General features: G+C 34.8%; 7 protein-coding genes and 1 long non-coding RNA gene across 11 annotated transcripts in view; 6 read left to right on the top strand and 2 right to left on the bottom strand.

The window, feature by feature from the left end:
• Positions 1-1,033, bottom strand: part of LOC128242766 (uncharacterized) — a 13,846-nt gene extending 12,813 nt beyond the window's left edge. Inside the window, exon 1 of the long non-coding RNA XR_008262695.1 lies at positions 1-1,033. This exon is cut by the window's left edge and continues 1,416 nt beyond it. This is a non-coding gene — a long non-coding RNA (uncharacterized LOC128242766).
• Positions 1,034-4,142: 3,109 nt separating this feature from the next.
• LOC128243944 (putative nuclease HARBI1) lies at positions 4,143-5,423 on the top strand. The gene has a single exon (XM_052961964.1). The coding sequence runs from the start codon at positions 4,143-4,145 to the stop codon at positions 5,421-5,423; it is 1,281 nt and encodes a 426-aa protein (XP_052817924.1).
• Positions 5,424-27,119: 21,696 nt separating this feature from the next.
• On the top strand, positions 27,120-34,163 carry LOC128242765 (uncharacterized protein CXorf65 homolog). The gene is made up of 5 exons (XM_052960071.1): positions 27,120-27,473; positions 31,205-31,291; positions 32,111-32,233; positions 32,634-32,714; positions 33,384-34,163. The coding sequence occupies exons 1-5, from the start codon at positions 27,446-27,448 to the stop codon at positions 33,572-33,574; spliced, it is 510 nt and encodes a 169-aa protein (XP_052816031.1). The 5' UTR covers positions 27,120-27,445; the 3' UTR covers positions 33,575-34,163.
• A 1,747-nt stretch (positions 34,164-35,910) lies between these two features.
• LOC128242761 (EF-hand domain-containing family member B-like) lies at positions 35,911-44,315 on the top strand. The gene is made up of 10 exons (XM_052960063.1): positions 35,911-36,202; positions 37,026-37,091; positions 37,378-37,708; positions 38,002-38,196; positions 38,909-39,038; positions 39,184-39,406; positions 39,784-39,967; positions 40,411-40,614; positions 41,180-41,361; positions 42,064-44,315. Exons 1-10 carry the CDS (start codon positions 36,116-36,118, stop codon positions 42,241-42,243), a joined length of 1,782 nt encoding a protein of 593 aa, XP_052816023.1. The 5' UTR covers positions 35,911-36,115; the 3' UTR covers positions 42,244-44,315.
• A 989-nt stretch (positions 44,316-45,304) lies between these two features.
• LOC128242759 (protein phosphatase 2C-like domain-containing protein 1) lies at positions 45,305-56,023 on the bottom strand. Its single transcript, XM_052960061.1, has 8 exons — positions 55,963-56,023; positions 54,505-54,637; positions 53,239-54,221; positions 52,891-53,008; positions 52,032-52,133; positions 51,268-51,491; positions 48,294-48,470; positions 45,305-47,976 (listed from the first exon to the last, which is right to left on the bottom strand). Exons 2-8 carry the CDS (start codon positions 54,596-54,598, stop codon positions 47,332-47,334), a joined length of 2,343 nt encoding a protein of 780 aa, XP_052816021.1. The 5' UTR covers positions 54,599-54,637; positions 55,963-56,023; the 3' UTR covers positions 45,305-47,331.
• Positions 56,024-56,247: 224 nt separating this feature from the next.
• Positions 56,248-71,867, top strand: LOC128242762 (serum paraoxonase/arylesterase 2-like). 2 transcript variants are annotated; one of them, XM_052960065.1, is made up of 9 exons: positions 56,248-56,339; positions 61,304-61,374; positions 63,310-63,365; positions 64,316-64,505; positions 65,660-65,783; positions 67,387-67,587; positions 67,745-67,826; positions 68,277-68,414; positions 69,116-71,867. In XM_052960065.1, the coding sequence occupies exons 2-9, from the start codon at positions 61,311-61,313 to the stop codon at positions 69,287-69,289; spliced, it is 1,029 nt and encodes a 342-aa protein (XP_052816025.1). In that variant the 5' UTR covers positions 56,248-56,339; positions 61,304-61,310; the 3' UTR covers positions 69,290-71,867. The 2 variants fall into 2 exon arrangements, with proteins under 2 accessions (XP_052816025.1, XP_052816024.1); XM_052960064.1 differs by having other exon boundaries at positions 56,253-56,383.
• Positions 71,868-71,992: 125 nt separating this feature from the next.
• LOC128242763 (uncharacterized) lies at positions 71,993-105,529 on the top strand. Of its 3 annotated transcripts, XM_052960067.1 has the most exons (7): positions 72,149-72,178; positions 73,913-73,964; positions 88,174-88,499; positions 94,127-94,256; positions 98,268-98,373; positions 100,723-100,910; positions 103,834-105,529. In XM_052960067.1, exons 2-7 carry the CDS (start codon positions 73,928-73,930, stop codon positions 104,034-104,036), a joined length of 990 nt encoding a protein of 329 aa, XP_052816027.1. In that variant the 5' UTR covers positions 72,149-72,178; positions 73,913-73,927; the 3' UTR covers positions 104,037-105,529. The 3 variants fall into 3 exon arrangements, with proteins under 3 accessions (XP_052816029.1, XP_052816027.1, XP_052816028.1); XM_052960069.1 differs by lacking the exon at positions 73,913-73,964 and having other exon boundaries at positions 71,993-72,178; positions 88,342-88,499; XM_052960068.1 differs by lacking the exons at positions 72,149-72,178; positions 73,913-73,964 and having other exon boundaries at positions 87,879-88,499.
• Positions 105,530-111,760: 6,231 nt separating this feature from the next.
• On the top strand, positions 111,761-118,936 carry LOC128242764 (CD63 antigen-like). Its single transcript, XM_052960070.1, has 5 exons — positions 111,761-112,117; positions 113,539-113,727; positions 113,954-114,028; positions 114,749-115,027; positions 116,845-118,936. Exons 1-5 carry the CDS (start codon positions 112,055-112,057, stop codon positions 116,908-116,910), a joined length of 672 nt encoding a protein of 223 aa, XP_052816030.1. The 5' UTR covers positions 111,761-112,054; the 3' UTR covers positions 116,911-118,936.
• The last annotated feature ends 7,135 nt before the right edge of the window (positions 118,937-126,071 follow it).

Raw genomic sequence — 126,071 nt, forward strand, 5'->3', positions numbered from 1 at the left:
TTAATTTTATTGGATAAGTGACCCCTACCAATCTGTATATAGTACACAGTTTCTGTGTATTGATCTTTTACTCTGCATTAACGCCAAAATTACTAATTAAACATCAAGGACTCCAAAGCAGGAAAAAAAAGATGTTTTTTAATTAAAGTTTGAGGCAAATTGAATTCATAAAATCCCTAAAATAGAACCATTACCAGAAAAAGAAAAATGTGAAAGCTTTGTATATCTTGAAAACATAAGAAATTATAATGAACTAGTTTCAGAAATGTTTCTTACTGGTCAACCTTAATTTGACTGTTAATGACAAAAACTTAACAAAAGGCTTTCTTTGAAACATATGGAAGCAGCACATATTTTGTATAGAACACATTTACTTAGTACGTAATACTATATAATGTCTCCCACTTTTCGATGAGGATGAAGAACGGTGGAAATATAATTTTAAAATGGACCCAACAATTTCGCCTGCATGTCAAATTCACCACACCCGTAAAGACCAACAAATATTGTGTTAACACACCTTCAGATAATTCAACAACCACTGAGGAATTTCTGTGTTTTTCATGCAATATTTAAGTAAAAAATTACTCATTAAAGTAAACAAATGAATGTACATTTATCATGTGTAAACCCTTTACATCCCACATGCTTCTCTGTTGTATTCATTATTTTTTATATAATATATTTATGCAAATGTGTTGTTCATTTCGGATACAGTTTATAATTGTTACATATAATTTGCAATAATTCTTAAAAATACATGTATGTCTTTTATCAAGTACCAGGTGCTTTACTAAACTTATGAGAAATTATTTATATAGATTTATTTTACAAGTTTCTGATGTATTGTAATCAGTGTGACATGATATGTTTCTGTTTCCTAAATGTACTTATATACTTGTAGTATACACAATGAATACAATCTTTATTTTATCCAATTGCAAAGTTTTCATAAACTTTTTGTTTCCTTCAAGCTATTAAACCAATTTTAATGATTTCATATAAGGATCTTTTCCCTATTCAAACAAAACAAAAAGTTTGAAAAACAAATCAATTATGTTTTAGTTTTAAAAGCAAAATTCAAATATAAAGTTAATAAACTATTTCTCACTTGACTAACCTCATAAACATAATAATTTATTGATTTAAACAATAATATTTCAATGTCAATATTTTTGTTCTTATTCTATATTGTATGCGTTTCTCAACATCCTTCTTTGTGTATGTTGTATGCAAATGTGAAAACCCTTCTTTGCCTATGTTGTATGCATTACTCTATTTCTTTGTTGTATGCATTTCATACTGCGCCTGTTTTATCGTTAATCCGAACTATTTCATCAACCGAATAGCTGTGTGAATTAACTGCAAATGTTGTGACGGCGTTTTATTTACAAAATGTTAAATCAATTTCGTTATTGATTTCATAACTTGTACATAAGATGTATCAGAGTTTACATTAGACAGTGTCCATTCGAAGGGATGTTAAATTGTGAAGGTTTTTCGTCTCCGTTGTTGTTGTCTTCGTGGTGGTGGTAATACGAAATTTCGAACTTTGGCTTTGTTGTCGCATATGATCTCGATATGCTGTCGACTTCATTCGTCGTTATCGTCTCGCTTTGGTAGACAATTATACTTTAAAGATACAATCTTACTCCAAAATAAGATTTACCACAATTTAATACAATTGTTGTGATATACCAACAACGATAAACAAATGTCGAACAGAATGGGTCTTATGATTGATACCGAGTTTAATTGGAAAGAAAGGTGCAGAAAAACGCGGTTTTTCTACCTAATGAGACCACAGTAGACCACAGAAAATATTTTAAGCATCTTTTGGCGTTTTCACCTATTAAATGCACGGTTCCAATCTTGATATAGGTTATTAATAGTTTCCATAAATGCATTATTTAGTAAGTAGTTCAAGGCTTATCAATACAATTCTATGATGTTATACATGTGTTTAGGCTGTAGGCCGCTAGGCCTGCAGACTTTTATAACCGTATCTCGGAAATCGCATCGGCAGATGGACATAACATTTTTAACTTTTAGCGAATTAATGCGCGCACGGGCGTAACAACCCCAGCGCGGTTAGAACTGCGTGGGTCAACGACCTAATTTACATTAACATTTACATCGAAAATACCTATGTAAGCAATCTGCTCTAATTGCTACGGACTGCGTTCTGCATATTGATCAGCTTGCTAAAAGTAGCGCCGTAATAAGTCTTCAGTCTATGTTATGCGGCTTTTCGTCATATAACGCACTTGATATATATTTTTTTAATAGGAGTTGACCACTTCAAGGTCCAGGTCGGCTTTCTTAAAATGAGGTAACTGTCTGCTAGATAGTGGTTGCACGCAAATACCTCGATCTCCTGTAGGGTAACCATTGAAGTTCACATTTGGACCTTACTCAATACCTTTACTGGGTCAGTTCCCAAAAACTGATATATTGGTTCATCAAATAATTAAACATAACGAAAAAATACTTTTGTTATTTATCAAGTTCAAACAATATCAATGTAGTTTGATACAATACTTTCTTAACGTCCCTCCGCACAAAAGACAAACACTTTGTTACATGGGGCAAGACTTCGATATTTATTTTGGCACATGTTGGAGCAGTGTGGCACACACTTGTAAACGCATACAAACAATTTTCTTTTCAAACAAATTCTCTACATAAATACTTAAATACTTAAACACTGAAAAGTTCGAACATATTGTTCCATTCTGTCTAAATGTTGCCCGCCCCTTCGGCACATGTCCTGATCAAACCTGTTTACTACCAGGAGCCAAAAATAAATAATTACACATTTTCAAAGAGTCTTAATTGCGCCTCTAATTAATTCTTTCTAACGGTGATACAGATTTGATCATATATCCTTCATAGGAATGACAGCCGCCCACGCAAAACACCCGCCGACGGTGGATGAATCGTGTTTATCCGTAGCGATGCACGTAGGGCCTAACTAAAGCAGATAACCCCTAATTCATTCCTCAGAATATAGGATATATACGGAACTTATCCGAACATGCATGTATAAACACATATGAAACATATATACAAACATTCTATTTTCGAATTTGTATGAAATAATATTCGATAAAATATTGTGTAATATCAAAAATAAGGGTGTTTACAGCATGAAGTTGAACATAATAATTTACATCTATTTCTTAAAGAATTCGCGCAATAACTTACTGCACTGTTAAACTAACAATGGAAGAATGTCACATCACAATAAGAAGGTTACATTAAAGATGCACTCTTACTCCCAGAAAAGATTTATTACAAATAATAATATTGTTTTTATATTCCCTAAAGGATGAATAAATGTCAAAAACCATGGTTCTTATGAAGAATATCAAATTTAAAACGAAAGAAATTAGCATAAAACACGGTATTTCTACCTTATGAGACTATAGTAGACCACAGTAAATCTTTTAGCATTCACCAATCATTTAATGTTTTTGCGCTTTCTGCTGTTAAATTCGCAGTTACAATCTTGTTATCAGTAATAAATATTTTCCATAAATGCATAATTTAGTAAGTAGTTGAAGGTTTATCAGCCAAAATTAATGTTTGTTATACTTGTGTATGTACATTGTATCGATTTTAATTAATGGCCCAGTTACACAGAAGGTCGGTCCCCAATCGGTCATTTTACTCGCTGTTTTGATCGGTTGTCATGCGTGATTTTAGTTCTGGTTTTCTGTGTAACTGGCTATCGGCGATGGACAACTGTTCAATCGATTAAAAAAACATTTCATGTGTTGCTGGTAGGTGGCCAAAAGTTACTCAAACGGGGTTGGATCGGTGATAAGGATGTTTTCATCGATAAAAATGCTAAAATACTATCGGTTTTTATCGTTTGTAAATCGGAGCTAATCGGAGCTAAATCGGGCGTACCGCTGAATAATCGGTGTTTGATAGCTAGTCATCAGTGGTTAAACACTTTCCATCTGATATAGCCGGTGATTCACATGTGGTCATCTTTGTCCGATCGGCGATATCGGTAATTAATAGCTTGCATATCTCTTGATATAGGTTGCTGTCGGTTCTTTTATTAAAACAACATGTTTAAGTGATGAGAACCGATGATTTATTTGCAGTTGAGTACTTGACCGAATAACATCATGGAGAATGGCAGAGCCATCCAGCAATTCGGTGTCATATTGCAGCAGCAGGCAATTCTCAATGTCAGATATGCTATTCAACTCGTTCAGCAGCCCATAGCTGTTCATAGACGTCGCCGAAGAAGACAAAGGAGATGGTGGTCCAGGCCCTGGTTAACCCAGGAGAGAAGGCTTCAATTTGGACAGTATAGCACCATTATTGCAGAGTTGCGGGAAGGGGACACCAACTCCTTCAAGAACTATATGAGGATGACACCGGAAATGTTCGACGAGCTTCTGCAACGCCTCGCGCCCAGACTTCAGAAGTCGGACACCCACTGGAGAAAAGCCCTAGATCCCGGATTGAAGCTGGCGGTAACACTACGGCACCTAGCAGCAGGGGATTCCTACCCTTCCCTCTCTTATGATTTTAGGGTGGCTAGTTCAACAATTTCCCTCTTTATCCCAGAAGTCTGCGAGGCCATAGTACAATCATATAGCGAAGATGTCATCCCTATCCCCAATACACCTGAAGAATGGAGGCCAATAGCTGAAGAGTTTGAAAGGAGGTGGAATGTCCCTCATGCATGTGGAGCTCTTGATGGCAAACACATTGCTCTGAGGAAGCCCCGCAGATCCGGCTCTGAATACTACAACTATAAAGGATTTTTCTCAATTGTGCTCATGGCTCTTGTTGATGCCAACTACAGGTTTCTGTGGATAGACGTCGGAGGTCATGGGCACATGTCAGATGCCCAGATATATAACAATTCAGAGCTCAGTGAGATGCTAGAAGATGGAACCATTGGCTTACCACCTCCAGAACCTCTTCCAAATGATGACCGTGATATGCCTTACTTCATTCTTGGTGACGATGCTTTTGGGTTAAGGACCTATTTGATGAAGCCCTTTGGAAGACGCGGCCTGGAAAGGGAGAAGCTCATAACCAATTACCGGCTATCTAGAGGAAGAAGAGTGGTCGAAAATGCATTTGGCATCCTGGCGGCCAGATTCAGAGTGCTTCTCACAACTATGCAGCAAACACCGGAAATTGCTGCAACCATAGTTGAATCGTGTGTGTGCTTGCACAATCTAATGAGGATTAGGTATCCCGGCCTACAACAAGCTCAACTGGACCAAGAGGATGACCAGCATAACCTTGTTCCTGGAGCCTGGAGAACGAATGAGATGCTGACTGCAATCCAGCAAGTAAGGGGCCATAATCGTGACGCAACCGACTACTGTAGAATCATTCCCACTCATCATAGGAGAGACGTTACGAGGTTCAAGGACATCCACTGAGCAGTTCTCTGGGGAATGCTGCTGCTTGGATCCGCCACTACCGCTTCCGTCTTTAGCACCAACTGTACCACTGGCACCGTGGCAACAAGCACTTCCCCTGACGATGGATCTTTTTGTGATCTGTGGGACCTCATCAGAGGCAGTCATGGGGGTCTTGCATTTGTCGGATTTCTTAAATTTCTTTTTTGCAGGCATTGTCAGAGAAGTTAAGTCCAATGTGGCGCGGATTAAACTACTGCAGAAACTGGAGCAAAACTACTGGCGATGGCCTATATAATACCGAGCAACACCCGACATCACCAATCGAACGCCGTTCTGTCTCCGACTAGCCACCGATTAGTCACTCACAAAATCTGACTGGTCACCGATCAAAAGCGTCTGGCAACCGATCAACAGCCGATGAGTACGTATAAATACCGATTGGCCATTTACAAATTAAACCCACCGATGACACGATGGCGGCAATCGATCGATCACAGATTGAATCCCTATTAACCACCGATCAAAACCGACGAAATCCCGCATTTTGATTTTCATCTTTATTCTATCGGTGGTAAGTATTAGTTGATCGGTTGCCTATCGGTGGCTCATCGGTGATATCGGTTGTAGACAGGTTGTCAATCGGTAATTTGTAAACTAATTTCACCGATCGAGAATTTTAAACATGTTTAAAAATCCCAATCGGTTATTTTTCACCGATATAACTTATCTTTTCCCAATAGCAGTTGATAGGTGGAAAACAGGTGACCAATAGGTGATATCAATGTTAAATACGTTGTCATCGGTTCACTTCTAAAAAAAACCCGATCAATCACCGATGGCTGTGTGTAACTGGGGTGTAAGAGTGTAACTTTAATGTAGGGTTAAACAATTAACAATAAAATGTCACATCGATATAAAAATGTCACATTTATATAAGAACGTCACATCGATATAAGAATGTCGCATCAACACCTTAATGCCACATCAATATAAGAATGTCACATCAATATATTAATGTCACATAAACACTGAATTGTCACATCAATATAAAAAATCACATACCATTAGAAAGTCAAACGAACATATAAAAGTCACTTCAGAATTAGAATGTAACATAACTATTCAACTCTATTATAATGTCACAACAATATAAGATTGTCACATAAATCTAAAAGTCTTATCATTCAATACAATGCCCAAAAATAAAGCGTCGATGTATTGAATATTTCTTTTTCAATTGTGTTTCCCGGTGAAAAGGCCGGATCCAGTTTAGCAATCAAGCCATTGTGTCATCAGTGAGGTGTTACCCATTGTGTCATCACTAAGTTGTCACACAGGGCCAAAAGTTCTTAATGGAAGACAGGTATACGTGGCCTTCGGGCTGAAATTGTACGAAACAACAAACTATCAATCATGTTTAGATATCTTGATGACAAGACCATTATCCTTGAACATAACAAGATCAGCACCATCATCAACAGCCCACCATCATCGTTTTAACCATCGTCATCTCCGTTTTAATTTTAATCATTAACTTTGATATCAGTTAAAGTTTAAATCTTTATTGTATGAATGCAATTCGAACGAAGTAGAGTGATAGTTCAACGATATATCAATTAAATAGTATCTGTATTTAAGTTCTAAAATTCAATCAAGCAATATTTTCATTATTCGTACCATTGCAAATGCCACTGAGCATCGTACAGGTTGCAAGAGGTATCACTTCCGAGTTGCAAGGTGGGACACTTCCGGTTTCCTTGACACTGAAATATTGAACCACATATGGGTCGATTTCATGGAAGGTTGTAACGTTATTGTTTGATGACCGTCAACAGTTGTATCAAGTCAACTGAATGAAGAGCATAAACGTTATTTGTGAACATCCAACCTTCCCTTTAAACAAGAAAACACTGTACCCAAAACATAAACCTAAGGTTCCTAAGACTATTAACGGTCATTATTTGTATAAAGTGTGATATGGAGGTATGTAACCTAACTGTGTAATGGTTCTGAACAACGCTGTAAAGTATGAACGCTTAAACGATAAGTATAGCCCTCCTTATTCTTCCAAATTGACAATCAATAACACTAGTATCCTCTGTACAGTGACTATAACTATTTTCATCAATATAACAATTGACCATTTAAGGAATGAATTGCGGGCTTGATGTCATTATCGGGGTATGAACGCAATTGGGCTGGTCTAAGTGTGTGGAGTCCGAAGGACTCCACGCGTACTTTGACCAGCCCAAATATATGTACAACGCAATCATTGTTATATCATTTATTTTATTCACAATGCTTACCTGCTCCTGTCCAAGTATCATACGTGATATGTCATCCAAAGCTTAACGCATGGGGCATCGATTCCAAACCGGATGGTGGGACACACAGCTGAAACAATGAAAGAACACAGTCACTTATAGTAAAAAACGTTCAATATATAGGTTTACAAATATTTACATTGACACATTTAAAACATATAAGAAGACACAAAATTATAGTTTAAACATGTTTACACAGACCGGATTGCCACTGTAGTTGCATTGCGCTTCTTCGCCAACTCCGCTGCAAGGGATGGCTGGCCACTTCAGGTACCGTTGACGATGTAACAATGATATTTAAATGAAAAACCGATCCAGTAATATATTTCAATAAGTAGTTTATATGTAAAATAAGCAAGAATCATCATTAAATAAACAATCGTTAAACATGTAAATTAAAGTAGAAATAAACAAATATCATTCAAAATCAATTAAATAATCTTCATTAAACAGATATATTCATATGAATTAAATTAGTTTTATATTGTTTTGCACTCTCATTTCATAAGCCTTTCCTATCAGTTTCTTATATACCACGTTTAGTCTTATACAAATGAAGCCCCTCCAATATGAAACATTTTATTTAAAAATACTATAGTTTAACATACACGAAAAAGAAATAAACATTTTCTGCTACATGGGTACGGTTAAATAAATCTTGGGAAGGGATGCTGGTGCCTTTTAGCATTTTCACTGTAAGATTTATAAAACCAACAAAAAATGCATTTTCAATTCTCATGTATTTGGAAAAAAATAATTATTAATTCGAAAAACTTTGATATGTTTAATAAAATAATTCATTTATTTTAACCTTTAAAAATGATGTCAATATATTTTAATAAGGCTATGAAATATAAAGTGACATACTTAGTGAAAACATTATTTTAAGATGGAATATTTGAATTAACAATACATATCCAAATGGTGCAAACAAAACCTTATACAAAACATGAGCAAAATATTAAATATCTTGGTTGACGAAGTTGTCCATGTAAGCTTACTAAATTGGACTGCAACTGTAGCCGCAGCATCATTAATTTGAAGAATCAGTGATATGTTTAATAAAATAATGAGTAAATAAGAACCTTTAAAAATGTTGTCCATATATTTTAATACGGCTTTGAAATAAAGAGTGACCTACTTATTGACAACATTCTTTTAAGATGGTTTATTTAGAGAAACCAATACTGATCCAATTAGTGCAAACAAAACCTTTTACAAAAAAGTGAGCAAAATATTAAATATCTTGGTTGACGAAGTTGTCCATTTAAGCTTACTAAATTGGACTGCAACTGTAGCCGCAGCATCATTAATTTGAAGAATCATTGATATGTTTAATAAAATAATGACTAAATAAGAACCTTTAAAAATGTTGTCCATATATTTTAATACGGCTTTGAAATAAAGAGTGACCTACTTATTGACAACATTTTTTTAAGATGGTTTATTTAAAGAAACCAATGCTGCTACACTAAGTGCAAACAAAACCTTTTACAAAAAAGTGAGCATAATAATACATACTTTTGTTGATGTTGATTGTCCATTTTACCTTACGTAAACTGGACAGCAATTGTAGCCGCATTGCGCCTCTTCGCCAACTCCACTGCAAGGGGCATCTCTCCGGTTGGATGGCTGGCCACTTCAGGTACCGTCGATGATGAAACAATGATATTTAAATGAAAAACTGGTCCAGTAACTTATTTCAATGAGTAGTTTATATGTACAATAAGCTAGTATCATTATTAATTTAACAATAGTTAAACATGTTAATTAAAGTAGAAATAAACAAATATCATTCGAAACCATTAAATTATGTTCATTAAACAGAAATATTTATATGGATTAAATAAGTTTTATATTGTTTTTGCACTCTCATTTCATAAGCCTTTCCTACCAGTTTAATTTATACCACGTTTAGTCTTATACAAATGAAGCCCCCCAATGTGAAACATTTTATTTAAAAATACTATAGTTTAACATACACGAAAAAGAAATAAACATTTTCTGCTACATGGGTACGGTTAAATAAATCTTGGGAAAGGATGCTGGCACCTTTTAGCACTTTCACTGTAAGATTTATAAAACCAACAGAAACTGCCTTTTCAATTCTCATGTATTTGGAAAAAAATAATTATTAATTCGAAAAACTTTGATATGTTTAATAAAATAATTCATTTATTTTAACCTTTAAAAATGATGTCAATATATTTTAATAAGGCTATGAAATATAAAGTGACATACTTAGTGAAAACATTATTTTAAGATGGAATATTTGAATTAACAATACATATCCAAATGGTGCAAACAAAACCTTATACAAAACATGAGCAAAATATTAAATATCTTGGTTGACGAAGTTGTCCATTTAAGCTTACTAAATTGGACTGCAACTGTAGCCGCAGCATCATTAATTTGAAGAATCATTGATATGTTTAATAAAATAATGACTAAATAAGAACCTTTAAAAATGTTGTCCATATATTTTAATACGGCTTTGAAATAAAGAGTGACCTACTTATTGACAACATTCTTTTAAGATGGTTTATTTAGAGAAACCAATACTGATCCAATTAGTGCAAACAAAACCTTTTACAAAAAAGTGAGCATAATAATACATACTTTTGTTGATGTTGATTGTCCATTTTACCTTACGTAAACTGGACAGCAATTGTAGCCGCATTGCGCCTCTTCGCCAACTCCACTGCAAGGGGCATCTCTCCGGTTGGATGGCTGGCCACTTCAGGTACCGTCGATGATGAAACAATGATATTTAAATGAAAAACTGGTCCAGTAACTTATTTCAATGAGTAGTTTATATGTACAATAAGCTAGTATCATTATTAATTTAACAATAGTTAAACATGTTAATTAAAGTAGAAAGAAACAAATATCACTCGAAACCATTAAATTATGTTCATTAAACAGAAATATTTATATGGATTAAATAAGTTTTATATTGTTTTGCACTCTCATTTCATAAGCCTTTCCTACCAGTTTAATATATACCACGTTTAGTCTTATACAAATGAAGCCCCCCCCCCCCAATGTTAAACATTTTATTTAAAAATACTATAGTTTAACATACACGAAAAAGAAATAAACATTTTCTGCTACATGGGTACGGTTAAATAAATCTTGGGAAAGGATGCTGGCACCTTTAAGCACTTTCACTGTAAGATTTATAAAACCAACAGAAACTGCCTTTTCAATTCTCATGTATTTGGAAAAAATAATTATTAATTCGAAGAACTTTGATATGTTTAATAAAATAATTCATTTAATTATAACCTTTAAAAATGATGTCAATGTATTTTAATAAGGCTATGAAATATAAAGTGACATACTTAGTGAAAACATTATTTTAAGATGGAATATTTGAATTAACAATACATATCCAAATGGTGCAAACAAAACCTTATACAAAACATGAGCAAAATATTAAATATCTTGGTTGACGAAGTTGTCCATTTAAGCTTACTAAACTGGACTGCAACTGTAGCCGCAGCATCATTAATTTGAAGAATCATTGATATGTTTAATAAAATAATGACTAAATAAGAACCTTTAAAAATGTTGTCCATATATTTTAATACGGCTTTGAAATAAAGAGTGACCTACTTATTGACAACATTCTTTTAAGATGGTTTATTTAAAGAAACCAATGCTGCTACACTAAGTGCAAACAAAACCCTTAACAAAAAAGTGAGCATAATAATACATACTTTTGTTGATGTTGATTGTCCATTTTACCTTACGTAAACTGGACAGCAACTGTAGCCGCATTGCGCCTCTTCGCCAACTCCACTGCAAGGGGGCATCACTCCGGTTGGATGGCTGGCCACTACCGTCGACGATGAAACAATGATATTTAAATGAAAAACTGGTCCAGTATCTTATTTCAATAAGTAGTTTATATGTACAATAAGCTAGTATCATTATTAATTTAACAATAGTTAAACATGTTAATTAAAGTAGAAATAAACAAATATCATTCGAAACCATTAAATAATGTTCATTAAATAGAAATATTTATATGGATTAAATAAGTTTTATATTGTTTGGCACTCTCATTTCATGAGCCTTTCCTACCACTTTATAATATACCACGTTTAGTCTTATACAAATGAAGCCCCTCCAATGTGAAACATTTTATTTAAAAATACTATAGTTTAACATACACGAAAATGAAATAAACATTTTCTGCTACATGGGTACGGTTAAATAAATCTTGGGAAAGGATGCTGGCACCTTTTAGCACTTTCACTGTAAGATTTATAAAACCAACAAAAAATGCCTTTTCAATTCTCATGTATTTGGAAAAAATAATTATTAATTCGAGGAACTTTGATATGTTTAATAAAATAATTCATTTAATTATAACCTTTAAAAATGATGTCAATGTATTTTAATAAGGCTATGAAATATAAAGTGACATACTTAGTGAAAACATTATTTTAAGATGGAATATTTGAATTAACAATACATATCCAAATGGTGCAAACAAAACCTTATACAAAACATGAGCAAAATATTAAATATCTTGGTTGACGAAGTTGTCCATTTAAGCTTACTAAACTGGACTGCAACTGTAGCCGCAGAATCATTAATTTGAAGAATCATTGATATGCTTAATAAAATAATGACTAAATAAGAACCTTTAAAAATGTTGTCCATATATTTTAATACGGCTTTGAAATAAAGAGTGACCTACTTATTGACAACATTCTTTTAAGATGGTTTATTTAAAGAAACCAATGCTGATACAATTAGTGCAAACAAAACCTTATACAAAAAAGTGAGCATAATAATACATACTTTTGTTGATGTTGATTGTCCATTTTACCTTACGTAAACTGGACAGCAACTGTAGCCGTATTGCGCCTTTGCCAACTCCACTGCAAGGGGCATCTCTCCGGTTGGATGGCTGGCCACTTCAGGTATCGTCGACGATGAAACAATGATATTTAAATGAAAAACTGGTCCAGTAACTTATTTCAATAAGTAGTTTATATGTACAATAAGCTAGTATCATTATTAATTTAACACTTGTTTAACATGTTAATTAAAGTAGAAATAAACAAATATCATTCGAAACCATTAAATAATGTTCATTAAACAGAAATATTTATATGGATTAAATAAGTTTTATATTGTTTTGCACTCTCATTTCATGAGCCTTTCCTACCAGTTTATTATATACCACGTTTAGTCTTATACAAATGAAGCCCCCTCCAATGTGAAACATTTTATTTAAAAATACTATAGTTTAACATACACGAAAAAGAAATAAACATTTTCTGCTACTTGGGTACGGTTAAATAAATCTTGGGAAAGGATGCTGGCACCTTTTAGCATTTTCACTGTAAGATTTATAAAACCAACAGAAAATGCCTTTTCAATTCTCATGTATTTGGAAAAAATAATTATTAATTCGAAGAACTTTGATATGTTTAATATTATAATTCATTTAATAAAAACCTTGAAAATTTTGTCCATATATTTTAATAATACTATGAAATATTAAGTGACCTATTTAGTGAAAACATTATTTTAAGATGGAAAATTTGATTAAACAATACCAATCAAAATAGTTCAAACAAAACCCTATACAAAACATGAGCAAAATAATAAAAATATCTGTTGACGAAGTTGACCATTTAAGCTTACGTAAACTGGACTGCAATTGTAGCCGCATTACGCCTCTTCGCCAACTCCACTTCAAGGGGCACCTCTTCCGGTTGGATGGTTGGCCACTTTAGGTACAATGGATGCTGTAACATATATATGCAATATGCCACTGAAGCCAAATACCTTCAACCTAAATCAAATAAGTTTGAAAGCCGAATAACGAGAATAACTTTACGATATGGACATTGTCACTGATAACATGTGCACAAATGTTGATTAATTATCTTTTAGGGTAATAAGGCTAAGAACAGGATAGTTTAATAAGGCACGACCTTCCAACTTGAAACATTTAAGTTACATTTATAGCTATGAAAATCATCATCGTAATCATCATTATAATCATCATCATCATATCCTTATCATGACCTTCATCATCATCATCATCTTCATCATCATTATCATTATAATCATAATCATCATCGTCATCATCATAATCATAATCATCATCTTCATCATCATAATCATAATCATCATCATTATCATAACAAAAAACAATAAACACTATCAATTAACCATGCTAACCTTGACTGGTACAGCCATCAGGTTATTGCGTCTTTACCGAGTTGTTACCCTCTCAGCTAACTCCTATGCTAGGGTATATCTTCCGGTTGGATGGTTGGTCACTTCCGTACTATTGCCGTTGTACCATTGAACAATGCAGTCCCTTTTTGCTATGGTTTAAACAAATATAATTTACAATCAAATATTTTTTTAGGAGAATTAGGGGCAAATTTCAACCATTTTAAAAGCCCTTGCTATTCATGTAGACATTCAAATTAAGATAAGACCCAGCTTATAGAAAAACGTGTTTAGGACCTAAGAATGTGTACATGCAGTGTAAAGATGTCCAAACAAGTTACACGTGTGTTTGTCGACTGATTAAATACATGTACAGCGTAAGTAATTTCTTTTTCAAAAATGCTACATAAAATACATTCAACAAAACGCGATAATATGTGACACGGGCCCCTATATTCACCCAAAGACAAAAACCAACGCATCCAAATTACAAGAGAATTCTTAAAAACAACAGATGCAAAAGTACAGACCATGATGAATGGAAGTTTAAAACAATGTTCAAAAATTCTATGTGAACGTTTGTTTAACCTCATCGATGATACACTGCTCACCTGGTACAGCCCAGTCATCATCAGTGAGTTGTCACCAACAGCCATCTGTTCACCCAGCCAACTCCACTGCATGGGGCATCACTTTCGGTTGAATGATTGGACAATTCCGGTACTATAGACGCTGAAAGTGATGAACCATTGAACTGATGCAGTCACTTGTTCAATAAAAAGTTAACTTAAACAATTATAATATTTTTTCCTGATATATTTCTTAAACCATCAGAAAAGGCCTGTTTGTAATTCGTGTAATTCTAAAATTCTATATCTTTATTAATTATTATATTTTTCTCCCACACAATTATTGATTTCAAATTTCAAATTTGTATAATAAGCTGACATTCTTTTAAATGCTTCGCTATTTAACTGTTTAGGTGGTATCTTTTAATTTATCCAATGTCCTGAACGATTTGTTTCACAACCAGCAATTGAAAGAAAAGCAAAAACTCAATGGAAACAGTTCGGCATAACCCAACACAATATTAAATCCTAGCAACACCCAAAAGAAATAACTGGAAACAAACAAGTTTTTAATTCTTGGCAGCCACTATAAGAAGTCATTCTTTGTTCGCTTTCCCGCTCCAACTGACCAATGTTTAGCTAACACAGGTATATGCAAGGTTGACCACATATGACTCCGTTCACTCAAACTTGATTGTGCAGGGGCTAGAATACATTGTATGAATACAATAGTATCCTTTCACAGTACTTTTAGTTTGATATTCTAAACTGAGAGTGATTGCTGTCCTGGCATTGATTACATGCATTATTTTATAATAGCTTGTTTAGCGCCGTCCTTGGGCGTAGTTTAAATATGCATTTATTTTATTTAAACAGGTTACAAGTTTTTATTTGCCAATCAGCATTTTGCCTTTGGCCATTTACACAAAAAAATAAATATAGATATGGCCAAGAGTAGTAGTAGTAGTAGTAGTAGTAGTAGTAGTAGTAGAAGTAGTAGCGTAGTAGTAGTAGTAGTAGTAGTAGTAGTAGTGGTAGTGGTAGTAGTAGGTAGTAGTAGTAGTAGTAGTAGTAGTAGTAGTAGTAGTAGAAGAAAAAATAGTAGTAGTAATAGTAGTAGAAGAAGTAAAAGTGGTGGTGGAAGAAGTAGTGGTGGTAGTAGTAGTAGAAATGGTGGTGGTGGTGGTGATAGTGGTAGTGATAGTGGTAGTGATAGTGATAGTGGCGGCGGCGGCGGCGGCGGCGGCGGCAGTAGCAGTAGCAGTAGCGGTAGCGGTGGCGGTGGTGGTGGTGGTAGTGGTAGTAGTAGTAGTAGTAGTAGTAGTAGTAGTAGTATTAGTAGTAGTAGTAGAAGTAATAGTAGTAGAAGTGGTGGTAGTGGTAGTCGTGGTGGTGGTAATAGTTGTTGTTGTAGTAGTAGTATTAGTAGAAGAAGTGGTGGTGGTGGTGGAAGAAGTAGTGGTGGTGGTGGTGGTGGTAGTAGTAGGTAGTAGTAGGAGTAGTTTAGTAGTAGTAGTAGTAGTAGGACTAGTTTAGTAGTAGTAGTAGTAGTAGGAGTAGTTTAGTAGTAGTAGTAGTAGTAGCAGCAGCAGCAGCAGCAGCAGCAGCAGCAGCAGCAGCAGCAGCAGTAGTAGTAGTAGTAGTAGTAGTAGTAGTAGCAGCAGCAGCAGCAGCAACAGCAGCAGCAGCAGCTGTAGCTGTAGCTGTAGCAGTAGCAGTAGGAAATCACCTAATTAATAACATCAGATATATTCTTAAAAGTAACATTCTTAATCAAAATCAATACATACGCATGTATAACAAACATCAATTTGACTGATAAACCTATAACTATTTACTAAATAGTGCATTTATGGAAACTATAAATTACTAAAAACCAGATTGTTACCGTGTATTTAATAGCAGAAAGCGCAAAAATATTAAATGATTGGTGAATGCTAAAAGATTACTGTGATCTACTATAGTCTCAGAAGGAAGAAATACAGTGTTTTGTGATCATTTCTTTCAAATCAAACTCGGTATCCTTCATAAAACCATTGTTTTCGACATTTATTCATCCCTTTGAATTATTAAAACAATATTTATAATGGTGGCAAATCTTATGTGGGAGTAAGAGTGCATCTTTAAAACAAATAAAGTTATAGTTTGTAAATTATTTCTTGTTTTGTTTCTCATTTTATAAGCCTTTCTTGATCTGCCTGTTTACATTTCCACTATAAGATTGTATAACAAACAGAAAACACCTTTTGAATTTCGTGTATGTCTTTAAATTGTAAATTAATTGGTTTGATCACTGAATATCAATTGATTTGAAAATAAATATTAAACAGTTTTGTCGTTTTCATTTTTTATAAATGATACGCTCATGGAATAGTAAGTCTTATATAGTGAAAACTTCGTCCATCCGAATAGTGCATATATTTTACCAGTATACTTTTTGTCATAACTAAAAAGGCAAAACAGATGTTTTTTTCTTTCAACAAAGACATTTAGAACATTAAAGGTAACCTTGGGTTTGATTTAAAACAAAACATTTGAAAACGGCCGAGGAGTTTCGAATCAGTTTTAATATTTGTAGTTAAGATGATGTACTATGAACAAATCTTAATAAAAATCTGTTCCGTTCTATTATACTGTGTGTCGCTAATTGCCATCCTTAACATAAGGTGCCAACAGTTATGGCCCTTGCCAAAATACATTGCAATTTCAAGGGTCATCACTTGAAAATCATTCAAGACACGGACCTACATGTATAAACAATCATTCTAATTTATCATAACTGCATATAATCTGTTAACTAACCAAAACATAGGACAATTGTTCGATTTTGTAAAGTTAACAGCGTTGTTGAATTAATTAGTTTTGTTTTTCAAATCTGTATTGCACTGGATGTCTACTAAACAAAGATGTATGGGATATTTGTAACAAGCTTTCGGATAGCTGTTTCAGCTGAACTTGTTTTATTGTAATACATGAGCACATCAACTATTTCACGTATTAAATATAACTGCGGTGTTCAAGCACATAAAATAAATTTACCAAGCTCTGAACAATCGGCCTATTGTTAAATAATTTCTTTCAAACAAAATGCTCACCAAAATGTCCAGTAGAGCCATCGAGCCAGTACGTCATCGTCGTCTTCAGTGAGGTGTCAACTTGAGCAAGCTCCATTGGAAAGGTTTCATTTCCGGTGGGATGGAGGGACACTTCCGGTACTGTGGTTTCATTTCCGATGGAAAGGAGAAACACTTCCGGTACTGTGGTTTCATTTCTGGTTGGATGGGTGGACACTTCCGGTACCGCGGACGATGAAACGTCAACCCGATGTATATTATAAAATGTCAATATAGAGTGTATATTATTTATACAACAACTAGCATATTTAAAATAAGACATGTTTGAAATAGATTATTTAGTGGTAGTACATTAGTTCAACAAACATTCATTAAACATTATTTCTTCTTTTCCACTGCTTTTTCTATCGTGAATTTTATATTTAAACACATTCTAAATATTATCATTAATCTCATTGAAGGAAATGTCTGCAACAATTTGCAATATTATATTAATTACTGTACATGGATTCAAAACAAATATATCTAACTCGAGTTCGGATAAAAAACGTAGGAAAGAAACAGGCGCCTATTAGCATTTTTACTGTTGCCTGTCTAAGACCAACAAAAATGCCTATTTGATGTTCGTGTATTACTTAATTTCAAGCTCATCTTAATCTGAGTATTATGTAAACTGTCAGATTTGACTTTGATATAACACTGTGCGGAAATAAAAAAAGAGTCAAATAGATAAAAATATAAATATATAGAAAATAGACACGGTCATGGGTATGACATAGATAAAAGGGCAGAAGAAAAGAAAACACAGCTATGATACTCCATTGAGACTGGTCGATCGACCTCTCCGGCTTGCATGGCGCTGTCAGGGACAAGTAGTTGATCCAGTTGTGTGGGTAACCCCTTTCTCCGTACATTAACATGCAAAACATATTCTTTGGCGTTCAACAAATTCTAACACATAAAGGTCAGAAAATCTAAACTTACCCTTCGTTGATGTTGTTGACGGAGGCAGCAAGAGCGAAGGGAGAGAGGGGGTCGGTGTGGGTCAGTATAGTCCTGGTGCCAGTACGTAGGTGATGACGTTCGAGACGGCGAGGTTGTATCGCGATTGTGACGTTATGGACGATCATCAGTTCCACTCCGGGCAGCACTTCATAATCTGAAGATAAAGTTTATGGTTACTCACTGACTAGAGCGATTTAAATTCGGATTTACACTTTTTCTAGACAGAGCATAGTTTCAGATTACAAAATGGTTTGCGAAGAAATTAAAATTTAGTCTTATTCTCGTCTCCCCATTGGCGAAAGAGAATATTTGCACACACACACACACACACGCACGCACCCACGCACGCACGCATGCACACCCGCGCGCGCACACACATAAAACACTTTTGAGTGATATCGTTATATAGCTTACACACTTGTGGTTGTTTGGTGAATGTTGGTCCTGAAGAATGATCCAATCCTTTTATTATCTGCAACAGCATTTTCAAGGAGAGCATGAACTCAGTATGAACAGTTCGGGATAATCGTACAAATCATTATATCACATGCAACGTACGTGCATTTAAAACACACACGCAACATACCTGCAATTCTGACGACAGCCATTTTGAAACGTCCATCTTGTCTCGGTTCTGCCTTTAACTGACCAATGTACATGCAAGGCTGACCACATAATTTATCGCTCCATGCATTCACACCTATACGTATACATATCCAGGGGCTAGAATTACTAGTTCTGTGCGTTACGTAGTATAGCGCAGAACTTTTGTCTTAACATTTTGGCGCGCAAATATTAGTGCGCGGTTTAATCGGGTGTAAAAGTCAGGTGACCAATGGCTATTGGTCGGCGGTTTAGGCGGGATAATGGTCGTGGCGATTAGTTCTATGCTCGACAGCGATCTGAACGGTCAACTTTTGCTTGAAACACGGCGACGTCCGAAATGTCAGATGTTATGGACAAACGGATTGAACAAAAAATCATGGAAGTGATGAGGACAAACAACCAGGAGTTACTCGGAAGCATCAGCGGGATGATATCTAAGATAAGTGATAAACCCTCGTCTTTACTTGACATTCCTAAATTTAAAAGGAAAAGTAACGAGGAGCAGTACAAGATTAATTCTAGGGTATTAGAGAAAATTGAAACGGCAGGGTCGCACGTCCAGGCGCAAAATTTAACCGCCGCACACGAGGCTATTGTTCAAGGTTAACATAACATCGATATTTTCTTTTTCGATAACAATTTATCTGTGTACATAACACGGATTATAGTGACCACATGCATGGTCATTTATAAGATTGGAAGCATTGCGCATCTTAGTCAATATACACATGTATAAATAATAAGTACTTCATATAAAGCGCATTATAACGCCAATTACGTTGTGTTTTTCTAGCTACTGAATTGCTGAAACACCGCCAGAAACTGGTGTTTTTGGCCGACACGTCCGAGTTGGGTTGGCGTGTTGTTTCGGAGTACGGGGCCAATCCCATTGCAGACGACAGCGATGACGAGAAGTGTATATACAAGGCCGAAGCTCGAGCCAGTAGGAAGGCCAAGTCGGACAAGAAGCGGCCGCGTAAGAACTGGCCGTATCGCCGACCGGAACAGCAGCCGGGATTACAACAGGCGTTGCACATCGCACAGACGAGCAGGCAGCGTCCCGGATTGTGTTTCATGTGTGGGAAATCTGGCCATTGGAAAATGGAGTGCCCGCAGAACACAAGCCAGCAGAATAACAAGATAAGTAGTTTTATGAATTGCTTGGTTACTTACGTAAAAAATTCAGGTACGAATCATCCGGAACCTACTCAAGCGGAAGTGGAGAGGCAAGTAAGTCCTTCTATAGACATCAACCCTTTAAAAGAAGATAGGGTGGACTCTAGCATAAATGACGTAACTCCAGTCGGTAGTTTAAAGAAACACTTAAGTAAGTGGTCGGAAACGTCCGACAATCAATACATTTTAGATGTGGTTGCCAATGGTTATAAGTTACCATTTAAGGTGATTCCAGAGAGAATCGAGATGAGAAATAATAAGTCTGCAAGGGCTAATCCCAGTTTTGTAGAGGGAGAAATTGCTTCCCTGGTTAGAAAGGGTGTCGTTTCAGAGGTTAAGGAGAAACCTCATATAGTGAATCCTCTTACAGTAGCGTATAATAGAAATGGTAAGCCTAGACTCGTCTTAGACTGTAGACACATTAATAAATGTTTGCATCTGTTTCGAATGAAATACGAGGACATTAAGGTTGCAGAAACATTATTTGAAAAAGGCACATACATATTCACATTTGATTTAAAAAGCGCCTATCACCATATCGATATTTTCCCAGATCATTGTATATATCTCGGATTTTGTTGGGAGGATAAATGGTATGTATATAAATCTTTGCCATTCGGTATTTCCACCGCTGGGTTTATTTTTAGTAAAACTTTAAGGGTGTTGGTCAAATATTGGAGATCTCTAGGTCACAAGATTATTATGTTCCTTGATGACGACATAGGCGGCCACATTCACCGAACAAAAGCAATATTAGCAAGTTCATTCATTCACCAGTCAGTAAGGGAATTTGGTTTTTTGTTGGCAGAAGACAAATGCAGTTGGTACCCGAAACGCATCGGTAACTGGTTAGGTCACACGCTAGACTATGAATCAAATAGAATTTTCATTTCTTGTGAACGGATAGATAGGCTAGAAATAGCGATAGACTCTATAAAGTTTCAGCTCGCATGCGATAAGCTGGATCTGGTCAGAGTGCGTTTTTAGCAGGTATCGTTGGCCAAATTGTTTCATTACAAAGTGTGCTCGGTAAGATCGTTTGTAGAATGACCAGATATTTGCATCGTTGTATTGATAGTAGAGCTAGTTGGAATGTTCCAGTCAAGGTAAACGAAAACGCCATAAATGAATTGACGTTTTGGCGGGAAAATGTAAGACGATTAAACATAGAAGGCAAGTCTTTGGTATATGACAAAACCACTGAGTTTAGTCTTTGGTCAGACGCAAGCAGTTTGGGCTACGGCGGATTCGTGATTAGTGAAGTAGTTTCTGGTAAGGGTTCACGGGTAGATTTCTATCATGATGGTAATCGTACCTCAGGTTTACTAGTTGATGTGGTAGTGACGTCATCAGATGACGAAACGGATTGCAGCTCACGCACAGACTGGGTTTGCGATGGTTTGCTCTCGGAAAAGAGGTATTTTCAGAATAATTGCTTAGTTTATTCGAACATAGCCCCAGGAAATGGGCAGGTGCGCTCAGAAAGCGCGAGACCGGTTGAGTCTCAGAGGTATGCTCCCGGAAGTGGGCAGGTGCGCTCAGATAGCGCGAGATCGGTTGAGTCTCAGAGATATGCTCCCGGAAGTGGGCAGGTGCGCTCAGATAGCGCGAGGCCGGTCGAGTCTCAGAGGTATGCTCCCGGAAGTGAGTATGTTCGCTATGTTAGCGAGAGACGGTTTCCGTCTCAAAGACATGTTCCCATATTCGAGGCTCCCGAATGTGAGTCTAAATGTTTAGATTTATCGCAATTGAATACACACATTAAAGTTCCTGATGTAGCAGAAAATTCAAAAGTACACGGAACTTGGTCTGATGCAGAGAAGGTAAAAAGTTCTACCTGGCGGGAATTGGAAGCTGTACGCCGAATTATGCTTAGTAATCTGCAAAATTTTGTGGGTAAAAATGTTCTGGTTTACACAGATAACAAAAATGTAAAGTACATTCTGATTTCAGGAAGCAAAAAAGACGATTTACACGAAATATGTCTTGATATTCATCGTATATGCGATGTTAACCACATCATTTTGTTTGTAGAATGGATTCCGAGGAAGGATAACGCAGAAGCAGATCATTTAAGCAGATGCTTAGATTCAGATGATTGGTCAATAAGTGATAATAATTTTAAAATTTTAGACACAAAATGGGGACCATTTACAGTTTATAGATTTGCGTCACATTATAACAATAAATGTGATCGTTTCAATTCAAGGTGGTGGGTACCAGGTACGGAAGCCATAGATTGCTTTACGCAAAGCTGGGTAGGAGAGATGAATTGGATTGTTCCACCGCCGAATCGTATCGTTGAATGTTTAAACAAGATGGTTGCTGAAAAATGCAGAGGAACAGTGGTTGTTCCTAGGTGGATATCGGCTCCATTTTGGCCGTTACTCACTATTGGGAAACATTGTTTTAAAAGTTTTGTAAAAGATGTTTATGAATTTCCCCTTACAGGCGCAGTCTTACAGTGAAAAGGGAAAAACGGGATATTTATGCACGATCCCTTGAGTTTCAGATTATTGGCGCTAAATTGTGATATGCTTGACGTTTAGAAGAAACGTCATGATTACGGTTTTACAGGTACAGACTGACGTACGCGTATCTAAATCATAAGCGAATACGGAACACGTACATGTTGTATCATGATATATACGTATGTATTGGCTTGAGACAAACGCTAAAACGAAAGTTCGAGGAAGCCGGGGCGATTATTGACAATTCTGAACATGTGGTCGTCAGAATGGCAAGCCACCTTTTAGCTGCTAGGGCGGACAACACCGTTTTGAAATATCACCACCAAGCAAAGGGATTTATAGACTATTGTATAGAGAAAGGATTCGAATATAGACCAGCGCATTCCATTCATATTGCAATGTATTTATCATCATTGATAGACAATAACAAATCTGCCAGTGTTATTTCGGCAGTGTTTTATGCCATCAAGTGGTACCACTCTGTAAATGATTTTACAGATCCAACCGAGAATAATGTAGTAAAATCAATGCTTGAATGTGCAAAGCGTTTAAACTCAAAACCCATTAAGAAAAAAAGACGTTGTAAATTCTGAGCATTTGATAAAGCTTTGTGACATGTTTATTGAATCAACGGATGTGATAGTTCTACGGGATCTCGCAATGATTCTTCTCTCTTATGCTGGATTTTTACGTTTTGATGAGCTTAGTGCACTGACTTGTAATGACGTTAAATTTGAAAGTGAACACTTAGTTATTAGCATAAAGAAGAGCAAAACAGACATTTATCGTGGGGGAAAAGAGGTTTTAATTGCAAAGGGTTCGACATCGGCTTGTCCAGTTTTTATGTTGGAGCGTCACATGAAATGCGCCGGGCTAGTAATCGGTTCAGATATGTTTTTATTCAGGCCAGCATGCAGATCAGGCAAAAAATGTTTTTTGTTAAAAAAGAACAAAAAATATCAGTTATACCCGCGCTAGAGAATGCATAGTTTCAAAGTTACAATTAGTCGCTCCAACATTAAACTTGGGGACTCATTCTTTAAGAGCAAGTGGAGCTACTGTAGCAGCAAATGCTGACGGAGTTTCAGACCGGTGTTTAAAGAGACACGGTCGATGGAAGACAGATACGGCCAAAGACGGCTATGTTGATGATTGTCTAGAGAAAAAATTGTTCATCACAAAACAACTTAAATTATGAATGCTTCACGATTTGAATTTGATTGCCGACTTCACTAACATTTGTAAATTCTATCGCATGTCCTGCCCCGGCAAAGGTGTTTGTTATTTGTAAAAGAAGTGTTCAGACTTACTAGTTCTGTGCGTTACGTAGTATAGCGCAGAACTTTTGTCTTAACATTTTGGCGCGCAAATATTAGTGCGCGGTTTAATCGGGTGTAAAAGTCAGGTGACCAATGGCTATTGGACGGCGGTTTAGGCGGGATAATGGTCGTGGCGATTAGTTCTATGCTCGACAGCGATCTGAACGGTCAACTTTTCAGGCAATCAGGTTCAAGTTTATGTTGTTTTACAATATTAGATATGATTTTGTAAGAAAAATGTACAGATATATGGCAATGTTGTCTTAAAGCATGACACAATAATACTCGCATATTGTATGTGGTATGTTAAGTATATTATTTCGCAAGTCTTAAGATATAGTGGGAACAGTTTTCCAGAGCATTTTACACTCTATTGTTGGGGCGAAGTTTATCTCTGGTTTTTAATCTGACCCATGATATCTTTTCATATAGTTTGTTGTTTAACAGAACGCTTTAATTGTAAGCAAATATTTCGTAGAAAACGAAAAAAAAATTGACTGATAAACCTTTAACTACTTACTAAATAATGCATTTATGGAAAATATTAATTACTGATAACAAGATTGTAACCATAATACGCGAAGAATATTGAATGCTGAATTATTTACCGTGGTCTACTAAATTCTCATAAGGTGGAAATACCGTGTTTTAGGCTCATGGTTTATAAACTAGGCTCATGGTTTATAAACTAGGCTCATGGTTTATAAACTAGGCTCATGGTTTATAAACTAGGCTCATGGTTTATAAACTAGGCTCATGGTTCATAAACTCGGTATCGGCTTCATAAGAACCATTGTTTTCGACATTCTTTTTGGAATATTGAAACAATATAATTAATTGTGGTAAATCATATCTGGGAGCAAGAGTGCATCTTTAAGTTCACTTTCTAATTGCAACATGATGTTCTGATCAGAATAATAATAATGGGGCGAATGTCTGAAGTTTTGCCCCGATATTGCGCACCCTCCTACGCCTAGTCTTGAAACCGCCCTGTCACGTGTCATGTTTTAAGAGTTTCCGATCTGACAGGGGCGTAGCTTCCTATAGGCCGTGTAGGCCGCGGCCTACACAATTTTCAGAAAAACAAAAACAAAAAATAAAAATACCAAATCTGCAATAAAAACTTAATTAATATATCGGAAACCAGGTATTTCAAATCTATCGTTTTCCTTTTCACTAAAATACACATTCATACGACATTAATGTTACGTATATAATTTGTCGAAATTTGCATACCAGTAGTCTGCGCTTTGACGCTGGTCATTACATACAACATTTATTTAAGATAAAACATATTGATATCGTTACTCTCAATAATGTTTTTACAACAAAGAAATTTACGCTCAAACACACCCAAGACCACCTAACTAAAACGAAATCCCGGGGATGCATGCCCTCGTGAACCCCCCCCCCCTCAGAAAGTGGCCTACTCATATACTTTCGTCAAGCTACGCCCCTGTCTGACAATATTTACCAAAAAGTGTGCGACAAGCTTGCAAAAAAGTAATTCAATAGCTGAAAATTGTTTCCAAATTCCAATAGTATTATTTGAATTAAGAACGCCGTTAAATGTTTCAAGTACATATTTTGTTCTGGGTTACAATGGTGTCCTAATGGAGACATTATTCCATGTAAACACTCCATAAAATTCGAATGAATAGATACAAAACTGAGGGCCTGGTATTTTCCTGTCAACACGGAACCGCTCGGTAGGGACAATAGACAGTTCCTGGAAACTATTACCACTTTGTGATATCAGGTATTGGAAATCATATTAAACAGAAACAATCGATGACGTTTAAATGGTAGAATCTGATTATTTCCATAACGACTTGGAACGCCTTTCGTAATTTCTGTCTCTTTGTTTCTACGTTGAAATCGAATTGTCACTGTCCTAAAGTTATGGTGCCAAAAGATCGGCGTGTTTATAGAGTTTATCAGTCGAAGCTTCTTCGATTCACTGACGCGTGCATGTCACATGGGTGTTAAGACTTGAAAACATTGCTTGCAGCAGATACAGCATCGACGATGATGATGACCAATGGGACAGGCAGCCTTTTCATCTTTACAAGATGTCGGTGCAGTGGATTCATCTACATTACTATTTGGTGAAATCCACTAATCATTTTAATGTGTATAATGTGTATGTGTGTGTGAGTGTGTGTGTGTGGGGGGGGGGGGGGGTCCGTCTTTGGCATCTAAATACAACTTGAAGTCCTACAGGGAAAGTGACGGGTCTTACCATCATTTACTGATTTAGCCGGCTTGGATAGACCAACATGAACCCCAAAAGAATTATTAAAAATGCTCGACATACATGTACCAAAAGCAATGATGTTCGTGTGTCTTTGTGTAGTTCTCTTTAGGATATCAGTATATTTAAGCGTAAATGGAAAATTTAAATGCAGAGTAACACTATATGTTATAAAAACTGCCATATTGTTCAATTGCGGTGCAACCAATATCCACAGAATGCACCGTCCTTTGATGGTAATTAATTTTCAATTATGCATACATTCAATGCAAGCTTTATATGAATAAGATATCAAATACCACAAAAAGTGAGATACTTGATTCTAATTCTCCATTTAATGAATACCTACATCATCGAATTCTAAACGGCGGAATTATATTTGTCCGCATTTAGGTTTTAATTAATTATGTATAAAAATCTAATATATGTATGTATTTACTCGGTGCAGGTAAATGTTAGCCGTGCTCTCTGGATGCCCTTTTAATCACATTGCGACATTTGGTCGAACAGATTTAGCGAATTTATGAAGGTCTGCAATTGTATTTCTGCTTTAGTTTAAAACAGATTAATGCTAGTCTGAATAGTTTAATTGGTAAACTTATAACAGGAATTCGCCGATCGCTCTGTATAAACGTGTGAATTGCTCAAAGACCCCGGTATGGAATTCAAATATTGATATCAGAACGAAGGCCGGACAGAACATTTATAACCGCTTTTCTTGTAGAAAACTACCATTTTATTTATTGAAATATTAATAGTGGATAATTGATAGCGGGTTCTTCAGCTAGATTTATATGTGATACCGGTGTTAAGTGTTCATTGTTCGGGAGACTTTTCCTCTTTGTTTGAGACAGTAAATCGATTTCACTTTTTGATTTTTTTCCGCCGCTTTATTCGTAAGAGCAATACATGCGGTATGATATTGAACAATGATTTTGGGGGGCGTTTGTGAATTATTGAGTCGTTAATTGATACTTCATACTTGTTCCTCTACGAACATTTTCACTGAAGTTGGGAGAGACAGAGTGTATAAATATGGTTTATATTACGGTTAGATATGGAGGTAAGTGAATTTGAATATTTTTATATCTGATAATTAATAGATCATATGTGTAGTTTTGAGTCTGCATAACAACAGGCAGTGTCATTAGCAGTATCCCGTGAATGGAAAATCAATCCATTTAGATGAAAATGCACATACTCTTGCCTTAATAACCGGTAACAGGGGCGGTCCGAGATTTGACATAAAAGGGGGTACCTTCCAAAGGAAACTTCAACAACATGCTCATAACATGGGAATGAGTGTTTACAGTCATTGGGCTAACTTCAGTCAGTTCAAATTCAAGGGGGCGACGGAATATTCTACTGTCGCAATACAGAAAAAAAGAATACGACATTTACGAATAATTCATTTCTTTATACAAGCCCTTCAGTCAGTGTAAAAGCGTATATAAACTGATATACAGTCGACGGACAGCGAGATATAGCATGACATGTTGCAATGATCAGGCCGAATTTATTGCATTTTATAAATTGATCAGATTTTCATGAAATTTCATAAAATTTATGTTTCCCTTAAACTTTGTTTTGAAGGCAAATTATACTACAAGTTATTGTATCAGTCTATCAATTGTTTGTATTCGTAAGTATATTTGGTGAAAAACATTTGGTCGAAGGCAGAAAACTCAAATTCAATCGAAAGCTGTCGAAACGCAGTTTCTTGAAAATATATACAAGTAATAAAATTAAGGTTTTCGATTGAACAAATATGTACATTTTTAAATGTCAGGTAACTCAATATTATATGAGTATTTTTAACGGGTTTCGTGTGAATAGGTAATAGGGTAATAGGTCGAAATAAAGAACAAAAAAATAATGTAATCCGTCGGTCATGTATTTAAAGTTACACTCTTATACAAAATTAAAACAAACACATATATAACAAACATAACTTTTGAGTGATGAACTTTAAACTACTAACTGAACAATGCACTTTCGGAAAATATTAATTACTAATAACAAGATTGTGACCGTGTATTTTGTAAATATTAAATGATTGGTGAATGCTAAAAGACTGATTCTGATCTACTAGCATTTCATATGGTAGAAATACCGTGTTTACTGCACCTTTCTTTCAAATTAAACTCGGTATCCCTCATAAGAACCATTGTTTTTGACATTTATTCATCTTTTTTGGTCTGCTAAAGCAATTGTTTTAATTTTGGTAATTCTATTTGGGAGTAAGAGTACATCTCTAACATATACGTAATCAGCAAAACATGCAATAAATTCTCTTTCGAGTGACACCAAAATTTTAAAGATGCACTCTTACTCTCAAATAAGATTTACCACAATGAATGCAAACGTTTAAATTTACCGAAAAGGATGAACAAATGTCGAAAACAATGGTTCTTATGAAGGATACCTTGCTTAATTTCAAGGAAAGATGCAGAAGACACGGCATTTCTACCTTATGAGAAGATACTTGATCTCTGTAAATCTTTTAGCACTCACCAATCATTTAATGGTTGTGCGTTTTCAGCTATTAAATACACAGTTTCAATCTTGTTATCATTTGTGAATACTTTCCATAAATGTATTATTTAGTAAATAGTTAAAGGTTTATCAGTCTAAAATTATGTTTGTTATACATGGGGATGAATTGATTTTGAATAAGAGTGGGACTTTTAGAAGTCTCTAGGCATCGAAATTTTACATTATTGTTTAATGGAGCTATCAGAAAACAAACTTATTTGTTGGTTGGATTCCTTAAGTAATGCAGTTTTTCAACAATATATATAATGTAAATGCAGTGAAGAAAAAGAAAAAAGAAATGTTTTCCATTAAGTTTTTTGGTCTGAAAGACTTGAAAGAATCTTTCGCACTTGATTTGATTACTGATTTAATTTTTGCTTTTATGTAAATACGCCACAATAGTAGAATTTTAGTTGTGAAATTATCAGCGAACAACTATTTACATTTCAATTTAAGGAGAATGGCAATATTTATTTAACCATTTAACCGGTAGTTTTGAAGTTTATTACGTTGTGCTATTCCGTGTTCACACAACCAAGCCTTTTGTCATGTTTGTTTTACCTTGCGTTTTCAACTGATTTTTGAACACATTTGACCTTTACAGAAAAGAAAAAAGGAAATGGCTGTATTCAATGAGATAACATTAAAAAGTACAGCTGTGGTGCAAAAATATTATTCTGCCATCGATCGATAGGGTACTTAATGCTTTGTACTAGATCATCGACAAAGAACGCGACTCTTAGATCTATACCATCAGTAGGATACACGACTGTTAGTTCTATATCATCAGTAGGACACGCAACTCTTAGTACTAGATCATCGTTAGTGAACGCAACTCTTTGTACTAGATCATCGTTAGGGAACGCAACTCTTTGTACTAGATCATCGTAAGGGAACGCAACTCTTTGTACTAGATTATCGTTAGGGAACGCAACTCTTTGTACTAGATCATCGTTAGGGAACGCAACTCTTTGTACTAGATCATCGTTAGGGAACGCAACTCTTAGTACTAGATCATCGTTAGGAAACGCAACTCTTAGTACTAGATCATCGTTAGGGAACGCACCTCTTAGTACTAGATCATCGTTAGGGAACGCAACTCTTTGTACTAGATCATCGTTAGGGAACGCAACTCTTAGTACTAGATCATCGTTAGGGAACGCAACTCTTTGTACTAGACCATCAGTAGGGTACCTAGACCATCGGTAGGGAACGCAACCATTTGTACTAGACCATCAGTAGGGAACGCAACTCTTTGTACTAGACCATCAGTAAGGAACGCAACTCTTTGTACTAGACCATCAGTAGGGAACGCAACTCTTTGTACTAGATCATCGTTAGGGAACGCAACTCTTAGTACTAGATCATCGTTGGGGAACGCAACTCTTTGTACTAGATCATCGTTAGGGAACGCAACTCTTAGTACTAGATCATCGTTAGGGAACGCAACTCTAAGTACTAGATCATCGTTAGGGAACGCAACTCTTTGTACTAGATCATCGTTAGGGAACGCAACTCTTAGTACTAGATCATCGTTAGGGAACGCAACTCTTTGTACTAGACCATCAGTAGGGTACCTAGACCATCGGTAGGGAACGCAACCATTTGTACTAGACCATCAGTAGGGAACGCAACTCTTTGTACTAGACCATCAGTAAGGAACGCAACTCTTTGTACTAGACCATCAGTAGGATACGCGACTCTTAGTTTTATATCATCAGTAGGGAACGCAACTCTTAGTACTAGATCATCGTTAGGGAACGCAACTCTTTGTACTAGATCATCGTTAGGGAACACAACTCTTAGTACTAGACCATCGGTAGGGAACGCAACCATTTGTACTAGACCATCAGTAGGGAACGCAACTCTTTGTACTAGACCATCAGTAAGGAACGCAACTCTTTGTACTAGACCATCAGTAGGGAACGCAACTCTTAGTTCTAGACCATCGGCAGGGAACGCAACTCTTTGTACTAGACCATCAGTAGGGAACGCAACTCTTAGTTCTAGACCATCGGAAGGGAACGCAACTCTTTGTACTTGATTTTTGGTAGGGAACGCAACTCTTTGTACTTGATTGTCGGTAGGGAACGCAACTCTTTGTACTTGATTGTCGGTAGGGAACGCAACTCTGCAATGAATTATCGGTAGGGTATTTAACGCTTTATACTAGATCATCGGTAGGCTCTGCAATGTTTTGTTCCAAAGAATCATTTTTCAGGTACAGACTTTTCAAGATAAATGTTTGTCTTTTTCCAGAAAGTCAACGGGAGATATTCAACCCGAACTGCAAAACGAATGTTCTTCTGAAGTCCATCAAGACCAAGTGTAAATGCGACAGAGAAGGTAAAGATGTGTATAGATTGCTATTTTAAATAGGGAAAATAGTATACGTATGGTCATAGCATTGGCGTCATCTTTGATTTGCTGGCATCATTAAACTTGGTGAACCTGTTCACAATGACACCAGACACGAAGTGCTCAAGGTGAGCTTTTGTGATCGGTCTTTGTCCGTCGTCCGTCAGTCCGTCCGTCCGTCCGTTCGTCAACAATTGCTTAAAAACATCTCCTCTGAAATTACCTGGCCAAATTCATTGAAACTTTACAGGAAGCTTCCTTGAGTGACCCTCTACAAAAATACAACAAGGGGTCACGATTGATCATCAACTACATCAACAAAATGGCTGACTTCCTGTTTTGCTTTAAAAACATCTTCTCCGAAACTACCACTCCAAATTCAATGAAACTTTACAGGAAGCTTCCTTGTGTGACCCTCTACAACAATATAACAAAGGGTCACGATTGATCAACAAAAACAACAACAAAATGGCTGACTTCCTGTTTTGATTTAAAAACACATCTCCTCTGAAACTACCACTCCAAATTCTATGAAACTTTACAGGTAGCTTCATTGCATGATCCTTTACAAATATAAAACAAGGCATCGTCATCAGTAAAGATATGTATAAATTGCAACCTTTGTATTAATGCTTTATCACAGAGTTGTAGCCCTTTGCTTAGGTGAGCGTTTTAGGGCCATCAAGGCCCTCTTGTTTTCCTTCATTACTGCTCTAACGATTTCGCCTGTGTCACTTGCGTTCTTATTTGTTTAAAGAAGACAGAGTTTACGTTCATTTTTGTTTATCTCTATGCGATCTATTACAGCGGACATTGAACTGTCGGACGAGTCAGGTAACATCAAGAACTTGCGGGACCCGAGCCTCCAACATAAATACGCCAGCGAACTCTTGGACGAGAGGGAAATATTCGTACTTCTCAAAGTTGAAAGTAAGTGTGACTGTGGAGATACTTCGGGCACTTAGTGTAAGACTGTTGTAAAACATTTTTTTCTTTATTGAGATACAACCATCTTGCAATCAGCGCGCGATTTATGTTGTATTTTGTCTGAAAGCATTATCTTATATCTGAAGATTACGCTTTGTCCACGACGTGTACTTTTAAAAACAAATTTCAGTATCATTGGTGTTTTCGCTAACGTCTCTGCCAATTGTGATCGCCGGACTGGTTCGGATAAAATCATTTCGTGCCAAACACTAAGTTAGATAATGACGGTTTCATGGTCACGTTTTAGGAAAGCAAAAATAAACCATAACTTTTATTTACTAATGTTTACTGTCCAAACATTTCAAGATGCAATGTTTAATTTTATATCATCAACGTATTTCAGAAACAGACTCGGATAACCCGCATATACTTTACAAACCCTTGCTGCAGACAGACGATGGCGTGCTCAGTGATGAATTCCTAGGTATAGTGAAGATGTATTGACGTACTTCTAACCCATCTACAACTTGCTCGTTCTCCTCTATTTTTACAAGTCTCTCTTTCAACATCAGTTATTTCCAGTCTTTCGTGGTGTTTATTCCATGTTTGACGTATTATCTCCCTCCCTCCTTTCCTGCTTTTCCAGATCTGTCATACACCCAATGTTATTTCATATCCTCGCCCTAATTTACCAGTTACCAACTGTCAATCAAACAATCAGTTCACGCCCCCCCCCCTCCCCCCCCCCCCAAAAAAAAAGAGGAAAAAAAACATTTTGTAAATATAAAATTACACGTACATTGTAGTTGCATTATCGACTGAAAAATATTCGGCAAGTAATTTCAACAAGTTTCAGTCATTGTATTGGTGATTGGTCAGATACCTTTGCAGTAAAATCCTGTTGCAGAAGGCTTTAAAAGTACAATTTCAAGTAGCTTATTTCGTTTATATGTATTTTCCAAAAACAGGAGATTAGTGTATACCGTTGGCTTGAATCCGCCACGATCCGCCAAAACTCTTCGTGCCAATAAAAATATGAGACAAGCAGAAAACACTTGTTTCTGTTTTTTTTTTACACGAATAAGCTATTATTTCCTAAACTGAATAGCAGATTATGTTTGTTCAGATATGTTTGCATTGTTTCTTTTTTCAGCTCGTCTGGCAGTAAAAGGCAACGAGACCCAGCAGAAAAGGGTTCGCTCCAGCACTCGAAGACGTGATAAGCCTTCTGTGGCTGAGAGTTCCAAAGATCACTCCAGGCAAAATAGTAGAGAGAAAAATAATGACAAGTTAAAAACTGGATCCAAGTCTGATAAAAGACTCAGTGCAAGATCTAAACGATAGATTTTGCTTCTTGTTTGTTGTTTGTGCTGTCAGTATGTGCTGAAAGTGTGTGTTGTCTATTAGAGTCCGTGTTTTACGTTTGTGTTTGTTATCAATATATTGTGTTGTTTGTTTTGGAATGAGATTTTGTAATACTGCTTTTACTGCGATTTAAGGGTAAAATGATTTTTGTGTCATTTACCCAAGGTCTTTTGCTTCATATTTGAGTGAATTGAACTTTAACCAGTACTAGAAATGAACACAGTTAAGGAAATACAAAATAAGTTTGTTACCATTTGTGACGTTTGTACAGATTTAAGATTTTGGAAGTCACGACTAAAATTTTTCAGCCTTACGTCTATTTTCAATTGCAACAATGTGTTAGTATTACTTGTTGCCATTTTACTGGATTTTACTTGAACAATCAAGTGACATAACTAATATGAGATTTAATTTATTACTAGTTTAAATGCCGCATTTCAGAAATGTTAGTCAGCGACTTTAATAGTACTGTTATGGTACTAATACTTATATTTGCAGTTTCTGATTGTTTTTATAATGTTGCAATGTTTTATATACTTTTTCATGTGAATAAAAATAAATATCTTGAGTCAGGTTTGTTTTATAATTTGGCAAGTGGGGCAACTACTGTTTGAATACATGTGCATTATCTAATAATGCTACATACTTGAAGTTATGTATTTGATCCACGAATAAGCTGGTTATCAAGTTTGATAGGTTGTCCGGGTTTTATCTTTTTGCTAATTTGCACATTTAAAGGATTTCATTGTTTAGTACAAATTTTTGGATAAATATTGACCAATCAATACATATGTTGGCCAACATTAAAGGTGCACTCTCACAGATTTACTGTTTTTACAACCTGTTTTACTTTTTGTCTTGTAACGAGCATTTTTTGCGTATTAAAATACATCTTTAAACTAATGATATAAGATTGCTGAAAAAAAAATCAGATCGTAGTTTTTCATATTTCCGTTCGAAAATTAATGGTTCATGGCTTAAACCGTTACTAACGGTTAAGAAAAGACATAAAACATGAAAAAAAATAACTTGAATACAAAAATCTGCGATCTATATAACTGCTTTCCATGGATTTTCGTAAACATTGGCTAGTTCCAAGACAAACAAAAAACGTTGTCAAGACATTCAATCTGTGAGAGTGCAGCTTTAACCAAACCAAAGACTTACCTAGTTTTGAACAATTGGCGGCTGCTGATGGTTGTGTTAACCATAATGGATAACTTCGGTATATGATTCACCCACATTATGGCCACATCAAGGAGTTCTGTTTGCTGATTAAGTTAATAGGCCAATTGTTCAGAACTTTGTTCAAGTTAACAACGTGATTAAAGGCTTCGTTATTAACTTTTGAACGTGAAATATTTGATGATGTGCTCACATATTTAGTTTAGATATTAAAAAACAGCTGAAACATTTGTCTTCAATCTTGTTAAAATACAGAAAACATCAACTCCATGAAACGGTCAAAGCAGTCACGAGTTGAACGTAAACACTCGGTGGCACGATCTGCGATCAATAACAAATCCTACCCCCAGATATTGCGCTAGGGTGTGGTATTGTACTCATTGTGGGAGTACCCGGAGGATACCCATTGACAAGTAGTGTTTTCTGGCAAGAACTAGCGAGCCGCTTAGCTCAGTCGCTAGAGCACCGTGCAAGTCAATGTAAGTTCCGGCGGTCATGGATTCGAGGCACTCACTTGGCACTTTCCCTAGCAGGTTTACTAAAGTTGTAAGGTCCAGCCGCCGGATAACTCAATTGGTAACAGTGTCGTGCTAGTTTTGATTATGCCAACTAGCGGAGCCGTTCGCGTGTGTGCTGGCCGTACATGCAGCCGGGAGGACTACATGTAGTTGATGTTATCATTGTAAACAGTGCGCTAATGTATCTCACTTTTTGTTATTGTATTATGGGGTATACTTAGAAACGTTTTTGTAAATACTTTTTTCCAAAATATACCCTATTAAAATCTACAATGTCTTTGCTTGTATTTCCAGGTACCAGTTCTTGTATCTTATTCCGGCGACCATGGGTCTGTGTCCCACCCACACCTAGTGCACTTTTCCTGTCAAATACACTAAAAGGTCTGGAAACAAATATCACTCTAAGCGAACGCCAGTCGAACTGGAAACTTGAGAAAAAGAGTGCTCTAACCGGAAAATCCATTTTAAAAAAGACTATTGGACATTGCTTGAAAATTTACAGAAGTAAAATAGAATCGACTTTGCCACAATGCATTTTCTTTCGTTTCGTATTTCGTTGAGTTCATTTATAAAAACCAGTCTTTAACCGGAAGTGAAGTTTAACCTCTGACCTGTTGTTTCTAGGGAAGTGTCAACAGTAATCCTGTACAGGAAAGTGTGTGAAATCGGGATAACTTTCCCGTTTTAGCAGCCCTTTCTTGTTGATTTATATGTTGTTGTACAGTATTTCAATAGCATATACTATAAAGCAATCTGAGGGGAGTTTTTTTAATAATTTTATTGCAAACTAAGACAAAACATATAAAATTGTCACACCATGACTACTGCAATGAAACTGCCAGATATATCCCAGCAGACGATTTATTCAGGGAAATACAAAGACTGGAGTCCTGACCTGCGACCGGTATGCGTTAAATTTGATATTGTTTTTGTATTGAATGCCATGCTTCTTGTTGCTGATGATCTCCTTGTACTCTGACATTAATTTGCTGTTATCGTGAGACAATCACAGTGCTAAATCTCTTTTCATGCTTTCGTGTTCATTATAAAAAAGGATCACTACCAGATTAGTGGTCTCCAGAAGTGATAAATCATGATGTCATGTAATAGCGAGAGTTGCCTCACCAACATGCTGGCAGATGTTGGCTGAAAATATTTTGGCACTTTTAATGAGCAAAATAAAGATAGGCATACTAATGTTTCATTTTACAGTTCAAAAATAGGAGTGGGTGAAACTGAAACCAATATTTACCTACATAATCAATATTTAAAATGGAGATCCTGAAAAATTATCATTTATTTTTCCTTCTATGTGTAATTTTAAAGAAATGCGACACAATTAAAGTACTTGGTAACTGTTTCAGTCTCCCTGAAATTGCCAGAGAAGTAATAAAACATATTTTTGACACATCATTGCTTCGAAACATGGCACTTTCGGTATTTAACTCTTTTTTTTAAATAGCTTTATTGTTTCGAAAAACATATACATGTATATGATACATGTAAATCAGACTCACAAAACATTTATCTGGTGTGGCCTTATTTATAAGTAAGTCAGTTTCCTTAAGCTGTGAAGCGAAATATTTCAACTTAAGTTTCTTTCTTTTAGAAAAAAAGATTCAAATTTATAGGCACATTTAACACATTTTTATAAAACAAATGAAAAATGTCGAAGATGAGCTCTTATGATAAAAAAATATATTATGTGAAACTGTTTTCCATTTCAGGCTGGAAAATTGACAGCTACTGGGGACAAGGTGGTGACATGTTTGAAACCTCCATCAGATGGCAGGGTGAGAATGGGCAACTTAAATTTATATGTTAAATAATTTCCTTCCAAGTAAATAATTTTAATTAGAATACATGTATTATGAAGGAAAGTTTGTCGTAAATTTTCCATTTTAATTTGATTTTCAATTCTAGTTTGTTAACTCAGAGTCTTGAGTACATGAGTGTATTAAATATAAAGCAATATTGTTATTTATTTAGCATCAAAAGTAACTCAAGTCAATAGTTAGCACTGTATGGTAATGAAATTTGGATTTAAAAAAATAAAAAATCTGTTATTTCTTCCTCCAGCCTCCAAGCCCTGAGGTGATCCGCAAGTTCAGAGCCACAGTCCGCCCTGATGCTGGAGAAATGAGAGTGTTTTACGGGAGAGCAAAAGACCCCCATCGTGTCTGGGCAACAGAAATGAACCATGGGATCAGTACTCAGCCCTCTTTCTTCGCTAAAGAGCTGGTCAATCCAAGACCCAAGTCATTGTTCCAACAGAGAATGTTGGATCGTAAGGAGGGTCACTATGCGAGCCACATCACAGCCCCACTCGGCAGGTCACATAATCAGGCAACTGGGCTGCCACCGGGGTTGAACAAATATGAGTTTACCTTTGGGATTCCCACTGAACTTGGTAATGATAAGTGTTTGCGAACAGTATATTAAATTTGACAACCATTTAACTTTTAAGTTATAATCTTACATATCTTGAAACTGCTATTTACAAAAAAATGCTTTCATAAAATTGTATAAAGAAATGAAATTAACACTAAGGATCTGAAGCAATTTTCCTACATGAAAATTCACTTTGAATATCACAAAGAATATATATAATAATCTGCTTCAATTTCTTTTCTTTCACTGAATATACTTATAAATATAAATTTCAAACCTTAATAAAGATACACAATCAAACATTCGTAACAGACACCGGAGCTGGTGGTCTCATTAACCCGAACAAGACATACGAGAGAGTTGAAGAGGAGAGTGCTGTCGGCCATGAGCTGTACAGACAGACGCATCTCAACTTCAATGTGGGTGAACAGCTGCACCGGGCATACACCTCACCTAACTTTAAGAACACCAACAAGTTTGGTATCCCTACACCCCATGACAATACAGGTACTTCAGATTATTACCGATTAAGTAATATAAGCTAAGTTGGTGCTAAGAAATAAAAAGTTAGTAGCCAATTTTTAAAATTTAATGCAAAACCTTATGCCATTTTCATATTATATACTGAAAAATCTTTCTCTTAGGCTTAGGTGTAATTAGCAGCAAATGATAATAGTACCATGCATGGCAAGTTCCAAAAACAACAACAGGTATTCAGAAGTGTAAAAACATTAAAGAATGTTTTCTGCTGTTAATTGTCTATATCTTCTTTCACAAATGAAATGACATTATAATGTCTGTCATTGGAACTAAAAGTTACAAGTACGCAGTTGTATAGCCTGTCATGATAACTTTCAAGGTACTATTTACTTGCAGCTAAATTATCATGGACACTATTTGATAATCACTTTTAACCAGTGATAAAATTGATTGCACAGTGGTTAGCACTCTAACTCGTCACCATGACATTCCGTGTCAGATTCCCAGCCTTGGTGCATCCAAGATTGATTTAATTAACAAGTGGGTTTCCTCTGGGTACTCTGATTTCCACCAAATCACAAGACCATACTCCGGAGTAGAATCATCCTTACAAGAGTGATTAATATATATATATATATATATATATATAATATTATAATATTTTTTTCACAACTGTTAAATAAAAGTAAAAGCTTAATCCAGTAGTAAAACTATTTAAGGACTTCCCCCAATATTACAGGGAAGCATCTGAAGAAGACGCTGAAGTGGCTGCATGAAGCTGAGCAGGAACGAGCCACCAAGATTGTGTCCAAACGCGTTGATGAGTTCCGTGAGAGGAGCCAGGAGCAGCTGGGACAGGTCCATGACCCGTGAGTTGCATTTGAGAGTAACTCCCTGATCCAAATTTCTTTAAAATTCTAATGCATAACAAGCTTAAGTTTTTTATTTCATTTAACCAACTTATTTTCTTATAAACCATAAATTTGAAACTAAGTTTGTTTTGGTTTCTTTTAGAATCAAGGACACACTGCGAGTCCCGCCAGACCACACATTTGGCATTCTCTTGAAGCCAGACGAGTATGGGGCGGGAGACTTGCTGCATATGCGAGGGCCCGGACAGTACCTCCGGGGTAATGACAGGCAGAGGGGCGTGGTTTCGGCAATCAGACAGCACCTGAAAAAAGCCAACTATCACAACTTCCAGGACCTCAGCTCGGCATTTAGACATTATGATAAGGTTTGTTTTCGAATGCTAATTGTGATAAAGCTTTAAAAAAGTGTCATCAATCCTTTCGTAATTACTATGGGCTTAACAGTTATACACTTATTCTGAAATCAAGGTTTAATAAAACCAGACATTAAGTATTGTTTAATGTTGAATGTAAATTTCATAATTCTTGAATAATTGCATTTTGATACAATGTGTAAGCTATATATATCCTAGTAGGTTTATGAAACATATATTCCAATGGGTTTAAAACATCATTACTAATAATTTATAAAATTTAGGTTGATTGCAAGGGTTTCCAGATACTGAGAACAAATGTGATTATCAGAAATTAAACGTCTTAAAGTTTGCCCAAAAGTAACAAAACAATCTCAATTTGATTTCAGGACGGTAAGGGCAAAATCGACATGGACGATCTTCGCGAGGCGTGCATCCAGTTCCACCTTCCCGTGGAGCCTGAACTTCTCTGTCAACTCATGGACTACTGTGACCTGGACAGGGACGGGAAAATCAACTATCTAGAGTTCGCTAACTTCCTCAACTGGAAAGATAAGATGCCTACTGGACTAGGTAATTGACACTGTCATGAATAAAACCCACAAAATACAATATCTAGGCTTTTTCACCAAGAATCCAAGGAGCGATTTTGTACCTTGATTTTGCCAAGAGATTGGCAACAGTGTAGTAATACTGTTTTAAATCTCTTCTAGATACGAGTTTGAACCTAATATATTTGATGATAGTGTCACCAGATGCTAACTATTGACTTTAAAGTGAAATAAGTTTGAAAACTTTGATACCTTAAAAAAAACCATAGAGGTAGAAGTCAAAATATTCTTTCAAATGCATTAACAATCCAATGTAAAGCAAGGCCCTTAACTCTTGATTTAAGAATTGTTGAGTAATGAACCTTTTTGGACAGAAACATATACAGACTAGCTAGTTGTCCCCTATTCTGTGGCACTCTTTTCAAGTATACAAATAATCTGCAATAGATATTTCCAACAATTCAGACCAGCAGACGTCACCAAAAACCCCAGAGGTTCCTGTCGAGAAGCCGATTATTAAGGATGAAGACCTGGTGGTGCGTACACCTCAGAGCGCTGAGACCACCCCTCGTCGACTTCAGAAACAAATTGACCATGCAATCGGGGACCACAGGACAAGTGCCAGTATGATCAATGCAGTAGTTGGACCTACTGGGTTCTCCACAAAAGGTAAGTTACTAAGAAATCTTGTAGTCTGTGTTCTAATGTGAAGGTTAAGTGGGGTGCGCCAAGCCGGTAAAGTCAATCAAAAATTAAAAAACTGACGCTTAAACCAATGGGTCACATGGACTTTTATAGTAAATAAAACCTCCTTTTCTAAATTTACACCTCAATTCCAGAATAACTTATTATAAAGGCAATTAAAATATACATGTATGTTTATATAGCAAGCCAACTTAAAACGATTACTGACAAACTACTTTTTTTTCTAAGGAAACATCGACATGCACTTTGTTGTAGACAGATTACGTCTGTGTTCAATTTTTTACTTAACAATAATCAAATTAAAACATGTTAGTAAAAGAATTCTTAGAATACATGTTCAAACACTTGTTGTATTTTATAGTGTTTTTTAATTTTATTTTTTTATTAGAAAAAAAATAATCAAATTATTAATTAACAATAATAATTATTGTACTTTGATTCAGTAAAGTTTGGGTATAGGACTTCTTTTATCTAATACTGTATAAATTTCAAAATGCAAAGCTATGAAGCAACTTCTATTTTTCCCCAGACTACAGAAAGTATGGTGTCCCTACCATCCGTACTGACCTGCCCGCCCCTCGTATTCGCCGAGTGGATGACCGCAAGAACTATGGTGATGAGTCTGATGCGTTTGGACTTGTGAATCCCTCACTGTTCAGTCAGCGTGGAGTGTATGAGAAAGATTTCCTTCTGCCACGGTCGAGAGAAGAGGTATTGCTTTGTTGTGTTTCAGTTTCGGGTTAAAAATCATCCAAAAACCATAATTGGAAATAAATGGAGAGTCTTTTTAATCAATTATCGATTTCATATGATAATCAAAACTTGCTTTTTTGAGTACTACCATTTGTCATAAAAGTTGAAGAAAATTACTACCTTTGTTACAGTTACAATTGTGCAAAAATCATAACCGTGTTTACATTTATTAAGAAAGGCTATTTTGATCTATCTTATTACAGCTCCAGGGATGTGATTTGTCCGCGGATTCGCGGAATTCCGCGGATCCAATGGCCCCAGGGACCCCCCCCCCCCAAAAAAAAAAATATAAAAAAAATTATTTATTTTTTTAGCTGATTTACAAAGTTACTAGAGTGCTTTTGGTTGTTAGAGTTGATATCCCAGTTTGTTTCAAATTTAAAGTCAGAAGAACCCTCGAAAGAGCTTCTAAAAAGCCAGTTTTTTCTTCTACGGCAGTGTGCTTTTGACCCCAAAAGTGCCCCACGGACCCATGGCGGAAATGGTTTCAGCCCTCCAGTTGCCAGGTCAATCACATCCCTGAGCTCTTGTTTGTTAACATTCTGACTAATAGCAAAATAGTTACTGTAGCAATTTAGCTAACATACAAACCATAACACAAACATTTGAATGTTGACAAATTCTGCCACAATTATAAATATTTATCATTCTTCATTTCAGATCCGTGAGATTTTCACCAGTTGCGGCATACAGATGACTGGAGAAACCTTCTTGAATTTTTACGATACTGCCGCTCAAAGACACCCGAAAGGTTTCGTCAGCGTAGAATCTTTCCGAAGTGTTATGGACGAGTTGCAAGCAACAAGAGTGAGGTCCGGTCAGCACCCACTAGCGGTGTGATATATTAAGTGACATTTCACCTTAGAATAGAGTTAACATATCAACCATTAATTTTCAATCCATTGTTTACTGAAATTTTTGAAACTGAAATGGATTTCCAATTTTAAAAAAATGATGAATATTTCTATTCATAAAGTATTTATAATATAAAAACTGTTAATAAAATGAGACTTTTTGTTATATATTAAAAACATTTTTGTTACTGGTTTTCTTGACTAGTTTACACTGGTCCACTTGTTGAGAACTTTGATTATGTTAACAATGTGATAAATGACATAATTGTTCATTTTAAAGGTGAAATACTATATTATGTGCGCATATATTTTAAATAGAAAAAGTTCATCTAAATCATTGCCACAAATCCTGTTAGGAGTACTGCAAAGCATACATATGTGGGCAGTATCTTTGTAACTTCTAGAGAGGTGAAGAATTAAAAATTAACAACGATTATGTTAATAATGTTGTTAACTAACCGGTAAACAAAGTTCTGAACAGTCGGCCTTCTCAGTCTGTAGCGTGATAATACTACACAGATTAAATGTGTATAAGTTTTGATGATGCATATGTATGTATCAACTATACCTGTGATAGAGTATTTAGAGCATTAGAAATGAGTAATCAAAATGCATTGTCACTAAAATAGTTTTCAAATTCACATTGTTTATGTATACATGTACTGTTGTGGTTGTTTTAAGCATTAATCTGTGATAATTCAGAAAATGACAGCATTTTACCATTCATTTAACATGATGCACTATGAATATTTTTTATATTTCATAAGCTCATACAAGTTTTATTCTCTCAATAAAAGTATTATAAGATGTTTGTTTTATGCAAATGATACACAAAAGTTTAATTATGTATTATGTATACCGTAAAAAGCATTAAATGACCCTTGTGTCAGAACACTGTCTTAATATGACAAAATGATAAGGTAAATACAGTTTACTTAATATTTTATTCAGTTTACCCAAATGTGATATTGTATCGAATCAGCATTAATATTTTTATGCTACTTTTCATACACATTGTGTAATTGTGGTATTTATGAATTTATAAAATATACTATGATTGATTAGTTGTGCTTTAAAATGATTTTACTGCCTATTATTCATTAATTATAAAATGGATGTGTTTCCTTTCAGTAACGCTTCTTAAGCCGAGCACTTGTAAATACATGTGTTAAGTTGCTTCATTTCTAAATATGTGTTTGTTTTGAATCTTACAATTGTTACTGTTTACATAATGTAAATATTGAAAATGTGTTAACTATAAACGGCTATTGTTAAAATATTATATAAATGGCGTTTTTTGCTGAAGTATATTTGACAGTGACTTATTTTAAGCGTCCTTGTGTTCTTCAGAGTGACCATATCTTTTATTGTGTTTTTAAGTACATGATCATTATAATTATACATGTGTATATGTTATTCACTGGATAAGATAATTTCTATAAACATTATTTACCAATACATAAGAAATTAATATCAGATTATTTTTTTTTATATATTTAGAGGTTTCTTATACTTGTATTATACTAGTAACTTAATAATTCAGAAATTTAGATGGTTTGAACAATCTGTAGTGGTTTATTTGTTAAAAAAATGTTATATTTTCTGAGTAGTTAATTTGGCAATATTAGCAGGAATACTGAAACACTTTAATTAATCATTAATTACAAAAGTCATATGAGTAAGAATTACTTGTATTGATATGGAATGCACTGTTTTAGAATGTCTTAAATTTACATTAACTGAGCTGTAACGGAATAAATCATTTTGCAGTCATAATGTTGTTCAATAACACCAAAATGGCAATTTTTTTTTAACATTGAGGTTAATATAAATTAACATAAAAAAACAACCATGCTGTGGATATACAAATACTTCCAAGTGGAATTGTAATTAATTTAATTTAAATGGAGCCATTCAAATTCACATAGTTGTGGGTCTCATAGCTTCAGTTATTTTTTATGAAAGTTGTTGTGATTGTTTTATGAATACATGTACCTTAACTATCACTATGTTAACTATGGCAGATCTTTAAATAAACAAATAAAAAGTTGGTACAGATGCTGTTGTTATTACCAACCTTTAAGTTAGCTTGTAGGCAGTTATTCTCCTCAGAATATGATTAATAGTATTGCCTGTGTTCTATAAATCGTATCAATTGACTTGGAATGGAATGTTTGAGTTTAGTTTTATTCCTTTGTTCTTAACATATAAATAAGTGTTTTTACCCATATTTCTGCCTGCGTATTTTCTATCCTTGCATATGATATGCAGTTAAATTTAGCAGTTTTTCAGATGACCAAGGGACATAACTCAATAAACTCTGTTTCTCAAGTGACCAAGGGACATTACTCAGTAAACTGTGTTTATAAGGTGACCAAGGGACTTTACTAAATATACTCTATGTTTCTAAGGTGACCAAGGGACATTACTCAATTAACTCTGTTTTTAAGGTGACCAAGGGACATTACTCAATAAACTACGCTTCTCAGGTGACCAAGGGACATAACTCAATAAACTCTATGCTTCTAAGGTGACCAAGAGACTTTACTAAATAAACTTTATGTTTCTAAGGTGACAAAGGGACATAACTCAATAAACTATGTTTCTCAGTTGACCAAGGGACATTACTTAATAAACTATGTTTCTCAGGTGCCCAAGGGACATTCCTAAATAAACTCTGTTTCTCGGGTGACCAAGGGAAATAACTCAATTAACTCTATGTTTCTCAGGTGACCAAGGGACATAACTCAATTAACACTATGTTTCTCATATGACCAAGGGACATTACTTAATAAAAACTATAGATATTCTGTCCTGAGTGATAGGACTTGCTACACCAATGCATAGATACATGTATTGCTATTGTGAATATGTCTACCAAGTTTCATGTGAATTGTAGAAGGACGATAGAACGAATGTGCCAAAACCGTGGAACAAATACACCAACATTGGATGTAAACTCGATATTGTCATTATAATCAGCCATCTTGACTTAACAGTTTTAAAGAACAAAAAAATACACATAAAATTAAGAATATGATGTTTATTGTTTTTTATATGATTAACAAAGCTAATGCCAAATATCAACACTCAACTGTAGAAAGAAAATTTCAAGAAATCAACAAAAAAGCACCAAAAAATAGGAATAAATACACACATGAAGTAATACAGCATAATAAGAAGGCAAGCCAGGTTGATGTCTATGTAAGGGTCATCGGATAGGTAGGTTTTTTATCTTCTTTTAAATCATAAAAAAAAATACAAAACATGAAATCAAGTCAAAACAACCATTCAAGGAGCTGAATATTTTAAAAAATGATTATAGATCAGTAAATAAAAATAGTATGTACGGTAAAAAAGGTTAAATTTATTATCAATTATTCACAACTTTATTATTAGATTTTCATGTTTTAATCCTTTTAGTTCTAAATATGTTGTCTTTTGAAACTAAAAAATGATTGTTTTTCAAGGCATTTTGTTTCCTTTTTCCTTTTTTTAATAATGTTATATTAACTCACACAAGATATTTTCTCAAGTATTACAATCCAAAACTTCCCAATTTCATTGATATTAAGAGAGTAAATTCAACATCAGATTTCAATACAGTGTACCCTTAGATGCTGAAAAACTTATTTTACTCATTAACGATTTGTTATTCAAGCCACAAAATCTTTCTTTCATTTATCAAGCTGTATAAATTAGTGTAATACTGATGTTTTTCTCATAGGAGGGAGAAAAATAAGATTATATATTTTTATACATAATAATTTAAAGTATATAATTAAAACACAATATTTTAAAAAGATATAAAATGATGAAAACATAACAAATAAATGTTAATAATCAGTAAAATGCAATTTCCAATTTACTTAACACTCCAACGCCCAAACTTAACAAACTGAAACAAAAACAAACATACATTAAAACAAAAAAAACTATGAAGATATTTTTTATCTTTGTTTTGACAGAAGGATTTCAATACATTCTATCAAATCATGGCAACTCAAGTAAGATTCCTTTATCACATGAAACCAAAAAAAATTGCTCACCCCCCCTCCCCCCATAAATATTTTATTAATTTTTCAGAAAAATAAAATAAAATTGATGCTTAATGAGTAGGGGGCAATGACGTCACAATCAAGTTGATTATATGCCTCTCAATTTCCTTTTTCATATCCAACAGTGAAAGTACAGCTCGCTATATTTAAAATTCCATATCATGCTTAGTGGGTTGCATTGAGTACCTCCCTTTAACATGCTATATTAGTATGGTGAAATGACATCACTGTGAAGTTATATTACACTAGCATTATATTATAAGAAAATACATATTGTATTTCACTTGAAACAAGCAATGTCATGTGATGAAATGTTATAGAAATATCCTATTAATGTTTATTTTATGTGATTCCATCAATTCTACACTCATTTTTTATACCATACCCTGAGAATGTAAAAATAAATATCAGATTTAATTATTATAGTACAAATTATTACTCTTTGAGATAACTTTCTATATGTAAGTTTAAATACATTACAAACAAAGCATTTAAAAGCAAGATAAAATATGAACATGTATTATAACTCTAGTTATATAAGCTGTCTAAAAAAGATTATGCTTAAAAGTAACATGATGAATACAAAACAAATGTAAACACTGTCAGCTTATCAAGCAATTGACAACAATACTGTTTGGAAACCCTGTGAATGTGTGTTGTCCGCAAACTATAAAAACATTATCTTTATACATTACAAGGTATATGGAAATCACAGCACTAGTAAAAATGAATAGACTTATCATTCAATAACAGCAGTATTTTAAACCCCAATTCAACAAAATGTAATAAATAATAATCCTTACCATTTCACTTACATTACATGCAGATAGTTTTTCTATATCCTCCATGAAAAGGGGATCATATTTCAAAACAAAAGGTGGCAGTGGCTTAAAGCTATCAACTAGTTGCAGTGAACATTTTTAAGCACTCTGATAGTTATTAAATTCTAATTTACATATAATAACAAGAACTTAAATGACAATGTAATGTTAATTCTCATTAGTTAAGCTATGTTGTTAAAGTCCCGAGCCCGGAAGCAGGACAATCATAACAGTAACATTGTCCTTGGCCCCCGCTAACAACGCAGCTTGAACCAAATGCTGGGCCATGTACTGAGCATGGTTCCTTTGAATCTGCTCACGAGATGGCGGACCATCAAACAATGATATTCTTGAGATACTGCCTGGAAAGGAGACATTGTCGAGGTACGATTCTACATCGGCTTCATTACCAGAATCAGATTCATCGCCTTGGTGACTCCCGACCTCTGTTTGCATATCCTGTTCACGATAATTCTTTTTAGGCTTTGTACTTTTGTCACTTGAGTTTGGCTGACTTGAGGACGGCGTGGATTGATTTTGTATTTGAGATGAGGATTCTGATTGTTTGCCCTCACCTGGGGTGCTAGCTTTTGATCTTTGACTTTCTGACCTTTGTGAGTCAGATAGTTGACCTTGACCTTCAGCTGCCTTTTCTTTATCATTTTCATCAGATGACCTTTGACCTTCAACTGCTGTCTTTGAACTCTGACCTTGACTGTTGTCTGACTCTTGACCTTTTTCTTGACCTTGACCTTTGGTTGACCCCTGGCTTGATTTGACGCTACCATCTTCTTTGAGACTCTCAGCAACTGATTCCAAAGTGGCACTTCTCTGTCTGCCCTGCATAAAAGTAAAGCAATAGTGTGCAACATAACGTTATTTATCTTCCATTCATTATGAACAAGTTGAGAACAACATCTTACTTCAAAAGAACTTAACATTTGTATACACAAAGATTATCCTGTGAATCTGCATCCAGTATATGAATGAAACTGAAAACTATAAAAATGTGTTTGTTTCTAAATCCACTGCCCGGCCCTCCTGCAGTTAAGTTGGCCGGTATATTGTTTTTCAATAATTTGCAATAAATGAGCTCTATCAAACTGAAAGTTGTTACATGATACCTTACAATATTACTCAGAACTTAAAAGCCAAACCTGCTGGGCCTCGGTACTCTTCCTTCCTCCGTTTGGGGTGTTTTCCCTGCTGGAGAATGAGACGCGCCGTGAGCTCGGTAGGTCCTGTGAGGAGTTGGATGGGGCCATATGATCAAATAGGGAGTTCAGTGTGGAGCTTACTCGGTTCGGAGCGGGAATTTGGTTGTTTGGCAAAAGCTGTAAAAGAATTTCAACAAGTGCGAAAACATAGAAAAAGAGGTACTTTTCACACAAAAAGTATGCTGGTAAAACAAGCAACTAAAAGCATGAGTGATGATGTAAAATGTACTTGCTAACATTATTAGCTGAGTTTATAATTATATAAATGACTACATTGCAACAATAGTAAAACTAGAGATTGCTTTTTTGAAAAAGCGCTTGTCTCCCCTATTGTGTGGTCGTAGGTGAGAAAAAAATAAATGATGGACATGAAATTTGTAACTTTGGACTGGAGACAAACCAACAGTGAAGTTTGGTTTATTCGATTATATTAAATAGTGAAGAGAAGAAAGTGTTGTTGATTAATCATGGAAAATGTAAACGAAGTTTGCATTGTATGAAGTTCCTGGGCGCAAGCGTTATTCAATTATTGATCGGAAACCATTTTTCAGCTCACAGTCATCGTGACCATGACCTTTTACCTACTGATCACAACATCAATAGGGATCATCTACATAACCAACTTGCATACCAAGTATTAAGTTCTTGGGTGCAAGTGTTCTTTAGTTACTGAGCGGTAACCATTTCTTCAACTCAAGGTCATGGCAACCTTGACCTTTGACCTACTGATCTCAAAATCAATAGGGGTCATCTACTAGTCATGACCGACTAGCGTACCAAGAATGAAGTTCCTGGGTACAAGCGTTCTTAAGTTATTGAGCAGAAACCATTTTTAAGCTTAAGGTCACCGCCAACGTATCATTTTTTACCTGAAGGTAACCTTGACCTTTGACCTTTTGATCTGAAAATCAATAGGGGTCATCTTCTAGTCATGAACAACTAGCTTACCAAGTATGAAGTTCCTGAAACCAAAGGATCTTTAGTTATTGAGCGGAAACTTTTTCTTCACTTCAAGGTCATGGCAACCTTGACCTTTGACCTAGTGATCTCAAAATCAATATGGGTCATCTTCTAGTCATGACCAACTAGCATACCAAGTATGAAATTCCTGGTTGCAAGCGTTCTCTAGTTATTGAGCGGAAACAGTTTCTTCCTCTCAAGGTCACGGTGACCTTGACCATTGACCTACTGATCTCAAAATCAATAGGAGTCATCTACTAGTCATGAACAACTATGAAGTTCCTGGGTACAAGCTTTCTTTAGTTATTGAGCAGAAACCATTTTTAAGCTTAAGGTCACTGCCAACATAACATTTTTTACCTGAAGGTAACCTTGACCTTTGACCTTTTGATCTCAAAATCAATAGGAGTCATCTAATAGTCATGAACAACTAGCATACCAAGTATGAAGTTCCTGGACCCAAAGGATCTTTAGTTATTGAGTGGAAACCGTTTCTTCACCTCAAGGTCACGTTGACCCTGATCTTTGACCTAGTGACCCCAAATTCAATAGGGGTCATCTACTAGTCATGACCAACTAGCATACCAAGTATGAAGTTCCTGGGTCTAAGAGTTCTATAGTTATTGGGCGGAAACGAAGTGTGACGTACTGACTGACTGACTGACAGACTGATGGACTGACTGACGGACAGGGCAAAAACAATATGTCTCCCCATGAATGGGGGAGACATAAAGATATTACACGCAAATGATTTTTACATGGAAGGTCACCACGACCTTGACTATTGACCTTGTTACCCCCAAAACAATTGGGATCATCTAGACATCATGACCAACCTCACTTCAAAGTTTGGTGAACCTAGATCAAAGCATTCTCCTGATATTGCACGGAAATATTTTTTGACATTAGAGGTCACAGCGACGTTGACCTTTGACCTTGTGACCCCCCAAAATATAGGAGTTTTCTAAACCTCATGATCAACCTCCCTACCAAGTTTGGTGAACCTAGGTCAAACCATTCTCAAGATATTGAGCGGAAATGTTTTTTACATTGGGGGTCGCCGCGACCTTGACCTTTGACCTAGTGACCCCAAAAACAATAGGGATCTTCTACACCTCATGACCAACCTCCCTACCAAGTTTGGTGAACCTAGGTCAAACCGTTCTCAAGATTTTGAGCAGAAATGTTTTTTATATTGGGGGTCGCCGCGACCTTGACCTTTGACCTAGTGACCCCAAAAACAATAGGGATCTTCTACACCTCATGACCAACCTCCCTACCAAGTTTGGTGAACCTAGGTCAAACCGTTCTCAAGATTTTGAGCAGAAATGTTTTTTATATTGGGGGTCGCCGCGACCTTGACCTTTGACCTAGTGACCCCAAAAACAATAGGGATCCTCTACACCTCACGACCAACCTCCCTACCAAGTTTGGTGATCCTAGGTCATGCGGTTTTCCAGTTATCGATCGGAAACGAAGTGTGACGTACGGACGGACTGACGGACTACCGGACAGGGCAAAAACAATATGTCTCCCCCAGAGAGGGGGAGACATAATAACTCAATAACTGCATGTAGAAATACAAGCATACGTTGAGTCATTTCATTAAGGTGACATCATGATTATACCCTGAACTAAATATTACCAAATGATATTTTGCAGACTTGCATATATTCAACATGATCTAAACACCTTAAGTAATTTCTAATTAACTTAAGTCGATTTCTTAATATGTTCACAGTCAAATTAAGCAAAAATGTATAAGTCTTAAAAACAATAATATTAAAATTTCATAAAATTAATGAAAATATAGCATTTTAGAGACTATTAAGACAATGTTTTTATACGACCAGTGAGATAATTAACTTTTGTAAAATGACATAAAATGATTTAAAATGTTTTATGAATACCGCCCCTAAAAATCAAACAGTCTTATACTCAAACTTAAACCTACCCTTATCAGAATTGAGGCAGCCTCTTTTTCAGTGAACACTTCCCACACTCCCCTTGTAGCTAAAATTAGAAACTGTGCATACTGGTCAATGGGTGCACTTCCTGTGTGGGGTTCAACGAGAACACATTTCTTTAAGGGCAGGTCACCATGGTTACCAAGGCCGCGGGTAGTCAGGAGCACGCCATTGACACAGCAGTCTTTATTACTTTCAGTCAGATTTCCCCCTAAAGAAGATTAAATGATATAAATGATCATGTTAGGGTACACTTGAATATAGAATTTATCATGAAAATTAAGTTGAAGAAATATTTCCATTTATATTTCTAAACTCTACCTGTTTTAAATTCATAGCAAATGATTTTTCACGAGTATCAAATTTGAGTCTTTTTACAGTGCATTAATTTAACATTTTCAAACATTGTAGACGATTTGGCAAACATACACTTATATCTTTCATAGATGGCATTGAATTTTCACCTTATTGGTATCTGAAGTATGTCGGACAGTGCACCTTAAAATATCAATGTGTATCTTCAGGAAGCCAACCAATTACAATATGCTTATACAGTCAAAATCGTTTGCTCCATATTGCTTGGCTCAATTTCCTCATTGGCTCGAACTCGATTTTTATTGACTCTATGTAAGCATTCCCCCTTGGCTAGATATTTCGCAAGGCTCAAAGTATATTGGCCGGTCCCTGGAATATGGAGCTAAAGGGGTTCGACTATTTATATGTATTTTTGTATGGGGAATAGTCCAATTACCATCTTTGAGTATTCTGTTGCGTTCCTTCTTATTGGCCGGCGTGTGATCCTTGGTAAGACTGTAAGCGCGATTTCCACGTACCAACACACCATGGACATTACCTGTGAAGATCATAAAACACAATTATTGTTCATTTCAAAATTCTTAGATTCAGAACTTACAAAATCTGAGTGGTCATTTTGTCAAATTCCTCATTTTTTTCACCATGATAATGGACTTCACAAGCTGTACCTGACAGCTCTAAATGAGATGCAGTATTTATAAAATAATACACACAGACAAAAGATGACGTTAAACCAGTAAGATCATTTAGTTGGTTAATACCATTTTTACTCAAATATGAAGACAGCTATAAGACCCTTTTCTGTGTACTGTAGCTTAAAGTCAAGCCAGGGGTCAGCCAAAGGTCAAGGTCAAGCAAAAGGTTGAGTCAGACAACAATCAAGGTCAGAGCTTTGAAGGACAGCAGATGAAGGACAAAGGTCATCTGATGAAAATGATGAAGAAACTCATACTAGTGTCCTTTTTAAGGGACCAAAAGAAACTGCCCTGGTGGGGCTCAAACCAATGACCTTTGGTGAGAGGTAAACACCAGAGTTACCAGTATAGACTAGACCAATCTCAGAGAAACACATGTAGTGCATTACTATAATTCTTTAATTTCAAGAGTTTCATTTCGTAAAAAAGTATCAGTATAATTGCTGAAATGAGGCAGGGGGATTGGGAGAGTTCTCCAAATCAGAGGCAGCAAAAAGGTAGCTGGGTGAGCCATCACTTATTGCGGAGTTTTTTTACTCAGCTACAGGATCATTTTGAAACCCCTGCTAATTATTAAACATGTATGTTAATCATCAGTACCTGCATTGGCTATATGTATCTTCCCTACAGTTTTTGGAGGGTCGAGCTGCCCAGTGGCTGCCCTTTCACTGACAACACTTTCACGATCTGTTTCTAAAGCTTCCTCTTCAGTTAAGTCCTATAAAAAACATTTTGATTATTTTTAAACAAAATATCAATGTTAGATTTTAAAAGTGGACCTCAAATTACACACTAATGAATAATACCATGCTGTTTTCATTTTCAAGCTAATTTGAATTAATTCAATTTCCCAATAAATGATAAATATAAAATGGTATCTCTGTATACAATTCTAAAAGTTTTCATAATAAACCAGTAAAAAGTATATCAAGGAGTTAAATTCCAAACCTGGATCACACATGTAGCAGCTGAGCAACCACTCCATCTAATTCTTGAGTTTTCATCCTTACCATACGACAGCAAAATGTCCAGGTAATAATATGCTCGAGCAAATGCATTCTCCATCTTCTGCTCAAAGGGAGTTTTCTGTCTCTTTTTTTTCTTTCCTTCATTGCTGGGTTCTTCTTTAAGTTTGTCCAAATTTTCGGGTTCACTATCCAGTCTTTTAATCATTTCATTGTATTTAGACTCACAGATGTTGATAATGTTCTGAATAATGCTAACACTTTCGTCATAGAGAACAGCCCTTTCACTCTGTTTTGTGTCCGGTCTTTCAAACTTGTAATGTGAAATATCTGGCTCTCCCAAAACATTGCTTCCCATTACTGACTTTGTTCTTGGATCAAACTTTATCATTTCACTAAGAAGCAACTTATGTAGTTCACTAGCAGCCATTTCAGCTGCAAATCTTCCATGATAACCATCGTACAAACCAAGGAAGCATTTATGTTTGTCTTCACCAAAGCAATCCTGAAATATCCGAGTGTCTTCCATATAGGATTTCCATCTCTCATTAGCGCTTGCTGCAATACCAACAGCATGCACGCAATCCGGACTGCAGTTTAAGGCAACCCCACCAACACCCGCATTCACATCTTCTCTAACCTGTCTCATCTCTTCAAAATTTCCATCCAGTAACGATTTAAGATATTCATAAGCATCATTTATTTCTTGTATCTGCTGAGGAGTAACTGGTTTATCTTTTGTTGCAGCTGATTTTATTTTTCTCATAACAAAGTTTCGTCGTTTCAGTAGCAAGTCAGAATTCTTCGGTTCGTCACTTCCATACCGTAGCAAGGTCAAAGCTTGATGGAAGCTTCTGTGTTCTTTTAGTGCCGTTAAGGGAATGAAGGATTTACATTTCTCACAAATGATGGAGATATCTGGTGCAGGTCTGAATGGATACTCTGTCAGCATTGTCTCCGGAGTGTCTGTAGAAATAGGTGCAACATTTTTATAATGCTGTATTCTTTAAGTTGATTATTATTATTTAAATTTTTGAGACTCAAATCAAACACTAAACAATCATTTTTTGGCATTGAACAGGCTTTATAGCATGCAAAGTTACCTAATAGATGATAGAGAAGTAAGACATTAAACTCATGAATTAATTACAGTTTTAAAGCATCTATGGGTCTTACAATGATCAAAACTATTTGTTTATCAGAATCAATTTAAAACTTTACTACATATATTTACGTTGTATACATGTACCTGTTCTCTTTATTTCAAGGCCCTGGAAGTTTAATGTTGGGTAATACAATGTCCTGTTTGATGGCTCATACGGTGACTCAGATGCCTCCGTCATGGTTGCTGCCTTTTGTTTTCTCTCCTACGCCAGTGGATTCTGGAAGACACAAAAGTCAGAAGGCATATGCAGAAACATGAATTGATTCACGGGTAATTCTGCCAAACAAATTCTTTCTCTTTTTAACATCTTATACATTTAAATGTTTTTATTTTGTTTATATGCCTCAAAAGAGCTTTAAGTAGACATGCATGTATGATTGTGTCTGGTGCATTGGTTAGAACCAGTTAGAGCAGACCTCGTTACTCTCTCATTAGTGTAGTTGGTACAGCAATTTTTTTGTTGCAATTTACTGCCTTCTAAAGGCTGTTACCCCTTGTGAAAAACTGTCCTTTTTCCCTAAATTTTATAATTTTTTACCAATTTGATAGACGCAGATTAAGTTTATGAATAAAAAAGCAATAAATTTCTTGAAATATAAACAAAATCTTGACAAGACTAAGTCTTTCACAGCATAATGTATGCATAAACATGTTGCCATTATATTAGCTATATAGGCCTGATTTTGTATATTACCCAGTCAACTTTTTTCCCAATTTGCAAGGTACAGGTGGTAAAAATAATTCCAAAAATAATCACTGTGGTACTGCTGTGTGTAGTGGGGAGTTTGTGCACAAGTAAAAGATATTAGAGAAACTAATGCTAAAACCTACAGACATCCACACATCGCATACAAGTACAAAGTCATATTGTTTTCTTTTGTATGTATTTCTTTAGACCTTGCGGTCAAGGATAACCCGTGACGGGGTCCTTTGTTTTTGCTAAAGGTACAGCACGCAGAAGAGACAGTGGTGGGATACAATGAAGTTCGGGTGTGATACCCTAGCTCTTTTTTGAAGAGACCCCTTGGTTCTTTTACATGCTCCGTGTAAAGCACTGTTACACAGGGTACAACTTTCCTGGGTTGAACCAGTACTGAGTACATCACTTTTCTTATTACTGCACTTTAAATGCCGAGCGCCAGGCAATGGAGCTACTTGTACCAACTTTTAACGTCTTTTGGTTTGACGTGGCCAGGGATGTAACCCAAGACCTCCCGCTCTGTAGGCGGATTTCTTAACCACTAGGTCACAGAGACAGTACTGCTGTTAAACCTGATTAGAAAATTTGAGTCTTTACTCATGAATCAATGATTTCCATATAACAGCTTATAACAGTCCTAAAATATCCATTCAGATCTGCATATATACACTAATACATGCACATGCAGACTATCCGAAATTTATTCCTTCCGAAAACTGTAAACTGAAATCAATGAACAGTCATTTTGAAAGTATATAAATAGGTACAAACAAAATTAAATATCTTTGATGAGTACATCAATATTGGCTTCTGCTTAAGAGAGGACAGTGACTATGAATTACCGTTTTAAGTTTAAATTGGATTTTAATTGGTTTCCTGGGTAAACATTGACTGGTTCACGAGTTGTCAAGTAAGGCAGGTACTCTCTAAATATTTAACGAATGGATAAGGTTGTGTTTTAATTGCTTACTACAACTCGAACATTAAATTTAAAAAGCTTAAATACTATAAAAACAGACGGTATGCTTTCTTTCATAATTATAAGAATATTTGGAAAGAAGATGCAACTAGTTGGTCGATTCGATTCTGGAGCCGCTAAGAAGGTTCGTTAAAAAAAAAATGTCGAGTCTGTGTCAGTCGGGAGCTTGATTCGTACCAATTTTTCGTGTTTTGTCATTTCTTTCGATATAAGACGAACATGTACATCCAGATCGTCATTGTTAGTATTTCACTCTTGTTTCTTCAACATGCAATTCGCATTGCGTAAGTTGTTTCTGATTTGTTATCTATCTGAATTGACGCTTTTTCGTACCCTTGCAATTCGAACCACATGGGTTTGAGGTTACACACCACCTTTGTCATTTCCTCTAGAATTCAATGTGAAATGATTATTTTTAGACAACATTTAAAGGCATTTCGAGCAAATGCAGACTATGATAAACATGTATATTCTTAAAGTACAAGGTTTAAATTACCTTTTAAGCCAATAAAAGGGGGGGGGGGGGGGGGGTCAAGTTATTCCTAAGAAAAATCTCTCCACTGAAAAACAAATTCTAAAAATTGCACAGTCCGACAGGACAGTTCTTCCAAAATGACCTTTCAACTATAGGGCAGCAGTTTATGCTTAAATCTTAGTCTAAAATAATAGACGTGTTATACGGGATTCTTCCAATCCCTAACGTCTAAACGGGAATGTGCAAAAAACGGGGGTGTTTTAAAAATATTGAAATTGTTTTAAGTGAAGTATTTTATTGTTGAAATTGATCATAAAGAGTAATATTCATATTTTACCATGTAAGTGAAATGTTATTTTGCACTAAACAAGCATTTAATGCATAAAAACAAGTTGTTTACCTTTCCAATAAAACGAAAGTTGACTGACACAAACAACAATTATGGGAAGGGTAACAACTCGATACAATCGTAATAACTCGGCCTCCTCCGACAAAGCTTCGAGATAGACATTGTTATACAATCGTAACAACTCGGCCATGGCCGAAATGTTCCGAGCGATTTAAAACTGTGCCCTGAAGCCTTGCAGGTGCCCTTCATGTATATATCATTATGTTTTGACAGAATGAAATGAAGAAAAGCCGTCAAACTCATAATTATAAGTTGGATAAAAAAAAATTGTGTACGGAACTAATATAAAATAACAGTATCTGGTAATATTTCTTGTTTTTATGATATTTTATAGACGCTATATGCTTTAACCCGGAATCCTGATTGGAACAACTACCCACTTTTGATACTAAACAATTTGTACGTGAAGGATTTGCCATATCAAAAATCAAAAAAAAAAATCCGTCAACGTACAATTATTTGGACTAGCTTAAATCTCTATTCTAAATGATAAATCAAGCTATAATAGATACTCAAGGTATAAAAGTTTCAGGAATAATGATATTTTTGATTTACAGTGTATTGAGCATGTGAAAACATGTTTATCAGTCATAATAACATTATTTTTTTTATTGAGAATTTTCCACACAACGGAAGTACATATGACGCAATGGTGACGTCATACCTTGATCATGGTAATTATGGCATTAATTTTATCTGATGATGTCAGGATGGTTATGATCAACCTCATAAATATACTTTGTTAATGAGAAAATTAATTAAAACATTTGTTTTGGAGAAAAATACGAGGACATGGCCAGAACCAGACAATTCAGTGTGTGTGGGTGGTATGGGGGGGGGGGGGTTCGGGGGCTGGAGAGGTGTGTCCCCTCCAGCTTGAAGAAAATTTTGACTTCTTTGGATGAAATGGTGCATTTTCCAGTACCACTTGACTCGATAATAGCACAAATTTTCCAGCAGATAGCCTTTACAGCACACTCTCTGGCCTCATACTCATACATGTATGTAGTTGTGTGATTCCCTACTTCTTTACATATCACTCAGTATTCATGAATCCTAGGGAGACAGCAAAGAACAAGGTCATACTCATATACATACCATCTTTAATACAAGATATATGAACATTTATCAGATAAAATTTTCAACTGTAAGAAGTTTGAAGTTCTTACTGATAAGGATTAAATGCACTGATACGAACTGAACAAATCATATAAAAACTAGGTGTATTTTTATTATTTATTCAAACAAAAGGACATTGTCATGACACTACACTCTGCAACACTGGCAGCTAATAAAACTTTGCAAAGACTGAATAAATGGGCTGATGGCTCTGCAATTTTTTGAATGTTTTTGTTTGAACACTGTCCAATAGAAGTTTTTGAACACTTGGTAGAGCCATTCACCAAGGATTCTTCTACCTAGGCAATGTCTATCTTAACATCTCAGTGGCCACATTGTGTCTTTAGCATACATGCCATATTTTCTGGAGACCATTCAGGGGGATTTGTTCAAAAGTCTGAAAATTCAGGGGGATTTTGGTAGTATTCAGGGGGATTTTTTAGCAGATCTAATTCGGCAAAATTTCAAAGTATTTTAAGACGCAAGTACGAAAAAAAAACAAATTGCCAGAAAGACTGTGTTCCTCCACCACAGTCTGAGTTCCTAAAGTTTAGGAACTCAGACTGTGGTGGAGGAACCCAGTCTTTCTTCAGGACATGATGCCTTTCACTGTCTGTCACGGAGCCCTGTCGCTTAATGTACGAGCTGATATCTTTAACATCAACCGCTGTCAGACAGCTGGGAAAAACATTCTTAAAAATGTTTATAAATACTAGAATAAAATTTGCAACATAGATACAGTTGGTAAGCTTCACTCCAGTTTCTCAAATCAAAAATGACAGATGATAGACATAAGGTTTTAAAGGTCAGAGTACACATGCTTGTGTCCGCGCTATAACTTACTTATGCATTGATGGATTACCATATAACTTGGTACAAATGTTGTCCTCATTGAGACGATGTGCAGTGACCTTGACCCTGGTCCATACCTTAAAGGTCAAGGTCACACGAGACATTTAAGGTCAGAGTACACATGCTCGTGTCCGCGCTATAACTTACTTATGCATTGATGGATTACCATAATTTATAACTTGGTACAAATGTTGTCCTTATTGAGACGATGGGCAGTGACGTTGACCCTGGTCCATACCTCAAAGGTCAAGGTCACATGAGACATTTAAAGGTCATAGTACACATGCTCATGTCCGTGTTATAACTTACTTATGCATTGATGGATTACTATAGAACTTGGTACAAATGTTGTCTTCATTGAGACGATGTGCAGTGACCTTGACCCGGGTCCATACCTCAAAGGTCAAGGTCTCAAGAGTCATTTCAAGGTCAGGGTACACATGCTCGTGTCCGCGCTAGAACTTACTTATGCATTGATGGATTACCATAATTTATAACTTGGTACAAATGTTGTCCTCATTGAGACGATGTGCAGTGACCTTGACCCTGGTCCATACCTCAACAATCAAGGTCGCTCGATTCATTTAAATGTCTGAGTACACATGCTCTTGTTCGCACTATTACTTTTTTATGCATTGATGGATTACCATATAACTTAATACAAATGTTGTCCTCATTGAGACGATGTGCAGTGACCTTGACCCTGGTCCATACCTCAAAGGTCAAGGTCACACGAGACATTTAAAGGTCAGAGTACTCATGCTCGTGTCCGCGCTATAACTTACTGATGCATTGATGGATTACCATAATTTATAACTTGGTACAAATGTTGTCCTCATTGAGACGATGTGCAGTGACCTTGACCCTGGTCCATACCTCAAAGGTCAAGGTCACACGAGACATTTAAAGGTCAGAGTACACATGCTCGTGTCCGCGCTATAACTTACTGATGCATTGATGGATTACCATAATTTATAACTTGGTACAAATGTTGTCCTCATTGAGACGATGTGCAGTGACCTTGACCCTGGTCCATACCTCAAAGGTCAAGGTCACACGAGACATTTAAAGGTCAGAGTACACATGCTCATGTCCGCGCTATAACTTACTTATGCATTGATGGATTACCATATAACTTGGTACAAATGTTGTCCTCATTGAGACGATGTGCAGTGACCTTGACCCTGGTCCATACCTCAAAGGTCAAGGTCACACAAGACATTTAAAGGTCAGAGTACACATGCTCATGTCCGCGCTATAACTTACTTATGCATTGATGGATTACCATATAACTTGGTACAAATGTTGTCCTCATTGAGACGATGTGCAGTGACCTTGACCCTGGTCCATACCTCAAAGGTCATGGTCACACGAGACATTTAAATTTCATAGTACACATGCTCATGTCCGCGCTATAACTTACTAATGCATTGATGGATTACCATATAACTTGGTACAAATGTTGTCCTCATTGAGACGATGTGCAGTGACCTTGACCTTGGTCCATACCTCAAAGGTCAAAGTCACATGAGACATTTAAAGGTCAGAGTACACGTGCTTGTGTCCGCGCTATAACTTACTAATGCATTGATGGATTACCATATAACTTGGTACAAATGTTGTCCTCATTGAGATGATGTGCAGTGACCTTGACCCTGGTCCATACCTCAAAGGTCAAGGTCACACAAGACATTTAAAGGTCAGAGTACACATGCTCATATCCGCGCTATAACTTACTTATGCATTGATGGATTACCATATAACTTGGTACAAATGTTGTCCTCGTTGAGACGATGTGCAGTGACCTTCACCCTGGTCCATACCTCAAAGGTCAAGGTTACACTAGACATTTAAAGGTCATAGTACACATGCTTGTGTCAGCGCTTTAACTTACTTATGCATTGATGGATTACCATATAACTTGGTACAAATGTTGTCCTCACTGAGTGACCCACTATTTGGAAACTCTTGTTGTGACAACATAATAAGTCCACTCACGTCCAGGGAGGAATGATCAACCATGTATATACAAACTTCATGGCAAACTCTGGAGTGATTCCCTGAACATACAGATGATATTGTTAATATTACCACAAATTTCACGGTACCATTACCTATACAGGTGTTGAGGTCTGTAATTGGACAGGTAGCACCTTCGGTAGAGCACCTGCCTGTCAGTGCGGGGTCTCTTGTTTGTGCACGGGCCTGGCTGCAAACATTTTCTTAACCTCTGACAACAATCAAATCATTGCAGTGATATTAAAATTAGATTTAAAAAAAAATTCCTGTTTGTGGTAATAAATAATAAGAAACTGTGAGTTTGCATAATCTTTGATTTGTATTACCCAGGTACATCATGGGATATCATGTGACAGTGCACAATCACACCCCTGGACGATGTTCAGTTGTTCCTGGAGTAGGTAAGTAGTCCACGATGTTCTTACAAAATTGAGTGGTCTATACACCCAAACTTTAGGCAGGACACATTAAACTAATCCCATTAGGACACCCCAGTAATACTTCAACTTACAAATATTAATACATGAATTATTTAGGCTATTAAGCACCTCTATTATCATCATTATATGCATCAATCATCATCATTGGTGAAGAAGTACATACTAATTGATTGATTGATTGATTGATTTGATTGATGAAATAAATGAACTACATAAAGCAACTGTTTACTAGTGTTGTGCAGATGATAAATTATAATCGACAATTGATCGGAAAGGCCTACAACGTCGACAATCGATAGTGAAATTTAAAAAATTGATTATAGAAAGAAGGGATGTAAGTGCTACCGACTTTGTAACCAGTAAAATGAATGTCATGAAAATATGTTTTGTTTCTGGTTAATGCTAGTTAATGTAAAATGTGAAGGTGGTAATATATGAAGTAACCTGCTCATATACTTCTCAAGTCAGTAAGTCAATACAGTAACTTATTACAAATTTTCTTTGTAATTTAACTGCTAAAGGATTGGTTCCTAACTTTTCATTAAAAGTTTTAAAAGTGATTTTTGAAACATGTTACCGTTTACTTCTAACCATGTAAGAATTTGTTTTTCTCAGTTTTCTGAAAGAAATTGTTCTTTTAAAACAAACAGATTTTTTAACTGCTTGATGTACTTGTAACTGACTGATTATTAAAATAAAAAGAAATTGATATCTTTCTCTGTGTTTATTTTACACATGTATACAATACTAAATGTAAGACAAAAGTAGTGCCTGTGGTCTCATGTTCTGTAATAGTATCTTTTACACACTAAAGGATAGTTGCGCTCTGAATAAATATTGTAAGGAAACATTGGTTCTTATAATTGATGCATGTACTGTATCTGTTGGCCAAAGATAATTAAATAATGATTAAATCAATTAATAATCGATCATTGATCGGTTTCATAAACCGATTATCGATAGTTAATTTTCTGTCCGATTCCCAACACTACTGTTTGCATTATTAAATGCATTCATATTCATGTATGACTGCATTATTCAATTGAATACATGCATTCATTGAACTTTTAATTTGATTTGTAATGATTTTTATTACCATTTTGTATTTTCATAAGCCTGAAATCGATAATACCCAATCACCTTAGCCTTTATGCATGTACTGCAATGATAATTATATTCTTTTCACTTTAAGTTCTTCTGTTTTCTTGAAAAATAAGTCAAGATATTGTCCTATTTTTGGCATACGTGGTCATCGGCAGCAGAGTTGGTGTGCTAAACGTTTCCCATGAAACTTGGTACACATGTAGCCAGAGACAATATACACATGTACTTTAACATAAATGCCATATCCCCCGGCAGGGAGGAAAATCCCCCGGAAGTTCGACCGATCCCCTGGTCCCCCGCCGGGGGATCCATATCCCCTGGATTTTTTTTTCAAAACTTGCTTAAGGTTGACAGTGGAAAGCATCAATAATATGAGTATGAAATTCCATGAAGGACCATGATGACTTAGTCCAAAAGCTATTGTAATTTGAGTGTATTTCTGTATTTATTGTTATATTATAAATGCAGAAATTGTGCAAATTTTCGCCAAGTAAAAATCCCCTGGTGTAACATCAAAATCCCCTGGAATTCAGAGCAAAATCCCCTGGGAAGCCTCTCAGAAATATGGCATGTATGACTTTAATAATTGTTGAGAAATGCCCCTTTTTTTACTGAAAAACAACAGATGAGTGTAAGGGTTTGCTTTGCAGTGCTTTTGTTAAGCAATTTCAAATAAATCTTAACAAGACAACATAATAATAATTATTACAAGTACTATTAGTAATAGTCTATTACACAGTCTTATAAAAAAAAATATTTTAGTTTTTGTTAACTGTGTCTTTCATTTTCTAGACCATGGAGCTGAAGATATGGAAACCCTGGCTGATGGTAGAGCCTTCATTACCTCGGTATGTAACATGTTCACGCCAGCTAGATGCAAACCTCCAGCCGCTTTTTAGTGTGCTACCAGTGCGCCGTTTTTCTCCTGATTTTTTTCCCCCCTACCTTTAGTTGGGAAAAAAAAAAAAAAACCTTTTAAAAATACATATAAAATAAGTTTTTTTTCTTTTTTTTCTAGGCTAAGCATTGACCTCTTCACATTTAGGAAATGTAAGATTATAGTGCCATTCATGAATATGTTGATAGGTTTGTTGAATAACAGGTTTGAAAACAAGTTGAGCATTATATACATCATTTTTGTATGTTTCCCCTTTTTGCCGTAACAACGCTATTTTTCATCTATCGAAGGGCCGTGCCACCATTCCCTTGAAAATGAAAAAAACACTGGTTACATGCAAGAAGTTTCATGACTTATTTGTTATTATTTTGAAAGAGAATAAACCTGCTTTGTATGTAGATGGAATTATGAGTCAATATTTGGCAGCGTAATGTCTAATGCATGAAAATGACAAAAAATAATTTTAAAAGTGTATGCTATATTTTGACGTTATCAAACTTGACGTCATTTGACATTGACGTCATTTCCTGTTTATTATATACATACAACCTGATGAAGGCCAAATGGACGAAATGTTGTTTTCATTAATAAATAAATTGTATTGAAGTTGGACTTCTTTATTTATTACCATAAAAAAGAACTGACAAAACCTATTTTTAATTTTGTCCAAATAGACCCACATATCTAACACCAGAAGTCGCGCACTTCAATTTTACGTCGGCACTGGCTGTCCTTGAGGTTATCAGTCTAACAGGTGTGATCTCAAAAACGAATGTATGATAATTTATATTCATCTTGAGATCACACCTGTAGGATGCCAATTCTCCTCTCTTTGTAAATTTAAGACACTTTGATGTTACATTGATAAGCTATTTCTTATGAAATATTGTTTTACTGCAGGGATTTCAATGGCCGTTATCTTCAAAACATTTCAAACAGCTGTATAAGGATCAAGGTCGAAAGGGGAAGGTACTCTTGTTTGACTTCAACAAGCCAGAAAGCGGAGTTACGGAACTTGCCATGGACCCACAGTTTGATGGGGAAAATTTCCATCCACATGGAATTAGCGTACTCCAGGATCCAGACTCAGGTATTTCTACTAATGAAGGTCCACAATACTCAATATATCAGTATTAGACAGGTAGATTTTAGAAACAACTGGGTTAGTTTTATAAATTAGTCAGGCATAACAAAAAATGTTTGTTTCAGATTTTCCCCCATACCCTATTTTGTTTATAACCAGCAGACAATTTTTTTTTAGACCATTAATTTTTTTCCCCTTTAGGGATATATTTTTCGATAGATGGATCGCACATGCACTGTAACAAAAGTTCATTCATACTCAAGATATTTGATGCATTGATCTTTAAAATGATTAAATAAATTTAAAATGCATACCTTAAAGTATGTTGTGTGGGTATTTTCTATCCATGATTGCACCAATATACATAAATCCACGTGCGATTTTGATTGTTCTCACCAGGACTTCTAAAAGTTTGAAATCTAAATTTGTGTGGGCCTGTCGACACAAAAAATGGCAGAAAATGTCTTGTGTTTTAATTGAATTAATATTAGTGTTCAACTGCAAGATGTGTAAATATATATGTATCTATAATATAATTATAAGTTTTAAACTATACAAAAGAAACATTTGACAGTCTTGAGCATTTAAAGTGACACTCTTATTCAAAATCAATACATACACATGTATAACATACATCAATTTTGACTTTTAACCTTGAACAGTTAAAGGTTTAGAGTCAAAATTGACTACTTACTAAATAATGCATTTATGGAAAAATATTAATTACTGATAACAAGATTGTAACTGTGTTTTCAAAAGCAGAAAGCGCAAAACATATTAAATGATTGGTAAATGTTTACTGTGGTCTACTATGGTCTCATAAGGTAGAAATACTGTCTTTTATGCTCATTTCTTTCAAACAGAACCATTATCGTTCATAAGAACCATTGGTTTTGACATTTATTTATCCTTTATGGAATATTGAAACAGTATTATTAATTCTGGTAAATCTTATTTGGGAGTAAGAGTGCATCTTTAATTCTATGAAGGCATGCTGGTCTTCATGAGGATGTTACAGTAAAAGAACAGGGTGCAGCAGCCTTCCATAACCCTTCAGCTAAAGCCCTAATTTCTGGTATTACAAGGAGTGCATACATGTAGCATGCATGTAATTGCATTCCAATAGAAACCCTCTAAATGAAGTCTTACTTGCATTTCAGGGAAAATTTTCCTGTTCATTGTGAACCACCCGGAAGGAAAAGATACAGTTGAGAAATTTGAATTTATCCAAGAAAAACTGGCTCTTGAACATATTGAGACCTTCTCTGATTCAACATTTAGAGTGTAAGTATTTTGATAAATGAGTCCTTTTTAAAGCAGCTTTTGTGTGCGATCAGATTTATATCTTCTGAGGTATATGAAGCATATAGTCACTGTTTTGTCTGCCTGTCCGATCTTCTTACAGTCCGTCTGTCACACCCTTGTCCGGTGAATAGCTTCATAACTACTGGTGGGATTTCAATGAAATTTTAACATACACGAAAGGCAATATACACAAGATGAAGAATTTAAAGCAGTGCTGAAAAGCCAAAGTCCTACCTTCAGTAATTTCCAGTTTATCTCCCCCTTTCACTTTGATGGTATGCATTAATGAGGAAAATGCTTGTTCGGACCATACCTCAAAAAGTACTGAAGGGATTTATTCATTTTAATGAAACTTGGAATACAGATTGATAGCAATGCGTGGAAGTGCAAAGCACAATAGCTTAAATCATACCTTCCATATTCACTGAACTAGTGCTGAAAAGACCAGAGGACTCCACGCATACTTTGACCAGCCCAATTGAGTTCATATCCCTGATAATGACGTCAAGCTCGCAAATTATTACTTAAATTTACACCAATAGTGCATTATTTTATTCAAGCATTGTTAAAACAATAGATCATTTAATTAAAAAAACCTTACAGTAATCCTTTCTTACTTTTTTTACATATTCTATAAATGGAACGACCAGACTATAACTGGAACCATTTTATCAAATGCCATCACAATGACGCGGGAAAAGATCATCCACTTGAAATCACTTTTAAACTTAAAATTGAAACACTTATGACAACAATACATTCAAATATCATAAAGTAACACTTTCTAAAATGTTGATTTATATTGTATGGGACTTGCTGAGACAATACAAACAATAACAAGATGATTAATTTTCATGTATATTGTTATACAATGAATTGCGATCCGAACATATTCAAAGATGTGGCGTTCATTGGATGATAACCGCAATTGCAGAAAGACAGTTCATTTAAGGAATGGAAGTTGAGGTGTAAATATTTGTTGTATGAAGTCAGGGGAAGGTTTCAATAAAGATCGTATTCGATCTTAGTTGTAAATTGAAATGATCTTATTGTTATATTTTCTTCATATTTCCACTTTGTCTGAATTGAGCTTTCAGTATTAAAAATGGACAAATATCAATAAGAATATAGAAAAAAACAAGTGTATTGCTATTTGAAAAGTTTATGCAGATTTAAGATGATTGAACTTTTGATTAATATCTTTTCATGAAATGGGACTCTAAACCTTTAAATAAAATATGTAAATTCACTTTTAAATGTTTTTCATATTTAAGGAATAAATTTATAATGTTTTTACAAAATTTATACAAACAAAATCACTACCACTCTGGGTAAAATAACACGAGTGGTTGCGAAACAAGACACATACATTATCGCTTGTTGCACATAGATGTACAATTTGCAGTACGTTTTTAAATTTGTTCGCAAAATACCACTTCAAACCTATTCAATGTATACACACCTGGACAAAGTAGTGTCTACAGATACAAACATCTCTTGCAAACTTTCTAATATCTTCAGACTGGTTTCTTGTAGCCTGGTGTAATTACAACAGCTAAACCAGTCCACTCTTTCGCTTCAGGTTAAATGATGTTGCAGCCACAAGCGAAAACAGTTTTTATGTCACCAACTATGTACACAGTAAATCATCCTCCCTCTCATTCATTGAAATAATCCTCCTTCTACCCTGGGGAAGCGTGGTGTATTACGATGGTGCCAACTACAATGTTGTTGCTGACAGCTTGGTCATACCCAATGGAATCTTGCTGTCAAAAGATAAAAGGTAAATACTTTTAGAGTTAATCATTAATTATACAGGAAAAATTGCCTTCGCCTGTACCTTTTTACGAAATTTGATTTTTTTTAACATCTTTATCTTTTTATGAACAAAAAAAGAAATTAATGTTGCACTCAGTATTAAATAATACATGTTTTTTCAGGTATGTTTACTTGGCGAATAACTTTTTTGCATCAATCAGCATTTTTGAAAGAGATGAGGATGATAGACTCACAATATTACAGGTAACTAATATTAAACATATATAATATTACAGCTAAAAAATATTACAATTATTCACTATTATATTTATAACACCATAAAAGGTTAACAATATTACAGATAAACAATATTACAAGTCTTGTGAACATCTTGAACAATTATTGGATTGAAAAAAATAATTGCTAAAGGTTTAGTGGGGGGGCCAATTCTTGGCTGTCGATTGATCGATTACTGCCGAGTGCCGATAATCAACCAACCACTAAACCTTATGAAAAAAAGTTTTTGAATCAGCAATCATTCAAGATCACAAGACTTTTTTCAAATATTACCCAGAAAAAGCTGTGCAGAAAAGCCCATAACAGGGGACCAAATGTTTGGCGAAATTTGCCCATTGACAGATTTAAAAAAATGAACACCCAGGTTGGTATAGGATTGCACTGTGCTCTTTGTTTATCTATATTCTACTTCTCCAGGAGTTCCCCATACATTCCTACCCAGACAACTTGTCACTGGAACCGAAGACAGGAAACCTTCTGATTGGTTCCATACCTGTCGTTTATATGATGATCAAACATATGGAGGCTCCGGATGTAGATATGGCTCCCAGCAAGGTGAGAAGTCTTTTTTAAATAATGTTGCTCACCAAACAACTGAGGAATTAAATGATCATTCATATGACTTCCAATATATAGAAGCCCCAGATGTGGACAAAGCTCTTATACCAAAACGAGGAACCTTACACTTGACGTATGACTCTATTAAGTATGTTTGACTTACTGAATTTAAGGATAAAATAGTATGCAGAATATGATTAAAAAATTTGCCTGTGTTCTTAAGATCACATTAATGGACTTGCAATCAATTGTTTCATTTCCGGGAGATTGCCCTGTATACCAACCAAAATGTTGAGTTTTTATCCGCTTTTTCTTCTCACTTTTTTATCTGAGTATTATCTACAATAAAATTCTGTAGTTAAATATAAATACACTATTTTACTCTTCTTTTACATTTCACCTTGTTTTAACTACATTGAATGGTAGAATATTTATACATCGACCTCAACCTGCTGAACGCATGACCTTTACCCGACTTGCTCAGTCATTAATTTATTTTGCTGCTAAGAGTTCAGTTCTAAGGGTTTGATCCACAGTTGGGATGTCAGCTGTTTCTGAGTATAAAAAGTAAAAGTTACGGCTTGAAGATGACTTTAGTCACTTGATGAAATATCAACCCTTGTTGAGGTATCGCTCTTGTTAAATGGAGAATCACAAGCTTTTAAACAAGAATTTATGATTGAACTTTTTGTGTTCAGGTGCTGTATATAAACATGGACAATGCCACCACAGTGGGAGAGATTACAGACCTGTACACTAACGACGGTCGACAAATATCAGGGTGCTCGTCAGCGACAATTTACGACAACAAAATGTTGATGGGTTCGGTTGTCGATAGACTGGTGTACTGTGATGTAAGGACATGGGAATAATGTGATAGGAAATCGAAAGCATGTGCTAATTTTTGAGAATAAAATGATGATGCTCAGTTATCGATGTATTCCCTGTGTTCAGTTAAAGATGCACTCCTACTCACAAATAAGATTTACCACAATTAATAATATTGTTTTAATATTCCAAAATGGATGAATAAATATCAAAAACAATGGTTTTTCTGTAGGATACAAAGTTGAATTTGAAAGAAATGTGCATAAAACACAGTATTGCTACCTTTTGAGACTATAGTAGATCACGGTAAATGATTCAGTATTCACCAACAAATAATATTTTTGCGCTTTCAGCATTATTTAGTAAGTAATTAAAGGTTTATCAGTCAAAATTGATGTTTGTTTTACTGTGTTTGTATTGGTTTTGAATAAGAGTGTCATTTTAAAGTTCTTTCCCTTAGCTGTTACCTGTTTTGTATCCCTGTTATATTAATGTAGCATATACACAGCATGCAGGGAACCAAATCACAAAACTTCAGCTATCATCAGCAAATGTTAGCTTTAACTGAACACAGGGCTAGTGTGATATGAAATTCCAAATATTATATATCCAATCTTATAAGAAATTTTACGCTGACCATTGCTATGAATGAAAAATGTAATGCTTTTGAAATGCAATAAGAATAATTAAAGTGGTGCTCTACAGATATAATATGCAAATGTGGTTACTTTATGTCACATTTAAAACCTGAAATAATTGTTATCTTATTCTAATCATTTAATTTTTGAAGAACCATTTTGGACTTACATTAAATTTATGTATAACTATAATGGACTGTTAGTCTGGGTTTTTAGCTCTACTGGCCAAAGGCCAGAAGAGCTTATGCGATGGTAATGTGTACGTAGTATGTGCATCCGTGCGTCCGTGCGGTCGTTAGTCCGTGCGGTCGTGCGTCTGTAAACAATTGCTTGTGAACACGATACAGTCTTCAGTTTTGATTGTATCTCGATGAAACTTGTACAGTATCTAGATATCCATTAGAGCTCGAAAACCAGCCAGATCCGCCCATGCATGCCTAGATTATGGCCCTTGATAGTATAAAAAAATGCTATTGTGTAAACAATTGGTTGTGAACACGATACAGTCTTCAGTTTTGATTATATCTCGATGAAACTTGTACAGTATCTAGATATCCATTAGAGCTTGGTTCCTTTCGAAAACCAGCAAGATCCGCCCATGAATGCCTAGATTATGGGCCATGAAAGTTTTAAAGAAATGCTTTCTATTTTTAGCCAGGTCTGCATGAGCGAATTCTATTTTTAGCCAAGTTTACATGTATATGTTAATTCAAGTCTAGAGTTAAGGGAGACAATTTGCAAGTCTAGGCTTTTGAGAGACAATTTGCTTTTTGCTTCTGCAGTTGATTTTGTGAATTACTCTGCCTTGTTCTTGTTGAAAGCCCAAAGGCCATTTTTTAGCTTTAAGTTCTGTAGTTTGCGCATTCATCTTAACAAAATTGGTTGTGAATGTTTAAGTTATGCACCTGGTGTCATTACTGGCCACACCCAGGGTTCACAGGTTTGGTAAACATAAATCTGGAAAGGTTTGAAAATCTTTTTGTGTGTTCGTGCATCCATCTCAGCACAATTGATTGTGAATGTTTGTTCAAATTGATCAATGTTGTCCTAGGATGCCCTTGACTTTGACCTTTTGACCAACTTTTTTTAACTTTTAAAACTACAGAAAATTTTACTATGAGTACAGTTTTGAAAGCATTTTTTTTTTGTCAGATGACTTTTACTTGGCACATATTAAAATAGTTCATGCAACTAATCTGCTTACAATACTTTCTGGGCTCAGATGTTGAACGTGCTACGTTTTCAGGTAACCCAAACACAAAACATAAACTATATGTCTGTTGCCTTTTACCCATACATACATGCTCTGGATTGATATGACCACAAAAGCCATGCCAGTAGAGCATGGGCCCATTTGGGCCTCTTGTTTTATCTAGGCATCCCACAAATGGGAGATTTTCCAACATCATGCAGATTTCCCATTTTGACATGTAACATGTAACTCTGGCATTAGGATTTGTATTCCCCATTTAAGGCGCACTATATAGGTTGATGAAAAAAACAAAAAATCTTTAAAATGTATTTTTAGGTTTTACTTATTTGATTTTTATGATAATAAACATAAGATTTAAGTACAGATAAAAACAATATTAGCTTTTATAAATGTGTTCTCATTTTATAAATAGCTACATGGTCTAAAATTGTCAAGTAAAAAAGTGCCAAAATATTGCTAATATGTTTTAATCTGTATCAAAATAATCAGCATTTTGATTATCATTAAAATGAAAAATGTTAGACATGATAATTCATGAAAAAAATAATAAAATTGTATCAACCTATATTCAATTGTAGGCCTTTAAGGGTTTTAGGGATTAAAGATGCACTCTTACACCTTAAATAAGATTTACCACAATTAATACTATTGTTTTTAAATTAAATACCTAAAAGAATGGTTCTTATGAAGATACCGAGTTAATTTTGAAAAAAAAGTTGCAGAAATCACAATATTTCTACCTTATGAGACGATAGTAGACCATAGTAAATCTTATAGCACTCACCAATCATTTAATATTTTTCCGTTTTCATCTATTAAATACACAGTTACAATCTTGTTATCAGTAATTAATATTTTCAATAGATGCATTATTTGGTAAGACATTTAAAGTTTATCACTCAAAACTTATGTTTGTTATACATGTGTATGTATTGATTTTGAATAAGAGTGCCACTTTAATTTTACAAAATAAAGGTGCTTGAAATAACAATCCATTTCCTGTGTAACATTACAATAAGTTACCATGTGTTTTACGGATGTGGAGAAGGATGTTAATGTTTTTATAGCTCAAAATAAGTTCGGTAGGTAGTATTATGTGTATTTTTCAATTTCTATCTTGCCCAAGACATTCCATAAACATGACTGCACATTTTACACGTTATTAGTTTGTTTGTTTTTTGTTGCTTTTTTCATGAACATTTTCTTTTATATAAAGCTGCACTCTCACAGATTGACTGTTATGACATTATTATTTTAAATGTCTCAGAATCAGCTTATTTTGGCATCAAAGCCATGAATTAAGTCATAAATTATATCTCACAATAGAAAAACCCTCAATTGTTTGGAAAACTGCCGAAATTTCATTTTTTTAAAGTGTTAGAAATGCTTTTAGCCATAAAATAACAATTTTTGGACTCGTATATGAAAAACTGTGATCTGATCTTTTGGCAGCAGTCTTATCTCACTGGTTTTCACATATTAATACGAAAAATGGCTCATTCCACGACAAAAATATTGTGAGAGTGCAGCTTTAAAGTATGAACATATACAAAGAAAGCATTTTTTATACATACATATCATAATGTGTATGTTATTTCTATTTTCTAAAGAAGGAATATTTGGGTTGATTGTATAATCCTTAAACATAAACGTGTATGGTCTTATACTTTGTTGGGGACCCAAAGCGCATGCTCTTGTAGCATTAAACTGTATATAAGGAATTGGTAGATGAAATAAAATATATAATCTCCCCTCATATTAAGAAATTCTAACATTCATACAATATAACACCAGCTATAATGTATCGTAGAGCAATACAATATAAGACATAATAAGACCAAAAAACAGTCTAGCTATAATTATTTACAGACCATTTTAAGCTTATCTTTACTTGCATGTATATTGCTCTGATCCTATGCTGAATGATATAGAGGATCATTATTTGTTTCATTGTAAGATCGTCATATATTTCACAGAGTCAGTACCAAAACCTATAATTTACGAGTGGCATAGCATTGGGTGAAATATTTATTTTCGGTGTCCACCTGTTTTAAATGGACTTGAAACATCTTTGAAAATCTGCTTCTCATTGACCACAGTAGCTACAGATATCGGAGGCATCGTCTAGTGTTCCTCTATGAAGTTTGGTCAAATGGTGACCCTGGGTTCAAATTGGGCCAGACCTAGGGATAACTTGTTTTTATATAAACTTATATAGTTTAAAAGAATAGCATTTCATAGTGGCCCGCTACCAAAATTTTTCAAATTATGTCCCTGGGGTCAAAAGTGACTCTACCCAAGGGATCACAAGTTTGACATATACTCGTATAAGGAATAAACTGTAAAATATTTTACTTTCTTAGCAACCACTGAATTTAAATGCCATTTAATTGTGAAGTCATCTTTATCAATGTAAGCTTTATCCTTTATCCATCAGTTCCATGCTTTTTTTGTGTGTGTTGCATTCATGTTTGTTTTATAATTGTTCAGCGATGCCTTTTTTTGGACTGAAAAACAGACAAGCATTGGCATTGAACTTGACGTCGCAATTCTTGTTTTGAGGCACATATACAAATATTAAGTTTAATGTCAAATAAACTTTATCAAAGCACTGAACTGCTCAAAGGATTGTGTCATCCAAAGGGAGTTTAGCCATTAAAATTATGTTCAGTGGCATTCTTTTGGGATTGTAGCCAACAGATATTCATGTTAGACTGTTTTATCATAAAAGCTTTCTCTCTTTTACAGGAGTATATTTTGGGATTTATTTATCAATTATTTAAGTTGTAGACTGTAAATTTATTTTATGTTTACAGGTATTGATTTACAGCATGTACAGGCATACTACATCATCTTTAAATAGTCTAAGTAAGTCACATGACATTAATCTAAATCAAGTATAACCACAATGTCAAAGTCACTTTACTTTTTAGCTCACCTGTCACATAGTGACAAGGTGAGCTTTTGTGATCACAATTTGTCCGGCGTCCGTCCGGCGTCCGTCTGTAAACTTTTACTTTAAACGACATCTCCTCATAAACCGCTTAGCCAATTTCATCCAAACTTCACAGGAATGTTCCTTGGGTGGTCCCCTTTGAAAATTGTTCAAAGAATTGAATTCCATGCAGAACTCTGGTTGCCATGGCAATGGAAAGGAAAAACTTTAAAAATCTTCTTCTCCCAAATCACAAGGCTTAGGCCGTTGATATATGGTAAGTAGGATCACCAAATGGTCCAAGATTGTTCAAATTATGGCCCTTGGGTCAAAATTGGCCCCGCCCCGGGGGTCATGGGTTTTCTCTATGTGTTTATAGTGAAAACTTAAAAAATCTTCTCTGAAATTACTTGGCCTAGAGCTTAGATATTTGTCATGATTCATCGTCTAGTGGACCTCTACAAAGTTTGTTCAAATTATGGCCCTGGGGTCAAAATTGGCCCCGCCCCGGGGGGTCATGGGTATGCTCTATATGTTTGTAGTGAAAACTTCAAAAACCTTCTCCTTTGAACTTACTTGGACTAGAGCTTAGATATTTGGCATGATTCATCGTCTAGTGGACCTCTACAAAGATTGTTCAAATTATGGCCTTGGGGTCAAAATTGGCCCCGCCCCGGGGGGTCATGGGTATACTTGATATGTTTATAGTTAAAACTTCAAACATCTTCTCCTCTTAACTTACTTGGACTAGAGCTTAGATATTTGTCATGATTCATCGTCTAGTGGACCTCTACAAAGTTTGTTCAAATTATGGCCCTGGGGTCAAAATTGGCCCCGCCCCGGGGGGTCATGGGTATGCTCTATATGTTTGTAGTGAAAACTTCAAAAACCTTCTCCTTTGAACTTACTTGGACTAGAGCTTAGATATTTGGCATGATTCATCGTCTAGTGGACCTCTACAAAGATTGTTCAAATTATGGCCTTGGGGTCAAAATTGGCCCCGCCCCGGGGGGTCATGGGTATACTTGATATGTTTATAGTTAAAACTTCAAACATCTTCTCCTCTTAACTTACTTGGACTAGAGCTTAGATATTTGGCATGATTCATCGTCAAGTGGACCTCTACAAAGATTGTTCAAATAATGGCCTTGGGGTCAAAATTGGCCCCGCCCCGGGGGGTCATGGGTATCTTTGATATGTTTATAGTTAAAACTTCAAAAATCTTCTCCTCTTAACTTACTTGGACTAGAGCTTAGATATTTGGCATGATTCATCGTCTAGTGGACTTCTACAAAGATTGTTCAAATTATGGCCTTGGGGTCAAAATTGGCCCCGCCCCTTGGTGGTCATGGGTTTTCTCTATATGTTTATATTAAAAAAAAATCAAAAATCTCCTCTGAACTTACGTTGCTTAGAGCTTAGATATTTGGCTTGATTCATCGTCTAGTGGACCTCTACAAAGATTGTTCAAATTATGGCCTTGGGGTCAAAATTGGCCCCGCCCAGGGGGGTTAGGGTATTCTCTATATGTTTATAGTTAAAACTTCAAAAATCTTCTTCTCTGAACTTACTTGGACTAGAGCTTTGATATTTGGCTTGATTCATCGTCTAGTGGGCCTCTACAAAGATTGTTCAAATTATGACCTTGGGGTCAAAATTGGCCCCGCCCCGGGTGGTCATGGGTATACTTGATATGTTTATATTAAAAAAAATCAAAAATCTCCTCTGAACTTACGTTGCTTAGAGCTTAGATATTTGGCTTGATTCATCGTCTAGTGGACCTCTACAAAGATTGTTCAAATTATGGCCTTGGGGTCAAAATTGGCCCCACCCCCTTCGGGGGTCATGGGTTTTCTCTATATGTTTATAGTGAAAACTTCAAAAATCATCTCCTCTGAACTTACGTGGCTTAGAGCTTAGATATTTGGCATGATTCATCGTCTAGTGGACCTCTACAGTTTGTTCAAATTATGGCCCTGGGGTCAAAATTGGCCACACCCCGGGGCTGATGGGTTTTCTCTATATGTGTTATAGTGAAAACTTAAAAAGTCTTCTCCGAACTCACAAAGACAAGTAACGTCTTAATTTAAACTGGATAACATATTTAGTACACATACCAATTTTCAATATGGGCCACATACAACAATTAATAACAAATATACATATATAGATACACACTTAAAATCAAGTAGTGACAAGAGCTTAGATATTTGGCATGATATATCATCTAGTTGACTTGTACCAATATTGTTCAATCTTTGGCCCTGGGGTCAAAAAATGGCCCCACCCGGGCGGTCATGGGTTTCCTTATATATGTATATGATGAAAACTTATAAATCTTCTTCTCCGAAACCAAAAGGCGAAGGCCTTAGATATTTGGTATGAAGCATTGTTTATCGGACCACTATTAAGATTGTTCAAACTTTAGCCCTGGGGTCAAAATTGGCCACGCCCCGTGTTCATAGGCTTAGGTTTTCAATATTTTTATATAGTCTTATATAATAAAACTTTAAAAATCCTCTTCTCCAAAATATAAGACCTAGAGCTTTCATATTTGGTATATAGTGTTACCTAGTGGACCTACACCAAAGGTATTCAAATTATTGTCCCGGGGTCAAATTGGCCTTGCTCAGGGGTCATTTGTTTTTACATTGTCTTGTCACTTAAACATCTTTTCCTCTGAAAGTAAAGGTCAGAATGACTCCATACTTGATATGTAGCATCCTTACATGGTCCTATCTCAACTTTGTTCAAATGGTTTTGTTTGACCCCTTTTAGGGGTCACCAGAGCAAAAAATAGAAAAACCTTTAAACAACTTGATCTTATTAACTGCTTGATGGATCTTCAAGTCTGAAGCATCCTAGCATGGGCCTCTGTCAGGTCTTTTCAAATAATTTTGTTTGGTCCCTTTTAAGGGCCACCAGAGCTAAAATTAGTAAAAAAAAACTTAACATTTTCTTCGCATGAACCCCTTGATTGATCTTCAGCAAATTTGGTTTGAAGTGTCCTTGCATGGACCTCTCTTAAATTTGTTCACATAATTTTGTTTGGCCCGGTTGCCATGGCAACCTAAAGGAAAATGTCAACAATTGGTTATAATCATCTTCTTCTCCTAAACCGCTTTGACAATTTTGATGAAACTTCATAGGAATGATCCTTGGTTGGTGCTTTTTCAAAATATGTTCAAAGAAATTAATTCCATGTAGAACTCTGGTTGACATGGCAACCTAAAGGAAAAGTGTCAACAATTGGTTACAATCATCTTCTTCTCCTAAACCGCTTGGACAATTTTGATGAAACTTCATAGGAATGATCCTTGGTTGGTGCTTTTTCAAAATTGTTCAAAAAAATTAATTCCATGCAGAACTCTGGTTGCCATGGCAACCTGAAGGAAAATATAGGCTGTCGTGTCCGTGCTGTGACTTACTCTTATATGGACAGATTTTAAAATGACTTGCCATATGTTTTCTACATACCAAGACAACGTGTCGTGTGCAAGACCCATGTCCCTACCTCTAAGGTGAAAGATACACTAAGTGTTTATTCACAATGGAATGCTGAATATGAGGACATAAAGAGTGTTGGCTGTCATTTAGTATGAATGTTTTTTTTCTATGCTCAGAGGCAATTTAATATAACTTGCAATATGTATTTGACACATAAAGGCAAGATCAACTTTTATGTACTTGTTCATAGATCAATGTCACATTGGGGGTCATTTGTCACATACTTTGACAGCTCTTGTTCAATATTCTTTGAGAAACAAGGTATATTAATAACAAAGGTTAAACTCTTTTACTCAGGTGAGCGATTTAGGGCCATCATGGCCCTCTTGTTATAATTGTTAAGTCTTTAATGAGTCCTTGATGGATGTCAATTTCAGAACTATCTGATTGAAAAATCAATGTTTATTGTTATTTACTATATTGTCTTGTTTCTTGTTTGTGATTTTGTGTTCTATGTCTTTGGCGTTTGGCGTTTGCCCAGTGCCACTAAACCGGGTTTATATTTAAACTTTTTGCTACTGAGCTTGTTTCTGTAGCTTTTTGCATAAATATTCTCGTGTTATTTGTATACCATGACATTTTAATCTCCTTTGTTCATCATCATTGTCTGTGAGGGGCGTGCAGAAATTTGACCCTTGGCTATAACTCATAAACTTTTCAAGACATACAAGTGAAACTTGGTACAGATGTTGCAAGTCGCTACAACACGCATATATGTACCACGGCGCATATATGTACCAAGGCGCATAATGTTATTGCTGAGTTATGACCTTTTTCCTACTACAGAAAAAACAGACAATTGTTGGCATTCGTTCGGTGGTGCTTATGTGATGTTAAGTGTTCTTGTTATTATTTAGAAATGGTGCTTTTGTTAATGTTATTTGCCTCTGCGTTTTTTAGCTTGTCTTTGTTTTTTCGTTGACATCATCAGAGTAACCATGCAAATCTGTTATTGACATGTTAAGTGTTTTTGTGAGATATTCATATGAGAAAAATGTTTGTTAGGCAAAAAAAAAATTGTTTGTTTAGGGTAACCTCCCCAAAATTTCTAGATAGGGTAGGTAGGGATTTTTTTTTTTTTTTTTTTTTTTAAATCTGTCGTAAGTTCAGAGTGTTTTCTTGCACATGGCAGTCTTTCCTACATTACTGTCATTGCCTGACTTTGTTTTATCATATAAACCATACTTCTGATTAAAATCTGCATTTATCCGCCCTTCGTAACTCTCTATTCGCTAACGAATATTTTTTTGCTCAGAAACGGAAAAAAAAAATAGTTAGGGTCGGCGCATTTTTATAGGTAGGGTCGGGTTACCCGAAACAGACATATATTTTTTTAGGCCTTATGATAATACCGTTATGCATATATAATTTTATCAAATCCCATCGCTATAGCTCAATAAATATGGAGTTTTGCCAATATGCCGACTTACAAAAAAAGGCAAAGTTGAAAATATCTTGTTTTTGCTTTTCATTAGCAGTAAAACATGTATCCAGTTATTGATTGGTTAGATACGGTAGCTAAATTGATGGTCTCATGCTAGTAATTTAGTATTTCAGTTCTCCAGTTGCAATTTCACTATTTCTGTGCCATTCAGTGTCATTTCATTGTAATTTGATTTAAAATTAATGAATAATTATTGTTTTTGTGATTTGCATGTTTGTAAATTGAGTCGACTTTTAATTGTCTTCTTGGGATTTGGGATTATACAGTTGGACCCCTTTGGCTGGAACTCCGAGGGACTAGCGAAAATCCCTCGAGCCTCGGAAAAACCGATCGAAGCAGGAATGCTTACAGTCAGTATTGATAATATCTGTCATTTGTTCCCGTTCCGGATCGAAATATCCGACCCGAGGGCACCTGCGTTGCCAGGTAACGAGGCTTGCCGAGTTACCGGCTACGCAGCGTGCCCGAGGATCGGATTTTTCTATCCGGACCGGACACACATGATAGATATTTTTCTAGCATACCTTAAATTACCTTTTTTGTAAAGAAAATACATAATCTTGAAAGCGCGTTTTTGTACATTTCACCAAAAACCGCGTGCGATGATGTTTACTGACGTCATGACGCGCAGTAATTTGTATGCACTGCATACGTCAATAAGTTCCTTCGCTATTATGTCTTTTAAGGCTTATTTCGTTTTGTTTTTAAGGAATATTTTGTAAAGTTAATGTTAATGGAACTAATCTATTGAAATCTCATTACTATGGTTACATTAAGTGTTTAATAAAAGAAATTGAAAGTATTACGTCACAGCGCGTGACTCATCTGGCATGGGGGTATGCCAGATGGAGTTTTTCAGCACGGCTGAATTTACCGGAAATGCCTATCCGGTGTGCTAGAAAAAGAAATAAGTCCTTCACATCCAGTTCGAGCCTATGAGGAATTCGAGCCAAACGAGATCAAGCCAACGGGGTTCGACTATAAGTATAAATGTGTGCTCCATTCTTTCAGATTGTTATTTGTTCTATGCCTCTATATATCTTTGTTCATTTACATGCTTCTTTGTGTTAATTGTAACGTTTTACCTCTAATGCTATAATTATTTACCAAGCATTTGTGTCCAATAGTATTCCATTTCAGATTAAATAGAAAAAAATAATAAAATTGAAATACACTTGCCTGCTCTTTTGCAAAAAATACGGCCCGGCATAATCTTTGAATGGTTTGGGAATTCATTGTCCTTCAATACGTTTGCAAGTTGATAATTTCCATTTATCACCTTTATGTCGCCTGCCAGTCATTTTCAGACATACAGGGACCATAATGTCAGGTGTTGTCATCCGCGTTGTTGTCCATTTCCATGGTGTCACATTAACATGACCGCTCTCGAATATAAGCGTTCGTTTTCCAATCGTTACCACACTTGGTCACAATGTTCATTTATATAATATTACTATAGTATAATTTAAGTACAATCACCAGCCAGATCCCGATACTTACATCAGAGTTATGGCCCTTGAATTGTCAAAATCTGATTAAATTTACTTTGTCTGCTCTCTTATTTGAGCCGTTCTTATCTCATCTTCACTAAACGTGGCTACAATGTTTATAAGCCTTATCTTGACTTAGTTTGATTAACAGCCAAATCCTTATCTTAACTCTTTAAAGTTATGGCCCTTAAATTGTCAATATTTACCTAACTTCTTGTTGGTCAATCTCTTACCTGTCTATTTGTTTTCCCATCTTTACTACAATGTTTAAGGGCATATGATCTCAAACAAGTTTAATCAACAGCAGCACTACACGTTCCATTCTAGAGTTATGGCCCTTGAGCCGTATTCATGAAGCATCTTAAGTCGTTTCCTACCTTCAGTGGAATTTTTAAAATGTCATAGTCAAATCAAAAGGGATGTATAAGTGTTTTAAACATTAAAGAATGTTTTTATTCAATACCGTCAATGAAAATAATATGTTTTTGATTGTTTTTACTTTTTATTTCATATGACTAAAGAGATACTAAGGAGAGCGACTTCAGTTAGAAAATGACTTAAGAAGTTTTATAAATACCGCCCCTGGTATTGTCGAAAACCAAATGATCAAATTAACGTTGACTGTCCTCTCATACTCATAAGTTTTTCTTCTCCGATGTGATGACAATGGTAATTTGGATCTCATTTGGTTTTAAAAAAAACACACACAAGCATATAGCATTAGCTATACCAGAGTTTTAACCCATGATATCGTCATACGTGTTTATTCCACAAGGCAACAACATCCGATTAAGACCATACATGTATTTTGATTATATCAACTGACCAACCAATGAGTGGGTTGCGCGAATGAACTAGCATATGCTTAAAGTGACACTCTTATTCAAAATCAATACATAAACATGTTTAACAAACATAAATTTTGACTGAAAACCCTTAAAGTACTTACTGAATAATGCATTTATGGAAAATACTAACTACTGATAACAAGATTGTAACCATGTATATTTTCTGCAAAAATATTAAATGATTGGTGAATGCTAAAAGATTTACTGTGGTCTTCTATAGACGAATAAGGAAGAAATAATGTGTTTAATGCTCATTTCTTTCAAATTTAACTGGATATTCTTTATAAGAACCATTTTTTTACATGTATTCATCCTATTTGGAATATTAAAAAAATATTATTAATTGTGATAAACTTATTTGGGAGTAAGAGTGCATCTTTAATAACTATATTTCAAATGTTTTACTTTCAATTTGCCATGCTTTCCTCGAAATATTCGAGGAATAGATGCAATCAGTGATTTAAATGAATACATTACTAATAATGAGTTTATGTTAAAGTATATAAATGTGTGTAAATGAAACTTCATTTTCTATGGCGCGTTAAATAATATTACGAAGTTGGGGCATCACCCGACAAGTGGAAGATTTTAGTCATTACTCGTATGCAGTAAGGATGTAATTCTTGTACAAATACCAATCATTTTATTTCGATTTTATTGCGATGTCTTTCTGATAATAATTGTGATGATTTTCTGTTTTTATACCTCGGCTTCAAAAAGGGAAGAGGGGCTATATGAGCATCACGCGCGTTCGTACGTCCGTCCGTCCGTCGGTCCGTACGTTGTGTTTTTATAAGGTCCATATCTTTCTCATTCGTGGTCGGATTTTAAAATCATTTGGCAGAAGTGAACACCATAGCTTCAGATATAATTCATCTGCACACAGGATACGTCGCGCATAAGACCCGCGTATCTACCTTCAAGGTCACAGCAGCCTTCTGAACATAGTTAATGAAAGTATGTTTTGCTATATAAGCCTTACTGATAATAGTTCGTGTCCGGTCCATATCTTTTTCAATCAAATTTAAAAACATTTAGCAGAAGTGATCACTATAGCATGAGGATGTGTAGCCGGCACGACCCATTTCCCTACCTTTAAGGTCGAGGTCACAGCAACCTTCTGAACATAGTAATTTTGCTGTATAAGGCTTACTGATAATAGTTCGTGTTCGGTCCATATCTTTCTCATTCATGGTCGGATTTTAAAATTGTTTGGCGGATGTGATCACCATAGCATGATGATGTGTAGCCCGCAATACCCATGGTCTTATCTTCAAGGTCGAGGTCACAGCAACCTTTTGAACTTAGTATGTTTTGCTACACAAACCTAACTGATAATAGTTTTTATCCAGGCCTTATCTTTCTCATTCATGGTCAGATTTTTTGCGTAGTACGAGAACGTGTCGCGCACAAGACCCGCGTCCTTACCTTCAAGGCCACAGGAACCTTTTGCACTTAGCATGTTTTGCTATAAAAGTCTTGTTGATGATAGTTTGTATCCGGCCTGTAGGTTTGTCATACAAGGCTGTTTTCTAAAATCATTGGGCAGAAGTGACCATATTGTATATTTACACCTCAACTTCCATTCCTTAAATGAACTGCCTTTCGGCAATTGCGCGCAACATCTTCGGATATGTTCGGATCGTAATTCATTGCATAACAATATACATGAAAGCTATTGATCTTGTTATTGGTCGTATTGTGTCTGCAGGTACCGTAAAATATAGATCAACATTTTTAAAAGTGTTATTTTATTATATTTTAAATATATTGGTACCAGAAGTGTTTCAATTTTACGTTTTAAAGTGATTTCAAGTGGTTGATCTTTTCCCGCGTTATTGTGACGTCATTTGAAAAAAAATGTTTCGGTTATAGTCGGGTCGTTCTATTCACAGAATGGGTAAGAACAGATTACTGAAAGGTTTTCTTAAATGAAATGAAGTATTTTTTTAGCAATTCTTGAAGGAAATAATGAACTGTTGGTGTAAATATAAGGAATGAATTGCGGGGTTGATGTCATTATCGGGGATATGAACGCAATTGGGTTGGTCAAAGTACGCGTGGAGTCCTTTGGACTCCACACACATTGACCAACCCAATTGCGTTCATACCCCGATAATGACATCAAGCCCGCAATTCATTCCTTAAATGAGGACGTTTCGGGCACCAAAACCTTTGTCCATTCCTTCGAGGTCAAGGTCACTGCAATCCTCTAAATTTGATTTGCTACATGACTGATAATTCTGCGACACGTTTACCTTCAGTGAAACACGCATCACTCGAGTTTTTTTTTTTTAATTCTTCTATCCATGAGTGTTTCCGACACCTATTAGGCGTGCGGAGTTTTAAATCACATTCTGTGATAGCTCTAGTTTTAACATATTAGTCCGTTATTTTATTAATAATAAAGACATTGAGATTGCAGTGGTCCAGTACTTTATGGCTACGGTGTTCTTAATGTGTATGGCCAAGTATCCATAGTTCTGATTTTATCTATAATTCAGTCTGTCCGAAATTTTATGTCAATATTTTCATATCACTGATATTAATTAGCTTATAATTTGACGCATGTTTGGTTGCCATAGTTTCAATGCTTTTAAGCACTATAAACGATGCAAATTTAAGTCAGCAAATACGATTACTAAAAGAAAAGAGTTGCAAGTTACTTCATGCATAGATATAACTTCCCACAAAGATAAACATTTATCTGATGACTTCATTTTATTAAAACGACATATCCTTTTATGTCAGTTTCAAAACCTTAAATCACTATAGTGCTTACAGAAAATGTGACCCCTTTTGAAACCGTTCATAGAAGAGATATAAGCGACACTATGTCAACGTTAAGTTGGAGGTTGTCTAAGTGTTCCTTGTATTGAAGTATTGAACAGCACTGATAACAGTTAAGGCAAGTCATATCATGGGAAAAGGAGATTAGAATAATTTCTTTGGTTTTCATGCGATATTTGTGTAACATGTCTGAAGAGAAGTGATGGACAATCGGCTGGATATTCCTAATCGATTAATCGGACGGACAGACCCACTTATAAATCGGATAAGTCGATAAATATCAGAAAGTTAAAAAAACAAACATTTTTTGTCATTTTATATCTAGTTAATTGGTAAATAAAATCACATTCGTCGCATGGCTTAAAATAAATTAAAATCGAGAAGTGCAATAGGTATGAAGATTGTAACTTGGTAACTGTTTTCAACAAACAACAAACACATTTATGTAATATTGTCAACAAAACATAACAAAAAACAAGAGTATTGAATACTATTATTCATTAAATTTAGTGTTTAAGCTTGTATTTATAGATCTCAGTTTAAATTTGATTGCCAGTGAAGTGTATTATTGCAAACATAATTATGATTCCCAAGAGTTAAGTCATTAAGTTTAACTGCTAAATTAAAATGAATATATCCGAGGTTGTTTTCGATAAAAATGGCCTTGCCCATTTGGCGAGGGCTCCGTTAAGATTGTTAGTCATTTAAGTTTTGACAGAATGTAACCCTGGTTCTTTAACGTGCACCAGTGTGAAGCACTGGGACACGGGGCACATTTAACGTCCCTCCCGGAGGACGATTAGTATTTTAGTAATGCGACGGGGAATCGAACTTGTGACCCCTGGATTGATAGTCAAGTGTGTTACCACTAGACCACTAATCCGGCAAGACCGAAATACGAGTATAAATAAGCTAACATACACACATAAAAATGGCCGAGGAGTTCCGAGTGTGCTCTTTATTTTCAAAAGTTTATTACATACAATGGAAATATCCGCGTCATGGAACCTGCCACTAAAAACTAAACATCTCATTAAACTGTACAATGTACAGCTGCTTGGCGATTATGACTTTTATTTACAGATTGTAAGGCTCTCTTGTAAGTTGGGATGTTGTGGTCGAGTAGCTAGCTATTCAATGAACAATTCCATTTATAAGATAAAACAGGTGTTGCCTCTTTTATGATATCCAATTTGATACTATAAAGAATAGCTCATTTCTAGAATTAATTACCAGATGTTACTAGACTGGAATGGTACTATATCGATTCAGCAAAATGTTTAGTCTAAAGACTGTATTAAAAAACATTTATTCAAGGAATATATTGATATAATTTCCTCGAAATTTTGCTTTGTAAGTGTAAGTTCGGCATTATAAATCACAAACTATCAATAGAAAAACGTCGCTTTTCAATGCTGAAAGAAATAGCCGGTGTGTTTTTCACTTGATTCTAATACTTTTTGGGGTTGATAAATAGCACTATTTAATGGAATGCAGATATTTTAACAATGCATGAAAAAAATATATTCAGCCATTTTATATTAGGCATCCAAATGGACATGGAATCGGGGAGTTAGGATTTGTTATTGGTCCCTGACAGATTTGAACATTTGATTGACTTTAACTTGTGCTTGTGGAAAAGGCATAATTTTGTAAAATGATTTCGGGACAATCTCATTCACCTCAGTCTCCAAGTAAAATCTAGATTTTAATGTGTTTGTTAATTTGGTTGCTGTTTTGGCTTATAATGTATGTTGATAATAATACATATGTTCTACTTTTTATGGCACCATAGTACTCTTCTCTTTAAAACTGTCAGTTTGTTATGCACTGCATGTTATGATACTTGTTTTATTTAGAGTTTTTAATCTTGTCCATGGACCTTTAACCATAAAAGTTATTTTCAACTAACGCAAACAGCGCGATTTCATTCGAGATCATATCCAAGTAATTGTTTTGGAGGTGTGCGCCATCTTGTTTCGGATCGCGAAATTGTGTTGCATTTATCCGGTTTAGAGGTCCGTGTTGTTTTTTCTTCAAATATTTGGTGTCAGTTTCATGACTTGCATTACATGCATGTAACATGCCTTTTTTAGATTAAACTTAAAACTTGAAACTTGTCATAGTTTACCCCACTTTTTTCATCAAAGAACACCGTTATGTGAAAGATTGTGAAACAAGATATGTGCGTGTGCTTTAAAGCTGCACACTCACAGATTGAACGTTTTGACAACTTTTTTTTATTTTTTTGTCTTGGAACGTGCAGTTTTTTTTTGTGAGAATCCATGGAAACCAGTTATATAAGACTGCTGACAAAAAAACCGCAGATTTTTATATTTAAGTTAAAAACTGATTTTTTTATGCATTTTTCTTAAACCGTTGGTAACGGTTTAAGCCCTAAAACTTTAATTTTCGAACGAAAATATGAAAAATTACGATCTGATTTTTTTTGTCAGCAATCTTATATCATTGGTTTGCAGATATGTATCCAAAAATTGCCATTTCTAAGACAAGAAAAAAAGTTCTAGAAATGGTATACCTGTGAGAGTGCAGCTTTAAGTGTCGATACAAGTACATGTAATACAATCGTAATACCTCGGTTATATTCCATCGAAAACAACTTTGGATTTATATGGACGGTTTACAAAGTCAGAACTCTTAACATTTAACTACGCTGCAAGTAGATCGCGTAGTATTTGCAATTCAGCAGTTAAATGCAATGACTTTACTCTTGGGAATCTTATTTATTTATGGAATAATACTTATCACTGGCAATCAATTTAAACTTGGTAATAAAAAATACACGTTAAAGACTACAATTTATTAAAACTATTATTTAAAATGTTACGAACTACTTCTACTCATGTAACGGCATACATCCGAGGATATTTTCGATTTAAAAATGGCCGAGGTGTTTCGAATGGATGTAAATGTTGCCGTTTAAAATTACATATATACATCGAGGACGTAGTTAAAAAGGTAGCAATCAAAACATTGAAAATTGAGCGAGTTTTACATTGAAAAAACAAACAATATAAAACCAATCAAAGATTTGAAAGCCTCTGTCACGTTTAAAAGAATTTCTTATTCAGATGGACGCATATTTATAGATTTGAATACCACATGTGACTCATATGTTCAAAGGTTTTTACATGTATTTCCATAATAATTAATTTCCCTTGTTAAATTAAGCATACTGAATCTACTCCCAAAGTATGCACTTTCACACACACACACAAAAATATTTCTCACCACGTTTTTGCTACTTAGTAAGTTTGTATGCTCTTAGATTTTAGCGACACAATCTTGTCCATGTACCCTTATCAGCTATTACCGAACTTCCTTGCAATCTAGAACAGGCGTTACCTTAAACATGGAAAGGAAGTTTTATAATCATTCAAAATGCTTGTCTTCCAATCCATTCAGAAACATTCTTTACACTATATATTTGTACATTGTGCATTGATTTCTTGTGTATATTGAACTGAATTAATACGTTTAAACAAGTTACTTTCCAAAAACAGTGGAAAAAAGTAAACGAAAAAAAGAAACTGATTTCAGTCCGAAGAAGGCTCGTCTAAAACCGTGAGCAAGATATTCAAATGTGAAAAACTCCACCTTCTACATTTTTTCCAAGTGACTAGAGAACGCCCCGGTAACCATGAAATAATATATCCAATTTTAAACATTTTGCCAAGCTGTTATAAATACGTTTGGCCTTATTTTCTGATAAGCTGTCCAGGTGCTGATAACACGTGTAAAGCCAAATACATCAAGGTTGCCTCTTCAATATTGGACGCGTATACAATCTTTAATTTGAGTGCCATAAATGGTTTGGCTTAGCGTCTGAAGGGGCTTGACAGTTTTGTTCGTATTGTGAAATTTACGTGCTATTTAAAAAAAAAAAAGTTTTGTGTTGGATATTTATGGAAACCATAGAAATTAGAAATCACCTAGGATGTATTTGTTACACAATTAAGATAACAGAAGATCTTCTAATAAATAAGTTAAAATCATTTTTTCATATGACACATGAATGTTTAGCAGTTCTAGCTGTTTTTAGGTTGTAAACAGTCGTGGTCTAATTTATTTTGGGCGCAGTGCATTGACGAAAAAATGGCTATCGCAAAATCTCACATAACAATTCTTTTAGCTGTGACGGTGTTTTTCTTGGTCGCCATTCGTCTTTACTATGACAAAGAAACGTATCTTACTTTGTATAAAAATGAAGCCAACAAGGCGGAAGAGAGACTACAGCGCTACCTTACGGGCGGAGTAGACAAAAATGATGACGTATACTTTACCATGTCACGATTGGTGGAGCAGCGTAATAATATCTCCCGAATTCTCAACAAGAAACAACAGAAAATAGGCCAGCTGGAATGCGAGGTAAAATCTGATCTTAGTGTTATTCCGACGATTGATTATAATCGCACATCGATTGAAAAGGTCATCCTTAATCGATTTACAAAAAAGTAGCCATTTTAAGACCATGTAGTCTTGTTTCTTCTTTCGCAATTTATACTTGTTTCTAGATTTTTCAATTTTGAATTAATGTTATTTATTATCAAGGCTTAACTTGTTAACGTTCGCGAATTGTTTCGTGTTAACCGCTTAATTTTCGCGATAATTAGTTAACTAGTTATCTTAAGTTAATATTTGCAAATTTTTTTTTTTGGTAAGATAAATATAATATACTAAAAACAGGCTTATAAGTGTCTAGAACTGCCACCTGTTTCCTTTTTTAGCTGAACAACATTAACAGTATAACTAGTTATGGTCAATTCCACTTAATAAGTAGAATCATAGCTGCTTACCTAAATAAGCTTTGTGTTATCACTAATCTAACAATGCATTTCTGGCTTCTAGCGGGAACTGGGCATCTAGTTATGATTTGTGAATTCCAGTTAGTAAGTAACATAATAACTGGTTAACTACATAAGATTCGTGTTACCAGTTATCTATAAATTAAGATTTATATAACTTTATATAAGGTTCGTGGTAACACGAATCTTATCTAGATAACCAGTTAGTATGTTACTTACTGGGTGGAATTCGTAAACCATAACAGATAACCTGTTAGTGCCTGAATCTGGAGGGCATTTATAGTTGACTGGTAACACGAATCTTATCTAGATAACCAGTTAGTATGTTACTTGCTAAGTGGAATTCGTTAACCATAACAAATAACCTGTTAGTGCCTGAATCTGGAATGCATTTATAGTTGACTGGTAACACGAATCTTATCTAGTTAACCAGTAAAATATGAGTGTATGTGCTAGGTAAATAGAAGTGGCTGTATTTGCTTGGTTGAAATATACAATTGTAGCTGTATGTGCTGGATACAATATGACTGATGTGATAGGTAAAGACTGATTGTGCTCTTTTTTTTAAATTGGCTGTATGTGGTAGGTAAAATAATTATACAAAACAGAACAGAACATTTATTTTTTACTTAAGCATTAACAGCTCATCGTTACATCACACAAATGTATATATAAATATATAATACACACGCATAATCAGCTAATACATACATAATTACATTAAAATGCGTTCGAAAAGGTTTAATGCGGTATAAATACCTTGTTTAGAAATTACAAAAAACAAAACCAAAAAAAGCAAACGTCAACCATGTTACCCACATATCAGCGTGCATGATGGTTAATATGGTTAAAATTTTACATGTGCGTGTGTGTGTGTGTGTGTGTGCTTATTAAGACTATGTTTGCGCGTCCATATGTCAATTAGGGGTCATCATTATTTCAAACTATACTTAAAAGTGATTAATCTAACGCATATCTTCATCGCTTTGGTGTACGAGAGAATGTATAGGTCGAGATCTGCATAAATCTATTTAATTCAATTTGAAGAGCCCTTATTTCACGGCCACAAAACGCAAGTTCCACCACTTAACCGTAGCGCAAAGAAAATGAGCTGTCCACATTTCCGTGGTGCAGCTGTGCCATGTGTTCACTTCTGTTGTTTTTTTAGATTATAAAGGTCTGCCCGCACGCTATAGTGGCTGCATTATGGCTTGACCCCATCACATCCCAAAGTGCGACTGAAACATACTTTTGAGGCCAGAGGGGGAGTTTTAATACCTCCGTTTTGTGGGATATTCGCCAAACGAGTAATTATGAACCCAAATTGCCACGAGCCCTACAATGATGTGTTTACCTCTACACACATGAAAGTGATATATAGGAGAAAAGCTAGTGGCACCCAGTTCGCACAATAGATTGAGACGAAAGCGTAGCCAGCCTGCAGTAATAATGATCTTACACGGTACCACATTCTCCGATTTTCGAAATATGTCCGTTTAATAAAATTATTAGATAAAATATAAATAATATTCACGTGTGTAGAAGTAAATACAAGGCGCAGCTGCACCACGGATGTGCCGACAGCTCATTTTCTTTGCACCGCCGTTAAGTGGTAGAGCTTGCGTTTAGTGGCCGTGTATTTGGTCAAGATTTACAATGTAAGATTTGATGATTTGAGAGTCGCAGATATAACTGCTGTGTAAACTTGGCACTTAACTTCAATTTAAATGATACGTTCGTGTTTACAGTTCCTCAGCGACACAATAAAACAGCGGGTTGTTACTGGTTTATTATAGATTATAAAAATGTCTAAAGATTTATTCAACTTGTAATTTATATTATTTATTCAACTTCTGTTTCATATTGCCATACATCACAAACATATCTTACATGTCGCATACATAATATGTTGCGTTTATATGAAGAAATTTACCCTGGGGGTGTGAGGGGTTTTGGGTAAGTTAACCCCCGTAGGTATTTTATATCATATAAACGCAAAAATAGATACGAATGGCTTGGAAAGTTAAGATTAACGTCGTCAGCTGGCAATCACTAATTATGTCTATCAATTAGAGGGCTATATATTAAATGCAGTTGATAGAATATTCTAATACATTTTTCCCAAACATTTATCAATAGCATTGGATTTTTTTTATTTTACTTACGTGAAGGTGGAGTTACTTTTTTCACTGTTTAACTTAATTGATGATATAGAGGATAATTGCTTGTTTTAGTGTAAGATCGTATTAATATATTTCACCGAGTGAGCACCAAAATAGTATTCCACGAGTGGCGTAGGATCGAGTGAAATATTCACTGAAGTTGTTTACGAGGTGAAATATATTGCTATTTTACACTGAAACACAATTTTTATTTTTTTATTTAATGACTCAAATTGAAATTTAAAGTCATTTGATTTCGCCAATTTTGATGTGCACGTAACGTCTTTTCGGAAATGACGTCGTTGAAATTGTGTTCCAAGCCCTGTGCGCGCTGTCGTTTGATCTGGAACCGAAAGCGGACTTAAATTTCAAAATAATAAAACATATCAAATTGATATTTTCACCGTTTGAAACAGTGAAATAGAGATTTTATTTCACTGCTAAATCTCTTTAAACCACCGGAAAGTACATAAAATAAAAATGATTAACTTACCAAATGAAAAACGGGGCTGGTTCTTTGACTCGTTAAGTTTTGTGTCGAGATCATAATATTTAATGAGATAAATGGCCGACTAACCACTCTACATACTTCTTTAAACAAGGAAGTGAAGGGTTCCTATGGATAAAGTAGATATGAAGTGTACTCAAATGCTTTCGAAGTTAGGGTGGGTAATTCTTTTTAAAACAAACATGCTGGGTAAAAGTTTGTCGAAAACCAACGCAATACATAAACAAACGTCTAGGTTTTGCAAGGAATCTGCAAGTGTGTGTGATTTAAACACACACGCACGCACGCACGCACGCACGCACGCACGCACACACACACACACACACACACACATTCCCTTCTCCAATATCTGTGTATATATGTTATAATATGTTTTATAATAAATAGAACCACTATATTTAGTAATTATTGTTACCTTTGTATCAAAATTAAAGTCACCAGAAAAGATAACCAATAACCATGCTAATTTAAAGACACATTGCGATAATGAAAAAGTAATTTTGTAAAGAAAACAAAACTGCATGTAATGTCAATTAATATAGTCGAAATTCAAATTTTGATAAAGACATGCAATCAAACGTTGTCCTGTTCGAAAATTGAGTCAAACATCAAAAAAGTACATCTTCTGGGCATAATTCAGTGACCTATTTTGCATTCACTAATTTCGTATCTATAAAATCTTCCTTACTCTGATATTGTAATACAGCGGTGTTTTTGAGTGTTGTACAAATAGATAAGCCGGCATATTTGATTTTGTAATTCGTCACAAAACTCATTGGCTAGACAGATGATGTCAGCCAATGTCCTTGTTCTGAGACATTCGTGGCTGTGATCTGTGTCTTTAATATCGACATGATACGTGTAAGATACGGGCTAGAAGCCATTTTCCATCGAAAACAACCACGGATGTATATGAACGGTTTACAATATCAGAAATATGTTCATTTAACAACGATGCAAGAAGATCGCGTAGTAATATCGATTTAGCAGTTGAACTTTATGACTTTACTCTTGAGAATCTTTATGATTATGCAATAATGCACTTAACTTGAAACCAATGTAAACTTAGAAATACAAAACTCGTCAAAACACTACAATTATTAAAAAAAAAATACGAACTACTTGTATTGATTTACCGGCATACACCCAAGGTTGTTTTCGATAGAAAATGGTCGAGGTGTTCCGAATGATAATAGATAATATAGATTGTGAAACAAGACGTCTACACGTACTTGTATGAGTAGCTTCTCGCACATCTAAAGGTAGCAATTGAGATAAAAAAGCGTTTGCAAAATAAAACCTTCCTCGTGCTATATCACATTCCATTTTTAACTTCAATGCACACAAACCTGGATGACGTAGTGCACTAAAAGTAGGCCATGTGTACACATACCCTGTGTAAATGCACCAATCTTTCTTAAAACAATTGCTGCTTGTGTTTATTGTCCCATAAAGGTAAATAAGCGGACATTTGAGAACCTAAATATTTTCGACAATAAGCCAAGTTGATTATATGACCATAAGGAAGTCCGTAACACAACATGTTTAAAGTTATTGTAATTAATACAAATATGTTTGTTGTTGTTTTGTAAATAGAGGGGCATAGACTTAAGAAAGACAAACGTTTGTGCGTTTTACGTATACACGATGGAGAATCGAGCAGTAATTACAATTATAGTGGAGCAGGTGCGCTCAATTTCGAAAAAATATCAGTGCATATAAATAAAATATCATTTATATTTTCTAAAAAGCATGATGTTCACGGCAAATTTACTCGGTACCTTTTTATTGTTGAGAGTGGCGTTGTAAGGTCCCGAAAGTCGAAAGGGTGTTTTGAGTACAATTCATTAACTGATTCTCTATCGTGACAAAGAGAGACAAGAGCTGGCACTGCAAGTGATGAATGATTCCGCATCGGTACTCAAGTTTAAATCAAAGGTCATATTGAAAGGAAAAAAAAATTAAATGTGTGGATTAAGAAAGGAAATGTTTATGAACAAGTGGAATAGATAAAAACACTCATGCATGAAAAAGTTGGGATATGACCGTATACTACGTCCCTACATGCAGCATTCCATAGTAAACAAACAATAAGTTTGACCTTGACCTTAGAGACAGGGACACGGGTCGTGGACGCGACACGTCGTCTTAATATGTCAAAGATATGTGGCAAGGGCTTTTAAAAAATATTTTCATACAAGAGCAAGTTACAGTCCGAACACAGGAAATGGAGCCGGACAACAAAACCTATACCAAGTGTCCCTATAGGCATCATTCCTTAGTCATCAAACACTAAGTGTGACATTGACCTTAGAGGTATGGACATAGATCGTGCGCGGGACACATCGTCTTGGTATAATGTACACAAGTGACAAGTTATTTTAAAATCTGTCTATGCAAGAGAATTGTACAGTCCGAGAAATTGAGAGGGCCAGACGGACGGTGCGATTTGAATATGCCCACCTATCTATTTTCACCTTGCTGGACTTTATTGAAAACCATCCATGTTATGTTTTATAGTCGAGTGCCAAAGGCAAGACCTTCAAGATCTCCTCAACTGGTGGTTGGTGTGCGCAGTCAAGCGTAGAAAACTCAGGGCAACATAAGACGGACACGCAGCTAGTGCCAGTGTTAGCAGAGTTCTTTAAAGGTAAGTCAAAATGCGTAAAGCGTTAGACACCTAATTTACCTTCTTGTTTAAATAAGATTTTTTAGCGAAAAACTTAAATATTTGCCTTATAATACCTGGAAATACCGAATTGGAATTACGACGACCATTTGCTATCAAGTATTAATTTATTAGACACCAATTTAACCTTAAAGTCCGCGAAGCTGTGTAGTAGTAGGCCATACTTTAAAAAGATCGATCATGATATTAATTCAGTTAATTATTAGTTTTCATGTTATGAAATTGCTAGTTTTTTCACAATTCGTTTCCTACTAAATTTCTATTCATGAGTACTACAACCTATTCATTGGCACCACAACGTTCAGAAATCGAGCATAGTGAAGTAAGTTTCTAAAATTTGTAACGCGGCAACCTTTTGTCAATAAAAAAGCCACACACATGTAAAGAAAATGCTTAAACCTAAGGTACGAGAACAATTCTCACGAAAATCCAGATTTTTACGTTGTCAACACTAACGTCTAGCAAGTTATGCAAGTTGTAGACGATCAGATATTATTCAAAACCTTTACATTTTTAACAACTCATGGCCATTCCTTTGTGGAACTACATTATCCATTTTTTATTTACTCGTATAAACCTCTATAAATGAAAAATAAGAAACCGTTCTCACTGTTTACATCCATTTTCCACTCATTGGCACTATAACGGAAGACGCGTTGGAGCATTTTCAACACATAACAAAATGTTATGGCTCCAATGATTACCCGTCGTGAAGATTAAGGAGAGCTATACTACTCACCCAAGTGTCGGCGTCACACCTTGGTTAAGGTTTTGCGTGCAAGCACACATAGGTTTATATCTCATCAACTACTTGAGGTGTTGCATTGAGACGTTATACAATGGTACTCAACCATCCAACCTACTTAATTAACCAAGTTAGATAACTCTAGTTTGCATTTAATGCAAATAATAGGCCTTTTTTATTTGACTTAGAAATTCTGCTTAAGGTTTTGCGTGCAAGGACACAAAGGTTAATATCACAGCAACTACTTGAGGTATTGCATTGAGACTTGATACAATGGTACTCAACCATCCAACCTATTTAATTAACCAAGTTAGATAACTTTAGTTTGCATTTAATGCAAATAAAAGGCCTTTATTATTTGACTTAGGAATTCTGGTTAAGGTTTTGCGTGAAAGCACACATAGGTTAATATCTCAGCAACTACTTGATGTATTGCATTGAGACTTAATACAATGGTACTCAACCATCCAATCTACTTAAATAACCTTGTAAGATAACTCTAGTTTGGAGTAAATTTAAATAATTGCCCCTTTTTTATTCGACATAGAAATTCCGGTTAAGGTTTTGCATGTTACCACTTTTAAGTCAATACCTCAGTGAATACATCATGTATTGCATTGAAATTTTACACACTGACTCCCAACCATTTAACCTTCTTATTTAATCAAGTAAGATAACTCTATCTTTCATATTATATAATCTTTGCCCCTTTATTATGCGACTTAGAAATTCTGGTTAAGGTCTTGCATGTTACCACTTTTAAGTCAATACCTCAGTGAATACATCATGTATTGCATTGAAATTTTACACACTGACTCCCAACCATTTAACCTTCTTATTTAATCAAGTAAGATAACTCTATCTTTCATATTATATAATCTTTGCCCCTTTATTATGCGACTTAGAAATTCTGGTTAAGGTGTTGCATGTTAGCACACATAGGATACTATCTCAGCAACTACTTGATGTACTGCATTGAGACTTTATACAATGGTATTCAACCATCCAACCTAATTGAATAACCAAGTTAGATAACTGTATTTTGCAAATAATGGCCCTTTATTATTAGACTTAAAAATTCTGGTTAAGATTTTGCATGTAACCACATTTATGTTAATATCTCAGCACATTATGTATTGCATTGAAACCTAATCTAACAGTGATACATGCATGTTTCGCCAAAACTTTTCAATCCTTACAATGAAAAGCGGCGGAATAGTCGAGCGCGCTGTCTCTGTGACAGCTCTTGCTAGAGCTTAAAGCTGCACTCTCACAGATTGAACGTTTTGACAACTTTTTTTATTTTCTGTCTTGGAACGAGCCACTTTTGCGAAAATGCATGGACACCAATCATATAAGACTGCTGACAAAAAATTAGATTGCAGATTTATATACAAATGTATTTAGGTTCAAAAATTGATGTTTTATGCATTTTTCTTCAACCGTTAGTAACCATTTAAGCCATAAAACATTAACAGAGATATGAACATCTGCGATCTGATCTTTTGTCAGCAATCTTTTATCATTGGTTGGCCAATATTTACGCCAAAATTTGCTCTTTCCAAGACACAGAATAAAAAAGTTATTAAAACGGTAGTTCTGTGAGACTGCAGCTTTAAGGCAGTTTATTGATTTTATCGGATGGTGCACGGTTTGTTGTTTGTGTATCTATACTAAAAGTTCTTTCAGTGTGCAAGCAATTTAACATAGTTTTGTCAGTGTGCAGGCAATTGAACGAAGTCCTGTGTGTGTGCAGGCAATTGAACAAAGTCCTGTCAGTGCGCAGGCTACTGAAAAAGTCATGTTAGTGTGCAGGTATCTGTACCAAGTGTTGTCAGTGTGCAGGCAACTGAACAAAGTCTTGTCAGTGTGCAGGTATGAGAATCAAATTCTGTCAGTGTGCAGTCAATCATCAATTCCTGTCAGTGTGCAGGCAACTGAACGAAATCCTGCCAGTGTGCAGTCAATCACCAAGTCCTGTCAGGCTGCAGGCAACAGTGACAAGTCCTGTCAGTGTGCAGGCAACAGTGACAAGTCCTGTCAGTGCTTATCCAGGCAACTTGTTTGATCAGTATGTTTTTCAATATTTTTTGAGAACAAATATCAATTTATATTGATTACATTTAGGTTAAACTCTTTTACTCAGGTGAGCGATTAAGGGCCATTATGGCCCTCTTGTTAGCATATAGGACATCCTTTTATCAGTAAAGCTCCGGGGATTTCACTGCCTGGTGTGTTCAATCGATGTAATAACGAGTTTGACCGAAATGATACCATTGTCCGAAAATAACCGTATCGACCCCTCGCCGTATCATTTTGGTATCACTTGACGTGCATAACAGGATACAATAACCTTATGTATACATGTTATGTAGTTTCGGCCATTTCTGTTAGTATTCAGCATGCAATGCCCAATCGTTACAACTCGGCTATATCCGGCAAGCTTCGTTTATTTTCTGCTCGATACTGGACGAGGCGTTCCGATTGTCAATTACTGTTGGATAGTGTCCGAGGTGTTTCGATTGATGTAATACCCATTGCAATGATACCAACATTTACACGAGGCCACCGGGCATCAACATTTAACATTATGCTTAATGGAGCTATCATCAGCCAGTTGTATACAACCGGTTTTGGTAAAGTTATCCTAAACGTTCATTGATTGGTCAATATTTATTTAATAATATCTACCAACCAATCAACTTGTTTCTGATGAGTCAATTAGCCAAAAGATAACCGGTGTACAAGTTATTAATGTTTACGATTGGCTGTTGAGAGCTAGTGTATTTAAGGGCCGAGTCCCTTAAAGCTGCACCCTCACAGATTGAAGGTTTTGACAACTTTTTTTACTTTTTGTCTTGGAAAGAGCAATATTTTGCGTAAATATCTGCAAACCAATGATAAAAGATTGCTGACAAAAGATCAGATCACAGATTTGCATATTTCCGTTCGAAAAACAATGTTTAATGGTTTAAACCGTTACTAACGGTTTAAGAAAAATGCATAAAACATTAATTTTTGAACTCAAATATAAAAATCTGCGATCATATTTTTTGTCAGAAGTCTTTAATCACTTGTTTCCTTGGATTTTCGCAAAAATTGGCTCGTTCCAAGACAAAAAAAAAATAAAAAAAAAGTTGTAGAAACCTTCAATCTGTGAGAGTGCAGCTTTAAAACAAGACCTGATAAAGACTAACTGTATACCTGACATTAATACTATGTTGCAGACAAGTGTGTGGGATCATTTGGTGACGGTCCTGGGAGGTACAAGCAGCTCCTCACCGACACAAAAAAGCTCAAAGGATACGACGCGTATGATGGGGCACCGTTCAGGTATGGCGGCGTTTGTGTGCTCTCAAAGTCAAGTTTATTTAAAAGTTACAAAATGTAAATGTAATAGGTTTAATATTAAATCATCTGATTTCACTAAGAAAGTTTTATTTGTTTTAAAGTGTTCACCAAGAGCTTTTATATATACACATGATGTCATTTAGGAAACAAATCAATAAAATTGCTATATAATCAGAGTAAAAAATGGTTTTAATACCTCCCTTTAATAAATTATGTTATAGCGTTATTATTGTGTTATTCAAAAATGTTATCCATGCAAAAATAATATAATGGTAAATCAATATAAATAAAACATAGAAATAATCTCGATGTTATGACCTAAAATACACAAAAACATTATTTGCACTTCATAGGGTTATCGCAATGATAAATGGCCTACCTTAAAGGGACTGTACACCAGATTGGCACCAAAAATGTTTTTTTCTGTAACGAATCTCACGACAATTATTTAATAAAATGTTTTACTCTTTGATGTAATAATTGAAGAGAATACCAAAATGTAAAAAAATATCGAGTCGGAGACAGGGTTTGAACCGGTCTCGCCAAAATTGCTGTCAAGTGTTGTATCTACTGTACTACGAAGGCTTACCATTAACGGTTGGAATATTTAAGCTATATACCTAACTTGGTAATATCACGTGATAACATCGACTAGCCAATCACGCATAAGGCTTGAATTCTACTAGGTAGACATACCTAGTAATCTTTTTTAATGGAAAAATACGAAAAAAACTGCGAAAAAATAATTAATTGTTCAATGTGGTAGTTCAGTTAGTAATTTCAATGCATTGTACACATCGATACCAAGTTTATGTCAGTTTTCGACAATTTTCTCTTTTTTTCGCTATTTCATCATACGGAGTACAGCCCCTTTAACATAAAATTATTCTTTATATGGCAGTTTCTTTACTATTTCTTTAATTGCCATTCTATATCAAAAATATCTTCCTTGACTTTATATATTATTGTATTTGAGATAGATTTTGTTGTTGGAGTTGAATATTATATGAACATGTTCAATAATTTTCAAAGAAATGTTTGTAGAGCAGTGGTGTATGAAAACTATAGTTGAAAATATTGTCTTTCTTAATAAACAGAGTGTTCCTTTATATACACCTAGCTTTTGAAAGTTATTTCGAAGTAAGCAGTCACTATAAAATTAGTCATGATTCAATATACATGTACTGCGATAAGGGACAATCCTAATGTTAGATCATAACTATGCAATGTGGGATGGACACACTGATAAACATATTTTAAAATATCTAACATGCAGTAGTACCGCTTTGCATTCTAATGATGAATGTCTTTCCTTAATACATTCATAACCATGATCCATTTTCTCAAAATAAGCGTATTTTTAAGGTTTAAGTATCAGATTTCACTAAGCAAAATTACTTCCTTGAACATTGTGTTATAAACCGACGCATTGTTTATCATGATCATGTTTAAAATAATTTCCGTGAAAACGAAAACATTTTCTCAATCGAAATAAGAATAGTAAGCTTATCTAAATCCAGATATGAGGGATTTTAATGAGAATTGAGATGTACGTTCTCCATGTGGATTTGCCCCAATTTCTCGAAACTTCTTAAGTCCCTTATAACAGGTTTAAGCTAAGCTCACTATTTTGTCTTTCAATAATTTGCATAATATTTACTTCTTTAGGAGTTTTAATGCTTTAGAAAGGAACAATCATTATGATAGTCACAAATTACCATTTTTCATTTATCAAAATACAATTTAGAATGTACATTGCATTATTGAAATAAGCTACTTAAGCCTGTTAAGCTTAAGAAGTTTTGAGAAATTGGGGGGTATTTCTTAAATGTTCACAACCATGACAACGATGATCGCATATATGAAATGGTGTTGATATTGTATATAGATGCATAAACGTCCGTCTTCTCTGTTTAAATATGCACTCCCAGATAAGATTTACCAAAATGTATACAATTGTTTTAATATAACAAAAAGGATTAATAAATGTCGAAAACAATGGTTCTTATGAAGGATATCGAGTTAAATTTGAATGAAATGAGCATATTAAAACACAGTATTCTACCTTATGAGACTATAGTAGACCACAGTAAATATTTTAGCACTCACCAATCATTTAATATTTTTGAGCTTTCTGCTATTAAATACACGGTTACATTCTTGTTATCAGTAGTTAATATTTTCCATGAATGCATTAGTTAGTAAGTACATTTTGTATTTTAAAGTTAAAATCTATGTTTTTATACATGTTTATGTATTGATTTTGAATAATAGTTTCACTTTAAAACACTGAATGGATTTTTTATTGGATATATTATATTCTAATTTCAGTGAGAAGACCTCCGAGGGTCGCGTCAGCTACCTGGACCTCACCCTCCCCCAATATGGACTTCCACTGTACGACTGGATTATGAGCCTGGAGGTGGCAGAGCATATCCCCAGGGAGTACGAGTCTGTGTACATCGACAACATTGTCAGGCACGCCAAGGAGGGCGTTGTGCTTAGCTGGGCAGTTCCAGGTGTGTGTTTCATCGTGCTTAATGTTAGCCCTGTCTAGACTCAGACCCAGAAAAGTTTTTTTTATTTATATACAAAGTATCATTTTTACTCAATCAAATTTGCACAAATAAATGTGAATAAGTGTCCAAGTTAAAATAGTAATAAAACTCATCACCAATAATCAATTTAAATGTAAGTTTCAATGAAATAAAGATTGGCAGTATTGCCACTTGAGTCTTATCGCGGCCATGGGACTGTTTGTTATTGTGGACCCTGGCCCCCCACTCACGAAAATCTCGAGTCTTAAGAATCGATACTCCAAATTTTACTTTTATTGTAAAATTGTGATTAGAATAGCAATACTGGTATATCTTTCTTACCCGGTAACAAATTACTTGTTATACAAAAATGGTTATATAATTTGCTCAAATATGCAAACATGGACATATATTGTGCTTAATAAATAAAAAATAATGATGACATTTTGTTTAAGAATTCGCATGTCTGAGTAAGTCTCAAGATTAAATACAATACGTTACTGAATATGGTCCCTGATTGGCCTGTTCGAAGGGATAAACTTCGATAAAACGTTTTAATCGTATAAGGTTATGTTTTGGAGCTCTGGAAACGTTGTTCACCAAAGGCCCATTTTTTTCGAAATTTATGAAGACATTTATAGCATGAACAAGCTTAGCTTTTCTGATAAGAGAATAAAAACAAATAACAAGGAGCAATTAATAATTACCGCTCCTTCGATGAACAGAAACAAAATCTCATCCGATAAGATTTCTGTGAGGCGCCATTGAAAGGTTCTCGTTGACTTAACTGAACTTTGCAGTTTGCAAATTTAAAGGTTATCAATCCATCCATCATTAATACAAAATATGCTACTCAACTTGGCTAAGATACATTTAAAAGTTAATACAAAATGTCAATCTTGAATATGTTTTAAGTCTTCACCAAGACATTTAATTTCAAAGAGATATTATTATTATTATTATTATTATTATTATTATTATTATTATTATTATTATTATTATTATTTATTATTATTATTATTATTTATGAATTATTATTATTATTATTATTATTATTATTATTATTATTATTATTATTATTATTATTATTATTATTATTATTTATGAATTATTATTATTATTATTATTATTATTATTATTATTATTATTATTATTATTATTACGTTATTTAAGAAACATTTAAGAAACTAATTAATAAATTGCTATAATTTATATTCATAGTTGAAATTTGGTTGTATTACCTCCCTTTGATATGTTATAATAGTAGCGTAAATGTTGTGTTATTCAAACATGTTATCCATGCAAAAATAATATAATGGTTGATCAACATAAATTAAACATAGAAATAATCTCGATGTTAATATCTTAAGTGCATCAACACATCTTTGCATCGTAATTATTGATGGCCTGCCTTAAAATAAAATATTCCTTTATATGTATTTTTTTAAATATTCTTTATTTCACATTTGATTTATCTCCCTTGACTTTATTAAGAAGTTTTATATTTAATCAACATGTTTCTCAATTTAGTAGATTATTGAAAACTATTGAAAACTATCTTAATAAAGTAAACAGTTACAGTAGAATTAGACATTATTAAATTTAAAAACATTGCGATAAAGGACAATCCCTGATGTTAGATCATTACACTGCAGTGTAGGGTGAAAACACTGATAAACAAATTTTGAAATAACCATTGGATATGTAGCAACCAAGTAATTTTAGTGATAGGTACAGACAATTGTATAAAACTAGATAAGTAATGCACATAATGCAGTATCTTTTGGCTAGTTTGCACATTAAAGCACTTTGATTGGTTCTCCGTAATTATTGGATATATATTGACCAATCAATAAATAATTTGGCCAACTTTATCCAAAGAATTAACCAGTTTAGTACAATTGTCTGCTGATCTTTAAGAGAATTGACTAGTGTTCGTAAAATGCATTCGTTGGGCCACGCAAGGCAAAGAAAATGTTTGGTTAGGGTTACATTCTTTCCAAAAACAGGTAGGGTTTAAAAAAGGCTGTGTATTAGAACGTTATTGTCATAATTTGAGAATGTTGTAAAAGTAATATTCTGTATACAGATTTAAATGTTTCAAAAACTACATAGTAAAACAAACCTTAAAACATAATAGTATTGTTATTTTATTTTATTTAAACCAGCTGACTTAAAAAACAGCAGGGTCTGCCACATTTTGGTAGGTAGGATCGGATTACCCGAACCAAATATATTTTTAAGGCCTAAGACTATGACATCGAAATAATAGAAAACAAGCTCCCATTTGCGTATTGAATTGAAAAGAGACGTGAACCTCTAGAAACACATGGTCAAATATGAATATATGCTCAGTCTCCTTTTCATTGTGGCTGTTGGTCGACATCTTTGATCATGGTAGTCAGAACGCATCACCCCTAGCATCAAAGTCTGTATCGAATTAACATCGATATCGTTGGCTGTCATTAAACCCATTGGATTGACCGGTATTTATTTTGGAATTGAATTTTATCAGTAAATATTAACACAAGGTTGCGTTATTAAATTGATTCACTTTGACCATCTCTGAAAACAACGTTACACCCAAACAGCCGAAGCCCAATTATTTGCGAAAAATGGACATAAACGCCAACCCCCCCCCCCCCCCCCCCCCCCGACAATCTAGCTGTGAGCCATTCCCGACCCCCCCCCCCCCCCCCCCCGATCTTGACCGACACACTGTTATCAGCCAAGCTACGCCCCTAAATTGTCTAGGCGGAGCGAGGCTCCAATACGCGTCATGGAAGGGCCGTTAAATATTATCTACGATATGAGCGAGGTATTAAGTTATGGACAAATCTATACTCCATTTCTGCATACATGTAATTGGAAATAATGTTCTTTCTTTGATTTCCATGTTTTTCAGGCCAAGAAGGTTACTCACACATCAACATGCGAACTTTCGAATACGTTAAGGATCTCTTTGACAAGCTTGGCTTCGATCATGATGCGGAGAGCTCGGAGAAATTGAAAAAGGCGTCAAAACTGGAATGGCTTAGGACCAACACAAACGTGTACAGGCGGAGGGATACATCTAACATTGAGCACTTGAAAACATTTCTCACATGATGATATTTATGTACAGTTTTTAGATTTATATGTATTGCAATAAAAATGGTGTTGTTTTAAACTCAATAGAGTTTAATGTTGGGATATAACAGCAGTTTTTAATGTAAGCTTTAAAGGTGATAATGAAATAATACACATAATATAATTATTTAATGTAAGTACCGTTAGTATTCGTATGTAATCGTTTATAAATAATCTGATGGAAACAAATGCAAAATATCCAATTAATCAAGAATGATTTTAGTAAGCACTGGGTTGTATAGAGGCATTCGCAAGGTATTTGGCGCTGAACACTTAGAAAGTAAGCATATAGGTTTGGTCTTCTTAAGGATGAAGTCGGCGCCTGGCTTAGGCTGGCCTTTCAAGGTAAACGGTTACAAGTCCAAAAATAAACACTTACTAAAACATAGTTTTGTCCTTCCTTAAACTAATGTAATGTATAAGACCTGCACATAAGTTATGTAAAAATACTATAGTTGTAAAGAATTATGCTAAAGTATCCAATATGAATTACCTCCCTTGATTGATTTAGTCTGAATAGTCCAAAAATAGCCGAGTGAAAGGCATCTTCAAATGTTACATTTCCTAGACAATGATGGTTTATTTCTGCTGAAAAAACACACACAGAAATCGCTTGCTTTTTCCAAAAATAATACATATACATATACACAGATTGCCAAATGTAATACTGTTTCCATTTAATATTAGATGTATACAGTACTACATATGGCAATGATTTTGTGTTGATGTTTAAACCCATGTCCCGTGGCAGCCGCATTAAATGTCCTGTCCCGTGCGTTTCCAAGTATTTCAAGAGCTGACCTTTAATTGGCTTGCGTTTTCTTTCAAAATGATTTTTTGTAACTGATTACATCGACTTTAACTATGTTTTTCATACTTTCTACCTCGGTTTCAAAGTGTGTTATTTTACTTTATGTACAAGTATACATATAATTAGTTGTTGTCATTTTCGCACGTCATACTAAGATGACTATAAATCAACTGCTAGATGTTTATTCCCGCACACGCCCTCTGTTGTCCGCCGCCCCTTAGATTTTATTGACTCAAATAAAAATGTTGAACTTGGGTCTGTATTTGAGTATGGGCCCGGTACCGTCCGGAAACGGCGTTTATTAATACCTACGGTGTCGATGTATAACATTCATATGTAAAAAAGGAGCATTATAACGATGGTGTTCGTGGTTTATCTAGAAACACACGCATATGGTCCCTTATGCATTTAGCAAGAGCATGCTCACATGTTCAATAGCAAAACAGTTTTCTATAAAGCAAGATGAAAAGATGTCACTCCCGCCCCCTTTCAAATAAGAATGTTGATTGAAATCTAGCAATTAATTTATATTCGCCTAGATGCTATTGTGTTCGTGTCACTCTTGTCATTTTATTAACCAAGTCAAGATTGTCATTGGGAGTCATAAAACTGTTCCGAGATCTGTCATTGATTATACAATATAATAAATGTGTCACTAATGTGTGTTGGTTTTCATATGTGTGTGTTTTTGTGTAAATTTATATTTCTGCCCGAAAACAAATGCAATAATGAAAAACAATCGGTTAATGCTTATAATGACTATGTGGGAATAAGCCGTTCAATAGTATGGGCTTCATAAATAAAACTTAATTTTTAACTGAAGTCGATTTTCTAAGATGTCTTAAGTCGTATGAAATGAACACTATATGTGTTTTGACATAAACAATGTTTATTAAATTAAATTAATTAAAATAAAGTATTTCAGATATTCTTACGGAATTATAAGATATGGCCAGTGAGAAACTAACCTCACTGATGTTATGAAATGACATAGGCTGGTCTTTGAATACCCGCCCTGTAGTTTTATATTTTATTTGTGAACTTAGTCCTTCAAAATATATAGACATACCCTCAGCAAAATATTATATTTATATAATAATATTATTATATTTTTAAACACTAACGTATATGATCTTGTTTTAGGTCTGTACTTATTTTAAAGATCCACTCTTTCTCTCAAATAAGATTTACCACAATTAATACAACTGTTTTAATATACCATAAAGGATGAATAAATGTCGAAAACAACGGTTTTTATGAAGGATACCGAGATTAATTTGAAAACACGGTATTTCAATCTTATGAGATGATAGTAGATCACAGTATTTTTTTAGCATTCACCAATCATTTAATATTTTTGCGTTTTCAGGTATTTAATAAATGGTTACAATCTTGTTATCAGTAAATAATATTTTCCGTAAATGCATTATTGAGTAAGTAGTTAAAGATTTATCACTCAAAATTTATATTTGCTGTACATGTGTATGTATTGATTTTGAATAAGAGTGCCACTTTAACCAATATAGACCCTCCATTACACCAATGAATGATTAACATAATATATAAAGTATCAATTAAGGTGGACCATAAGCGTTTTTTCGAGTAAATGTTCGAAAATTGGTAAACAAATGAACAGCATATCCATAATTAGGGACTATTTTTAACATTATTAATATTCAAAACATTTGAGAATCTTCGAGTCTACAAAATATACCTCTGACGTCAATGTCCGAATTGAAAAGCGTAAGGCATTCATACCAACTTGATTGAGATTTTTTTCTAGACAAGCTCATTACGAGTAAGCAATGTACACTTAGAGTTGCTTCAGTTTGTAAGGCCGCCATACTGGCGACCAGGCAAAAAACAACAATTCCACCGCTGCAATTGGCATTAGGTGTTCAGTTGCATCTCTTGTTTGGTTCGCAGATGCTTATTATAATGCTTTAAGACCTAATCAAATCCTTCATTAAATGGACGCCCCCACCCCTCCAATAAAAAAAACACACACAAACAACAACAACAACAAAATAAAATAAAAATAAACAAACAAACGTGTATTGTACACAACCACTGTGTTTTGATCTTAATCTTATTGCCTAATTGTCTTATCAGATCTCTGATCTGAATATCCTACTGTGCAATTTTGGAGGTTTTATTATAGATTCGGACCCTAAATGGCCCTAAGCCAGTAAACAAATAAACAGGAAAATGGCCCCTACTGTGACATCAGTGCAATAAGCAGGAGATGCACAGCAGGGGATTGTCATGCCACATTCCTTAAACTCGGCCTTTAATGAGGTTGGCTTTTGTTCCTCATATAGTGAAGTGCCAAAAGTGCCGCAGTGTCTCAAACATTGATGGTAGAAATACATTATATGGATTGGGAATAATGGCTACAGCTACACCTAGAAATTCACATAAGAGACAAGTGAGAAGAGTTGCTGCATCTCTAGAAGACATTGCTGTTGTTGGTAGAAAAAATATAAACTTTAAAGGTCCAATTCAGAACACTGATTTGACATACACATTCTTACCGGTGTCACTCATGGAAGATGATGCATGAAATGTTGACATATTATGGAAAATGTGCTGGTTTCTATGGCCCAAAACACCTTAATGGAACGGTTCCCCATGTAGATAATTTATGATTGACATCATCAACGAGAATCCTCGACGATACGGCATATTTTGACATGTAATACATTCCAGATGATCTCCTGGACTTTGAGCGGGAAAGGAAATGAGCATTCTTGTACCATTTTACAACAAGACACTCAGCTGCACCAGACAATGGTTTGAAGGAGGTGAGGTGTCCATGCAAGACCACCATGGCTGGAAAACAATGGCATGCAATTGGAGATAACCACCGTTGCCTTGTTCCAGTATGTATTAAAAACTGTAGCGTAGAGATCTGTGCTAGTATACCACCAAGCACTTTATTGGAACAATATAATAAAAAAAATACAGGGAAAAGCCCAGTAGAAAAATTAAACCCTAACTGTTTATGATGATGAAGACTATGTTTGGTGATGGAGGTGTCAGATGCCTGATTTTCTAGGTATACAACTATTTATCATAATATTATACCTTAATAAATGTATCCCTTCTTTGTATATATAAAGTCGATCGGTCCGTATATCACTGTATTTTGATAAATACCTCGGACCTCGCCAAAAATGTAATATGGACCGCCGACGTCATACAACTGGTAAACTTATGCGGTTTGCTATTTTCACAACGGCGAAAATTTGTCTCAAGAAAATATTATTAACTTCGTTCAATTAAACACATCTAAAGCGCTTTAAAAATATTGAAAAAAAATTGTTCGGTATAATACAAGACATATGGCATTATGAGGCCCGGCCAGTCAGCCCTCGAAAGTGCTTACGCCTCGGTCCATAAACACGTTCGGGGGCTGACTGGCCGGTCCTTATAATGTCATATGACCCTCAGTGGTGTGTAATATTTCTTAAACTAATAGTACATGTACAGTGAATGTTGTAGGCAGAGGTTTGCACAGGAGATCAAAATTCTTTATAAAATTATGTGTGTGAAATACATTTAAGTATCTATAATCCGTTGTATATTTTGTAAATTTACAGAAATTAATAGTGTTGCATATAAGGAAGATTATTAAAATGTATTCGAATTAAGAAATCATCTCTTATGTACTCAACCTATTAAAAATGAGATATAATGCTCAAATAGAAATAGCTTTGATAAACATGTTAGTATATGGTACTAGACAGTCAAAATAAATTCCTCCCCTCTCGGTTAAATCCTTACTCCCTTCAAGCCTATTCCAAAACGAACAATATAAAGCGTCATCATATTTTTATGCTATATATTGAACGTATTAAAGGTAGTCAACTATTTATAAAATCACAGACTATTTCCAAAAATCCCCACTTAAATCATCGAAAAAAAACAACATAAAACATTTTGGTGGGTTCTTTTCCTCTAGTATGTCTTTAAAAGGTAGAACAATGAAACATAAGATTTTATCATTTTTTTTATCAAACTATATTTTTGTGTATTGATTTATAGCGAAATTACATAAATTGTCGAACAAATTTGAACATGTCCATTTTGTTATTTCTTACTATGGTACCATGCATCGATATGTATTTTATTGATAGAACAATGTCACATAAAATATTAAACAAAATAATGATCATATGATCTCTGTTGTGTATCGATTGATGATGAAATTACAGACATTCGTAATGTTTACTTGTTTTGTCATTGACACGATGTAACGAGAAAGTGTGGTATTGTGCTATGGGGAAAACTGGAGTACCCGGAAGAAACTCAATTTTTCGGCTTGTAGACCACAATCCAAACTCAAATGCGCCCTGACCGGGAATTAAACTCGGAACGCATTGATGAGAAGTGAGTTCACTTGCCACTGTGCTAAAAAGACAACATGGCACGCATTGGTTGTTAATCGAGTGCGTTCAGCTTTGCGCTTAAAGAACAGAACAAACATTTTATTTAGACCTGTACAATGTGCATTGTCTACATATACATACGTTTTGTTTATATCATGCAAACGTGTATATACAACATGTAACGGTTTATGGTAAACATATATATGTGTGTTGTAACAAGAATTGTAGGCTGAGCTAAACATTTAGATCACTCTCACCCACGATTTACTAGTATTGCCTTGTGCTGTAATGCGAAACGCAACTATTTCATGATTTTTGGTAGTGTTTTATCATTTGCAATTTAAAGTAAACTTTTAACATAACAACCCTTTATGAAAATATAGTATTATTTATCGATTGACATAAAACGACTTTCAAGAATGGAAATAAGGTTATGAAACAAAAAGTATACACATAAAATTACCCTGCACACAACTGTATAAAGATAACAGACTTGTGGTGAAAATATAAGTTTCATATAGATGCATTTAAAACCGAAATATGAATGTTAATTGATTGTTAAAAATAACGATATATGATTAAAGGCCTATTTTTAGCCTTCTATGCCCCCCCCCCCCCCAAAAAAAAACAAAAAAAACAAAAAAAAAACAAACAGCAACAAGAAAACAAAAACACAACAAAACAAAACAAAAAACTGTGTATAGTACACAACCGCTGTTTAATGATCTTAATCTACTTGCCTTGATCCCTCTTATCAGATCTCCGATCTGAGTATCCTGCTGTGCAGTTTTAGAAGTGTTCTCATAGATATGGACCCTTAATGGCCCTGAGTCAATAAACGAATACACAGAAAATTGGCCCCTTATGTGACACCAGTGCAATTAGCAGGAGATGCACAGCAGGCGTTTATCATGCCAAACATTCATTAAAGGGACTGTACACCAGATTGGCACCAAAAAAAGTTTTTTTCTGTAACGAATCTCAGGAATTATCTAATAGAACGTGTTACGCTTTGATATCATAATTGTAAAAAAAGAAGTACCAAAATGTAAAAACAAAATGGTGTCGGAGACCGGGTTCGAACCCGTGTCGGCAAAATTGCAGTCCAGCGTCGTATCCACTGAGCGACAACGGCTTACTGGAATTGGGTGACATAATTAAGCTATACACCTACCTCGGTTATATCACTTGATAACACCGACTAGCCAATCACGCATAAGGAATAAATTGTACCTGGTAGACATACCCAGTAATCTTTTTTAATGGAAATATATATACGAAATAACTGCTAAACTTAAATAAATTGTAAGCTATGTGGTACTTCAGTTAGTAAGTTTCGATGCATTGTACACATCGATGCCCAGTTTATGTCAGTTTTCGACAATTTTCTTCTTTTTTTTCGCTATTTTATCATATGGAGTACAGCCCCTTTAACTAGTCTTTTAAGAGAGCATGTTGATAGTGAGGTGAAACATAAAAAACAAAAACAAAACACTAGTTTACGTTTTATATGGACTGACATAGAAAACGTTAATGAAGCGTGTGAAATGTGAAGATAATGCTTGGTCGAATGGTAAAACATCACTAGATGCTGTTTATTTAACACCTTTTCAAATAAATTGATAGAAAATGCTCCATATTGCCGAATGGTGATCGTAACGTTAATGAAACTTGAACTATTTAGGCTTGAATTTACAAAATATATTCGAACCAGTATAATATGATGATTGGTTTTATTTATAAAAGAATGTTATAAAAAAAACAGGACAACCTTACATTCATGTATTTTCACATTGTAATATATCGCCAATTTAACAATTAGAATTAGGTCTCAAAATGTGCTTGAACTAGCACCAGATGAACATTAATGTGGTTAAACCAATACTCCTCAAGACTACTAATTACGCCTCGTCAGCGGCAGATAATTAACCAACATTCACGAACCAGTGTATAGGTCCGTGCATTTAATATTGGATTCGAAAATGTTGCAAAACAGATTTGTGTTACGAACGAAAGCAGCACATTTAAAAAAACGCACATCCCAAACTTGTATATTAAACTTTTTCGTTTCGCTACAGGTACCTTGAAATAAAATAAAACGAGAAAAAGTCATAGCGACAGTGGGGCCGAAAAGGCGTTACCATTTATATTAACTAATATATAAACAACTATCCGTGTAAAAATATGGCCCAAAACAGGGATTCGCCGCAATTTCGATATTAGACTCAAAAACCATCCTTAAACAAACATTGACTCACGTTCTACTGGGAACTCTTAACTCTTGTTTGAAAACAATAAAGTGATACATAAACATTGGAAATTCTAATCGAGTATCAACGAAATTGTTATTATTGAAATTTTAAGGTGTTTTTTGTTTCATGAAGGCACGGACCAATAATCCACAGTGTTATATATATAGGTCATGAAAGCGAAACTTATGACCGCTCAGTGATATCGGAACTACTTTTTAGCCACGTCATGCTCATGTGATTGTTTACATGTAAACTTTACTAACGCGCACGATCTAAGCCGTATGGCAATCATTTTGAAATATTTCTGATAGGATACGTATTAAAAGGCAAGTTGAAGTTAGTTTGACATAACTTGCTTACAGTACTGCTGGAATATAACTTGTTTGGGATTATTTCTTGTGGATAAATTTTAAAATCATTAGTTTACATACCAGTACTGTATTGTTGCGCGCTTCAGGAAACAAAACAAGTGAGCAAAAAGCTGTGGATACTTTTGCGTAAATTTATCATTTTTGAGGAAAAGACAGTGCTAAAAAAATCAAGATGGTTGAAGGTGGAATGAAGTGCGTGAGGTTCCTTTTGTTTGGCTTCAATTTGATATTTGTGGTGAGTATGTTGCGCCAGCATAAATTGCGCAATTTCAAAATGACAAGTTTCCATTTTATCTCCACGGCCATTTTAGTCTCTGACTCGTGGTACAGTATCAGTGTCAGGTCGGATTAAGTGCCTTTTCGGCCTAGTCCAATTTTGTCGACTTATGCATTTCGGATATGTTTGTTATGGAATTTCACTTCAAATCGCAAGAAAACTCAGCTTGAGTGATGTGGTTACTGAATATTGAATATGTCTTATGTGATGAAAAGTACATTACCAGTAATCCAGCTGTTATACGCAGGTGATGTTTGAGTACCAGTAAAGATACGTCATACAGTACAATATGTATTTTTTTTCTCCAATACATGAAAGATTTTCAAACATAATATGCTCAAATGAGTATTAACAACTATTGAAACTAGTATGAGAGTGTACATAGCAATTTTGGCGATATGTGAACTACAAAAACTAGGGGAAAAACACATATTTAACCCACCAACCCACAAGGGTTTTTACCGTATGACAAGTTTATTGATAGTTTATATATAGGATAAATAATAGTTTATATATAGGATAAATAGTGAGAGAAAACCTTCCATCAGTTTTTTCCTTATGAAAATAGCTGCTACCGGATATTTGCTCAGGATGTAAAGAAGGTCTTGTTTGATCAGAAACACAAAATGATTTCTTAGAATGCAATAAGAGCAGACAAGAGGCAGTGTTACATGATAAACAGGGAGCTGGATAAAACATCCCATGGACAAAATGTCATTTTTTACTAGGTGGACAAAACATCCCTTGGACAAAATGTCCTTTTTTAATAGGTGGACAAAACATCCCATGGACAAAATGTCTTTTTTGACTAGGTGGACAAAACATCCCATGGACAAAACATCCCAGATCATTTTGACAAGGTGGACAAAACATCCCATGGACAAAACATCCCAGATCATTTTGACAAGGTGGACAAAACATCCCAGATCATTTTGACAAAAAATAAAGACAGAGGTTTTGGCCATGGGTTGTTCTGTACTACATCTGATCAAACAATACTGGATGTATCACTTCACTGTACTTCTAATGCACCAGTCAATTGTAACCCTCAGGTCCGGGGGTTTACCATTTTTCATTACACTTTGGTTATCTGAGGGTAATTTTGTGGCACACCCACTTTCAAGTCATTAACATGACAGACGAGAAAGAAGATAAGAAAAATGCCAATATTTGAATATACTGTCAAAATATTTACTAATCAATACAAACTTTTTTAATAGAAAAAAAATATGTATGAATTTGAGTATACATCGTAATGATTAAAACTCCAGGTGCATAAATAATTTGTTCTTCTCTCTCTGAAAACCAAGTCTCATATAGTCCCATATAGTCCTTATATTAGTGAATTACTTTAAGTGATATTGTCATTTTTATTACAGTTGGCTGCTATTGGTCTGATTGCGATTGGTGCGTATGTCCAGATCGCTCTCAAAGACTACTTTGACTTGATAGGGGGGAAATTTAGTACAGCAGCAGCATTACTAATAGCGGTCGGTGTGATCATATTCTTCATTGCTTCCTTCGGCTGCTTTGGAGCATACAGACAGAACAGAGTCTGTGTCCTCATCGTAAGTATTTGTATATGTTCTCAGTGTTGTTTATTTTCAACGGTAACCAGTATTTATTGTTTTGCATGCATGTCTTCAATGTTAACTTAACTATATATAGTTTAATTATTTTAATCTAGTGTTTGTGTCCATTCGCAAATGATATAATGTTTCATCAAGCTAAAATGTATAATTGAAAAAAAATATGTCTTTATCGTTTATTCATTACGTTCATTATCTTTTCCAGTTCTCTGCCCTTCTAATCTTCATCTTTATCCTGGAGATCTCTGCTGGTATCGCTGGATACGTCTACAAAAGCCAAGTATGTTAAGCCGGCTCACACTACCTACATACCAATCCTTACCTACCAATATATATAACATTATTCGGATAAAGAACTTATTATAGTGACATTTAAACTCTGGTGTCCATCATACATAATGTATTTGGTGTCCATCTTACATAATATATATTTGCCAGTTCGCCAGGAAAAAAATCTCTTGACAATGTAGTGACGAGTCGAAATAGTCCTATCACTGTTCAGATCTGGTTTTAGAACATATGATCAAAACACACTTTCATGAGTAGGCTTGCCTGAGGTAAATGTGATCTCACTGTTAGATATAGGCAAAGTGATAGAACAAACATGAATTTGTAATAATGTTAAATAAGGGTTACATGTACATGTAGATGTCACATTTTTATTGGATTCTACCAAATGCACACATTATAGTTATGTATTTGATAGTTTTCAATTTGAATTTTTGATTGTTTTCGATACAAAATATCAATATTTATATCTATTTCCCTGTTGACTAACTGCTTATTTATTATAATAATGAAATGAATAACTTTTGATAGGCAACCACACTTTTAGATTATCTTGTTTCATTTTGTATTTTGAAAATATTGGTCACCACCATTTGGTGCTAACAATGCAGGTTATCAGCTATGTTGACAGTTACATGATAGGTAATTATTAAGTTTTTCTGAAACTTTGAAATATATACAAATTAGCAACAGTTTTCCTCTTTTCTGTTAGGTGGAGTCGTACGTGGAGAAATATATGAAGGAGTCAATTGGAAAAAATAACACTAAGGCGTGGGAAACCGTGCAGAAGGAGTTCAAATGCTGTGGTATCACAAACTCAACTGACTGGAATGGAAACATTCCGCAAAGCTGCTGTAAAAGTCCTGCAACTGGTTGCCAGAACAACACAGCCAATCTTTATCCCCAGGGGTGTCTGAAGAAGTTCTCCGACTGGGTAGAAGATCATGTGGCCATTGTGGGAGGTGTCGGAATTGGCTTTGCCTTCATTCAGGTAACTACAAGTTGTTTTAAGCTTAGCTGTTTTTGTTCTTTTTAAATCGAGGCATTGCCAGAGAAATCAGATATTGGAACCTGGTACACATCGGGGCTTCTGTAAAAGGAAGTATAAAACTCTGTAAAACTGTGCCCAAACTTACAAAATTGAATCCTTGGAAAGTCAAAAACTTCCACTGTTTTGGAGGAAATTTCAAAAAGTGAAGGTTAGGAAGTTCAGAATATTAAAACTTGGTGTCAAAGTTACTGAATGGCCACATTTTTAAAAAGGCTTGAAGTTAAATGATTTTTCTTCAAGCTAGTTTTGTGAAATTTGCTATTTATAATTACAAATTATTTAATGTTAAAAGTATTTAGTTGGACGAAAGTGGAAATTCTTAAAATCATTAACTTGAATAAATCAGAGAAAAACTTTCAGTTGATGTAAATGAAGTTCATACTTCCAGTTAAGAATTCCTAATGTACGCCCTGACGCATGTTGCCAAAGACAATAAGCACTTGTAAAGCAAGGCCCGTAGCATGATTAAATACTTAGTATATAAAACTAAATGTCTTCTATTGTAATGATCGTGCACATGAATATAATAAATATATAACAGTATACAGTACATTGAAACAAGAACCCTATTACATGGGATTTTCCAGTTTCTATACATGTTTAATTTTTTTATTTTATGTGAATAAGTGTTTAATTTTATGTGCATATTATCATATTTTTATGGAAAATAACAATACATGCCAGGTTGGTGTGAAATACAAGTGTTAGTTTACATCATCTTTATTATATCATCGAAACCTGAAAGTATAAAAAAAATAAATCGTCTTTTGATACTTTTTAAAGGAATAAAAAGCATCACAAAGAAAATATAGATTGCCAAATTATTAGGGTAGGGCTGAATGGATGGGCTCAAATCCGGCTGCATTGGTATTTTATCCAGTGATTTTTTGGGGAGATTATTTTCATCGCCTGTGTCTTGCAACCTGTGCCTTGCAAATTGGGAAAAAAGTTTACTTTGGGGAAAATACAAAATTAAACCAAAATAGCTAATAAAATTGCAAATAGACTTTTATGCATATATTATGATTTTAAAGAGTTAATCTTGTCATGATTTAGTTTATTTAACATAAACATTATCTTCATTTATCAAAATGGAAAAATATTTTTTTGGGAAAAAAAGGACATTTTTCTGAAGGAGAAACAGCCTTTGGAAGGCAGTAAATTGCACCAAGAAAATTCACTGTTATCTAATGCAGGTTCAGATTGTATTTTAGTTTTTTGTTTGAAACAGATTACACATAATGAACATGCCATTTATATGAATGTTATCTTTGAGGACAAAGCTACAAGTTGGCACTAAATACCATGCAATTAGCAGAAACCGCTGATGGTAATTTATACACAAATAATGTAATTCAAACATAGGCATATTGGCATTTAGCAGTTTCATAGAACAATAATTGTTTCGATATACCCATTGAATGTGATTGAATGTAAGACAAAAGTCAATTGGCTACTTTAAAGGAATTGTATTAACTATTTCAAAATGCTGTTTTGTTGTCTAAAATTACTAAGACAGACTATTCTTGCACACAGTTGTCATAAATTGGCTCAAGAGATTTGATTGTTCAAACAGATGGTTTCCAATATGTCTTTATGGTCTGGCTCTGCTACAAGTAATTACTTAGGCCTTAGGACCTCCTTAAAAGCTTTGTTTTGGGACTAGGAGGCTAAAACACTAGCACACTGTCATGAAGTGGTCAAGAGTCAGCGCATGATGTAGATGATAATAAATGAATATTTCTTTTTCATTTCAGCTTATTGGTATCATGTTCGCTTGCTGTCTGGCCAGAGCAATCAAAAAGGAGTATGAAGTGGTGTAAACCAGTCTAAACTCTAGAACTATGAACCAGTCTAGCTTCTATTAATAACAACCAATAGGGTCATTAGTAACATGTAACAATGGATTGTGGGAAACTGTAGTCAACCTCAGATTTTGGAATCAGTAGTTTAAATGGTGTTAGCTGAATTTTAAAAAGCTGTGGCCTACTTGACATTAAATTTGTAGACAATGTTTAACCTAAAGCTAGTGTTTATTAGTTTTGATGTCAATATCTTTGTATGAACTTCTGCTTAAAGTCTGATGTTCTGTTTTACACGCTGTACATGCTTAAATGTGTGTTCTGCATTTCATGTATCATTCATTATTCACTCTGTAATTTTCGACCATTAATCTTGAATTCATTGATAGCGTCAGATACTGTGTGAATGTTATCTTTGTATTGGATACTGGCCTGGCTTAAATTTATTGACAATGATTTTAAACATTTTGAAATATTGATGTGACACCATGTATTTTGGATGTGTGTTTTTTTTAAATTAAATTGTCATTTTGACTGTGAACGAATATTTACCACCATATTTGATAGATTATTTTCATTTAGATAGGTAACCAGTCTGTGAAATTCAATAAAAACGGGTTCTACGTGTAATGAGAATTTAGCCCATTATACACTTACTTTTTTTTGTTACCAACAACAAAATGGCTTACAGTAAATTGTCAAATTTAGTTTGTTTGTCCCTTTAAGAAACCAAAGATTTCATATAATGCACAATCTACAGCAAAACGATCTGTAGGACTAGGTACATAACTTCACCTTCATGCAACAATATTCTATTTCTATATGTAGTTGTGGAGTTCTAGCACTAGGGTGACGCAATGTATTTATCCATGCTGATAATCTAGTCGCTATCACAGCATGAAATAAAGTGTGTGTTTTTTGCCAAGAGTTGGAATGCCCGTACAGGATTTCATGTTGCTCTAGGGAGTGCGCAGAATCTACTTCTTAAATCTTAACTTTATTCTGAGCATGTTTTCAGTTAAGTACACAAAATGTGTGTCGGACATAAAACCCAAAATTAAATGTGAAATCTTAAAAAAGTCTTGAGTAATTCTTTCAGGCAAACATTTTTCTCAAAGTATGTCCCAGTTCAACCACATACACAGAAGTGCTAGACTTGATGTACCATGTATTCATTAATAAAATGGCCCTATGTTTATAAACTTTAATCAAAGTTATTGATTCAAAAGACTTAACATCGTAACTTTATTGATCATAATATGAAGGCTATCATTCTTGGGTTAGTTTATTTTTCTGGTAAATATTTTGTTTTGTTTTTCTGGTAAAGGATGCCATGTTAATAGAGTGTAATAGTTATATGCATGTATGAAAGGCAATCTTATTATGAATGATACTTAATTATCCATCGATAGTATTATTGTTTTATCATTTCTTGCTAACTAATTTCATTAACATTACCTGTTTGTCTTAACGCTAGAAACCTTAGTAACCACAGTTAAGCTTTCAGTATTGTGGCCTATATACATTATAGAAGGGCAGAAACCTTGGAAATGCTGTTAAAACTCCAAAATACCGGTATTACTGTTCGTGACAAATATTTATTTTTCTATAAAGAAATGTTTAGAACTACCGATTTTATAATGTTAATTGTTTATAAATGCGATTTCACTTGTTAATGTACAAAAAATCAAATTTTATGGTTTATGATATTTTTGAGATAGAGCATTTCTGTTAGACTTGTTTGTATTTTTTTAACTGTTACAAATTTTGTGGAATTGTTGTTGCAATTTTTGTGTTGAATATCTTTTGGAAAGAAAAATATGGCTTTTCGTAATTTTTAAAAACTGTTTTATTTTCTGATATAAGAGCCTAAAATCTGGTGTTATTTGTCATGTTTGTAACATCTGCCGTGAAATTATAATTGTTTATATCTATTGTTATTACAATATCTTACATTTGTATTTTTGATCAGTTTCGTTTTTGAGTTTTTGACAGTTGTTACAATCTTTATTATTGTCTACATTGGTAATAAATTCTGAAAAAATCATTGAAGCTTTTTTATATTTGATTGGCTTTTTCTATGCCCCCAAAGTGCGGCAAAAAGTAATCGGCCAGGTTGTCTGTTCAACAGTAACCAATGTATTACTTGCCAACGTTTAGGACCAGAGACCTCAAAGTTGGTAGGCAGGTTAGTTATATCTTGTAGATCTCCTGTTGATTTTGATGTCAGTGGGTCAAAGGTCAAATTTGTGGTGACCTTGAGCTGAAAATCCATTTCCGATCAATAAATAAACAAAGCTAGGTCTCATGGACCTCAAACTTAAAGGGCAGGTTTGTTTTGACCAGTAGATAAATCCTGTTGAATTTGATGTCAGTGGGTCGAAGTGCAAAGTTGTGGTGACCTTGAACTGAAAATCCTTTTCCGATTAATTACTTCAGAAAGCTGGGGCTCAGGGACCCCAAATTTGATAGGCAGGTTAATCATGACCATTAGGTGAACACTAGTTATTTTGAGGTCAAAGGTCAAGGTAGTGGTTGAGATAAAACTAATGACACCTAATGATTTTAAAGTAACTAATGATCACTTTGGCCTATATAGGAGGCTCATACTTTGTAGGCAGTTTGAACACTTCTCGGGGATGACCCCTATTGGTAATAGATATCAAGATTGCAATAGGGAAGACATGCTGAAGCCATTTACGGTATGTACATCATTTACTTGAAAAATTTATCCAGTGCTAGTTTAATTGTTTCTTTATTCTCCTAAACATAAGCATTTATTTTTTTCATACCATTTTTTTCTGTTCTTGGTTTTTATTATTAACTTGAATACTGCAATAAATGGGTATAGCTTCAATGTACACAAACATGCATGTTCAATAATTAATATCATGTTAGAGTACAACAGATCATTTGACACTCCCATCTTGCAGTGACTCATCTTCAGTTTAAAAATGATAGCGATCTATATTTAAAAACTGCAAGGGAAGGTCGTTGCGAAAATATGTTATATTGTAATAGCTATCTGTCCGTATAGGTCCAAATACTTCAGGCTATATTCCCAAAGAGGTATTTTGGGGGCATTTGTCACATTCCTGTGACAGCTCTTGTTATTGATTATTTGTTCAAGAATGGTAAAAATGGAATGAAATTTTTGTTTACAGTGTAATTGAAAGCGCATGGTCCCCGGTAGGGACAGAAAAGTTATGTGCTCTTTGACTTTCAAAAAACAAGTCAAGCCACTGTCTTAGCCTTGGTGTTGGTGTTTCACAACAACAGTAAGATTTAGCCATAGTTAAAAACATAGAAACATTCCAGGTTTAAAGTAAATCTACATTAAACATATTGCACAATTTACAAATATTATATATCCATGAGAAGAAGTACACATAATAATTTTATTATACTGCGAAAAGGGCAATTAATTTTGATTGAATATTTGTTCAATCATCCTGATCTGACAAAAATGTTTTGTCATCATCTTGCTTGGCTTGCAGATTTTTATCAGTAATATTTTATGAATTCTTTATCATATGACTGTTTAATAAAGGTACTAAGCATGAAACATGTGACTACAGGTATGTACATTTCACATGACCAGTAAACACACAGGTTGGCCTATCATTCAACTTCAAAAGTAAGAAAGAAAATTAAATCTGTCAGCGGGTATCCGTCATGGATCTATAAACAAATTTAATGGTTTATAGGATCCCCTGGTCCCAATAACATTGTTATCATTTATAAATTCTTCCCTCATATGACTTCTATAAATGCAGTACAAGCCATAAAATGTAATAATTTGTAAAAAACACCACATGATTATTAGTGGTATACATATGGTATTTCAATAAAGTTTAGTGATCAACATTTTCTTTTGTCCAATGAGAAGGCAGTATTTCTCAAGTTTTTCAATTCATTTATTTCGGTAAATCAGCAGTCAGCCGTTGTTAATTTTAATCAGATAAAGCGATAGATATAAAAAGTGGCTAGCCCATTTTACTAGTAAGTTTACACAGGAAAATGTGGACCACTTAAGATGTTAATCAAAAGTCACATCAAACCATTGATTTTTGTAAGTACAGACTAGTAATCAACATTTAACCATAATTCAACTTAAAACTGAAAATTGTGAGTTCCTTATGCAATGTATACATGATTAAATTATTCCGCCATATGACTGTAATAAAGGTAACTGGCAATGACAAATGGAATTATAGATTACATGATTGCCAGTGACCCTGTGAAGGCCAAATACTTGATTTCAACCCAGTTTTAAGAGAAAATGAAATTTAGTCCCAAAAAAAATAATTGGTTGTTTAGGGTAACCTTCTCAAATTTTTTAGGTAGGGTAGGTAGGTAGGGTTTTTTTTTTTTTTTTAAAAATCTGTCATAAGTTCAGAGTGTTTTCTTGCACATGGCAGTCTTTCCAACATTACTGTCATTGCCTGACTTTGTTTTATCATATAAACAATAATTTTGATTAAAATCTGCATTTATCCGCCCTTCGTAACTCTCTATTCACTAACAAATATTTTTTTGCTCAGAAACGGAAAAAGATAGTTAGGGTCGGCGCATTTTTATAGGTAGGGTCGGGTTACCCGAAACAGACATTTTTTTTTTAGGCCTTAGCATTAAATACAATATACATGAATAAATTCAACCCTCATATGACCATGCTATTAAAGGTCCACCTGGGCATGAAGAATGTAATTTATGTACAAAAACATCACATGAGTGTCGGTGACACACAGTCACATGCATGTTCTAGAGAAGATTTCGTATGGCTGAATAATTTACCAAATCTATCATTATTAAATACAAGACTAATGTTAGTGATAAGAAACGAAATCTGAAGTTTAAGAAGATCTTGCAGCGGTTTAATCTTCCATTGATAAATAAGAAAAACATTTTGTTATCTGCTCGGGCTGTTTCAATATAAAGATCTTAAGGTCTATTTAAGTCAAAATTTGAAATTATCTTTAGATGTCTTAGTATCATTACTTTGTTAAATATTCGAGAGTATTAAGCATAAGCCGGGGTAAAAAGTGAACACAAAGTTGATTAAATAAAACAATATCAGATGTGTTGCCATTTGTGGCATTTCTAAAGATGTAATACATTAATTAATGTTATTGAAATGGCGCCCTACATGATCATAATCCTGTGTTTTTTTAACTATTTTATTTGAAAACATTGGTCCCTCATTATCAACTTATTACAAACTATTACATTGTACTAAAAAAGACAGCCTTATTTATTACAGGTCAGGTCTAAAAAAATACCTGTGTAAAGGGCTGAACCATCATATACCCGGCGAAACCCTCAATCCTATAGGTTTGTTCCAACCTAGATGAAAATGTTTTTTAAGTTTTTAAATACAAAATATACATGGTAAGCAATTGCTTTTAGTTTGCTGTTTTGATCACTTGGACTTCAAAAAAACAACAACAACAGCTGTCCCTAACCTACATTAGGATTTTTAAACCATTTCCCTTATCTGACATATATTTTTTTAACCTTATATTTTGTGAAAAATATCATTATATTCCTTGGAATACAACCTACATTTACAGCCAATGAAATACCAGGTAGGAAGTCATTAAGTACTTCAGTAATCATTAAGAATTCCAACTTTAGTGTGTGTTTAAAGGTCCGCCCATTGCCACTCATCTGAAACACAATCCCTGCATCAGATTTTGCAGTGACAATGTGTCAGCCAGTGTGGTTGTATTCTATGTCAGTTAGATGACCTGAATTAAGATTTTAATGATTAAGAAGGGCTTGTTTGCTACACTCACTCCAACAATTCTTTATCATTAAGATTTTAATTCATGTCATTTAACTATTACTTAAACCTGTACATGCAGAATGCAAGCTATGGGACCATCTAGCATGGAACGTTATTGACCACAGCGGAACTAGCTTTCAATCTAGTGATGCTCGTAATGTGATCCATTTTAGCGAATGGAACAAATTGATTGGAAAATTGCAGCATGAAAGCTAGATTTACAGCAATAATATCAATCTTGTCAAAGATATTTGCTCAGCCTTCCGATCAGGAAAAAAAGATGTGCAAATAAATCCTATTGGTGTAATTAAACAACAAAGACTTCTGCTATTCCATAAAGCATATCAAGTTTTGCAATTTGTATGCAAATGGTTTACCACAATGGGAATGTAAATAAAACAATATAGCCCAATAAAATGCGGATTTCACTCCAGAGCATACTATTTTTCCTGTCTGTCATTGTTTGCACGATTACATCACTTGCACTTCACTACTAAATACCTGCATGGAAAACATACACAAGCTAGATTTAATCTGTGTATTCAGCCAGCATTGTGGTATGTTTGCGAATTTTTATATGATTGTCTTGACCCACGACAGATAAATATAATTTTCTATGTTTGAGTCGAACGAATGAGAAGAAAAATTATTATCCCTTATTTATAGTGTTATAAATGCCAGGTGGTTTTTATAAGCACGAATGATTCGTGCGCATACAAATATATAAAGGCATTTAGCTTAAGGGAACCGATACGTTAACATCGATTTAATTGATTGTAAAACTTTACAAGAACATATTTATGGTGAAAGTTTGCTATATTATGTAAGATCATCATATAAATTATCAATTTTGTTTTCACTTGTCTACAAAGAACAAAGCCATGTAATATTATACTTGTACAACTCGATGCCACACGTATACATAAATCATGTAAATTGATATGTTTTCTTTACATCATTGTTAAGGAGATTATGGGTGATGTCGCCTCAGGCCCGACATCTATCCTGTAAATCGGGATGACAAATGGGTGGAGGTTTCTGAGTTTTTCCTAAAAAGAGAGTTTTTTCTCTCACCTCAGATAAGTAGATCCATTAATTTAACCATGCTAGAAATTCTTATCTTGCCCACGGGCGAAAATAAAATGCCCGTATGGAACTTCATTTAACACATTTTTACTTAATTTTGTTTAACTGAGGTGGGAGAAAAAGCATCTACCATAGCCGCTTGTGTAAGATAGGTTCATCCCCACCCTCGCGCAAGGTGTTTTGCGGAACTCGGTAAACCTCGTTTCCGCAAAACACCCTACGCTCGGGTCGGAATGAACCTATCTTACACTCTCGGCCATGGAAGATACTTATAATCTCAGTTTTATCCTCGACCAGTTGACCACTTTGTAAGCTCTGTCAAGACATACTTTGCTCATGTTGCAAGCTCATGCTGTTTTAATATGTTTATCGGTTTCCCAAGTAAAAACCTGGGACTTTAAAAATAATAACATTGAAATGGTATTGATTTCGTTGCTTTCTGTAGGAGGTTATAGATGGTATTCAGGGAATGTTTAAAACTGATTATGTTCAACCCATGACACAATCAAACAGATGACAGAATACGCTTTCAAAGTCCAATTTACACATAGAGATCAAAGTAGGGCTACCGACCTTTGACAATACCATATATACATGTACGTATAACTATGATCTGAGATAGCGGCGTGCGCCCCAATACCAGGACTGAAATCTCGAGAAAAATACCAATACATGGTATAGCTCTCTTTTTATCTATGATAAAATGTTTATATTGAAGAAACTTTGTTATCAAGAAACTGAAACTAATTATAAGACACCTATGATATCTATCTCCCTTCATTTTATCTATGAAAAATGTGATATTAAAAAAAAAACTTGTTTTTTAACAGAAAGCAAAACTAATTAAAAGGCAACCATGATATCTATCTCTATATCTGATATTGAAAAAAACTTGGTTTTTAACAAACAAATCAAAAAGAAAACAATGTATCTCCCTTGCTTTTCGTCTTTAAAAAAATGTTTATTCTAAAGTAAGTTGGTTCTCAAGAAAAAAATGAAAAATTATTAAATGCCCAAGGCATCCAAATTATATTGAAAAGTTGATTTTCAAGTAAAACCAACAACAAATTTTAAGATGCCCATGGCATCCAGATAATAATCTCTCTTTTCATCTATCATTATGATACATGTTATGTTGTAAAGTTGGTTTTCACGAAAAACTATTAGAAATTTTAAGATGCCCAGGGTTTCTATCCCTCTTCAACAGCAATAAATGTTTAGATTGGAAAAAGATTGTAACGCCCATTCTATCCCTATCTTTTCTCACCCAGGAGACCATTTTTGCGTTTCCAGGAGACCATCATTGTGTTCAATGTAAAATTGACAATTAATGTTTAAATAAGACCTTTTTTGGGCAAAAAAAAATTCCAAACTATTTTTTGATGTGGTTGTAAAAACCAAATAGATCAATCTTTTATTTGAATGCTTTGACATGTTAACAGGTTGTCAAATATCAGATTTGAAATTTATGCCCTGTTTTTTTGTGACAAGACGAAGGCGAATCCAGGATTTGATGTTAGATGGAGCATAAAATTTGGGCACAACACTTTGATGAATTGTCTGTACCTTTCCCCAACAAACAAACAATATGGGCTTTTAATTTGAGAAGGTTTGGTGGTCCACCTAAAGAAAACTATAGCTTATTTTACCCTGTTAAGGTATTGTTTGGTGTATTTAATGCATATTCTTTTCACTATGTTCACTTGGACAATTTAAGGTTCACGACGACTTTCTAGCTGGAGCATTTGTTACTAATCTTCACCAAACTTGGTTACAATATATGCTTATTGGCATACTGTAATACAGTCAAAACCCTATGGCTCGAACTCGCTTGTCTTAATTTCCTCAAACTGAATAATTATATAGGATAGATTTTTTTCTACTGAATGTAAGCATTCCGCTTGGCTCGAATTTCACGAGGCTTGAAGTATTGTTGTCATCCCTGGAAGTTCCAGCTAACAAGAGTTCGGCTGTATCACTGAGTTTGATCAACAGCCAGATCATACTAGTAACTCCAAAAGTTATTGCCCTTGAATTGTTTAAATGTAACAAAATTCACTGACTCCGCCCTCAAACTTGGGCATTTTGCATCTAATCTTTACAAAACTTTGGTACAATGTGTATCTGCATAATATCTAAACTTAGTTCGAGCAAGAGCCAGATCCCATTATCAACTCTTTGGAGTTATGGCCCATTACAGCCCATTTTTTTTTTTTTTTTTTTTTTTTTTTTTTTTCGAACTTGGACCGAATTCATCTTATATACTCTTATGACTCAATCCTTTATTCTCAAAACTTCATCAAACTTA

This window comes from Mya arenaria, chromosome 8 (genome assembly GCF_026914265.1).
Source record: "Mya arenaria isolate MELC-2E11 chromosome 8, ASM2691426v1".
Taxonomy (NCBI): domain Eukaryota; kingdom Metazoa; phylum Mollusca; class Bivalvia; order Myida; family Myidae; genus Mya; species Mya arenaria.

Coding starts and splice junctions, on each gene's coding strand:
- LOC128242761 (XM_052960063.1), top strand. CDS start 36,116: ATGACTACTGCAATGAAACTGCCAGATATATCCCAGCAGACGATTTAT. Junction 36,203..37,025: donor GGAGTCCTGACCTGCGACCG/GTATGCGTTAAA, acceptor TTTCCATTTCAG/GCTGGAAAATTGACAGCTAC. Junction 37,092..37,377: donor AACCTCCATCAGATGGCAGG/GTGAGAATGGGC, acceptor TTCTTCCTCCAG/CCTCCAAGCCCTGAGGTGAT.
- LOC128242764 (XM_052960070.1), top strand. CDS start 112,055: ATGGTTGAAGGTGGAATGAAGTGCGTGAGGTTCCTTTTGTTTGGCTTC. Junction 113,728..113,953: donor ACAGAGTCTGTGTCCTCATC/GTAAGTATTTGT, acceptor TATCTTTTCCAG/TTCTCTGCCCTTCTAATCTT. Junction 115,028..116,844: donor TTGGCTTTGCCTTCATTCAG/GTAACTACAAGT, acceptor TTTTCATTTCAG/CTTATTGGTATCATGTTCGC.
- LOC128243944 (XM_052961964.1), top strand. CDS start 4,143: ATGGAGAATGGCAGAGCCATCCAGCAATTCGGTGTCATATTGCAGCAG.
- LOC128242762 (XM_052960064.1), top strand. CDS start 56,319: ATGTACATCCAGATCGTCATTGTTAGTATTTCACTCTTGTTTCTTCAA. Junction 65,784..67,386: donor TCTGATTCAACATTTAGAGT/GTAAGTATTTTG, acceptor CTTTCGCTTCAG/GTTAAATGATGTTGCAGCCA. Junction 68,415..69,115: donor TAGATATGGCTCCCAGCAAG/GTGAGAAGTCTT, acceptor TTTTGTGTTCAG/GTGCTGTATATAAACATGGA.
- LOC128242759 (XM_052960061.1), bottom strand. CDS start 54,598: ATGACGGAGGCATCTGAGTCACCGTATGAGCCATCAAACAGGACATTG. Junction 52,134..52,890: donor GATACATATAGCCAATGCAG/GTACTGATGATT, acceptor TGATCTTCACAG/GTAATGTCCATGGTGTGTTG. Junction 51,492..52,031: donor CAACAGAATACTCAAAGATG/GTAATTGGACTA, acceptor AATCTTCTTTAG/GGGGAAATCTGACTGAAAGT.
- LOC128242765 (XM_052960071.1), top strand. CDS start 27,446: ATGGTTTATATTACGGTTAGATATGGAG. Junction 31,292..32,110: donor GTGTAAATGCGACAGAGAAG/GTAAAGATGTGT, acceptor GATCTATTACAG/CGGACATTGAACTGTCGGAC. Junction 32,234..32,633: donor CGTACTTCTCAAAGTTGAAA/GTAAGTGTGACT, acceptor AACGTATTTCAG/AAACAGACTCGGATAACCCG.
- LOC128242763 (XM_052960067.1), top strand. CDS start 73,928: ATGTACAGGCATACTACATCATCTTTAAATAGTCTAA. Junction 73,965..88,173: donor ATCATCTTTAAATAGTCTAA/GTAAGTCACATG, acceptor AGCTGTTTTTAG/GTTGTAAACAGTCGTGGTCT. Junction 94,257..98,267: donor GTTAGCAGAGTTCTTTAAAG/GTAAGTCAAAAT, acceptor ACTATGTTGCAG/ACAAGTGTGTGGGATCATTT.